The 144,179-nt window shown below is 43.8% G+C and overlaps 1 protein-coding gene across 1 annotated transcript; it reads left to right on the top strand.

Moving 5' to 3' along the window:
* The first annotated feature begins 36,196 nt into the window (after positions 1 to 36,196).
* On the top strand, positions 36,197 to 127,694 carry ACY1 (aminoacylase 1). The gene is made up of 15 exons (XM_069206741.1): positions 36,197 to 36,297; positions 53,219 to 53,377; positions 53,602 to 53,666; positions 59,439 to 59,543; positions 77,568 to 77,662; positions 79,213 to 79,289; positions 91,246 to 91,335; positions 92,555 to 92,611; positions 94,261 to 94,334; positions 94,976 to 95,025; positions 96,245 to 96,389; positions 99,111 to 99,179; positions 99,353 to 99,432; positions 106,087 to 106,147; positions 124,786 to 127,694. Exons 2-15 carry the CDS (start codon positions 53,251 to 53,253, stop codon positions 124,945 to 124,947), a joined length of 1,257 nt encoding a protein of 418 aa, XP_069062842.1. The 5' UTR covers positions 36,197 to 36,297; positions 53,219 to 53,250; the 3' UTR covers positions 124,948 to 127,694.
* Positions 127,695 to 144,179: the final 16,485 nt, after the last annotated feature.

The following is a 144,179-nucleotide window of genomic DNA, read 5'->3' as shown; positions in this document are numbered from 1 at the left end:
CTTTTTGACTTGGATAATTCGCAATTGGAAATGTTTAAGTCCACTCTTAAGGTTCAGCCAACGCTTGAAGGTTTGTGCATGCCCACAAGGCTGCTCCACTCTCATCTTCTCACAAACATAAATGATGGTACACATCTGTATAACATGTCACGACCTTCGTACCTCTGGCGTCTTGTTTCTCTTCGCTGCCATTATGCTTGCCACATGGCAGCCTGGGGCATATTCCTCACGATCAACTGTGGGGCATTCTGGGCAATTTCAGCGAGGAAAGCAGCGTCTCTGTAGCACCGCATTTAAAGGCTGTTCTTTTCCTACAGTGCCACTATTTTCTTTGGTTTAAATGTTCATAAATGTCACGATTTCTATACATTTTTAGATTTTGCATGCAAAGTGTTTGTGAAATCTCTTGTATTTAAAAAAAATATATTAAAAGGGGCTTAGAGCCCACCCGTTACTTACCTTTACTTACCATTGGCTTGCTACCCATGATGCTCCTTCGTCACATTACTTACCATACGCTGGCTCTCGCGTGGCTTCATGATGCTCTACTTATTGTTGGCTGGCTCCTTGCTGAACAAACAGTCCCCCTAGTCTTCATATTTTACTGTCTGCGCTAAATAAACGGTAATCGGTCCCCAGCTTTTCCCCCTGCTTTCAATGGAGTGAGAGCATCCTTCTCTGGGAGTACACACAGGATATAATTGCAGTTGCACACATTTTCTTACTCCCGTGAATTACGGCAAATTCAAACAGTGACATTGTTCCGCTGACACTGCACTCTCCTCTCAAGCCTCCCTCAGGTTTGAGACCTAATGCACCTCTAGCTACTGTGTGGTGCTTTATTGCGGTGTGTACTCCCTATGGGATCTAAAGAATTCAATCTTCATCTTTTCCCATCAATAGTAAAAAAAAAAAAATATATTAAAAGACACACTGCGTGCATTATTGCCTCTGTACATTGTTCCTCCAATGTACAAATGTTGGATGATTCACACGCAGTTTGGCAGCTACGTGTAATAAAGTATTTAAGTGATAGTCTAACATTGTAGCTGTCTGTGAATTGATTGTTTGATAGGATGGTCATTTCTTCTAATCCATATCACATTTATTGATAAAATCATGGCGCAGCTAAAAGGGAAATGGGAAAGCTGTTTTGCATGAGTGCATGTGTTTTTTAAAAAAAAAAAAAAAAATACCATGGCCACGTTTAGATAGAAGCAAATTTTTTTCCTTTTTATTTTCTCGTGGGGTATGCTTGCAATAAAAAAGTTTAAAAAAATGCATGGCCAGACTGAATTGCTGATCCAAAGCTTGGTGCTTTGTATTGGGGGATTCTCATTTCAAGTGTCTTTTAGTACTGTCAAGATCTAGCAGTAAGCGTAAAGTGTCTGATCTGGAATATCTTCACTGTTTTTTCTCACTGTTGCCTAATTGCAGATCGAACAGTAGGTGTAATTGAAACGTGCGACCTGTAAAATCAACAAGCATTGGCAAAGCCAATAGGTTTCGCCTGTGCGAAATTTATTAGCTTTATCGTATTTTTTACATGTTGCTCAGCAATTGGGCTGCTGTGGAATATTGCTTAACATAAATAAAAAAACACTGTGATGCCGTCAAAGCTGGCCATTTCGTAGCGCTTTCTGTTTTTTACTTTCAGCCTTGTTGCACAGCAGGTCAACTGCATGCTGCAGATAAAACGTTACTGCTGTGTTTGCTAAAGACTGTTACATTTCGAGATTTAATCCCCATAACAAGCTTCTTAGGCAGCTCTAGTCACAGAATCCTCTGTGAGACTTCATGGCGATTGGGCATGGTGGACTAACACAAAATATAAAGACAAGCATTGGCAAATCCAATAGGTGGCGTCTTGTCGACCTATTGGCATTGCCAATGCTTTTTTGAAGGGAAAAAGTAGCAAGATAAGCGAGAGCAGCATAAAGGCTGGGGGAAAGCATATGAGCGAGCGAGCAGCATAAGAGTGCAAGAGCAACATTGAGTCAGGAGTCGGATATTCAGCAGGTGGGCAAGGCAACCGAGGACGAGGGCTGGAAAAACACACTCTGGTGGAGCAACGTATCTCCCTGAAAAGTGGAAGGATAGGTGTCAGCCAGTCAAAATAATGGTTATGGACTGATTATGCTACAGGAGAAGGACAAACACAAGACGGGACATAGCGAACCATCAAATAAGAAGAACATAAATGTGGATGACAATAACACCAACCAATAGTAAGCAGTGGGCTGGCTTTAAGTCCACTGTAAGTTCTTGGAAATACCACAATAGGACTTTTGCAACTAGACAGCTTGTTCTGTCTGCTGGAATGAGAGCTAAAAAATTAAAGGCCTGAAGGTGGAAATAGCCTGGCATCGGTCCTAGAGACCATAAAACAAAGAAACATTGACACACAAATGGAAGAAAGTTGCAAGAGGAGGGTTTCACAGGCTTAAACACTTTGTGCAGACTTCATGGCTGCCCCAAACAGGATCAAAATACAGCCTGATGTAGTCGGCAAATCGTCCACAATCAAAAAGAAACCATTACTCTTTCCATCCATGACACAGATGATCGATTATTCACCTTCGACTAGAACTTGTGGCAGTTGTAGTACTGGCAAGAAAACAGATATCCTTATTTTTATACAGCCCACTCAGAGACGTCGGTATCAATGGTGCAGCAGGTATAGTGGCACCAAGGCCCAAGGTGTGAGGGCCCCATTGCATCTCAACGAGTGGCAGTTTTTTTTGGTACAAAACAAGGGACAGGGGTTAAATTTCCTTTTTAGGTCGAGCGCGCAAGCACTCTGACATGTTGTAATTTATATGCGGCCTTTTAACCACGCCCGCTGCACGCCCATCACTATCACTCGTTTATGGGCTTGCCTTTCAAAAATCCTTTGTTATCATTGGTAAACGCTTTACATTTGTCCCTCCTTGGGGCAGTTTTGTTACCGGCTTGGTCATCAACTCTGTTACATGGATAATTGCACCTTTGCCTATACATTTGACTGTGAGCTAACTTCTTTTTCCTTTTGTGTCTCCCTTTGCGCTCATGGTGGCCCTGGCACTTTGAATCGGCTTGCTTATGTCAACTGTTTTACTTTTCATTTTCAATTTATGTGGCAAGAAAAGTCCAGTTAGGAATTTACAACGCTGATAGCTTTAACTCGAGCAAACGCGAGACTCGTTACATTGCAAATGCTTGTTTACATTGTAGTCTCTGGCACCCAAGCTATCCCACTGGCACCACTGGCCTTCGGAAACATCACCACACAAATTCAAATAACATTCCATATGTTTGGTTTTAAATTTGTTTTTAAAATCGATGTTTAGTATCCGGATTCTTTTAACAAAATGGATTGTTTTGTGTTTGCACTAATGAATTGTATATTATATTGATTATTCGTTTTTGCATTTAAAGATTTGCATGAAATATTTTTTAGAGATATTGTTGGGAGAAGAGACATATTTAATAGTCCTGAAGAAGGTGGCACATACATGTTGGGACCACCCAAATGCGTCGGCAGAATTTAAAAGCATGACCTACAGTACATGGCTGATGTTTATATGTTATTGATTGTACTTACTGAGTTCCAGTGACACAAGTATTGGGAGTGTGTTTATTGTAATTGGCGAATAGAACCGTTTTGGAATTTCCCCCCTTTCGGTATTGTATATATCTTGTGTGTCGGTTGTGTTGGTGTATTTTGTGTTTTTATGGGATGAGATTTTAAAATGCAAGAACTTTTAAATAAGAAAAATATTTAAAACGTGCATGTTTTTTCAGACTCCTGTAGTATTGGGTTAGATTGAGTATGTTGTTGTGTTTGATGAGTGAGTGATTGTTTGGTAGCTTACTCTGTTACCAAGGGAAGCTTTTTGGTTTGCAGAACCATGTCCCCTTGGTTTGAGGGATCTCTCTCATTGTTTTGGTATTTGTGCACAACCTCTGTACAAAACCAGTTCTTAGTAGGGCTGTTTATAACTCGAGTAATTTGCTGTAGAGTCATTAATTACCTGCAGTTACAGCAACATTATGTGTAATTTCGCAAGAAGCACAAACCAGCATTTTGCGCTATTTTCGTAATAAAAAACACGCCCATCTACCAACAGTGGGTTTAAAGATGGCTGCATCGAGTACAGGACGACTTCTACCAGGCAGCAATGTAGTGTTGCTGACAGAAGCAGGAAAACTCGCATGGGCACCCCCTCCTAAGCAGCATCGTTTCTGTGGTATGGCGGGGCACATAGGATCTCTCTATTTTCTTGCTATTTTCTGAGGAAATACTTAGCAGTGGATGTACTGAGGGCACGTTACATTGCCACCTACACAAACAAACGCTTGGCCTGCTTTCAATCTATCAAAATGACGGGAACTCGCAACCACATAGCAGGCTCAAGAGGCAGACACAAAGAAGCACACTCTTTGGATGGGGCAGGGACTTCAGTATCTGAGGAAGGTCTGACAGCTGAATCTATCAAAAGAATACGGGAAAGGGTATCCTGCATGTACAGAATATGCACGCTTGGCGGTGTGTAATCGCTCATGTTTTTGCAATACATGATTATTGTTTGGCGTATTTTTAGCCATGTTGTGCAGCAGCGTGCCTGCTGTGTAGCATGGCAAATAGTTTTTTTGTTGTTTTTTTTAAAGCACCGGCAGGTCCTGTTTTTTGTGTTGGCAGGTCGGTGAGGACAACCAGTAACTCAAGGAGGGTGGGTGGAAAAGTGGGGCAAGATTTGTATTGCTGACAGGAGGCATCACCGAGGGAGGGTGTGGAACATGAAGGGTGTTATTGAGGGTGGGGGTAACCATCAACGGAAGAAGGGAGGGCAGTTGAGTGAGGGCAAGTTTTTACTTGCTGGCAGGAAGGTGGCACTGGAGACATCTTGGAGGGACAGGGAGTGCGAAAGCAACATAGAAGGTGTGGATAAAAAAACCTGGCCAGCGGTGCCTGACTCGTAGCGCTTTTTTGTAGGGGCGAGCGCAAAGCGCTCTGTCCCTCTTCTAATCTCTCTCCTAAGGGGGATTTTAACCACTCCCATGTTACGTCAGTCACTGTCATTGGTTTGTGAGCTTGACTTTTAAAATACGCTTGTTTTCATTTGTGAAAGGCATGGATAGGTCATGCATTTTCCGGTGTTTAGCCCTCCTCGAGAGCACATGTAAACTACTGGAGGAATACGTGGCTCCATGTTTTCCGTATGGTTTCTGGACTACTTTTTCTCTTTATTTCGCAGCGTGATCACGCTGTGTTTTACACAGCACGATTGCGCTAATTTTTTTTCAATTAATATGGCAAGAAAAGTCCTGTTAGGAGTTTATAATGCTCATAGCTCTAACTCAACGTAATGCGAGACCCGTTGCATTGCAAATGCTTGTTTTAATATGGCAGGTGAGTGGGTTGTGAGGGCGTGTGAATGGGGGTAAGCAGCAGTGGAAGGAAAAGGGGCAGATGAATTGATGTAAGCAGAAATGGAACGAGATATGCATGTAAGAAGGGGCAAGCAGCAATGGAAAGAGGGAGGGCGGGTAAGAAGGGACAAGCAGCAATTGGGGAGAGTGGGTGAGTGGGGCAAGAAGAAATGGAAGGAGAAAGGGGGTGACTGGGGGCTAGCAGTAATGGCGAATGGAGAGGGACAGGGTGGGTGACGGGGCATGCAGCTACGGCCAAAGGAAGGAGGAAGGGTGAATGACTGGGGACAAGAAGCCAAGCGGGACGGCTGGTGTTGGCAAGAAGCAACAAGAGAGACAACGAGAGGGACCGTGGGTGGGGGCAAGGAGCAACAAAATGGACAACCAACAGGGTGGCATGTGAGGGCAAGATACAAAAAGACTGACAAAGGGGGGATGGTGGATGGGGGCAAGAAGCAACAAGACGCACAATGAGAGGGATGGAGGGCGGGGCAAGAACCAAAATGGACAAGGGAATGATGGAGGAAGAGGAAAGAAAGCAACGTGAAAAAGAGGCACTCTGGTATGGTGCTTTAACACAAAGAAAAAAGTAGTGCATAACAAAATGAGCAGTGGAAAGACACAAGAAATGCTTCCATGCTCCAGAGGAGTGACAAACACACAAAGAGAATATAAGCCTAAGGCAGCTGACCTATAGGAAGCAAGTAAATAAAAGCAACAATGAAGCCACACAATGGTAAGCAAGGGGCGGTATTTAAGGTCACTACAGAGAAAACAAAAGAGTTTGCAAGCAACAGTGCATGCTCTGGGCTATTCAAGACTCAAAAATGGTCTTGACGTGTGTGTTTTGTGGCTGATTAAATACATTAATAAGCATTTCTTCCCTATTCCCATATTGTTAGGGACAAGAGTGGGTCATTGGTCACTCATTTATGGCAATGGTGGCACGGTATGCAGAGCTGCAATTATGGTTTGTCAACTCTAGGATCATGTGTTTAGGCTTTCCAGATTCGTGCTGGGGGAGAGCCTCACTAACAGACTGTGCTAAATATTAGATAAGGTGTGGAGCATTTAAATGTTCTAGTGACCCTTTTTGGGGAAGTTCCAACCTCCACTGGACGAGCCTCTGTTACACGTGATGTAAGAATCACGGGTTGCCTTTAGTAGAATGTTAGGGTCCATTGAAATAGTGTGGCCACAGATCATCCCCCGAATGATCTGGGAAGCAGCCATCTTCAGCTTACCTACTTAGCTGTCTCATAGGTGAGTGAAGGTCACCATGCTGAAGTTTACCCGCAGCTACGGTTTTGCCTTTGTTAAGCATAATCTTATTATATTCCAGATCAAAGGCTTGTTTGCCCGAACTGAAGCGCACCTTTCTAAAGCTAGTACAGACATATTCCAAATAACATAGAAGAGGCAGCTGCCCTAAAACTTAGCAGAGTTGCAAAGTCACCCAAATGGTATTGGTACAGCAAACAACCTCAGTAGAGAGCACAAAGGGGTATGAAAGATAACACCTGAGAAGTCCTCACAGTGGGTCTCCATGATGAAAGACACTGCACCACAGTATTCCTGGTAGATAGGTGAAAGCTTGAGCAGAAATGGGGCTGGCTTGGTATTGCTTTAATCTGTACAGAACCGTGTTTCATAGGCTATGGGAGTCATGAGATGAGGCTACCCCTTAAGAGGACGAGACCAGGTGATGAACTATGTCTGGTGTTTAGGAGATGCTTAAGTGGGCAGTCAGTTTAGATTCTGTTGTTGCTAGCGGCCCATGGATCGCTGGTAAATTAATAAACCTGCCAACGTATTTATTCATACAAAGGTGAAAAGCTGCGTGGTTTCTTTTATTTCAGGTTACTGGTACATAATCTACCTTAGAGGTACTTTGGCTATGATATAGAAATCCATAGGTCAAGAAAAGATTGTATCTTCCTTCCATCAAAGTTGAGACGAGTGTATTCCGTTCCTACTTCATCAGAACTCAGATCGAATATCCCACAGGTTGACATTGTTTAATTTGTTTCCACCTTATCTGTAGTACTGCTGGTAAAATTTCACATTTGTAAACTTATGGGAACCTTTGTACGCCATATGAATTACCCTAAACATCAGTACAGGAGGAGTGCTCAAGAACCCCCAATTCAACCAACCGGTATGCATGAGTGACATCTATGTCAGGAGACCAAAAAACAAAGCCCATTAATAAGCCCAATTTTAAAGGTTTCAAAAATGACAACAACCTGGCACCACACAGAACACAACCCCTCAATTAGGCAAAACATTGTAAATGACGCAGGAACTTCAGACACTGCAGACTCTCAGTCCCTTTTATGCTGCTATGCAAGAAGGCAGAAAGGAACCTAAAGTATGAATCAAGTTTTTTCCCGGGTTGCCATCAATGATTCCCACTTCAGGGTCAGCAGTGATCTCTAAATTTGGTGAATGGTAGTCCATCCAAGTGTCATAATGTCTTCCGCCCCCCTAACAGGGTTGTCCACCAAACTTTAGATCTGGCCCTAAGACCTTATGTTGTGCCTGGAAAGCTATTTAGCAGCAAAATATGAGGAAATGAAATGCACCTTTCAACCAGAGCACTGCTCTTCACAGACCCAAATCCACCAAAAGTCAATCTTACAATAACTGGTATTTTTCCAAGAGGCTTTGTGCTATTAATGCCCCTCTAAGGGACTGCAGATGGAGACACTCCTTTTATCTTCTTTCCCCTCAAGTGCACCTTCAGTTTCCTGGTACCTTTGTTGAATGATTAGTCTGCCAAGGACATAAAGTACAATGGAAAATGTGGCATAGTCTGTGCCAAATGCTATAGCAGTTAATCATTTGTCCCATTGAAACAGTGTTGTGCCAAAACAAAGAAGTCTGCCTGCAAGCAGGTTTCAAGTCACAAAATTAAGGGCTCCATTCCCTTTCTGAGTATTTCACAGGGCCTCTGTGGGCGACAGAAGGAGAGTTGGACTGGCACCCTCTGAGGAGTCTAGGTTGGCGTTGCCAGCACTGTCTTTTCCTGTCTTTAATTTTTTGTACCATCTTGAGATTGTCCTGGAATATGTGGCCTCTTGGGGCACGGTCGGGCAAGGAAAAACTTGCACCAACACAGAACTGTCATCAATCCTGTGGGAAGGACCTGGCTCATTCAGTGCAAAGGAGCGTGTCACACAGCTCATTGGGGAAGAAGGACACCTCACAGGACTTTGTTGTGTGTAAAAGGCCGCTTTATTGGAAACAGATGCACTCACATTTCATTATAACCCTAGGCCTTCCGCCTCACAAAACTAAAGCCTCACTATACATTAATTTTCCTACTTCCCCTCCCCCCCACCCCTACCCCACCCGCCCCCTCGCCTACTTTTGAACCACATGTCCTATTAACCTTTCGACTGTAACTCTTCTTGTCATAGCCCAAACGTCAATGTTACTGGTCTCCTAATGTCCAACTATCTGTCCTAATTGTCCTGCTGTCATCCACTCCCTTTTCCACCTGCAAATATGTTGTCGGCACTGCCGTCCTTCCCTGTTGTCATATTCCTGCGAACTGGCCCAATCCCCGCTTGCACCTGTTCCTCAGCAACAGATAACAATGAACCTTCCCCCTGTGCACCCCTTTCCAACAAAAGGGGCCACCTAAGCCTATCCCCTCGCAAACACCTCCCCATCCCACCAGGAGCCTAGGGAGGGAGGGAGGGACAAAATTGCCCTACTACCGGCCACCGTTTCACACCGACAAAATGGTGCCGACACATGAAATGGACGAAATATATACATGCCGCCATAGCCTGAAAAGCGCCCAACGGCGCCTGTGGGCTCAACCACTTCCCCAAACCTCCCGGGGGGAGACCTCATTCTTCGTTGGTCCCCCGCAGGACCTACTTGGGAAAGAAGGACACCTCACAGGACTTTGTTGTGTGTAAAAGGCCGCTTTATTGGAAACAGATGCACTCACATTTCATTATAACCCTAGGCCTTCCGCCTTACAAAACTAAAGCCTCACTATACATTAATTTTCCTACTTCCTCTCTCCCCCCACCCCTACTCCACCCACCCCCCTCTCCTACTTTTAAACCACATGTCCTATTAACCTTTCGACTGTAACTCTTCTTGTCATAGCCCAAACGTCAACGTTACTAGTCTCCTAATGTCCAACTATCTGTCCTAATTGTCCTGCTGTCGTCCACTCCCTTTTCCACCTACAAATATGTTGTTGGCACTGCCGTCCTTCCCTGTTGTCATATTCCTGCGAACTGGCCCAATACCCGCCACCAGGAAAAGGCGCACCCTTGCCTTTTCCTGCCCCCCCCCCCAACGTCTCTGCTCCCAGAAGAGAGCTTTCAAAGTTTCCTTCAACTGCAGCAGGTGTAGCTCCATGCCCATGAAGGACAAGTGTACCCCTTCGTCCCTAAAAAAACTCCTTATCCTCAAACTTCAGGTCACTGTGTTCCAAATATGTGATACCCTGGCTTACACAAAAGACTTTCATCTCCTTGTTGATTTTTCTCCGTTCCTTCTCTATAGCCCCTGGTTTCCGCACCCCTCTCCAAAATCTGCGGGGTACAAACGCCGTCCAGACCAGATGACACCAATGCCACAATCTCTTAATCTCCATTAGGTCTCCCTTCTTGTCCTTAATAACGTCTAGCCCAGTCCTCTGCACCAAGTCATTCTCCCCAGGAGTAACACGTCTGGACAAAACCCCTGGCCCTTCAAGTCCTTCAGTGTCAACAACAACTGTCTCCACTTCATCCCCCCTTTCCCTGACCACCTCACCCTATATCGGTCCCGGTCCAAACGTGAATTGTCCCCTATTGCTGTACTCCAAACTTGACAGTGCGCCCACTTCACAAAGGAGTGTCCAACGACCCATATATGCAGAAACTGCACCTCCGGGCCTGGCACAGAACCTGTGATAAAAGGAAATAAATCATGTCACTCCACTAAACAGCCAAACCCGGACCCCCTTTCCTCTCATAACGCCTATACGCGTCCGACTTCCATCTCCCCAAAACCATTATGCGACTGTCCGCCCATCCCCTACACCCCGCTTCCGTCGCCATCCGGATCCAGAATGAATGAGTGCCAAACTGCAACTTGTTCTGACCAATATGCTGCAAGCCTGACCGCAAAACACCCAACAACTGATGGGGTGACACCCTCTCCCCTGACTGATGCCTAAAAAAAAAAAAACCTTGTCCTCTCTCCCAAGCCGTCTTTTTCAACTTGCGAGCCCACCGAATGGGACACACCTCGAAGTCCAGGTAAGCCGCCAAAACCACCCGCGCCCCAAAACCTTGTTGGGCTGTTTTAGAGCTCCCGATTCTCACAACCAAGTGTCCACGCCCAAAGGCTACGTCGTCCCACGTCACCTACCTGTGTCCCCAGGAGCTCAGACACTCTGAAAGCTCCGAAAAACATCCAGGTCATCAAAGTACGGAACAGTAGGCATTCAAACCCATTATAGCGAATGCTCCCTAGAACGTGTGTCACCCTCTTCAATAAGTCCAGTGTCAACGGCTGTCTCTTCGACTTTTGTCTCCCGTCCTCTTTTGCCCAACCGTCCAGATTACGCTGCCCCAACTCACCCGCTGATGGGGGATAACCCCATGACAGTTTTCCCATAAATGCAATACCTGCCAATTTCCCAGAGATGGTAACTCTGAACTGTCGTCTCTCTACCAACTCCATGATAAAACGTACCACATCCTCCACTCTATCGCGCTCGTCGTCCCTACGACAGGCTCCGGACCGCGTGAATTCCCTCCAAGCCCGCACATACTCCTGCTGGGTAGATGGCGCCAACTAGTTCAACAGCAATCGTAGCATTCTGTCTCTCCTGCGGACCACAACGCCGTCGGCATCCGAGTCCTGCACAAATCTTCGCCCGCAACCAGCCCATGGAATCTCTCCCACTGTGAACGAGACAAAGCGTCCGCAATGTCATTGTTCTCTCCTGGCACATGTCTAGCTGTAAAATGAATATCGCGGCATAGGCAGTGAAGCACAAAAACTCGTAGCAACCGCAGCACCTGCACCTCCCTTGCTGACTGTCTATTGACTATGTGCACGGCTGCTAAATTGTCCACACGGAACAGTACCTTCCGATGCTAAAGCAGATGCCCCTAGACGCAAACCGCAACGATGAGTGGGAACACTTCTAGGAATGCAATGCTCCGTCCACCCTGGGTCCATGCCGCCGGCCAAGGCTCGGCACAATACTTTCTGTCCCAGTAAACGCCAAACCCTAACCCGCCAGCCGCATCTGAAAAAATTTGCACGTCCCAGTCCACAACGTGCCATGTTCTTAATGGAATACCATTAAACTGTTCCAGGAAAACACCCCACATCCTCAAGTCCTCCTTCACCCCTGCCCGAAGCCGCACATGATGGTGTGGTAACTGCTTGCCCGCCAGGGCCGTCCCCAGTCTCCTACAAAAGGTCCTTTCTGCTTGCACTACCCGACACACAAAGTTGAGATGACCCAGCAGCACCTGAATAACCCTCACTGTCACCTTACGTCTCCTCAAGATCTCCACAAGCGTCCTCGCCATGTCCTCTTTCTTCTCTTGTGGCAACCTCGCCACCATCATGTGAGTATCCAATTCAATGCCCAAGAAAGTCAGAGCCGCACAGGGTCCAACCATTTTCTCGGGGGCCAGGGGCACATCCAGGTCCCCCATAAGAATCTGAAATTGCTGCAGGACGACTGCACATTGGTCCGACGCAAGTGGCCCCACAAAAAAGAAATCATCCAAATAATGCGTAACAGCAGTATGCCCTGTTGCCGTGGAAAAGATCCACTGTAGAAATGTAATGAAGCACTCAAACAAAGCACATGATATGGAACAGCCCATAGGGAGCGCCTTGTCAACATACCAGTGGCTTCTAAACTGAATACCCAACAATTCAAAATCAGTGGGATGCACTGGCAACAGTCTAAAAGCAGACTTAATATCAGTCTTGGCCATCAAGGCCCCTGGTCCAAAAATCTGCACCAATTCAATGGCCACGTCAATCGATGCATAGGACACCTTGGTCCTTTCCTCTGGTATGAAATTGTTAACAGAGGACCCTTCGGGCCACGACAAATTATGTATGAGTCTGAACTGTTCCGGCTCCGTCTTAGGAACATCCCCAATAGGGGACACAATGAGATGTTCCAACGGCCAGTCCCTGAAAGGCCCTGCCATGCGACCCTCTGCTATTTCTTTTTGCAGCTTTTCTTGCACAATGTCCTCCTTTCCCGCCACCGATCGTAAATTATCCGCCCACCGGTGGCCCTTCGTATCCCAACAAGAATCCCTCAGCGAAACTCTGGAACAAAATTCTGGCAGCCTGTCTGTCTCCATAAGCGCTCAACCACGGGCCCAATCAGTCTAATCTAACCAGCGTACAAGCTTTTTCCCAAAGGCCCTTGTCCACCCCTATAGCGCCCTGACTGCTGATTCCCTGAGTTGCCCCTCCGACTGCTGACCCTGCCCTGCGCCTGCAACACCTTGTGTTGTTGAGTCATTGCAATGCAAAACCGCGTATTGTCCCGCGCATCGAGAACATTCGTGGCAAAATTTACACTTTTCCCGGGTGCACAGACCCTTGTTGTAGTCCCAACACCCCCCTGTCTTGGCGGGACCGCTCCCTGCGCCCGACCCTCCCTTTCCAGTGGTACCCACCCCACCCTGAGTGGGGCGCTCTCGAAAGGGCCGGTAGGTTATGGGCAAACGACTAGCCCTAAATACAGTCTTGCCGAATTTTGCAGGCCCCATAGTATGCTGCCAAAGATCCACGTCAATCTCGCCCCATTTAACCTCCTCATCAGCAGCCATTCTTTCCCTAAATTCCTCGTCATATTGTACCCAGGCGAAACCGCCGTAGTTCAGATAAGCCTTCCTAATGACGTCCATATATTTCGTCACAGCCCTTTCAGGGAAGCGCTAACAATATACACTGGCATAGATTGAAAACGCAGCCATCCAATTTTCTATAGTGACCGGCACCTTCAGACGCTTAACAAGTTTGTTCTCCTCCTCCTTCAAACCCTCTTTCGCCCTGATTTCCCGATGCAATAATTTGAGCATCTCCTCGTACTCCCCTTTCCATATCTTTTCCTTAGTGGCCAACATTAAGTGGGCCCCCAGCAGTTTCGCTGTCCCCATGTAAGGCAACTTTTCAGCCTTTTCTGTCCTGGCAGTGGGCTTGTCCATCCCCGATTCTGCCGCCTTCTCCTCCTTTGTCTCCCCAGCCACCGAAGATGCCCCTTTATCCTGCGTCAACCCCTTGTCTGCCATGCCCCCCTCCCCTTGATCAGGCCCAACCCCGATATCCACGACGTAGACCCCTTTATATAGCCGGTCTTGGGTATCTCCTACCTTTGCCTCCACCGCCACTGAGACAGTCCCAGTGCGCACCGCACTGCGCTTCTTACCTGCCTTCAACACAGGAGGCCGCTCCAGTGTCCTCCGTAATGGAACTTGCTGTTTGCTGTCCTGCTCTGAGGTCTGAAACGACTGAACAACAGCGTTAGACACCCCCCCCCCCGGCGCTCCACCATTCAAACTCTTCCTCCTCCCTCAGCTCTCCTTCCTCCAAACTGTCCTCATCATAGTCCAATTCCTCCATCACGTCAAACCCCTCATCTTCCTCAGGCAGGGCAACCCCAAAGACCCTTGCCTGCACCTGAGACGCATCCACTGAGCCCTGTGTCGATCCTGGAAAGGCCTTACCAGGTTGTCGCTCCCACAGGAATGCCGCAACGGGGGGTGCAACCACCTTAGTCGCGGTCCCGTCTGACGCTACCTCTCTGTTTGTCCTCCGGCTGGCCGCGCTGGGCCCCGCCATCACTTCATCCTGGGGTCTTCGGGCAGCCCCAGCTCCCGATGCAGCCGCTCATCATCCTGCCACGAAAAGCCCGGAGTGCCGGTAAATCCTACATGCAAAGCGCTCCCAGAACCCTCAAAACTCTCCCAAACCCCTGACCTCTCACCCCCTACCCCCTCAAAATCCTCCACTCCCTCCTCTCCTTCGCCACTACCATCCCCTCCATCCACCAAGCTCTCCCGGTACTCCACCCGGGCATATGTGCGCCGGTGGGGGGAGCACCTGCAAAGTAATCCCATCCTCCTCTACCCCCCAGGACTCCCTTTCCTCACCATCACTCCAATCCCAACTGGCGGGCCCTCCTAAAGCCATTACCTCCTCAGCCCCCTCTGACCTGCCTGGAGATTCCTCATCCCCCCCAACCTGCCCCCCACCCACGTGGCCCTGCCCCTCTGTATCCCCTGAGGGCAAAAACCCCTCCTCTGCCTGACCTGCAGGGGCCCCAAGCTGCCTAGGGGCTCCCTGCCCGTACCACCTTTAATGCTGGCGTACTCGCCACACCGGCAGCTTGCCACAGAGCTGCTGTCCAGCTCCTCTCAGCCTCCTCCGCAGGGAGGCCTGGGCCGGAAACGCGCGGCCCGCCGAAATCCTCGGCCACTGCGCACCTGGGCCTCTGCTGCAAGCACCGCCTATTCATGGGGCGGCCGTGTCCCCCGGGGGACTTCCACGTATCTTCGGACCCGCAGGGGTGCCGGGCCGCCAAGGCGGCAAGGCCCTCCCACGGCCCTCTACAGCCGCACCCCCAACCCTGCCCCTGCACCTCCCTCCGCCCCTCCTCCTTACTGCCTGCCTGCTGTCCGCCGCCCGTGGAGAGGAGCAGGCGATCACTGCTGCTGCCACTCCGCCGGAGGCCCGCCGCGGTGGGTGCGACGGGCCTCCCAGGCCCTCTTTAAGGATGTCCAGACGGCCCACCTCCTTCAGGAGCCGGAGCACCTCCTGCACCTTGTCCTCCGCCGCCATGCCGGGGTAGATCGGTAAGGCTAGCTTGACGCCTACGGGCTCTCCGCTGCAATATCCGTATTTACAGGTGTTTTTTTTTTCTCTACCCCCAAGTACCTCTACGTCTGCACCAACGCACACACCCTACTCTACCAAAACCAAAATTGCCCTACTACCAGCCACGTGTTGCACCGACAAAAAATGGGGACGACACTTGAAATGGCCGAAATATATACATGCCGCCATAGCCCAAAAAGTGCCCAACAGCGCCTGTGGGCTCAACCACTTCCCCAAACCTCCCGGGGGGGAGACCTCATTCTTCGGCGGTCCGCCCCGGGACCTCCGTGGCATAGTACTATAAAAATGAAAACGACGAGGTACGTAGTGAGACGTGGAGCTCTTTATTTTATGTTCTTCACATAAGAAATCGGCCATGCAGAATGCCCGTCAACGGTAATCGTAGAACACAAGCACTTCCAACGTTCTAAGGGCAACTCCACTGTGTGAAATCCACGGGGGAGGACAGAAAGGAAAAGGTATGGGCCAGGGAAGGGTAAGACGTCCAGGAGAAATAATAAGGTAAGTGTGCACCACTGGTGTTACCATAATATGCAAGTGAAAGGTGGGCACAGTATAGATACAATTAGGACTCCCGGTTTTATCCATATTTTTTTTGTTGCCATCATATTAGTATGTATCCATATTTAATTTGTGTTCGGTGAATAAATGAAGTTGTAAAATGGTATATTTTCACATTTATTTAACTAATAAACGTGCACTCGTACTTTGACTTCTGTTGTGTTTTAGCAAAATGCAACATACCAATACACCCACAGGTAAAAATTGGCATTATACTATAAATGGATGTTGACATATGTTGTTATTTAAGGAAATCTCACCTAATTTTTTAACTTCACATACCAGCTAACTGCTCACCCAATTTTCTGTATTTTTTCATTTTTACAAATAAATGCAGCCAGGAAACACATTGTTTTCTGTCTGTATTTATAAGTAAAAGTCAATAAAAACGGAAACCTGGGAGCCTTAGATACAAAATCTAACAAGGATGCCATGGGTCCTACTACAGGCAGGAAACTTTGTCCTCCTCAACTGTTGTTTGAGTGATAAAATACAGCAAAAAGTAGGTTTCGGTGAGCCGCTGGAGACTCTGGGCTGTGGTACCTCTGCACATACTGAATGCTTCATACTACTCCCCCGGCCTGACACTGCTACACACCTTAAGGTGCAGGAGCGTTTTGTGGTGAAAAATGTGTGCTTTGTGCACCAGGCATTCAATTCACAGGTTGGTAATTCTCATGGTGCTGGTAAGTCGCATCAGTGCCATAACTGGAATTTAAAGGACTCTCGGCTGAGGGCGCAAATGTCTGTGTCTGGTGTCTACTAGGACTGTAATCAATTGCACGATTCACTAAAAATTATGATGGAAATTCACAAAAATTGGCGCCTGCTTAGGAAAAGGGACAAAAATATCCTATAGTGTACAGATTGTGGGGTGTGCACAGCCAGCAAACAGGTCGTGGATACTGTAATAGTGGAATCACAAGGGGTGATTTAAAGAGGAGAGTCAACTTTACAGTCTTCGCCGCCACACTAATTAGGAAAACTGTGATACTAAAGATTTCTCTTGCACAAGGTGGTCTGTGCAAACTTTGCAGCACATTAGCTTAGCACAATGTTATCTGAATACAGGAGTTCTCTATTTGCTTCATTCCTCAAAGCTATATTTTCCAGCCTGTGGATGTGAGCTGAAAAACCTGTGCCTGAGCGCTGCAGGAGTTTCAAAGAAGGTGTTTAATTGACCAGCAGCGGAATGTTTTGTACACCCCAGAGAAGCGGTTCTTAACCTGTCGACTTCTGTTGTCCTCCACTGAATCATTACTGGAATCCGGGGACCTCCACTGAATCTTCACTGAAATTCAGGGACCCCCCCACTGAGTCATTTTTGGAAGCTGGGGCCAGCTGTCACGATTCACCCTGAGCTTACCGTCGATGTTGGAGAGAGGTGGTGAGCGGCCCCGCTTCCTGCAAGTCCTGCTCTGGCCGAGGTAGGGGCGACCCCTTCCGGTAGCCACGGTGCTGTTTGACAATAGTAAGCCACTACAGTCCGTGCCCTCCAGAAGGAGTCCCAGAGGACAAACCCCAAAAGGGTAAAAAACCTCCAACAGGAACTCCCTGAAACAGATGGAGGACACAAGGAATTAGGACTTAAGATTCTGGAATTCTGGAGACAGAGGACAGGTCAAGAACGACTGGCGCCACAAGAGGAAACCAGCCGGAGCGTGACTACCACCGTAGGAGTGTTGCAACGCAATGAGAAGGAACATAGATTCCCCTTATATACCCCTAGACAGGAAGTGGAAAACAGGAAGTAGTAATACCACCATCTTGGTTTGGGAAAAGGTCATAACTTAAAATAGAAAACATGCTCCTGAGAAAGAGAAACAATGCCTGCAGGGAAGAGAGGAAGTGAACAGCATGCTGAGAAGGGGAAAAGCATGCATAAAAACTAGTCATGTGCAGGCATACGGCTTTTGGCTGTGTGACAGGTAAGTGGGTGAAAGGAGGGGGTCCCAGGCATCAAAAGCGCGTTATTATGTCTTTCGGGCTGAGCGCGGCAAGGACCGTGACTCGAATCGGGGTCTCCAGTCCTGCCGTGCTTGCCATGGAACTCGCGGCCGGAGAAAAGGGCCGTGGCTGGTGCCGCGACCCTTGAACCGAGCTGCAGCTTCTCCCGCGGGCCGCCCGCGGGCCGCCCGCGGGCCGCCGCGGGCTCCACAAGTTGTGCCGCAGTGGCCTGTGCTCGCGCCGCAACAGTAGGTCCCCCCCACCCCCGAGGCCCCAGGCTTGTGAGGAAAAAGCCGGAAGAAACGACGGACCAAAAGAGGGGCATGAACCGAAAGTGCATCTTCCCAGGAACACTCACTCATAGGGTAGCCTTTCCAATGAATAAGATATTGGAGGCGCCCATGGAAAAACCGAGAGTCACAGATCTCCTGGACCTCGTATTCGGGCACATTATCAATCAACAGAGGGGGAGGACAGGTGAATTGTCTGTGAAAAGGGTCAGGAAGGTAAGGTTTGAGTTGTGAGAAATGGAACACAGGATGTATTTTCCAAGTCTGAGGCAGACGAAGATGTACAGACACAGGATTGATTTTCTGGAGAATCAGGAATGGACCATAATAACGAGGTTTAAATTTGTTCTGGGTAAGTCGGAGAGGCAAGAATTTATAGGAAAGCCAGACCTTATTGTGGACCTGATAACATGGGGCCTCACAACGCTTCTTATCAGCCATCCTTTTCATGCGTGTCTTAGTGATCACACGTTGGATACCCTGTAGTTGCCGGACATATGAGGAAATGGCAGGAAGATTGGAAGTATCTTTCAGAGGAGTAGGAAAAGCTTTAGGATGGAAACCATAAGAACCATAGAAAGGGGAGACTTTCGAGGCACTGTGTACTGAGTTGTTGTAGGAGAATTCTGCAAGTGGTAAATAGGTAGACCAATTACTCTGCGTAGCTTTGCAGAAGCTGCGTAAATATTGCTCGAGGCCTTGATTTAGTCGTTCTGTCTGTCCATTAGTTTGAGGATGGAACCCTGATGATAAGGCCACCTCTATTCCTAGGGTCTTACAGAATTGTTTCCAAAACCGGGAGATATATTGAGGACCCTGATCTGAGATAATGACCTGTGGTAGTCCATGAAGCCGGAAGATCTCCTGGGTAAAGATTTGGCTTAGTTCCTTAGCCATTGGTAGTTTTCTTAACACCGTGAAATGTGCCATCTTTGTGAAGGAATCAATGGTCACCATTATCACTCGATTTCCAACTGAAGAGGGCAAAGAGCACATAAAATCAGTGGAGATAGTGTGCCATGGACCTGGGGGAACAGATAATGGGCGAAGAAATCCTACTGGTTTAGTACGGGATGTTTTGGCTTGTGCACATATGGGACAGGACGACACATAGTCCTCAGTATCAGCCTTGATAGTGGGCCACCAGAAGGAGTGAAGCAGAAGCTCTTGGGTAGCTTTCATTCCGCGATGACCTGCAATGGGGGAATCGTGGCACATACGTAGGGCTTCTGTCTGGACTATCTTAGTAGGTAAGAACAGGGCTTTGTTGTGGTAATAGTATCCCTGATCTATATGAAGCTGCGGGCGCAAATTGTTCATCTCTGTAGTTTCCAGGTGGGAATATTCGGATTTGACCTGGTCTAGGAATGTCTGTACTAAACCAATGATCTTATTATTTTCAAATAGGTTCTGTACAGGAGAATCGCTACACTCAGGGTAACGCCGAGACAAGGCATTGGCCAAGATATTCTGAGAACCAGGGATGTATGTAATGTAAAAATCATATTGACTAAAAAAGAAAGCCCATCGAGCCTGCCGGCTATTCTGACACTGAAAGTTTCTCAAGCATTGTAAGTTTCGATGATCTGTCCGTGCCTCAAAAGGTTCTTTCGAGCCCATCAGAAAGTGTCTCCATTCCGTGCACGCTGTCTTCAAGGCGAGGAACTCTCGTTCTAACACCGAATAATTCTGCTCTGAATCGGATAATATGTGTGAAAGGTAGAATACAGGATGCTCTAACCCATCATCATCTTGTTTCTGTAGTACGGCAGCCCCTATGGCTCTTTCTGAGGCGTCTGCGACAACGATGAACTGTTTGGTGGTGTCTGGGTGCCGTAAAATGGGAGCTTGAATGAAGACTTTCTTTAATTTTTGAAAAGCCAACTCTGCGTCTTGTGTCCAACAAAAACCTTTCCTTAGAATGTCTTTCTTAAGGGTTTGTGTAATATAGCTGGTTCTCTGGGCAAAGTCCGCTATAAATTGTCGATAGAAATTGGCCAATCCCAAAAAACACTGAGTTTCTTTGATGAAAGAGGGGGACGGCCAATCCAGAATAGCTTGAATCTTATCTGAATCCATGGCAACACCTATTTGGTTAATGCAATATTCCAGGTATTTTACCTCTGTTCGGTCGAATTCACATTTTTCTGGCTTGCAGAATAAATGATGTTGTCTGAGTCTATCTAGAACTTGGAGTACATGCTTAGTGTGTTGTTCTGGGTGGACAGAGAATATTAAAATGTCGTCCAGATAAACAACCACTGTTTGATGTAGAAGATCGGAAAAATAGAGTCCATGAATCTTTGAAAGATGGAGGGGGCATTGGTTAGTCCAAAAGGCATTACTCGGTATTCATAATGACCGAAAGGTGTTCTGAAGGCAGTTTTCCATTCATCACCTTCCTTTATCCTTAAAAGATGGTATGCTCCTCTAAGATCCAACTTGGTGAATCTTTTTGCCCCTCTGACAGCTTCTAAGATGTCCTTAATAAGAGGTAACGGGTATCGATCCTTAGTAGTGATCTTGTTTAATCCTCTAAAATCAATACAGGGACGCAAATCTTTTGTCTTCTTTGGTACAAAGAAGAGAGGAGACCCTGCAGGTGAGGAGGAAGGGGCAATCAACCCACTCTGTATGTTCTCCTCTAGGTATTCCTTGAGGATCTGCTTCTCAGGTTCTGTTAGAGAGTACATTCACCCAAAAGGAACCACAGCATCTGGTTCCAAAGGAATGGCACAATCGTATTCTCTATGGGGTGGCAGTTCAGGTCTTTCTGGTTTCTGGAATACATCGGCATATTCTACATAATGTCTGGGTACTCCTTGTAGAACGTTAATAGAACATTCCACCTTAGGGGGTGCCATTAAGAGACTCTTTGGGGACCAATAGTCTCCTGCTAAGTAACAGTGGTGTTGGCAGAAGTGAGAGGATAAAGAAATGGTTCTTGTTTCCCAGTTAATGTAAGGGTTATGCCGAGTTAGCCATGGAATTCCCAGGATCATAACGTGATGTGGTGAAGAAATCAAATCAAAAGAAATGTTTTCTTGATGTTTCCCAAATTGGAGACATAGGGTAGGGGTGGTATACTGTACTGGTCCCGAGGCCAAGAGTGATCCATCCACCGTGTGGACTTGTTCTGGTACTTCCTTAGGTATTTGCAAAATCTGTCTTTCCCTGGCCCAGGTTTTGTCTAGGTAGATATCACTGGCTCCACAGTCCAGCAAAGCCAGTGCCCTTTCTTCACGGCCATCTGTTAAGTGGAGGATAACAGGTAAAAGAGCAGTTCCTTCCTCCCTTGAGGAACAAATGGAAGGTATTTCAAAATATCCCATCCTCACCCTTCTCACTGAGGACGGGAATTGGCGTTTCCCAAAGGCTTGGCTGGACGGACGGGACATGTGCGAATTAGATGACCAGCAGCACCACAATACAGACTAGGGGCCAGATGTAGCAAATAAAATATTTGCGAGTTGCAAAGTGCGAGTCCATGCGACCCGCAATTTGCAGCTCGCAAATTGGTATGCAGTACGGTGTCTCAGACACCGACTGCGACTCGCTATGGGGTCGCAATGACCCACCTCATCAATATTCATGAGGTGGGTCGCAAATTGCGGCCCCATAGCGAGTATAGGCACTCGCAAACATGGAGGCCTGCTGTCGTCAGCAGACCTCCATGTTCGTGACTGCTTTCAATAAAGCAGTTTTTTTTTTTAAAGTGTAGCCCGTTTTCCTTAAAGGAAAACGAGCTGCACTTAAAAAAAATAACGAAACCTTTAGTTTCGGTTTTTTTTCAGGGCAGGGAGTGGTCCCTGGGACCACTCCCTGCCCTGAAAAAATATTTTTGGGTCCATTCACAAAGTGGAAGGGGTCCCATGGGGACCCCTTCCAATTTGCGAGTGGGCTACCATCCACTTGAAGTGGATGGTAACTGCGATACGATTTGCGACCGCGTACGCGGTCGCAAATGGTATTGCATACCACTCAGACTCGCAAATAGGAAGGGAACACCCCTTCCTATTTGCGAGTCGGAAATGCATTTTGCGAGTCGGTTCCGACTCGCAAAATGCATTTCTGCATAGCAAAGAGGCATTTGCGCCTCGCAAACGGCGATTTTCGCCGTTTGCGAGGCGCAAATCCTTTGCTACATCTGGCCCAAAGTCCTTTCCTTCATCTGTTTTCCCGCTCACTAGGTGATAATGGCCCTCGTGCCATATCGATTTGCATAGGCTCTTCATCGGTAGCACTCTTAGTTTCGGAACGAGCCTCCACGGAACGATGAGGAAGGGTGCGGGATGTCACTGAGTGTGATGGTAATCGACTCTTCTTTCTCTCCAACCTTCGCTCATTTAACCGATATTCTATTGTCAGGGTCTGATCCATTAACCCCTTAAGATTCTCTACTCTGGCAGAGTGCACCAGTTCGTCCTTAATGTCCTCTCTGAGACCCCTGCGAAACAGGGTCACCAAAGTACGCTCCACCCAGGAAGTCTCAGCTGCCAATTGTCTGAAACGAATGCTGTACTGTAAGACGTCCTGATTTCTTTGTTGAATATCGCAGACAGCTTCTTCTGCTGAAGACTCAAGTCCAGGACGCTCAAACATTTCCTTAAAGGCAGTGACAAAGCTGGAGTAATTAGACAGACTAGGGTCGTTGCTTGTCACCAAAGGGGTTGCCCATGCCAAGGCTGGGCCAGATAGGGCGCTAATCAAATACCCCACCTTGGTCTTGTCTTGCATAAACTGTGAAGGACGGAATGCGAAATAGACCGTCAAGGCATCCAGGAACTCTCGTAATTTGTTAGGATCCCCGGAGAAGCGAGGCGTAGTGGCGGAGACCGTAGGAACATCGGTGGTTCTAGAGGCGAAGGCTTGTCGGAAGACTGTGTTTTCGGTACGTAGCTGTTGGAGTTCTTGGGCCTGTTGTTGTATCGTAAGGAGCAGGGTTTGGCTTGTTGGTTCTGTACTCATCACGGGAATCTCCATGGTTCCGGACAGCAACTGGAGTTTTGGGCGTTGCAATCTGTCACGATTCACCCTGAGCTTACCGTTGATGTTGGAGAGAGGTGGTGAGCGGCCCCGGTTCCTGCAAGTCCTGCTCTGGCCGAGGTAGGGGCGACCCCTTCCGGTAGCCACGGTGCTGTTTGACAATAGTAAGCCACTACAGTCCGTGCCCTCCAGAAGGAGTCCCAGAGGAAAAACCCCAAAAGGGTAAAAAACCTCCAACAGGAACTCCCTGAAACAGATAGAGGACACAAGGAATTAGGACTTAAGATTCTGGAATTCTGGAATTCTGGAATTCTGGAGACTGAAGACAGGCCAAGAACGACTGGCGCCACAAGAGGAAACCAGCCGGAGCGTGACTACAACCGTAGGAGTGTTGCAACGCAATTAGAAGGAATATAGATTCCCCTTATATACCCCTAGACAGGAAGTGGGAAACAGGAAGTAGTAATACCACCATCTTGGTTTGGGAAAAGGTCATAACTTAAAATAGAAAACATGCTCCTGAGAAAGAGAAACAATGCATGCATGGAAGAGAGGAAGTGAACAGCATGCTGGGAAGGGGAAAAGCATGCATAAAAACTAGTCATGTGCAGGCATACGGCTTTTGGCTGTGTGACAGGTAAGTGGGTGAAAGGAGGGGGTCCCGGGCATCAAAAGCGCGTTATTATGTCTTTCGCGCTGAGCGCGGCAAGGACCGTGACCCGAATCGGGGTCTCCGGTCCTGCCGCGCTTGCCATGGAACTCGCGGCCTGAGAAAAGGGCTGCGGCGGGTGCTGCGACCGTTGAACCGAGCCGCGGCTTCTCCCGCGGCCGGTCCGCGGGCCACCGCGGTCTCCACGAGTTGCGCCACAGCAGCCCGTGTTCGCAGCCGCAGCGGAACACCAGCAACCTAAGCAATTTCTATGATTTGGAACTCAAAACAATACACAAAACTATAAAAACAAGTATACATTAAACAAATGCTCAAGTATTTAAATATTTTGTGTAATTCACAATAAAGTATAGAAAACGTTAAGCCACCAAGCCCAAGCACAGAGACGCACAGGGCCCAGGTCAAAGCCCCCGGCCTGCCTGTGGTCTATGCACTGGCAACTCATTCCGCCAACTCTTCCGAAGCAAGTTCATTCAAAAAAGAGAGCTGTCTTGCCGACCGAAATGGTGACAAGGGGAGGATAGCGGTCACCCCAAATCAGGATCGAGGAGCCCCCATTATTGCACTCAAGGGGAAGAGCATCATTGGAGCAGTAAACCACCGTGCATGGAAGGCAAGCCTTGAAAGTCCCGCTGCGACCCAAGTCACGGCTGACAATTTCAGCCTGGGAGTGACTCGATCACCTGGAGCTCAGGACCACGGGGCACTACAAGTCACACAGCAGGACAACAGAACTGTTAAGAAGTTCTTGCTAGACTGAGCAACATTAACCTTCATATGCCAGAGCCCGCCCACACCATCCACAGGAAGGTGATGAACAGCAGACCAATAAATCCTTCCAAAGGACCTTCTGACAACAATTTCGAACAATATAACTCTCAATTACATGGATGTACAACCTATATGAGGCAGGACAAAAGTAATGCTGTGAACAACCCAAAAAAGGGTTGGCTCGCGTTACTCTTTAAATCCAAAATACTGCTCTCTTGGGAACGAGAATATCTTAAACCGTGGAAACAAACTCAGACTGTTAAGACTGATTCCCGCCCAAACTGAAGTCTCTTCAGCAGACATCGAGTCAGTGGAGTTCATCAATCCAGCGTCAGGGCAATACAGCAAAACAACCAAAGTCACCAGGAGATTTTCCAAAACAGCCCAGGAGTTCTTAATGGAAGGAAACAATTCGAGGCTTGGCGGATCATTATAGAAGCCTTCTCTGAGCTGGGCTACTCACACCCTCTGAGGTCACACAAGGACATCCAGGCTGTGAAACTTCTGCCGTCATCCGAGCTCTAATTGGTACACAGGAGGGTGAAAGGGTATCTCCAATGAACCCAACCAAGGACTTAGGCCCAGCCCTCTACTCCATCCAAACAATCCAGCAGGGGGAGGACCATCAGAGGGGCAAATGGGGGTGGACTGCTAAAAACAATAACCAGCATAACCCATGAAGTGACCTCTTGGCTTAGAAATAGAATTGGAATGGAATTCGTCAAAACTAAGACTCTGCTCATGGAACATCCACATCCCTCCATCCCAAGAACTCTGCAACGCACTGTCCATATTCTTCCACCGGAAGATCACCGACATCCATGACAACTTTGACACCTCTCCCACGCCAGACCCCACCCCCGAACACTCCACCTGTGCAAACCACCTGACCCCCTGGATCAACGTGAACGACGCAGAGACACGCAAGATCATGAACTCCATCCACTCAGGTTCTCCGTCAGACCCCTGCCCCCACCACGTATACAACAAAGCCGACTCCACCATCGCCCCCCAACTACGGAAGGTCATCAACATCTCCTTCGAAACAGCGACATTCCCTGAAAAATGGAAAGACGCCGAAATCCGCGCCCTCCTCAAGAAGCCCAAAGCGGACCCCAACGACCTCAAGAACTTCCGACCCATCTCCCTGCTCCCTTTCCCAGCAAAGATGATTGAAAAAATCATCAACACACAACTAACCAGCCACCTCGAAGACAACGGCATCCTAGCCCCTCCCAGTCCGGCTTCAGACGAAACCACAGCACCGAAACCGCCCTTCTCGCCGCCACAGACGACATCAGATGCCAAATGGACAACGGCAAACATCAGCCCTCATCCTCCTGGACCTATCTGCCGCCTTCGACACAGTCTGCCACCGCACCCTGAAATCACGCCTCCACGAAACCGGAATTCAAGGTAAAGCCCCCTGCTGGATCGTCTCATTCCTCTCCGGCAGAACCCTGAGAGTCCGCCTCCCCCCTTCCGCTCCGAAGCCACTGACATCATCTGCGGCGTCCCCCAAGGCTCATCCCTCAGCCCGACGCTGTTCAACATCTACATGGCCCCCCTCGCTCAAGTGGCCCGACAACACAACCTCAACATTCTCACCTACGCCGACGACACCCAGCTCATCCTCTCACTCACCAAAGACCCCCACACTGCCAAAACCAACCTCCACGAGGGAATGAAATCCATCGGCGAATGGATGAGAAACAGCCGTCTGAAACTGAACTCGGACAAGACGGAGGTCCTCATCCTCGGGCCCACCCCCTCTGCCTGGGACGACTCCTGGTGGCCCACCGCACTAGGAACTCCGCCGACACCGTCCGACCACGCTCGCAACCTGGGCTTCATCCTCGACTCCTCCCTCACCTTGTCTAAACAAGTCAACGCAGTTTCCTCCTCCGGCTACAACACACTCCGCATGCTCCGCAGAATGTACAAGTGGATCCCGACAGAAACGAGAAGAACAGTGACACAGGCCCTCGTCAGCAGCAGGCTGGACTACGGCAACACACTCTATACAGGCATCCCAGCAAAAGACCTACTACGCCTCCAACGTATCCTACCTAAACAACAGACTCAACTTCTACGACCCCACCCGTCAGCTCCGCTCCACTAACCTCGCCCTCGTCCCCCGCATCCGAAGAAAGACCTCCGGCGGCAGATCCTTCTCATACCTCGCCGCCAAAACCTGGAACACCCTCCCCACCAACCTGCGACAGACTCAAGACCTACTCACCTTCAGAAGACTCCTCAAGACCTGGCTCTTCGACCAGTAACACCAGCTCTCCCCCCTCCCCCCCAGCGCCTTGAAACCCTCACGGGTACGTAGCGCGCTTTATAAATTCAATGATTGATTTACTGGCCCCATTAGAATTAAAAGGTCCCTTGGAATGTTTGCCTCAGTGTCTGTTTCTAGCTTCTCTACAGAGACTACGATCAAGTAGAGTATTGACTAAAGATTCTCATGAAGAATTTATTGAAATGGTGCGAGTGCTGGAAAAGGAACAAGAATATACTCTGAGTCCCACAAACTGTGGAGTGAGAACAGCAGCTGAAAGGGTGTGGACACAGGAAGGATGGAGTTATTAGGGACAAAGTGTGGAGCAGAGCCAATCACAGTTAGTGCTTAATATGTAAAACAATTAGTACCAGGTCCAAAGTTTTGCCCAGAGGCCCACAGCTGGTGCTAGTGAAGGCCTGAGTGCGGACAACCACGAGGCACTTCTAACTCTTTTATCTGCCCTTTGTTGCTGTTTTTCATCTTACCCTTCCTCCTTCTTTCCCCCTCTTGTTTTTTTCTCCTGCTCCTGTTGTGGAGCAAAGTCTGTTGAGGAAGAATAAGACCCTCACTATGACTTTGGCAGTCTCTGAGCGAGACTGACAAAGCCACGGGCGCCAGAAGACCGCCAGTGCTTGCGGTCTTCTGCCCGCCATATAATGGCTACTACCGGAATTCTGCCACACTTTGGGCGGATATCTGACAGTAGCCATGCTCGCGGGCGGTGGCGCTTTGGCGTTGCTACCACCTGCACTGCCCCGCCAGTAGGACGCCACCAGCCGTATCATGACCATTAAGACAGCCTGGCGGTGTCCTGCTGGCGGGGCGCTGCCTGTGGCAGCAGTGCTCCTTCTCGTTCCCTGCCAGATGACTTCCTGCCAGACAAGATAAGTCGGGCGTCCGACAGGGGATGAGGGTTCAGAGGGTGGGGGGTGTTGTGTGTGAATGTGTGGTGTCTGCGTGTGTGTATGAATGTGTGTGTTCCTTTGTGAATGCGACTGTGAGTGTTGTGGTGTATGTGGGGTTGTATGCGTGTGAGTGAATGCATATATGAATGTTGAAGTGAGTGCATGTTGCATGTCAGTGTGTATGCGTGTGAGTATGCGTGATTGGATGTTTGTGTGTATGCGTGCCTGAATGCGTGAGTATGTGTGGGTGAATGCTTGTATGGATGCATGTGAGTATGTGTGAGTGAATGCGTGTATGGATGTGTGTGAGTATGTATGAGTGAATGCGTGTATGGATGTGTGTAAGTGAATAAGTTTCTGGAACTGTAGGTGAATGTGTGTATGCGTGGTGCGTGTGGGTGTCTTTGTAAATGTATGTGGGGAGGGGGTTGGGGCGCTATGTGAGTAGGGGGGTGGGGGTGCTAAGTAAGTGGGGGGAGCTCTATGAATAGAAGGGTGGGGGTGCTATGTGAGTAGGGGGGTGCGGGGTTCTGTGACTGTAGGGGGAGTGGGGGTGTCAGGTGCTTGCTGGGGGGAGATGACGGTAAGCCATCTGCTGGTGACAGGGAAGGAATTCCCTGTACCCGGTAGCCCTACCGCATTGGTTTTCATGGCAGTGCGACCTCCGCGGAAACCATGGCGGTAGGCCGGCGCCTAATACTGCCAGTGTTCCTCTGTGGACTGCCAGGTTGGAGATGAACATTTCCGGCCCGGCAGTTCAGACTGCCTCTGCGGTATGGGTGGAGCTGAGGTGGCCAACCCGCCACATTAACCCTGGCGGTTGGAGGATGGCCAGGGTCATAATAACCACCTAAGTGCCAGTCCAGAAAAAGGAGTGCTTTTTGGTCCGACTTGCAACCACCGGATCAAATGATTTATGACAGCCTATAGTCTGCCTGTACGAATGCTTTAGTATTACAAATTCCACCTAATATAAATTGGCAAAAAATGTGATGGTAAACCTGCTCATATACATCTGTCTGTATCTTGAAAGTCTTGGAGTATAATTACACTATTATATTCCAGGTTGTTATTGCACTTTTGCAGAGATTTGTATAACAGGTTTGAGTCTCGGAACATAACTGACTAGGTCCTGCTGCAGAGCATCTTAATCTGTAATCTGCAGGTAATAGGATTGTATGCCAGTAAAATGACTCAGTGGATTTGTTTTTGAAGTCCTTGGGTAACCTGCAGGTCACAAGTTCCAGTCCTGTCAAATCATCTCAGTGGACTCTACATCTACTACAAACATCTGCATCTAACGTGCCAGGGAATGTTTTGGATTCTTGCAGGTTTTTAATCAATATTTCATTCTTCTAGGGTTGAAAAATGAACAGCACTGAGTTGGGTAACAGCTAACATCTATTGTTAAGTTCCAGTTATGATTACATTTGTAATGTAAGCTATAGATCTAGTCAGTATTGGTATAATTACACACAAAGACCTACATCTGTTAAGGTTTTATCTTGGTTTTTCTCTTGCCCAACATGTAAAATCACTTGGGTGTATCGTTGTTTCCCCTGAAGACTTAAGAGTCTGGAGATAGGTGTGGCAGTGCAAATCTGTGTTGCCTTGGACCTGGGTGGAATTGGCCATTCTGGCACTCTGTCATTTCCCTGGTGCCATGAACCAACCAGGCCCCGGGTCCCAAGTACCCCCTTTAAGTTGCAGCAGCCTGCAGCGCCAGGCTGGTCAACCATTTGTTCCAGGGCCTAGTTTAGTTTACACCCTGGCCTTGCCTTTTATCAGGGTCGGACTGGGAACCCAAAGAAGCCCTGGAAATTTTGTCTGACCAGCCTGCAGGTCGGGGTGGGGCTGGAAGGGCAGGGATGGGACGGAGCACTGCTGTTTTTGCTCTTTTGTTTACTGGGGCCCATATTGCAGCACCGCTGCCATGCCCGGCCCCAGTAACAAAGAGGGCCCCCTACCGCTAAAAATACGGTCCCCACTGTTCCAGCCCACTGGGAAAATGCCAGATGCCTGCTATGGCCAGTCCGGCCCTGCCTTTTACCTCAGACACCTGCTTCCAACGAGGTCACAATTTAAACAACAGGAATTACTGGGTGTCCTTAAATTTAAATATTTGAACACAGTGTGGCCAATTGAAGAGGAGATGGGCGGAGTAGGTACAGAAAGAGGGATGAGGCTGGAAGGTGTGCACTTCAAATGATACTCCTCCCACAGACTGCTTTTCTGCACGTAGGCAATATGTATGGGCACCGCTGCTTCACCTTTCATGCTGCAACAGGACATGGTCCAATTGGGAATATTTAAGAGGGCACCTCAGAATCTGATTCGGGCATAGAAATAACTACCTGAAGTAGAATCTGGGCAACTCTCACTCTATGGCAGCTTGAATGGGTCTACACATTCACATACGAGAAGAATAACACATTATTTCATCTGACAGTGTTCACCCTTACTGTTACAGCCGACTTAATAATTCATACACTATTGCAATAACATCTGGGCCTTCAGTTCTGGTGGCCCAGAAAACGGGCCGTAGTTTCCCCACTCTCCAGAGTTACCAATCACTGGTCACTGGTCACACCGGGGGTGGGGAAAATCCTACCCATTAGAAGATGGAATCTGGGTGTCCACTAAGAGATGATGAAGTCCCAGCAAATTGATAATTACAGGTCAGATACATAAAGTAATTCCTCATTTTCCCCTCAGACTTTCACATGGAGATTTCATTAATTTTCAGCAACTGAAATCCCGGAGTGAAAGTAAAAAGTTATCATTCCAATGTGGCGGGTAGTTAATGTTACCGGCCCTATCAGAATTAAAGGCCACTCCTTTGCAATAGCGGTGTGTTTTGACAAGAAATCTTAATTAGCTGCAAAGGAGGAATTACATTTTTCATTTGGCCGGTCTTGTAAACCTGTTAGACTAGTTCCTGATGGTTCATGGCACTTCAGTGATCTTGCTCAATCAGAGCCAAAGATACACTGTTGATGCAGTAAGTGTAGTGGCCCAATGTGTGATGGAAACAAAGGATTTGTTGTCACTCAGCGGCTTGCTTCGGACAGCATATTTCAGCTGGAGAGACATAGCACAGGATTCCGTGTTCCCTAGCTCAAATCGAAAATGGGCCACTAAAGAGATGATTTGGTGCACTGCGGGAAAGCACTTATTCTAAAGACGGTTTGGTGTGCTATTCTCCGTTATGGTATCTGGCCCAGCCAGAGACAGGCAACATGACTCAGGGGATGGAAGCTAGAGGGGTAAGCCTTCTGTTTTTCAATTATAATCAAGATAAAACACCACTTAAGGAAATATTTGCTTTTCTGTTGAAACCTGAAAACACTGCATTCTGCTGCACTTTTACTGATTTATTCTCTTCTGATCGCAAATCATTATACATGCAGTCTCTACCTCTAAGCAATTTTCTGTGACAAATGCTTCTGCTATAAGCTATGCAGGCCGCAATAAGCCATTTAATATGCACCTTTGACCATCCAAAAAGTACCTGCATTTCCCTTTGACTACCATGTTTATAGCATGACTGACCTCATATAGCTTCAGATCACTGTATATTGCTGTGTAATGGCAAGCATGTTCACAGCTTAATTACAAGCAGGATCTCAGCCCACAGCAAGAGACACCACCTTGGTGTCATCCTCCTTCAATGAGATTGGTTGCAACAAAGATGACTGTGCTTTTGGATGCCTCCAGAGTGAATGTCACCCCTTTAAGTGCTGTACTTTGTTACCAGAAATGTAGAATATGAATGTGAAATTATAGCGCAGCAACAAACACAGCTGTACTAGTAAAAGAACATTGCAAGCTCAAAATTAATCCTGGCCGGAATAATGTGTGGAGTTCACTTGAAGACATACTGAAATAAGTAACTTGAAAGGGTTGCAGTTAAAATCTAACTCATGTTAAGCAAGCATGTAGGCATTTATGACTCTTAGCACACAGGCTCACTGGCACGTACTTTGTGTTTCCAAATAGATTGTGACCTGATATGCCAATGACTTCAGGAAACCTAATCAGTTCAGACTACACGGAGGTCTTAGGGTTACAGTGATAAGGTACATATGGTGTTAAGGTTGTATTCATCACAAATATGTATGTATTCTAGAACGAAGAATGGAGAGTTTGCTGAGCATTGTTAAAGCCACAAGAGAAGAATGTGTAGAAGGTCAGTTTAGAGTTTAGTGGTTACGCAGTCACTAGTGTTCAAATGTTTTTCTGTTTCTATCTAATACTGGCCAGTCAATTACTATATACTGTTTTGTGATAACTCATTGTGCGATTCTATATATAAGAAGCTGTCTGTGCTACAGCAAATTGAGACCAGCTGCCTGCCAATGTGAGGAGGGTCGTTCTCCCTGTTGTGACAGTAAAGGACTGTATTTACACTACCAAAGATGAGTTTGTCTTTCTTTCCACTACTTAAGTTTTGAATTACCCTGCAACAACTTAACACTCTTAGTCTTAATTCTACATTGTGATGGTTTGAAAATCTTGCTTATAGGTGCTGAATCTCTTCACGTAGAAGAAAAAGAAGCATACAGTGCACATCTTTAGTAACCCTCCACAGGTCCAGAAGGGGTTCATGTACCAGTTATGCTGAAACTGCGCTAAGGTGCACATATTAACTGAACCAACTTATAAGTTAGTGTATGAGCTCCATACACTGCAGCTCAGAAATATGAAGAAGCAATCACTATGTTTCTTAGTATGTTTTGCAGGCAACTGCTTGAGCAGAGCAGAGACAGATGCATGGACCCATACTGAGCATGCCTCCAAACGTAGAAAGTGTCCATGATGCCCTAACCACAGTAGATTTGGCAAAATCACCTTTACAAACCAGAGTGTTCATATTTAATGGAGCCATGCTTGTCCTTTCCCCCAGGAAGGAAAATACACTAGAACAGTGAACGCTGGAGAGAACACAAAGGCAAAGCGCCTTTGGTAACTCTTGCCCATGCATGGCAGGATCACAGTTCACGTGCTGTTTTCAAATAAACAATGGCTCACATTTCTGGCATAAAAATAAATGATGTGCAGTCCTGCCACTGGCTTTGAAATAAACACAAACCCCCTATAGACATGGCTCAACAAAGTAAAATAAAGTTTATTGGTGGTGTGACCTGCACAGAAAAACAGCCCACGGCATCCTGTAAGTCATGAAGTTTATTTACTTCCCCCACTGTTTCCTTATACTCACGTAAACAAAAGAATGAATGGTGGAATGCTTGAATTAATCATAGCAACTAGTAGGTATTCGCGGCTGCATCCCAGTCCAACATTATTCTACTCACCATGCTTTCTCTGATTAGACCCAGCTGTATGCAATTCAGCCTTGGTCCAGCTCCAGTTGGAACAGGCCAGCCTGAATTGCCAAGCCAGGCCCTTGCTGAACTGGAACACAAACATCCCAAGACCTTCTACGCCCTGACTGTGCCTCGTCAATCAAGTGTAGCTTAGTTCCTGTGGCACAGTGAGCATGGGATCCACGACTGGGCATACCTAGGGCACTGAAGTAAACAAAACAGCAATGGAGGAAATGCTTGAATTAACCTCAGCCACTAGTAATTACTCGGAGGCTGCATCCCAGTCCATCATTATTTTGCTTTCCATAACACCTCCTGGCATTGCTACATGCAAATAATGCTTGGTCCTGCTCCAATTGGAACAGTCCAGCCTAAATTGCCAAGCCAGGCCTTCGCTGAACTAGATCACAAACAACAACCCAAGACCATTTTCACCCTGACTGTGTCTCGTCAGTCAAGTGTAGCTTAGTTCCTGTGGCAGAGTGAGCACGGGATCCATGACTGGGCATACCTATGGCACTGAAGTAAACAAAACAGCAATGGGTGGAGTGCTTCAATTAATCTCACCCACTGGTAATTACTCTGAAGCTGCATCCCAGTCCATCATTATTTTGCTTTCCATAACACCTGATGGCATTGCTATATGCAAATACCCCTTGGTACCAGTGGTGGCTCCTCTCTTTGGGCGGAGGAACATTGCCACCCCCCCCCCCTCACCAGCAGCGGCAGCTGCAAAACCTTTACTTGAAAAGATCATAAACTTTGATTGTTTTCTGGTAAAGGGGGTGAAGAGCATCGAGGGGGAGTCACTGCACATGTATGTTTGCCCGGCCGTCTCAGGCCAGCCAAACACACACATGCGAAGTAGGCTCTCTCAAGCCTGGCAACTGAGAGCCTGCACAGGCTCCCAGTCTGCCTGGGAGCTCCCTGGCTGGGCACTCCCAGCCAATCCTCACGCTTCCCTGAGCAGCGTCAGGATTGGCACAGGGCAGGCTGGGAGCCTGTGCCTGCAGCATCCGGCGACGGAGAGGAGCAGCGGCAGTGAAAGGTAAGTGTTTTATTTTTTGATTTCATTAAATAACTGTTTCTTCTCCCTCCCCCCTGCGCTCCGCGAGTCGCTACTGCTTGGACCTGCTCCAATTGGAACAGTCCTGCTTAAACTGGGTAGCCAGGTCTGCTCTGAACCGGAACATTAGCAATCCAAGGCCAGTTTCAACCTGATTTGGGCTCATCAATCAGATGTAACTTGTTTCCAGTAACACAGTGAGCATGGGACCCACGTCTGCTCATACCCGTGCAACTAAATGAAACAAAACAGCAATGGTTGGAATGCTTGATTTAATATTATACATGCTAGTTCAGATGTCTCCAACCAGTTAATTGCGAACTACCAGTCGCTCACAGAAAAGTAGCTTGCAGCCAAGTTCATTTTTAAATAGGGACAGGATCACATTTTCATTTTAAAGTTATAGGAAGGCTGTGTTTATTTTTCTTAATCATCAGGTTGCAGATAGCAAGGCCTGATAACGAGCAGTACTCAGTCACATTTATGACGCAGAATGGGGAACAGAGGTGAAGAATTGAGGTATTTAACTCTTAAATGAAAGTTCTTGTCAACTCAATATTGGAGCATGTGAACAAAATGATGTTTCTGAATGTGTTTAAGTGGGAGAACATTAAAATGAAGAGGAAATTTTATGACTAAGTAACTCTTCGTTTTAATATTCTCCCATTTCAAAGTGTAACAGTCTGTTAAAAAGGCATAAGTTGCTTGCCCTCCGGTAGCTCACAATGATTTTCACTGATTAGGAGTAGCTATCGCTACAGAAAAGGTTGCAGACCCCTGTTAGTGTCAGTGCGCAAATCTCTCTTTACCTTACCAAGGGCGTAGCAACGGCTCGGACCGGGAGCAATGCAGTCCCTTTACGGACTCTGTTGGTCCCCAATTGGACCTGTCTCTAATTCATTTGCTCTCACATATAGAAATAAGGCTGTGACATTCTCAGTAGGAATGACGGACACAGGCCACCATTCTAAAGGCTTATATCCAGAATAATAAAGAAGAGTACATTAGATAGACCACCGTTAAAGTGAGCATCAAGGCATATGACTCCTAGGTACAAAGAACTCAGTAAAGCTCAATAGAAAATCTAGCATAGATTCTTCCTTCTAAGAAAGGGAAATGGGGGCCAGCCCAAACAGAGAAAAATCAGATCCTTTAATGGGACTTTAGAAAAGGGGTTCCACACATTACTACACAAGTACATGGTTCTCACCATATGCACTAATGTGTACCAAGCAAGAAGAAACAAATACTATACAATACATTCAAAGATTCTCTTATATCTCTTATTACATCAGATTTTGAGGTTTTCAGGGTCTATTTGGGTAACATGAGTTGAAACACTGTACTCAGTGTGGTCTAGGACAGCCAGGTTCTCCTTGTTTAGTACCTCACACTCAGAAAACTGGGAAAGTTTATGTAGTTCATGCAAAGCTCACAATTCCTATTAGAGCACGAAAACAACAATAATATTCAATAGTTGTATTGCAACGTCATTTGAAAATGGAAGAATGCACAAATTCAGGTCATGTTAGCACAAGCTCGAATTCTAATACATTAAACGCTACGAAAAAGAAAAACTGATTCCACATTAGCCCCAGCTTCATTGGTTGACCTTTACCACACACCATACTAAGGTTCGAATCTAGTTGCTCCCCTTCTCATAAGTTTACTGAAACCACGGAAATGTCACACATAAACAATCTGAAAACATGACAGCTGTGTAAATCACATTTTTTATTTATTTTCAAGAGCCCTTATCCTATGTCTACATGACGTTTGTATATGCCAACCATTTTGAAAGCTTGCTTCGTACTCGAGCTTTAAAAACCAAGCTGTTCTATTGCTCCGCTCTCTCTTTCAATTTTCTGGCTTGCGCTCCTCTACTTTGAAGTATCATTACTGTTGAACACTTGGACCCACGGCTCTCAAAGCCAGGGAGTGCATCTGCCTCCAGAGCTCATAGATCGTGAAAACAGAGCCTGTTGCCCTGGTCGGCCACAGCCAGTCAAAACCGGCGCCGCCAGCTCTAAGCCCGCCCACTCCCTGCTATTGGTCTAGCTCCGGGGAGGGTCAGCCACGTCTGGAGCACCTATGAACTGTTTTAGCTGCTGAGCGAGCATTTCCTGCTTTGGTTGGAAGCAGCTGAAGCCTCCGGAGGCAGAGGAGAGGCAGGTAAGGTTCTTATCTTGAAGCAGGTGGGACTTAATGAGCCTCCACAGCTACTCTACGTTGCCGATAAGCTTGCAGTAGTCCACCCATTACAGCCTTAGTTTCTACACGTTTTGCTGGGGTCTACGATGTGCGTGCAACAAAAACAATGCATGCCGGCTAAGCTACAGCAATTGGTAAACCCTCCTGAGAGGTTTACGAGCAGCCTCCTGTATCAATGGATCAGCGTAGCCCCTCAGCAATGGCTCGGTTCGCTGTTCACACCAGCACTGGAAGCAGTTCAGTATTTCTTCTTTAAAGTGGGTATTCTATTCCTCATCCGATTTGTAGCGATTGTTTTTAGCTTTAGTCATGCATAACCCATTGTTTGGTGTTGTGCAATCCCTTGAAATATACAGACCGAGAGAAACAGTACAGAATCAGCTGGGCTCAGAGGACAGTCTCCGGAGTAAACAGCGCGCACGGTATAACCGTACTCTCGGGCTGCTCGTCGAGCTGTCCCTTTCCTAATTCTGTTCACGAATTCCGGAGCCCATCCCTTCCTTAATGCGTTATCCCACCTTCTAGTGAGTTGCCTCAAATTATTGACACCGCCCTTAATGTAATCCTTTATTCGTGTCTATAGCTTTAGTGTTGGATTTGTGTGTGTTTTTTTTCCCTTTTGAGGTACTTCTTTTTCTTACATGTACAAATATTGGCGCGCATCCTATTGTTACACACCCACTGTGGTTATCCCTGTATTCCTTATGGCAAGCTCAGTCCTTTACTTGGGCTTCTCCTCTGTTTCTGGGGGCTGAGATCAACTCTCCCTCTCTGTCACCTCACCTGCCCCCTCTTCGTCACCTTATCTGCACCTTCTTGATTGTGCTGTCACCTCTGCCCATGTTGCTTCTGCTGTGACACTATCCCTTTCACAGGAGCTGGCTCAATGTGCACCCTCCTCACCCCCCAGCTGTTCAGATATGTCTTCTCTCTGTTTATTTTGTACTGCTGCCCAAGCTGTTTCGATTGCTCACTGCTTTCTGAATTGTCTCTCTGTTGCCTTAGCTGTCCATTTTGACATTTCTTGTCTGACCCCCCTACCCCCCACCTGAGCGCTCTTTTCGGTGTCTGAGCTCTTTGTGCCTGCCTGAATTCTCCATATCTGTCTTTGCCTTAGTTGTCTATTTTATCCCTGAGTTATTCATCGCTCACTTTGCTACTGTTTTTTGACTGATATGTCATATTCAGTTTCCCAAGTTGGCCCTCCTTTGGTGTCTGAGCTGCTCCCTGTTTGTTGTCTAGTCTTTATTGCAAGAGCTCCTCTTTTGTCATCTGATCTGCTTCCCTGGCAGTTATCTAACCTGCTCTGCCCTTGCCTTTGCCTGATTGCGTGCCCCCCCCCTGGCTTTGCCTGATTGCGTGCCCCCCCCCCTGGCTTTGCCTGATTGCGTGCCCCCCCCTTGGCTTTGCCTGATTGCGTGCCCCCCCCTTGGCTTTGCCTGATTGCGTGCCCCCCCCCTTGGCTTTGCCTGATTGCGTGCCCCCCCCCCCCCTTGGCTTTGCCTGATTGCATGCCCCCCCCCTTGGCTTTGCCTGATTGCGTGTCCCCCCCCCTTGGCTTTGCCTGATTGCGTGCCCCCCCCCTTGGCTTTGCCTGATTGCATGCCCCCCGCCCTTGGCTTTGCCTGATTGCGTGCCCCCCGTTAGGTTTGCCTGATTGCACCCCCCTTGGGTTTGCCTGATTGCGTGCCCCCCGCCCCCATTGGGTTTGCCTGATTGTGTGCACCCCCCCCCCCCATTGGGTTTGCCTGATTGTGTGCGCCCCCCCCTTGGGTTTTCCTGATTGTGCGCGCCCCCACCATCCTTGGGTGAGCCTCATGCCTCCCCACTTGGGTTAGCCTGATTGCCCTGAGTCTCCTAGGGTTTTCCTGATCAGCCCTCCCACCCTAGAGTTTGGTTTGCCTGATTGGCCCTGCCCCCCTTGGGTTCGCCTGCTCGCCCCCTCCCTTGGGTTTGTCTGATTGCCCCCACCCCCTTGCTTAGGTTAACCTAATTGCCCTCCCCCTAGGGTTTGCCTGATCGGCCCTCACTCCCTCTTGGAGATGTCGATTGTAAAACCCCTTTGGGTTTGTCTGATTAGCCCTCCTGCCCTAGAGTTTGGTTTGCCAGATTGACCCCCCCACTGGTTTTGCCTCATGCCCCCCCTCCTACCCCCCCCCCCCCCTCCCCCTCCCCCCCTCCTTGGGTTTGTCCGATTCCCATTATTTGTTCACTGGATGCGGGCTTAGAAAGGGGATGTCAAAATGCATGGCATGTGGAGGTGTTTGGTACATGTTTGAAAATAAGGGATAAAGAGCCATATGTACGAACACATTTTCCCAGTGACACAGAATGGGAAAAACCCTTTGCTACATCTGGCCCAAAGTCATCAACTGTTTAGTTTGGACTTTTGACACAAGAGTATGTATGTAATGGATATTATTTTAATAGTAAGATTTAATTGGTTAGACCCGTTTTTGTGATGGGCGTGTGTCTGTTTTTAAGTGAAGATACACGCTCTTTATGAGTCCTGAAGACACCGAAACGCGTTGACTATTCAATACCAGGAGTCCTTATTGATTACTGATTGATGTATGATGGGGAAGACCATCAGTCGTTCTACAGCATAAAATATTACATTTGACTGCATTCAATGATGTCTGTATATGGGCTACCTGCACTGACGGACCTGGATTTTGTGATATATTTATGGATAACGGCCGTCAAGAAACTTAGACATAAGGATTATGTATAGACTGTAGCTTGTTTTTAGACACTATAGGTGGTGGTAAGGAAATGGTTCACAAGATTAATTTAAAGTGGTGATTGGTGAATACCACACAGAGTGTGATATTGAAAATTTATGAAAATAATAGTAGGACAATAATGAAAGGATACCCGCGCTATTCTTGACGGAACAAATATATTTTTCACATTTTTGTTTAACACAGGTTTTGGTTAACTGGCATATGGTGTAGGGCAGTTGAAGATGAAATACGCATACTTAACTACCCCCCTGAGTTATTAAGGTATTGTCTAATTTCTGGTGCTAATTGTGGGTGTTGACCCACGTCAGTGTCCGTGTTTATGGGCACTGGTGCTCCTGATTTTTAACTGACACAAATAAGTATGAGTGCTGCTGTATGCTTCCTCTTTAGAAACACCTGAGGTAAAATGTGGCAGTGTCGTTGAGGGCACTGCTGACATCTGTGTGGTGGTGCATGTTGCTTTGCATCTTCTGCGTAGCATCTAGATACTAATATGCTTGTTGTCCTGCATATTTCTCTAGTGGGAACAGTTGTTTGATTATAGGTGGCGTGCAACCTGCTACTCGTGCATACTCAAGTAATGAGAAAACCCTAGACCACATCTGTGATCAAGAATGTCGACCTGCACTTTTGACTACCAACATAACGTCAATATATGAACTCCTAGGGAAGTATCTATTTACTATTCATAACTCCACACCCATTTGGCTTTATAATATTTTGTTAATTGATATTGTGCATTTTTATATTTAAACTATAACATCATGATAGAACACACCTCCAACACAGGCCTTGGCGCTATCGTCCACTCCATAGCAGCTTTCTCAGGCATCAGCTGACTTGTGTGCCCCTCAGTGCAGTGTAATATAAAGAAGCTATGAACCATATTATATTGAGTTCAACTCATTTCACCATTGGGACTGTACGGTAGCTATTAGATGTCAGCATAATATTACCCTTTTGCACTAAACAAGTAACTTTTTATTTTAACGCATTACTAGCCTCAAATATGCCACCCTGTGTTCCCTTTTTTAAGCGGCACAGCTTCTTCCTCGAGATCTGCCCGGACCTTGCACCGTAGAGCACTGCTCACTCAGCATTTCACAATGAAAGCAGACTTTGCCTTCTCGACGGTGACTCAGCATATTGTCATTATTAACCTTCCTTTCTGATCCCCCTTCACTCATGTACACGTTTCAAACGAGCAACATGGCAGCAGAGTGCTTCATGCATGTATTATAGACCGGATCCACACCCTTTAAGCTATTTACACACCCTTACAACCTTTTCAATGACTGATCACTGTGTTGTGGAGGTTGCCAGCAGACCCATGCAACCTGTAAGTTATGCAAAATATGCAGCCAGACTGCGGGTTAGAAGGCCTGCAGATTTAACAGCACCTGAATGTTCATCCCTTAGCCTTTAGTTCCTAAAATAAAGGTAATCCCGGACAGTAAGCAGAAGAGCAGCAACGGATGTTATGTTTGTGACAAGTGCAAAATGTCACCACAGATGTTACAGGTACCCTTCCATTTACCAGGCTCCCGGAGACCAGAAATTACATTTCATAATGTTGTACATGCTCTGAATGGCCTGCAACTCAATCAAAACGAAATTTCGTTTAATTTAGTGCAAATTTGTAATCTGTCAATCAGTCAATTAGAGGGATTTGTTGAGCGCAAGCTTGTCACCCCAGGAGTTCTCCAGGCACTGGATGGACTCCGCGAGCCTTGGACAGCCAGTGATGAAGGTCAAAGACCCATATCTTGAGCTGTGTTTTGAAGTCTTCCAGGTAAGGGGAGGTGTGCAGGTGGAGAGGGAGGATGTTCCAGGACTTGGCAGCGGGGTGGGCGAAGGAGTAGCCTCAGAGGCGTTCCAGGCGGAAGTGGGGGACATAGGCCAGGGCAAGGTTGGCTGAGCGGAGTTTTCTGGTAGGTCAGTGGAACGTGATGCATTTGATAGAAATACTCTACTTCACTTTCAAAGCAGTTACCCCAGATCCTTAAAAGAAAATTTGCCCTATGGACAAATCCTCAGAATACGTAGGAATTGCACACGAAAGGAGGATTATTTCCAATATGGAAAAGTTATTTGTGATAAACTTATGAAGAGAGGCTACCCTAGAAAATTGGTCACAAATGCGTTGGAGAGTATGGCTTACCCTTAGAGAATGTCTATTAACCCCAAAGGAACACACAAGACATGTGTATTGACTTTCTCCCCTAGTGCTAATAAGATCAAGCAAATTATTAATTCCAACATGAAATTAATTAAAGATACTGGTGTACCAAGACCTCTATTTGATTTTATAAGAATAATAATTTACGCCAACATTTGGTCTGTGCAGGATGCACAGAGAGTATTCCTCCACCAATGAGAGCATTACGGCTACAGGCCCCTAATGGAGGTTACATATGTACAAAATGCAGAGCTTGTGATTTAACGAGAAACAGCAAAGAGATACAGGTCAATGGACATATATGCTACCTGAATTCTTTTCCTAATTGCAAACCAAAAAAGTGGTGTATTATATACAATGTCCATGTAATCTACATTATATAGGGCAAACCATCCAACAACTTAATTGGAGGATATTACACCACGTCTTGTATACAATGAAAAATGTAAGGGGCTCCACTAGTACAACATTATCACGAAACTGGAAATCCTGAAAATTATATGGAATTGGGAATACTGTACGTGGTCCCAAAGTGTGTTAAAAAAGCCCATATTAGTAAAGTGCTTTTAAAAACAGAGGCAAGGTTGATTTCGAGATTTGATACCTCAGTGAATTGGTTAAATGAGTATGATGAAGTGTGGGCTTTACTGGATTTGTAAGAGTTTATGATAACCATGTGGGTTTAGAGTTGACCGATAAATGCTTCACTAATTAAGACAGGGCTCTGACAGGAGGCAGGATTCTATGTTTCTTTGAGTAGGAAATATTGTGTTTCTTGAAAACTAATTCTGTGAATATTGGTATGCAAGTTTTTGAGGTTTTGTTTTTTTGGTTATTTTTTTTGTAATATACGATATGCCCAGTTCCTTCTGCCCCCCTGGTTTTAGCTATCAGCTTTATTATATATTTCTAGGTTGTGTTAATTAGTAGGGATACTTGAAAGACTGGCTTAGGTGGCAGTGATCCGGCCTCTGGATGAAGGCATCAAGACACATGACATACCTGTTAGCGAAGAGAGAACACAGCTGAGTACTCTTCCAGCTGAATGTACGCGGTCTAGTGCTGTAATTTCCGGCCACAATGGCGTGGAGATTTTAGCTTGGGCCAGAGACATTGCTGTTTTCCCCGTAGCGGAAAGTGAGCAGATGCGACTACAGGAGATCGTGTTCTGACTCCAACGCGATTCTACGTTACTCGAGCAGTGAGTACATTACTCAAAGGATGGGTTGCTTAGTATGGCAACCAATGTAACTGACTGCGTGCACTAGCGAGATACTATGTGGAGTGGTACCACCTCTTTAGTAACCATATCTTACAGGAAGGTATTATATATCTGTGATCTTGTCAAGTGGAGCTTTATTTTGTTCTCACAAGTCCCACTATTTGTTCACTGGATGCAGGCTTAGAAAGGGGATGTCAAAATGTATGGCATGTGGAGGTGTTTGTTGCATGTTTGAAAATAAGGGATAACGTCATCACCTGTTCAGTTTGGACCTTTGACTCTAGAGTATGTATGTAATGGATATTATTTTAATAGAAAGATTTAATTAATTAGACCCGTTTTTGTGATGGGCCTGTGTTTGTTTTTATTTTAAGTGAAGAGGTACATGCTCCTTATGAGTCCTGACGAGGCCAGAAGTGAAGAGGCCGAAACGCATGGACTATTCAATTCCATCAGTCCTTATTGTTTACAGATTGATGTATGATGGGGAAGACCATCAGTCGTTGTACTGCATAAAATATGACAGTGGACTGCATTAAATGATGTCTATATAATGGACTAGCTGCACAACCGGACCTGGATTTTGTGAGACATTTATGGATAATGGCCATCAAGAAACGTAGACATAAGTATTACGTATAGACTGTATCTTGTTTTTAGAGACTGTAGGTAGTGTTAAGGAAATGTCTCACAAGATGAATTTAGAGTGGTGATTGGTGAATACCTCATAGAGTGTGATATTGAAAATAACAGAAATAATATTAGGACAATAATAATTGATGTTTTATTGGTCCAAATGATGAATCTTTATTGATTCCTCGAGAGTCGCCATTGTTTTATTACCAAGCGTTTGTTGATATAGGCAAGTCCGGTCCCGTGGAGGGCCTTTTAGGTATGTGTGAGGAGCTAGAAGTAACACTTTTGCTGGATGGGAAGCCAGTGTAGCGCTTGGAGGTGGGGAGAGATTCTGGTTCTTCTGGGGAGGATGAGCACAAGTCTGGCTGCCATGTTCTGGATGGCCTGGAGGTGGTTCTTGAGGTGCTTCCTGTTTCTGGCGTAGAGTACGTTGCCGTAGCCAAGATGGCTGGAGATGAGGGCTCGGTGACTGTCTTCCTGGCTGTTTCCTCATACACTTCCAGCCAGGTGTGCATGCTCTGCCCTTCATAATATCATACAAGGTTGAGTACTAAATAAATATACCACATCAGCAGAGTTCTATGCAGGTTCAAATAGCAATAGTTCAGTTGGGTTCTGATTAAAATATGTTTTTTAGGAGTCTTTCAGTCAGCCTTTCTTCCTTGTAAACTCCCAGCAGGCCTTGGTTCTTAGATGGACCCTAGGTTGGCTTTCTTCTTACTCCCCTCTTGGATTGAACATTAGACTCTAGACTGGGAGCCATGTTTCCTCCTCTCCCAGCTCCACAGGGATATCAGTTCTCCCTCCTCCATGATCTGAAAAGACTTTGAATTCACTCTGTCCCTGAATTCTGGTGGACTGAATCTAAAGCTTAAAATCATACTATTGGATTGGATGATGTTGAACAAATAAAAAACTGGGACCCTACAGAAGGATAATTGGGGAGACGGTTGAGTTGGTCTTGCTGGGATTCTGACATGTAACCTGGTGATGTCACTGGTAAGCACTTTACACATATTGTAAAAAGGTTCAGTGAGTTAAGCTGTCCCAAATGCACCTCTGACAGACTTGTGCCACATACTGTCTCTTTGGAGTAGCGTGATGTACTTCCATCTTCTGATGGGGGTTTTCACTGGATATATTATGTCTTCTGGGCTTGAATAGTGCTCATCTGACACTGTAATGACCTCTTAGTGTTCAGGGGCTGCCCAATGTACATATATTCATGGTTGTATAGAGTGTATGGTACTGTACGTACATGTGCTCTCTTAAACTGCTCATTGCTGTATTTCTTTGGAAAGATAGTGCTCCACCTCCAAAAGAAGTGCAGAGCTCAAATGAAGAGAGCATGTATTATGTATATGCCGGCCATTCATCCTTGTGTGTACAAGTGGACATGCAGAATATGCTCTTGAATATATAGGTAGATTAGTCAGAGAAGTTTTAGGGTATGTATGTGCGATAGTGACAAATTGCCAATAGTTTGGGCATTGGTGGTTGTGTACACACAGAGGCTACTTGGTAGTGTAAAGGTCGGATAAGGGAAGGAGCACTTATGATTGTTCGAACAGGGTGAGGATAAGGCAAGTGCTGAATTAACACACTGCTGTGAAACTGTGGCGCCTGCATAGAGAACTACAGTGCATGGGCAAGAGCAGTGGTGCATTTTTAGTTATAATGGTGATGCCAATGCCTGGCCTATGAATGTAGTATAAGCATTGCCACAGTCAAATTATTTTATCAACCTGAAGGGTACAGATACAATGGTTTACTAAACCTGAAACCTTCTGTGGAGATGGACCAAGAATCTGTGAGGTCTGATTCATCCTCATATAAGAATACAATTTCTAGAACAACAAGTATATGACAGCAGTGGAGGACACACAATTGAGCGTCCATGCTGTGGACTGTTTGGCAGTGGTTCCATAAAAATGTAAATGCATAAAGCCATGGGACGTTCCATTTCTGCTTCTTATGATGGTCTCATCTGACATTTACTCCCATGGTCTAGTGATAGTCGGGGATGTTCCACAGTGTTTAGGATTGTGGGGAAGGAAGAAAGCATTTGCTTAAGTGCAGATAAGCCTCTGAGATGGCTTAAGGAAATAATGATGTGGTGCCTTTGGATTCAGCCTCCCAGACTTATTCCAAAGAAGAAAGGAAGGGCAGTTTCCTTCCGCAAAAAGTGGTTGCAGCACTTTCATAGAATCTCATTCCAAGGGAACTACAATCAGGGCAATTGTTCTGAGGTGGATGTAATGATTACCTTTCCCTTTAGACAATTTCAGCCTCTAGTTTCGAGGAGGAGCTTTTGGATTTAAGGAACAAACTAGTTTAGTGCAAACATTATCCATCTAAGACCAGGCAAATGGAACCCTTCTTCTAGTATTTCAGACATCATTACAAAACAAATTAGGGGCACATTCTCCAGAACCATAACATGATGTTTGACTTATTTTTCTTGGCTTGCAACAGAAAAACCTGAATGTCCTTTTTGAATAAGGCCAGGATTTATTATTCTTGCCTAATCCTCAAACTTAATTGGCAGCTTGACTACCCTTTTCTGATAGTACTGTTTTTTGTTTTGCACTGCACTTCTCATGCCTATCAAACAGTCCGCCTTTCCCACATCCACAACTTTCCTGCCCACCAATTCCTTGTTCAGTTTTGACCCTTCCTCTTTACAGACAGAAAGGGGACACACCAGTGCTGATGTGAGGTGTGATGCTCATGGCTCAGAGCATATACTTAATCACTGATTTCCCAAACCACTTACCAATACAAATTATAGTTGGTCCTCTTTTAATTAATCCTCTCCACCAACCTGTTACTAAGAGGATGCTACAAGGATAATAAATGGAAGTTCTCATGTTTTATGCATGCAGATTCCAAAAATCCTTGCATTTCCTTGGATACAAGTTGGGTATCATTGTCAGTTACCAGTTTTTACAGCTATCTCTTGCTTCAGAACAAATCTTGGGGAAAACTTGACCAGACTCAAATTCACATTCTCTACAAATTTTATCTTGGGCCATTTGGACAAACAACGATTATAATGAGAGCAGAATTTGACGAAGTGTCAAGAACTCCATAAGGTCCTGACATATCAAATGCTAATTTACACCACTATGAATTAGTAGTGACTCTGAGAGTAATGAGACTGGAAATTGTTACCCAAATCTTGTCAGTAAGAACAAACGCTCAATAATCCCTGACAAAATGTTCCCCAGCCTTGTTAATCCCAAGCCATTAGAGATATTCAGTCACGCTACGCTTCATAGCACGAACTCCAATGTGACACACACATAAACTAAATTTAACACTGTCACAAAGAATCATAGGCATTACTAGAAGTCCACACCTGTGCATAACTCCACACCAACCACAAATAATTGTTCCAAAAGTCATTTATAAAAGGAATAAATTATCCTGAACAAACTTGGATTCGGCCAGCAACTGGTTATAAATTTCATGGCCTCTTTTATTTCACAATCTTCCTGTAATGCTCCCTCCATTCAGGTCAGATAGAGTACCACATACAACTCATTTGACAGAACTTGTAGACCTAGGTTTTTATTTTTTAGGATGTGAAAGATGTTTTGGATTTCCTTTTGTAGGGCCAGAGAATAATAAATATTCTGCTCACTGTTAACAATGCACGTCCTTGATTAATTCACAAAAGCTCCATCATAGCCTGTCTCCTCCTCCTACGTTGTCCGAATGGGTACATTGGATCATGGATGAGGCAGATTTTGGAGCTCATTCCTGTAAGGGATCGCTGTCTCTTTGGCTTTTAACTTCTCAACGCTGCTGGCATTATGAAAGAAGCAGACTGGTGGTAGGAAATTACGTTTAACATACTTTACTTTAGGCTCATTCCTCATGCATCTATTATTATGCATAAGCTGTAAACGTGTCTTAATTAAGCATACGATCTTGTAAAATATTCCCTTGTATCCTCTTCCTTAATTCACTTTGGTTTGTTTTTACCAGCAGTGCAATAGATTCTTCTCCATGCATACTAGGATAATTTCACAACATTATGCGTCCGAGTGGATGTTTTTCTATTTGGATTCCAGAGTAGATAACCAGCATTTCTGGAATATTGTTCATCGTTGTGTTTGCATTGAGACAATTAATTCCCATTTTACTAAGACTGTAGGCAAAGAAGAGAAAGTGTTCTCTAAGGCAGGACTAGGTATACAGGGAAAGGCGAGGGGAAGTGATGTTACATGGTTTGAATGCGTAGCATGTTAAGCTTGTGGGGCATTGAACCTTTGCTTCCATCTTGTGATTTTATTTTTTTAAATATATATATAAGTGTGTGTGTGTGTGTGTGTGTGTATATATATATATATATATATATATGTGTGTATATATATATATATATTTTTAAATGTTTTTAAAAATTATTTTTACTTTAAATATTTGTGTTTATTTTTCTGTTAGTTATTATTATAAAGAAGAGCCAGTGATAATTTTCATCTCCCTGTCTTTAAGGGAATCGAAACCTCCTTTCTCAATAGTACAGGAGATTTTACATTGTCCAGAAGTGACTTTGGTCCATGTGCAGCTCTCTCTGTCTCAAGCTGCAGCACCGGCTTTCGTGCATTACAACTGCAGGTTCCAGGGAGATAGTAGGTAGTAGTAAGTAAAGCCACAGTTCTCTGATGTGTGACCTTGTAGTTCCTCAGGCCCACATGCATGCAGTACCCCATCTTCTTGACATACTCTATGGAGAATCACTCGTTTGAGGAGGCATGTGAAGTTGCTAGTGCTAAGTACAGATGAAAGAAGACCTAATGTCTGTCATGTTCAGTAAACTTCATGTATGAAATAAGGACACTCCACTCTGACCTCTACTAGGGGGCTTACAAACCAGCGTTGAATTAGGCTAAACTAAATATTTTACTAAGTATTTTTGTGAAGGATATTGCCAGGTATGTTGCTTATTCCTGTGGCAGCCACTGGGGCTCATTTCTGGAACATGCCAGCAGGACCTCTGTCTGTTGTGTGCTGCTTTTGGAGGATGTCTTTTTCATTCCTTAAGAAGAAGCTTCATCTTAATTAAATAAATAAATAAATATTGGCAAACTAATGGGTCTGACCCTGGCAAGACAATTCATTTTTGTTAATTGTTCGTTTAAAAAAAAAAAAAAAAAAAAGTATTCCAAGCGGATGGTACAGCAATAAAAAAGGAAATAAAACACTCAACCAGCTAAACTTGGTGTCAGTTACTTAAAAAATAATAATAAAGTATACAATCACATATAATTTTAATAGAACAGTGCAGTGGCTTCCTAACAGGTGAGTGTACTTGGATCACATATATAAAACGTCTTTAGTTTTAATATATATCACAGGAAAATATAATTCATTTTGGTGCAAAAAGAAAGTGCTGCTGAATTTGACTCACCTAAAGACTTTGTTTAAACCTACAAGAATGATTTTTTTAAAATTTTATTTTTTAAATGGAAAGTACTGGCAAAGCCAATAGGTCTTGCCTCTGAAAGGCTTTTGCTGAACGTATGGCTCTGCCAGTGCATATTGCTGATGCTGAACAACATCGGCAAAAAAAAAAAAATATCCTTGTTTCTGATGGGAGAGTACCACAGAGAGCATGGGGGGCAGGATGTGTAGAAGAAGCAGTACACAAGGAAGACAACAAGAAACACATGCACTTTGGAGTGCTATAAGAAAAGAGCAGTTCCATGAATGCAAATAGTGGAAGGTCGCAACCCAACTAGTCAGAACACACTAAAGTAGAAAAGTACCAAGGGGGGGGGATAAACAAACAATGCTAAGGAAACTTATTGAATAAGAAACCGAGAAATGAGAGATACAAGAAAGTCATCCAGTCGGGAGCAAGGGGTAATCAAAAACCCACTATGTGTATATAGTTAAATGCTTTAGTGACCATTGCTCTACAACAAGCCGATAAAGATGAGACCTAAAAAGTACTTCCCTGAATGTAAGCAGTGGTAGAATACAAGTAATTTTCTCAAAAGGATTTTAAAGATGGTATGCTCTGGGAGATGGACAAACACAAGAAGACTAGGGAAAGCCATAGAATAAAAAAACAAATGACTTTGAGAAGAAAGCTAACCAGTGATTAAGCAATGTACTGATTCAAATTCTGCTGTAAGTATTGGGATAGTATGCAGTAGGTCTTATGACAAGAGACTGCTAAAACTGTTGGTGGTTGAGACCTAAAAGGATAATGAATTGAAAGGAAACAAAAAAATGGTCTGACCCACGGTCCTATGCTTTACGCTATTGTAGGATGAAGCAAAATGTGAATGACACTAGTTAGACCTGTCAGCCTTATGTGTGGGCTTCTCTCAAACTTTTTACCTACTCACCTCAAATTTTGGTTGGATTTTGTTTTTGTTGACCATAGGACTCTGTGCACATCACCACGGCTAGCCAGTGTTTATGCTCTTGTGCTCACTCCCCTAAACATAGTTTGATTGGCATATACCTGATTGACATAGCATATGTATTTATAAGTCCCTTGTAGAGTGGTATACCATATACCCCGGGTCTGTAAATTAAATGTTACCGATGCTGCAGCACTTATGCTGCCAACCACTTAAGTAGCCATCCAAAACATGTCTCACAACTGCCATTGCAGATTGAATGCAGTGTTACACTGCCAGATCGACTTGCCATATAAACCCCCTTGCCAAATCTGAAACTCACATTTTATTACATGTACATCACCCATGAAGTAGGCCATAGGTGGCCCATAGGTGGCCCATAGGGCAGGGGCCTGTGAAATTAAGAGGTTGGGCACGTACCTTTAAGTTTTACATGTCCTCTTAGTGAAAAACTCCAAACTTTATTTTTCACTACTGTGAGGCCTACCTCTCCCAATGGATAGCATTTGGGGAGTCCTTATTACATTCAGTAAACTGCAATTCCTAATTGGGAGCCTGTAGATATCTCATGTTTGGTTCCTGTGAAATTGTAAGGATAAACTCTTTTTAATGATAGTCACGTTTGTTTTACAATTTTGAAAATTTGGCGTAGAAATTTGGCATTTTCGTGCCCTTAGCCCTTTTGTGTCCGCAGCCCGTCATTAGTCACATGAGTTAATGCCTTCAAGACCATCACACGTTATATAGGGATTAGGTATGCCTCATTTGGCCATCTACTGGCAGGATGGGGTGGGGGTGGAGTCGAGCACAGCCCCACTTGCAACTCAATAGGCTGTGCTCTGCCTTCACACAAAGAACTTGTTACCAGTAAATTGTCCCTGCAGTCAGCTTGGAGCTAGGGCAGGGGAGAGAGAAAATTCCATGCACTTCAAAGACTCTTTCCAGAAGCTTCTTCCACTGTACAGAAGAAGGGCACTAGGGTAAAAAAGGAAGACCTTCAGACCCACTCTTCAGTTCACTACTGGCCGTGTGGAAGTACTCTCAGTGGACTGTCTGATGCTGCGACCTACTGTGCACTCTGCCAGGCTACTGCTGTACCTGGAAGGACTGGTTCGATGCCTTGAGTCTGCATTGAACCATCAGAGGGCCCCCGAGAAGTGTCCCACCAGTCCTGAGCCCTTGGTTGTGGTGCTCAAAGTGCCCAAACAGCCCCTTTCCAAAACTGAAGTCTTAGACAGAATATGGCCAAAAAGTGCTTTGAGAACTAGGAGGCTGGGGCCAACAGCTCGCCTCTCCACCTGAGGTGCATTGCCAGTCAAATTGACTTTGGGGCTTTTCCTACTACGCTCTTCTCTGCGTCAGCAAATCTGTTTCAGCAGCCCATTGCCAAAGGGGTAAATGACCTTGTCGAACTGTTGTCAGCTGCAGCCCTCTGCTTGGAGATTTTCGACTTTCATTTTTTTGACTAGGTCCAAACATAGAAATCTTCACTGCATTTTGACCAAAGGCCATCTGACATTTATGCTCCCTCCTTGGACACTTTCTACAGCCTTGCCCTGCTGAGCTTTACTTTCTCAGACATTTTTCTTCAAGAATTGTTTTAAAGTCCAAAGGCAAGTATTGACTGGGCCCAGTCCCCTTCTTGTATCCGAACCAGGCTCCATCGCGGTCGGCCCTAACTTTCGACTGTGGCCTGGTGTCATCCTTCGATTGTTTGTGCTAGATTTCGCTTTAAACTTTAAAAATTCATAACTCTGGTTCTACTGATTTGAATTTTTGTTGTTTTGGTTTCAAATAATTAATTAAAATGTACTCTGTTTTCTAAATTGGTTTGGGATTCTTGTGTTATAACTTTATTACTGTTTGTGTGCTGCATAATTACTTTACACATTGTCTGACTGCTTTTTGTACCAAGCTACCCAGGGTTAAGCAAAGATTAATTTAGGGAATTTTTGTGGTTCACCCTGCAAGTGGCTGTTGCTTAACTATGGTTCACACCTCAGTCAACCAGCCACCCAATATCACAAGACTTCAAAAGTCCATTCGACGAAGAGGGTTGACCTAACATTCCTTATTTGTTATATTTATTTACAAGGAACTGGTGATGCACGTAAAGTCTCTAGTATGCATCTAAAAAGGAAACCTTTTGACAAATTGAAGCTACAACTAAAACTATATAGAAGTTGAGTTTCAGAGTGGGTGCTGTTGAAAAGGATTATCAGGAGAGCAACCTGCACCTCTGAAGCTGAACAGGAGCCGAGTGACCATGACACAATGAGGAAGGAACAACACAGTGAAGGCACTGCAGGGCGAAAGAGTGATCCCATTTTAAATTGGTGGAAAAAATGTTGAAACTTGTATGTCTTTCAAGAAGTAGACAGAGATTGACAGGAAGGACCTTCTGTTTCTTTCTGTGTGCACCCTCTGTAGTGCCTTTTTTCACAAATTAAGTGCCAGGGCCCTTGTCAGGAGGCCACTGCAGCTTGCACCACCCATTGCCCACGCCGTTCCTGCAAACGACATTACAAACACAACTACAAACCATCACACTTCTATAGGTGTGACAATTCAAACTATTTAAGGCGCCTCAACACTATTAGGATTGCTTGGGCAGCTGATATTAGTCCTTTAGTGTATATTGAATTGATAAACACCTATTGTTGTGCTCATTTCCAAGTTAGATGGATATCTCCACCATGTGGCAGAGTGTCATAAGTGTTGGTGTTGACCATTAAGTGCTGGTGCTGAGCACCAAAAACCAATGGCTCAAATTAGGCACTGAACCTCTGTATTCCTGTTTATCCCTTAATGCTGGAATGCACTGTTTGAAGAAAAAAAATATTCATGTGGATCTGAGTATGCATGTCAGTTCACGACCATACCGCTAAAGTTATATGATAATGTTGACCTCTCTTTCCATCCTTAGCTGTGAAACAGCTTCCTTTTATGTGGGTAAGGTTGTAGTACAAAGTAGTAGAAACCTTAATAGTAATCAGGGACTCTTGGAACACTGTTTGACTTCTGTTCCTGCCACTCTTTTCATGACCCCTAAGACTTGAGTAGTGAGGAAATGTATGGCGTACCAAAGGATAAGCTAGGGTAGCATCCTCTACCAGGCTACTAGCTGGTACCACACCCTACACCTACTTGATGTCAATGGATTAACGATGACCCATTGATAAGTTTAAGTTTCAGCTTCCATCTGTGGTGACTAGATCTGTAAGTGCCTCTTTGCTCATAGCTGAAATCAATCAATCAGTATTTGAAAAGCACGGTTACTCACCCGTGAGGGTCTCAAGATGCCGCCTTGAGACCATGGGACTGCTGTCTGAGGAAGGCTCTGAGCTGTGGTACTACTTTCACCCACACTTTTGAAACCGGCTGGAAACTAGTGGCCCAATCTGAAAATTAACCACACTTGGAGTATGCCTCAATTCAAGAGTAAGTCCTGTGGCGAATTCACCCTAAAAAAAATGGCGCTGAAGCGCTTGTGAGATTGTAGCAAAGCTGCAGGTACTCTGGATGGGTACTCTCTGATAGTCCAACAGGATGTTCTAGTGTTGCTGCAAATCGTTTACTTAAGGTGTAGAATTCAAATTAATATCCTTTCAGTAGACTCATTTTTGTGTTTAGCCTAATACATGGCCCAAACATCCAGTCTGAGAGATCTGCATTTTTACATTCCATCTTTCATTGTCACTTTCCTGTTATGCTTCAGTTGGGATCCTGTACCTTTGCACAAGGTAAATCATGCTACCTGCTGGAGAATCCCATCATGCCAGAAACGAGAAGATTGAAGAACCCCAGGAGAATCCATCCACTGGTCTCTTTCGGGAGTACCTGAGGATCCGAACTGTACACCCTGAGCCAGATTATGGTGAGGCAATACCTTTTGTTCCGAGTCATGTGCAAGTTTTAATATTAGGGTGCGAAGCAGGTGAAATGTTGAACATTATTGTCTGAGATACTCTTATGCTTCATTTAGTCTCTAAAGCCGGCCAGCATCAGTGTATGTATGAGGGGTGGGGTAGTGAAGTCACATTGTCCCTTTGATTAAGCACAGGGTTTTTCACCTGTCATGATATTTGTTTGATTTTTCAGATGAAGCTGTGAAGTTCTTTGAGCGAGTGGCATCAGAGCTTGGTCTGACATGTCGAAAACTGGAGGTAAGATTGAAAGTAGTTGAAATAGTGCAACCTAAAAGGTTTGAAAAGAGAACAAATATCCAAGTCTTTCTGTAGACCTACAAATTGTTTTGATTAGACAGATTAAACCACCTGTTCTGAGTGCTAAGTTCAAATGTCATACAAGTGGATTGAGATATTACCCTACTAAAATAGCTGAAAGTAGTTTATTGGTGTGCTATAGGACTGACTCTGTTGTGAGATAGCTGTAAAGAAGAAGATATGACAGAAGCTTGTTAAAGGACTGATAGCATTCTAGTATGTTTTACAATTTGTGGTAGACTGTAATCTCCATATATTGCAGTGTTTTTATTTTCTCATCACAGGCATGTACTTACATCAGAACATGCCCGTAATAAGAAAATGACACACCTGGTTACTTGTACTAAGTTATTACAAGTGACCTGTAACATTAAAGTTCTCAAGGAGCACAGTGGCCCTCACTCAGCAAGAAGGAAGTTGGTGAGCTGGACATCAAGCACTGTTTGTGGGTAGCAACTGTTTACTAAAATAAACTGTGACTTTACAGAGAGTCTGTGGGCCGCAGTCCAATTCCTCTTATCCTTGAAGGCATGGAATGGAAGCTCTTTGGCAGCCTGCAGGAATGAGCTGCACCTGTCCCTCTAAGCAACAAATAATTTCTTTTACTGCCAAAGGGTAGAGGAACATGTTTGTTTTCTCCTCTCTCTTCACCTATGGAAACAAAGGTTTTTTTCACGGTGGGAGAGCACCGCTGTTTCCGACAGGCAGCCTAAACTTAGCAGCCCAGGTGCCCCATGTCAAAAGTGAAATCGTATGGAAGTCCTCCCTTTTTAACCTGCAGCAGGTTGTATTCTAGTGCATGTGATTTTGATTTCAACATTGGAAACCCCAGGATGCAAATAGTTCTTGGCTACAAAGGCAGGTCTTGTAGAAGGTGTCACACATGACATGTCCTGGGGCAGTTGTCAGCAAAGGAGGGTCCAGAAGGCCCACACACTTTATTGAATAAAAAAAGTCTGCTTATGTGACACTATGAAGGATATTGCAAGACCTCTTTGAATTTCGTGACCAATAAAGGCATTCTGTCCACTGCCTTGTGTCTCAGACATTTTTCTTCAAGAACTTTTTTTTAACTCCGAAGGTAAGCGCTGACCTGGCCCAATCCACTTTGTATCCGAAATGTACCCCATCACAGTTGGCCCTTATTTGGCTTTATGGGCACACAACACCTTTGTGACCCTCAGTATTATTATACGGTACAGAAGAGAGTACTTTATGCCATACATAATAGAATAGGTATGATTATAGAATCTTTGTAGTAGAACTAGGAAGATGATGAGAATGTTCCAAAATGACTCATCAGAGCAGAAAGGAGATTGGTTCCCTTATCCACAACGAGCAAAATGGTTCCTGTCAATTTTCTCATTTCTTAATGGTAGCAACACAGTTATAATAATTCCTCTCAGGGTGGGCGGGAAAGCTGGGTCTGTTCTCTTCATTAATGCAAACAAAATGCATAGCACCAAAGATTCAGATAATATCTCTAGGCATTAAAGAATGTCAATGGACACCATATTTTAACTTTTATGCTTCAAAGGTCATGACAGCACGTGATAGAAAGTCTCTCTTCAACCATAGGTTGCCCGAAATGAAATGTCGAGAGCTGCTTAATGGTGACTAGTTTAATGGGGCAGGACGTAGCATTAGGCAGTAATCTGTGAGAGACTTAACAAGGGTTTCTGGTTTCTGTAGCATAGCCTATTCCTGTAGAGTAGCTCGTAGTCTCTTGTGCTGTGGCCAATGTTTATTCAGTTTAGCAGCAAGGGGCAATAGATATTACTATAAGAAATTATGGTGTCCAGCAGGAACAGTGTCCTTGGTTTCCTATTTTTGTTAGGAAACTCTGTGCTGTCTGGACTGCGGTGAAGTTTCCTGAAATGCCTAGGAACTTGTTTCTATCTGCTTACACAGAATACATGTCTAACCTCAAAGTAAGAGTATGGAGATTAATAATATAGTATGAATCACTTTGAACTAAACATGTATATCAGGGCTTGTGTAACTTTATTGTTATATTACAAAATGCTTTAAAGGTGGACCCAACACTGTTCCGAAGGCCTTTTCCTGCATAGGTGGACAAGATATCTAATGGAAGGTTTCTTGTTAAATCTAAAGGTACTTTTGAGGAGTAAATATATGACTGTGGCAAAATATTATCCTAGAGCAAAACCTTGCTGATTATGAGGTGTAATAAAGAGATCCTTATTTTTTATTATTTTTATAACTCTGTTTTATTGAGTTTAGAAAACATATCCAACAAAAATAATAATGTAGTGCATATCAGTGCGCGATATCACAGTATCTTTTTGTCACATTTCTGGAGGACAGAGTAAACATACAATTCAAAACGGGGATCTATAGCAACTACTGCAACAGTAATTTCCCTCAACCTCCCCTCCCAGATAGGATCCACATGTAACCAATTCTTTCATATATCATGAGTAACAGAGACACAGCGTCCCCACGGTTGGTTGTCACCTCTCTGACTGAAGCAAGTTTCACTTAATCAGCCATCGTCATCAGTGCTCCACTCTGAACTTAACTCTTCCACGCCAGTGAACCGTTCCAGTGTGTCCCCCATGCAATCACATCTGTTAGTGCCCCCTCCTCTCTACGTGTTATCCGCATATATTCTTCAGCAGCACCCCATTCCATTAAATCTCTGATCCAGCAAGGGATGGAAAGGCTCCGGGCACTCATCCAGCCAATGGTCACCCTGCGCTTGGCCAGTACCAAAGCCAGGTGCGTGAGCCTATATGGCTACTCTACCCTGCGGTCTCCGCACTACACCTAAAAGATATGTCAAAGGGGTTACTTCTAGCCCCAATCCCGTCACCTCCTCTACTCTCCTAACCACCTCCTGCCAAAGTGTAGAAAGAAGGCATTGAATGCGCCACATCTGGTACAACCAGCCCCTCTTGCTGGATCGATCTTATTAAGACGGTCAGGTGTGATATACGTCCGATGCACAAAATTGAAGTGTAATAGTTTAAACTTGTTATTGCATGACACCGTGCGCACTAGCGACAACGCCGATGCCCTGCTCACAGCACTTATTGCACCTGGTTGATCACCCCGAAGGGCTTTATAAAACCAAGTGATCAAATGAGTCCCCTCACCCCAATTTATCTGCCCACTTAACACCATCAATGACGGAGGGGACCACCAGGAAACCACACCAGATCTACTGAGCCGCACTCTCCATTTTAGCATATTGCAAGAACTGACCTTGGTCCAACCCAAACATGTCTCGGGCATCAGGGAAGGAGATAAACTCCCCGTTGGGGTATAAATCACCCGCCACTGCGCATCCTCTAGCCTTCCCTTGACATTAGGTTATCCTTGTCCCTAACAGGGGCTAATTCCCAATTCTTTAATTCTATATCAAACGGGGCACGTCTAAGCACATTCCTAACGACGTGCTCCCAGATTTAGGCAGTAGTTCTGAACAGATAGGGGATAGCAGACGCCGACTGACCACCCGACATCAATACATGCGCCAATACCTTCCCAACCAGCATTCCCGCAAACGTTCTCTTCTCCCAATTGTCCGATTCAGTCATCCACTTTGCAGCATGTTGTAAGTGCGCTGTGTAATAATAATGTCTAATATTAGGGAATAGCCAATCCTCCCTCTTCCATGTCCCTTTGCAGCATCGACCATGCCACCCTACTACGCCGCCCAACCCACACCAGTGAAATCAACAAGCTGTCTAGGCGATTACAGAGCTGAGCAGATAGCAGAAACCTAGAGTTCTGAACCAGGTAAAGACACTGTGGCAGGAACACCATCTTAGCCACAGCTGCCCTCCCCATCACTGAAAGAGGCAGTCTATTCCAAAACAAAACCGCGCACTCAAGGACATTCAACACCCGTTCTACATTGTGTTTTTCATGCGCCGCCACCGTGTGAGTGACCCAAATATCTAAAGCTTTCAAGCTCACACCTGAGCACCACCCCTCTGGTAAATCCTCCTCAGGCGCACCACAGAGAGAACCTAAAGGGAACAGAAGTGACTTCTTACTATTCACTTGGAGACCAGACACTGCCCGAAAAGCCTCTCAACAGCCACAACAACAAAGGCACCGAAGCACTTGGCTCTCGAAGATATAGCAAAGCATCATTAGCGTATAGGGAGACAATGTGGGTAATCTGTCCCACCCGAATACCCCAAGGTTCCAATTCCTCTCGGAGCCAGATCACCAGTGGTTGCACCGCTAGGGGGAAAGGAGTGGCAAAAGTGGACATCCCATCCTGGTTCCCCTGCCAATCACCAGGAATTCAGAGAGCTCTCCTCCCACCTGAACACACGCAGAGGGTGCCGTATGCAGCAGTCTCACCCACGCACAAAATTGTGGACCATGCCCCGCAGCACCGCCAGGGGGTAGCCCCACTCCACTGTGTCAAAAGCCTTCCCCAGGTCCAATGATGCTAGCACCAGTTCGTCGTCCTCACCCTCAGTTTCATGCAGCGCATGTGCCAAGCAACATAAGTTATAGGTTGTACTACGGCCAGGAATGAAACAGCATTGATCGTCATGCACAAAGCTCAAGAACACTCCACGGAGCTGAGTAGCCAATATCTTGCACAGGATCTTCACATAGCTATTCAGCGTAGTAAGTGGGCGATAAGAGGAGGTATCACCTGGATCAATGGTTTAGTACCCAGTTTAGGCGGGTGACGAGCCTGCTCACCATCCAAAATACAATTGTGATTGCCGGCCCATATAATAGGCCCATCCACCTCGTTCCCCAAAACCGCAGGCATACTATCATCGAAGGAGTGATCATCTATGTTGCGTGCATAAGTGATAAGAATGGTGATGGGTGACTCGTCTAAGGTGCCCTGTATGAGTACATATATCCCCTCTACGTCTACTTCACTGTAAACGTGCGTAAATGGGATCCCTGGGGCAATCCATATTGTCACACCTCTTGCGTAAGAGGAACAAATTAGAATAACATCAGACACCATCATTTCTTAGCTAGTTTTTGCGTTTCCTCCTCCATCATATGCGTTTCTTTAGGAACCTTATGACGCCTCAGAAAGGAATGCACCCTGTAACATGTAGTGTAACTTTTCAGCCCCCTGACCCTCCATGTCAGCATGTTCATCTGTTGGCCCATACCAAGGCTTTGTTACCTTCTGTCCTTCTAGTCCTCCACCCCTCACCTCCCTCCCAAAGAGAGAAGGCAAGACGAATACCCATTTCACCTCTCGCATACATACAACACTGCTGATGTGAACCTCAAACCTGACCAACCAGATAACCCAACTCCCATTACCTACCCCGGATGAACAGTAGAACAAACACATCAAACCATACTGTAGATCCATATTTGTAAATACTGCCAGGACAACAGCCTAATCCCCAACTCCCCAGTTACTAGGCCCTACCACAACCATGGAGTAAACCTGTAAATACTTGTGCCTGAATACCTACCCAACATAAAACAGTGAGCACGTTGAACCCCCCCTCCCCACACACTTGTACAATACAAATTTAAAATAGTTCCCTATCGGAATCTTAACCTTCATCCCGGAACCCCCCCAGCAGTGCAGGGGCCTCCTGCACAGAGAAACCCTCCTTATTTAATGTATCAGTGAGAATCTTACCAAAATGCTCAGTTTGAACTACACAGGAGTTGTGTTTAGCCTCATAGTTTGGTTGACTTACTCATGTTTTGTTCCCTTCCTAACCTCTTTAACAGTTTTGCCCAGGGCGTGTTATCACCGTCCTCACCTGGGAGGGCACCAGCCCTCACCTGAAGTCAGTTGTGCTGAACTCTCACTCCGACGTGGTGCCTGTGTTTGAGGTAAGATGGTTGTGTGGGGTACAAGGTTTCTTGATTCACGCATTATTATTTGCTAGTTAAATATAGCTAAATATATTTTCTCAAGTGATAATGAGTACCACCCCCTTTCCCATGATAGGTAATGCTCTGTGTCTGGAATATTGCAGGATTATTATAGATATAGATAGATATCCTATTTTTCCTGGTGTCACTGTTATTGGGCGAAGTAGAAAAGTCGTTAGTTGTAGCAGACTTCTCTAGATGCTTGTTTGTTAAATCCAAAGCAATGCAATTAACTACTCGATTTTTTTTTTATAAGTGAATTCAAATGGCTAAATGTTAATTGGTAAAATGCACACAATGAGTCAACTGCACTTTCTGATAATGAATAATAATCGCGAGGATGTCTCATCTGTTTCTTTTTAATTTGGCAGTTTTGATTCCTAGCGTTTGAGCGTACACTTTAGTTGCTTTGTTATAGCTTATCTCAATAACTATTCTGGTTTGTTTATGTCGGTCTTGTATTTTATAGTGTATGAGAATTGCCATGTTCCTCTACATTTTAAGCAGAAAATATATGTGGCTTCTAAAATTGGTTTGGAAGTATTATAGTTCATTTTCATTTGTGTCAGATGAGAAAATATAAATTATATATTTTTTTTTAAAAGTATAAAAAAAAGATCAAAGAGCTTTTCTAAGTTTAAGATGAAAAGATGCGGTCTCGTGGTTTAGTCGGTGACTTCAGATTTGGGGACCTGATTACTAATCAAGACCTGTTTCTCACAATTCCTCATGAATGAAAATGCACCATCTTTATTTCCCCCTCTGCATTAGTATTTCCTCATCACCAGCTCACTCTGTATATGTTGACCTAAAGAGCAATAGGTGGCCTCACCACCCCAAACAACTTTCCCTGTTTCTTAACACAGTCACTTTCAGTTGTTAAACTCGCTTCTTCCTATGCTTGTGAACTAGCAAAGTAGCTTATAACAAGTTTGCTTTCTTCTGCACACTCCAATTAATATTTCACAGTAACAACAATTTTACATTAATATTTTAACATAATTTTACCATTTCCTTAAATATTAGATGCCCTGAGTCTTGGCTTTTTAGGATGGGGTCAGGCATTCTTGAACAACCCGTTGTGATGGAAGGTCTTGGATATTCAGTTTCTTCACTGTTTGTTACAGATGTTCCAAGTGGTAAAAGAATTCCTAACATTATGTAAGATTTGTTCCCAAAACGTCTCCTCCAAGCTCTTAAAATCATCCACATCTCAAGCCTGCACATCCTAACACCCAAAACAATAATTTTCCTACACATCATGTGAAACATTTGACCTTCTTTCCTCCTTGTAGGATGGGCACCTCCCTCCTTGTTTGTTAGCTCGTTAAGTAAGTGTATACGGATGAACAAAGAGATAGTGTTAACTATTATCTACTGCATGTCGTTTTGCATCAGAACGGTTTGCCTGCTGTTTAGAGTGAGAGAGTCGAACTGTCTCTCTTAATATTTAAAGTAAATACTCTGGCTTCTGGCTTGCAGAGGACACTTATTTTCTCCACCTGCTGTAAAATGTTATGACGGTTCTCCTCTGGAAACCACGTATATTTGGAGGGTACAATAACTATTTTGTGTAAAGCTGTAAAGAACTCTATTTTGTTTTTGGCTTGTGTGACCGTTCAACCTCCTTATTTGCTAAAGTCCGACTCTGCACTTTCTGTTGTCAGTGTTTTAAAAAAGGAAATGCATACATATGATAATAAAGCACGTGTCCTACTCTCATCGCAACAGAAATTCGACTTGTTTTGGTTTACTTCCACGCTACTTCTTCCTCGGGTCCAGCATGTAACAAAATCAAACCCTTGTCGTGTTTGTCTCTGGACCTAAAGTTGTAACTTTGTGATACTCTGAAACAAATTGGTTATTAGAACAATATTTACCTAAATGCTTTTAGTTAATTTTTCTTTGTTTTTCATGTTCTCTTTATTGACCTTCGGCTACCAGGTTTTACGCAGGAGTGTGTTTGCCTGTGAAGAACCAGATGGAGAAAGTGGAGAGCTGTAAAATGTGTTTTCTTCACTTTGTAGACTAAGAATCTAAATATATTGTTACCTCCTGGCAACTTAATGCACTCTGCAATCACCTTATGATTTGGAACGTTCAAAATGGCTCAGCCAGTGAAAATACTGAGATGGTGGCCCTTTCACCTTTCATAGCTTACACCACGGCTGAGAAGTCCTGAAGGACCCCGATAGCATTTTGAACCATCTTGCTCGGTATATGTTATGAAGGATAACAAAAGACAAATGGCCACAGTGCACTGCTATGATGTCACAGCGGTTCCCATCAGAATGTATTGCGCACTGGTGTGATGTAATGTCCTAGGAGAATGCAGTGGTTTCAAACCAGCATAGTTGAGTGACGGTGTTGTGAAACTGTTTCACAATTCAGTTGTATGTGGAGATTGGCAGTTTTTATTTTTTTATTTTTTATTTGCAGGTATAAACACCACCTGTTTTATGTGTGCATGCAATGGATTATACAAGAGCGGTCTTGATTGTTTGTTTGCAATTGGCTCTTTAATACAGTCCTTGTGCTGTGTGCATGAAGAGGCAAATGCAGATGATAGCTGTGTTAACGGAGCTTGACGGCCTTAAATGTCCTGGTGCCAGTTAACAGCAGTTTAATTGTGGATTAATATTTGGGAGTGGAGGGGGTGCTCACTTGAAGGAGCTGTCTGAAGGACCTGTTGTTAAAATGGGAGCTATGACCCCAGAATTGGGTATTTTAGCAGGGTTGTCATCTTTGGTTCCTCTATCCAGACTACAGAGACTGTAGGCATCTTCTTTTCACATAAGGCCACTAATTTCTGAAGCAGGTCAATACGTTTGTGACAAAATATATACGTTTTGTGTGAAGGGTCCCTTATGTATTGCATTAGTCTAAATGTTGGACGAGTGGTACACATTGAATGGATAAAGAAAGAAGTGTTTGGAACTGGGAGGCCTTCAGGAGCAGGTGAAGCATCCTGCTTTCATGCAAGGCTTTGCTGTTGGACTGACCGTGCTGTGCCAAGGAATCTATGGCATGATTGCCGGGTGATCTATTGAGCACACTGACAAGTGATTAGATGGAAAATATTGTGGAGTTGCTTACACAACGGACCTGGGCTTTTCAGGCCTATCTCTGAACTTCAGATTCGGTACTGCATGCGAGCGGTGATCCCATTTTCCATGCCATAATCCAGGATCACTTCGCTGGTAATGTTGTCCTGGGCAGTGAGTGACATTTAGATTGAAGCCTGGGAGCACAGCATTTATGGTGTTAACTATTCCCTGAATTCTTTAAGAGGGACGGATTATCTCATATGTATGCTTTAATATTATTTGTGTGTGATACTCTTTGTGCTGCCTTACATTGACACTCTGACACTCATCTCTGTGGGCATCATGTTGAGTGCCAAAATGAAGTTCCATTGTGTATTCAGGGTAAGAACCTGCACTGTTTTGTCTTAGCAAATCCTGGGAGTTTCGCCCTGTGCCATACTGTTACTTTGTATGCAGGTAGCATTTACTTGAACGCATGCATGAAAGGAGAAGAAGGTGCTGGACAGTAGGAGTTGCTTGTGTCTGGCTTTGTGCAGCAATTTAAAAGCACCAGGAACGAACAGTATTTGTGATCTGCCACAGGGCATGACTTCAGAGTCGTTGTGGGGTCATATGAGTACCTAATTCCACAAGATTTTAGCATGAATTGGTATCCATAAGGTTCACTGAAAATGTTAGTATTAGCTTCAGACTTTCTGGTGCTGTTGACTTGGAATTTTGCCCGGCCAGTAAACTGGGTTGATTCTGTATACCACTGAAGTTAAAGGCTTGTTACTGGATTGTTGGTGTCTATCAAGGACCCTGCAAATCCACAGAGATTTCTATAATTTGCTTGGAGTCGTGAAGACACCCTGGCTGGATGGGAAAGGTGATGTTGGCATGCATTTGGACAGCTCAGGTGGTCACGAACTAACTGCAGAAAGAACTGTCTTGCTACTTACTGTGCCCCTTGCAGAAGAGAGCTTATTTTCAGATATATGCCTCTTTCTTTTTGAAGTAAGGGGGACGTACACAGAAATCTGCATAATGGGCAATAAAGAGGCTGTTTTGAAGTAAGGAAGAATAAAGTAATGGAAAAGCACTAGCTTTTTCTACATCATCAGGAATCATCAAGGAGGTGAAACTGTATATCATCACTCCGGGATAAATGGCAAAAAGATTGAACTTTGGTCAGTTTTTAGGTCCGGTCATGAGACTTTCTAGCTGATGGTCCACACCAGCTCCAAATAGGCTAACATATGCTCTGTATGCCATGCAGGAAAAATTGGCATTTGGTACTTTACTATCGTTCCTGGTTTAAGGAGAGAAGTTAGGAATGGAGCAATCCAAGAGTAAGGCAGTTAGGGTGGAGGAAAGAGAGAGGTGTGGGTACAGAGGCCGGAGAAGTGTCGAGGAGTGATTATTTAAATGAAAAAGCTGACTGTCAAATGTGGGAGCCACTAGCATTTATAAGGGTAGAAGTAGTGTCCTTAGGTTGAAAGGGTTGTAATGAGTGCGGTAGGCAATTTGTGAAGGGTATGTTGGTGAAAGAAGGTCTTGGGAGAATGGAGAAACAACCAATGAAGGGATGTGGAGAACTTGGTGCAAGTGGAAAGGATAGAGAATAATCGAGAGTTTGAGGTTGCAGGAGTGCAAGAAGCAGCTTAGATCAGCTTGAAACTAGGGGCACATTGTGAGTGTGACTCTGATAGTTAGAAATATTATTGCTGAGGTCCAGGACCCTACGCACTGATTTGAAATTAGGGGCATGATTCTAAAGGGCTTGGGGCCTGTTTGTATTCCTTCCCAAAAACTTTTGTCCAGTCTTACATTTGCGATGCAACATATTTTGAGTCATTGCCTGTGTCATGTGCATTGCTGTGACAATGCAATGCGATTGCCATCTAGAAAGAAGAGAACATTAGAGTATTTAACATAGCTGATTACAGTTCTTGCCTTTGGCAAAGCTGGAGCTATTTAGAAGCCTCCAGCATTGGTATTAGAAATGGGGTCTCTAGTTGGCTGTGGTTTGCACCCTGTGCAAGTACCGACCCTTACTCTGCTCAGAGTAAGGGAGTCGCACAGCTAAGATAACCCCTGCTCACCCCCTTGGTAACTTGGCTTAAGCAGTCAGGCTTATCTCAAAGGCAATGTGTAAAATCATTTGTACACACACGCACAGTAACACAGTGAAAACACTACAAAAGTACTCCTCACCAATTTAGAACAATACCTAATATTTATCTGAGTCGAACAAGACCAAAACAACAAAAAACCAACATACACAGGCAAAGATACACATTTTCAAAGATTAAAGGTATAGAAACACAATAGCTCTAACTGGGGCTATGACAGGGTCTTGACAGACTTTCCCCATAGTCTGACGCCACTCGTGAGGGAGTGCGGGCCGGTCCTGGAGTCATATGGAGCCCAGGTAAAGTACCCTGGAAACCAATGAGGAAACGAGGATGTTGCACGGAATCAGGGAGGTGAGGTGCCCCTGGAGCTGGTGTGGCGTTGGTTCCTTACTGCCACCAGGGAGGTGAGGGTTTGCATCCTTAATGCTAGGTAAGGGAGATGAGACATTGGTTCCTTACAGTTGCAGGGGATGTGATGCAGAGTTGGCGGTGAGGCATTGGTTCCTTATGACAAGGTGGTGGTCGATGAGTCCAGTAGGTCAAGACGCAAGGTGGCGACTTCGCAGGTCACAATCGCACCACAGGGCCATAGGTGCTGCAGCAGAGTCCGATGTCTGTGACACAGCACTCTGGACTCGCGCTGTGGTGGGACTTTAGAAGTGCTACAGCAGCGTTGGGGCGGCTGTCGCCATCTTAGCACTCAGCAGAGAGCACATATTTGGTACAGGAGTCTGACAGAGGCATCCGTTCCGAAGTCGCTCTGGAGTCAATCTGCTTGTTTCTTCTTGGTTACTCTAGAGCTCACTCCCAAGGGCACAGGAACTGCATTTGGCACCACTTGGCAAGTCAAGACTCTCAGCAAGAGAAACCAGGTGCTGGCAGATGAAGTCTTTAATGTCCCTGAGACTTCTCAACAGGAGGCAAGCTCAGTCCAAGCCCTTGGAGAACCTTTGGAAGCAGGATGTAGAAAGCAAAGTCAAGTCTTTTCACTCCCAGGGCAGAAGCAGCAGGCCTGCACAGCACAGCAACAGGCAGAGTAGCAGTCCCTCCTCCAACATCCAGGTCTTCTTTCTGGCAGTATGTTCTAAGTCAAGAAGGATTCTAACTTTTTGAGGTCAGAGGTCCAGTACGTATAGCCATTTCTGCCTTTGAAGTAGGCTAACTTCAAAGATAAGTCTTTCTAGTGCACAAGACTCTGCCTTTCTTGCCCTGGCCCCAGACACACTCCATGGGATTGGAGACTGCGTTGTTTAAGGACAGGCACAGTCCTATCCATGTGCAAGTGTCAGCCTCTCCCACCACTCTAGCTCGGGAAGAACCATTGAGATATGCAGGGCACACCTCAGCTCCCTTTGCGTGACTGTTTAAAATGAATTCACAAACAGCCCAACCGTCATCCTGACCCAGACGTGTATTCCACAGCCAGGCAGAGGCACAGAATGGTTAAGCAAGAAAATGTCCAGTTTCTAAAAGTGGCATTTTCAAACTTACAATTTTAAAAACCACCTTCACCAAAAGATGTATTTTTAAATTGAGAGTTTAGAGACCCCAAACCCCACATCTCTATCTTATCCCAATGGGAAATTACACTTTAAAGATATTTCAAGGCACTCTACATGTTACCCTATGGGGAAGAGAGTCCTTGCAATAGTGAAAAACGAATATAGCTGTATTTCACTATCAGGACATGTAAAACCCACCAGTCATGTCCTACCTTTTAAATACACTGCAACCTGTCCATGGGGCTGCTTTGGGCCTACCTTAGGGGTGACTTACATGTGGTACAAGGGAAGATTTTGAATTGACAGGCAGGTGCACTTTCCAGGTCGAAATGGCAGATTAAAACTGCACACACAGACTTTGCAATGGCAGGCTTGAGACATGTTTGCAGGGCTACTCGTGTGGGTGGCACAATCGGTGCCGCAAGCCCACTAGTAGCATTTGATTTACAGGCACTGAACACACATGGCGCACTATACTAGGGGCTTACTGGTAAATCAAATGTGCCAAACGTGGATAAACCAATCGGTGGCGGATAATGACATTTGAAAGTGGTGGGGTGTAAGAGTTCGGGATGAGTGGCCCATGGCGAGCGAGAGTAGCGAGCAAGCCGAACTGTCATAGGGGGACTCGTCGGGAGTTCTTCTCCCCCCACCCCCACTGGGAAATTAAAAACAAAACAAAAAAAGACTGGGCACAAAGTGCATTTTCAAGCAAATTTGAGAAACCAAGCAGGTTAATAAAGCAATTGTAAAAGTGTAGATATGACATAAATTAAGAGATTTAATATGATAATGACATGGGTAGCTACATGTTCAGTACTAGTGGTACAGCACTAGCAGATCTAAGAATAGAATGCAAATGGTTGTAACTAGCACTGCACAGAAATGAACAGCTGTAGTTGTGTCCTGTGTTACTGCAATATTTACAGCCTAATAATAGATATTGCAGAAACTAATTTTTAACACATGTTGACACACAGGGTTCTATTTGTAGATGTTCTATAATTTCTTCCAAGTAGCAATCCACTTCTGTATTTTAACATACCTAACTCTCTGCAGTGGCCTGTTCACAGGAACACTGCATCAAAGGCAAGTTGGGCCTCCTGGGATTTCATTTCTCAAAGATTAAACTAGAACAGAGTACTGCTCGAGGCAATATGTTGGTGTCATTCCATGGAATCTGTTACCCGGCCCTGTGTTTTTGTTTGTCCTGACAAATGGTTGAATTTTATTGCTTGCGTTTCAAAGCGCCTGCTTTCAGGAAACCAGTTAATGTAGGCTGCAAGCCATTTGTCAGGCCATAAAGACAGCACACAAGGCTCAGGAAGGAGTCAGACGGTCTGTAACTAGCACTGCAACTGGTGCTGCGTGCAGTTGGCATCGGAGGGCTGAAGACACAGTACCAGGCAGAAAGGTTTAACATGCCCAACAAGAGAGATTAGGTTATGCAGCACTGCAGTGTCGCTCAGTGTCTCCAGGACAGGTAGAAACTGACATGTGGCACTGACTGCTCAAAATCGTACTGTTGAGAGAGATGTGGTGACAATGCAGCTAGCAGGGGAAGCTAAAGAAGGCACCAGTACTACTGCTGATGGCCGCACCAAGGGGGAACATAAGGTCTGGAAGTGTACAGTGCTTCCTGATTACAGGAGAAACAGACATTACAGTGCAGACCACATTACTACATAGGATCACACAGAGAAATCACTCGTCCCTGTACAGAGCCAGATGTGCACAATGAGGCACCGAGCAGCAGTGGCGCCTAATATTTTGAGGTGAAAAAGGTGTGGCACACTGTACTCATGACACAAGCTTTAGTGCTTCTGCTGTGGACGCGTTGAAAGTGCCCCAAACTCCCCTCTAACTACAGGACGCTCAATTTCATTTACTTGATGCTCATAATAATAGGTAAAGCAAGCAGACAAAATGCAGACCAAACTTTCTTTCGACCACAGGCAATCTACCAGGAGGTCAGGAAGAGGAAGGCACCACAGCCACAGGATAGGCAAACCCCAGGCCACAAGACAAGTGCCTTAATAAAAGGTAAGGCTCTAATACAATGCTATAGAAAATAAATATATATAAAATAAATATCACAGCATAAAAACAGTGTTCACCACGCACGCTTTAATAACTTTTCCACCAGGCGTTGCTTTCTATTGAGGTCTTCCACTCACCTCAGTGTCCCCTTTGCACACCCTCACCCTCCCTGGTATTCTAGTACCCTTTTTGGGGCAAGGGCTATGAATTTGGCAAGTGCTCTTTGCTTTACATCTAACAACTGCAGTTTACAGGCTGTCTTGTCATTATTTTCGAAACATCTGCTGTGAAATTACATTTAGTTACTGAATGAAAGGTTGTGTTTATAGGACCAGGATGGGTTTAAACCCAAAAATTTGTAGCAAAACTATAATCCAGGCCTAGCTTTTGAAAGGTGGCCTTTATCAGCTGTTTTTAGTGTCTGTTATTATTAGGGCGGTCCCCACTAATATTTAACTGTCTGTCATACCTCTGGCCATGGTTTTCGTTTGTGTGTGAGTAATGATTTTATGTAATAAACAAAATCAATTTGATTGTATTACTTTCTATTCTGATTTGAAATAGCTTCCCTCTCTCACTAACTCATTGTATAGCCCTGTTGCTCCCTTTATTCTGTCAAGGTTACTATGACTCGATGTCATCAGGAAGACCATAGGCCAGTCAAGTATTTCTTCCAGCAGGCTATTGCATTCTGGGAGTTGGAGTCTTGATTAATGTAAACCTGAAAAAGAATGGACTAACACACCTGAAAAACAATGATTTGTAAAAGAAACTCTGGCCCACATTATAACTTTGGCGGTAAGTGCTGCCTATCGCTGCGGCTAACATCCGTCCAACATAATTTGACCACAGCTGGATTTCCACCACAAGAAGGGCGGAAAACGGCTGTGGCCTTGTTGGCGGACGGTGTTAAGGTGGCGCTGCTACCACCAGCAGCGCAACACCAGTAGACCGCCGCCAGCCGTATTATGAAAAATAATACAGCCTCACGGTGTTCTGCTGGCGGAACAGCGCCCCGTCCCGTCCCCTGCCGTAAGACCCCCCTGGATGCAGGTAAGTCAGGTTTTCGACAGGGGTGGGGGGTGTTGTGTGTGCATGAATGTGTGAGTGTGTGCATGAATGCAAATGAGTGTGTAGTGTTGGTTGCGTGTGTGTGCATGTGTGAAAATGCCTGAATGAATGAAAAGGTGAATGCGTGTCTGCGTGCAAGTTTGAATGTGTGTACGGATGTGTGCGTGAATGGATGCATGCATGTATGAATGCGTGTATGCCTCTGTGAGTGTGTGTGTGTGTGTGTGTGTGAATGCGTGGTGTGTGCCTGTATGGGGGGGGGAGGAAAGAAGGAGGGGGAAAGTAGGATGGAAAGAGGGAGGGGTTGGGGTTGTCTGGGGAGGGTTGGGGAAGATGGGTGTATCTCCTACCAGTGACAGGGAAGGAATTCCCGGTCACTGGTACAGCCTACCGCCAGCTGGACAGTAGCGGCTGCCGGTTTGGAGATTATCTTTGGCCCGGGGGCTGCTACCGCCATGGCGGTCGGAGTGGTACATTGGCGGGTTGGCTACAGCCAACCCGCCAATGTCATATTGTGGCGGTATGTACCACCAGCCTGTTGGCGGTACTACTGCCACATTTACAACGACCACCGGGGTCATAATGACCCCCTCTGTGTCCCTGAAGGCATGTGATCAGCTGGTAACTTTCTCTACACTCTAAAGGTCATTTTTAACATACCTTACTTATAAGGTCATCAGTGCCATTTCATGCCACATGATTGGGCAGCTCATCTCTGGTAATAAAATAACAGATTTATGAGATATTACACTTTGCTGCCCCTTCCTTTGTCATACTGATACCTAAATGTTATGAGGAAGATGATGCTGTAATAAGCTGTTATTTTTTTCTTGCTACATAATGTTCAAAATATAGGTTATTATATATTATGCTGCTTGGGATGTTCTTAACATTTCAAAATGAAAAGGTAAAGAAACACAGAACGACCTTCAGTCTGAAATCTTACAAAAATATATTTGCAATCGTACTAGAAATATCTTTTTAGGCTAATCCCACTAATTCGACCAACAGTATAGGGATGTTAAAATAATATTTGTGCTAAGACAATTTGGGAACTACCAGAGTCGTAACAACTTCTATATATGTCAGTGTTTGTGTTCTGCGGTCCTTTACATTGTTGCTCCCGTACATTTCAGTCAATTCCAAAGTGTTGGTACGGTGATCTTGTTTTTTATACAATATATAAACATACTAGTAGAAACAGTCAACAGACATGACATGTTCAATAAACACAATATGAAGGGAGCAATAATAGCTAGAATTGTGCACACAAATTGCTATTTATAATCCAGTATAAATTAAAAAATAAAACCTTGTTTTCTTGGAACGCGATATCTAAGTGATAAAATGTGTTTTGTTTTTTTTTGGACCCGAAAACGCTTTTTTCCCCATCGGTGCTAAGGTACTTTTTAAAATAAAGGAATCCAACAATAATAATTTTAAAATCATGCTCCCCGAGAGTGAAAGGCAGAATCAGTTACTTCCACGATTTGAACCTGTGACCCTTGGGTGTCTGTGTAGGCACCGAGAGTTGTGCTAGCAGCTGCAGAGATTTAAAGATGCTGTGCGGTTGCTAGGCAAGTAGGAAGTCCAATGAACGGGTGGAAATCCGTTATTGACTTTGCAAAAGACCTTGTGATGCCACAAAAATTGGTTGCCAAATACACTGAGATATAAATGCTCTTGCAGCTTTAGGGGCAAAACCTTAAAGCTTAAGTGTGCAGAGGGTGCTTTGCTACAATACCAACTATTACCGTATAGATGTTTTCCTCTCTCACCAACATAAGTAATAGCCCTGCAGGATTAACAAACCGCATCGCCTAAGAAGTTGAACTCTCGCCTGCCCTTTGCCAATGGACTTTGATGCCGCATCTTTGTTGAACAGCTCGGCCCTCCAGTACCTCCCCCACGTCTCCTGACTGAGCCAATCTAGAGGCTGCTTTCAGGCTGTTTTTTAGTGAACAGCTTGAAAGCGCGAGGATTGGATCGGTCAGGCGAAGCCAGAGCTCCTTAGAGGACTTGGGGCCTTTGACGGTGAGCCCCCGGGCTCCTAACATTTTGCGCAAATAGGAGAGGGTTCAAGTACGCATGTCGGGTCGAACAGAAAAAGGTACTTGTTGAACCAGGCATGCGCATTTCACTCCAAGGCGCAGCTGACACTCTGAACCTGTGCCGGTTAAGCCCTGCCTCCACCCACGTCTGTCCTCATTGAAGCTGAAATATAAACTTGCCCATGCTGCAAAAAACATGCAGTGCAGTGCGAAAGCTAGGGAAAACAAATTGAATCAAAACATTTATGAGGCCCAGGGGCAACAAAATAAACAAGAGGGCAACACCCCCCAGCCCAAATAAAGAAACTGCTCCTGAAACCAATCACCGGTACCATTTACACAGAGAACACTTGCACTTTAGCACTGGTCAGCAGCGGTAAAGTGCCCAGAGTTCCAAAGGCAGCAAAAACGAAATGCAGCACACAGTCAAAAATAGGTCAGAGACCAAACATTTGAGGATAAACCTGTAAAAAGGGCCATTTCCAACAATCGTTAAAGCAAATACTGATGCCATCATGAAGAGGGGCCGCATTGTACAGTCTAATGGGCATCACCAAGGATGCCATTTGGTGCTTGGGGAGACGCAGAGGAGCACTGGGAAGGTGGTATGGGAGAGACAGGGTAAGGAGAATATCCAGGTCATCCCCATTGCTGCCACTTGCCACTGCTGAGGTGCATTGGAAGTAGGGCAGGAGGGTAGAGACATGGTAAGTCGTGGGTGGGGGATCACAGTTAAGGGCACATCAGCAGTGGAAGGCTACAGGCAAGTCAGTCAGAATTAATGGTAGACAAGTTATGTTACATGTGAGGGGCAAATGCAGAACAGGGCGAAAAGCCAACAAACATAAGCAAGGAACTGAGATTGACAATAAATCCATGTAATCATGAGCAAGAACAGGCTATACATTGTATACAATGCTGCCTACGACAAGCTGTCTTTTATGAGGCTTCAAAAAGGAACAAGCCTTGGCAAAGCCAATAGCTTTGTCTGTATGAGAGCTATTGGCTTTGCTAATGTGTTTTAGCCATGTTGTACACCAGTATGGCTGCTGTTCAACATGGCTAAAAGTTTATGGCATAAAGGAGAGTGGTGTGGAGTATCATAGAGTGTTGTGGTGGTAGAAGTGTCAGAGCGGAAGTGTGTAGAGTGGCAAAGAGTGTTGTAGACTTTAGACTACTAAAACAGAGTGGAGTGGCATAAAGTGGAGTAAATAAACGCCAAGTGGTGTTGAGGGACTTGCGTAGAGTGCAGTAGAATGTCGTGGAGTTGTGTAGTAGTGTGAAATGCACAGAGTGGAAAAGTGTTGTGGAGTGGCATAGAGGGAGGTGGGGTAGAGTGGTGGAGTGGAATAGAGTGGTGTAGTGTGGCATAGAGTGGAGTAGAGTGTTTAGTTTGGATTGGCATAGAGTGGAATAGTGTTGTAAAGTGAAGTAGAGTTTAATGGAGTAGAGTCATGCAGGAGTGTAGTGTTGTAAAGTGGTCTGGAGTGATGTGGCATAGAGTACAGTGGTGCACAGTAGATTGATGTAGAGTATAGTGGTTTAGAGTGCAGTTGTTTAGAGTACAGTAGCGTGTAGTGGGAAAGCATAGATTGCAGTGGCGCAAAGTGTAATAGAGTGGAGTGGTACAGGGAACAGTGGAGTGGTGAAGGGTACAGTACAATGAAGTAGAGTGTATTGGTGCAGAGTGGAGTAGTTTACAGTTTAGTGGCATAGAGTGGAGCAGAGTAAAGTGGCTTAGAGTGGTGCAGAGTGGTGCAGAGTGCAGTGGTGTACTACAGATTGTTTCAGAGTAGAGTGCTGTGGTGTAGAGTGCAGTGTCTGAAATGGTACAGAGTAGTGTGGCATAAAGTGTAGCAGTGTAGATTGCATTGACATGTGGTGGAGAGTTCAGTGACCCAGCGTGGAATAGTGTGGGGTAAACATGCAGTGGCCCAGAGTGGAATAGTGTGACGTGGCCCAGAGTGGAATAGTGTTGTGTAGTGTGCAGTGGTACAGAGTGAAATAGTGTGGCACAGAGTGCAGTGGCATTGAATGCATTGATATATATATTTCTTTTTTAGTAAAGTGGCATAGAGTGCACTGGTGCAGAATGCGCAGACATAGAGTGCAGTGGTGCAAAGTAGATTGGTGTAGAGTGCAGTGGCGCAGAGTGAAATAGCGTGGTGTAGCGTGCAGAGTGAAATAGTGTGGCATAGTGCAGTGGCATAGAATGCATTGTATTTTTTTAATTTTTTTTGTAAAGTGGCGTAGATTGCACAGGCTTAGAGTGCAGTGGTGTAGAGTGCATTGATTGTTAGTAAAGTGGCATATGCACAGGTGTAGAGTGCAGTGGCACAGAGTAGACTGGCGTAGAGTGCAGTGGCACAGTAGATTAATGTAGAGTGCAGTGGCATAGAATGCATTGCTTTTTAGTAAAGTGGCATTGAGTGCAGAGGTATAGAGTGCAGTGGTGCAGATTAGATTGGAGTGGTGCAGGGTAGAGTGGAGTGGCATAGAGCAGAGTGTGGTGGCGAATAGTTGAGTGATGCAGCATAAGGTGTACTGGCATACAGTGCATTGGCATAGAGTTCAGTATAGTGGTGTAGAATGCAGTGGCATAGAACTCTGGTGGAGAGTTCAGTGGCGGAGAGTGCAGTATTGCAGAGTAGAGGGTCATAGAATATAGTAGTCCAGAGTAGCTTACAGTGCAGTGGTGCAGAGTAGACTGGTGTAGGAAGCATTGGTTTTGAGTGAAGAGTGTACAGTGCATTGGCGTAGAGTGCAGTGGTGCAGAGTGTAGTGGTTAGATAAGAGTGGCATGGAGTGGTGCAGTGGCTAGAGTGGTAGAGAGAAGTGGTTTAAAGTGGAGTATGGATGGTGTGGTAGTGCACTGCCATTACAAACAACACATCTTCAATTGAAATGACCATTACACTTCTACAGATGTGCAGTTCTTCTGATAAAAGTATACAGCGCACAAATGATACTGTGTGGAAATGTCAGTGACTTGTTTTGATCATATTAATATATTTGTTTCGACCACACTTCAGATTTACAAAAAATGGGCTTCATTGTGCTTTCCTAATTCTGATGTATTCTTCAATATCTGCTTGGTTCATTTCCAGGCATTTATATTTTGTTGTGTGCTAAATAACATAACATCCTACAGCCTTCCTCCAGCACACCCTCAGTATCCAGCATGATTGCCACATAAATCCTCTTAGTTTGAATTCAGAGGAAGAAGATAAATGCCAAGCTCCATCTGAAGACAGACCTCTGTCTTTGAATGCGCAACAAACGTGACAAGATAAGAAGATTTAAAGGCCTGTTTACTGTATCCTTCCACCAGTGTTCGATTGCTGTGAACAGAATGTGCTTTATGGGAGGAACGAACTCAAGCTGGACAGCCTAAGAAAAATAAAGCTAGCAAATAGAAAGAGAGCGGAGGCGGCTCCTCTGTTAGGGCGGAGGAGCGTCGCCCCCCTCCGCCAGCAGCAGAAGCTGCAAACCTTTCAGAACAAAAGGATAATAAACCATGTTTATTATCCTTTTGTTATGAAAGGGGTGGGGCCATGGGGGTGGCTAGCAGTGAGGGGGAGTGCACACTCCCCCCCCCCCACGGAGCGCACGTGTGTTTGGCTAGCCAAACACACATGTGCAGTAGGCTCTCTCTCCAGCCCAGCAACAAAGTTGCCGAGCCAGAGAAAGCCTCCAAAGGCTCCCTGTCTGCCTTGGAGAGCCTTGGCTGGGCGCTCCCAGCCAATCCTGAGGCCCCTTTTTAGCACTGCGAGCTGTGACTGAAGCCGAGTGAATGTGAGTTACAATCCACAAAGCCAATTGTAAGCAATGGACAGAATGAATTTCCAGTGAAGCTTTACAAATGTCCCCAAGATGTCTTTAGCACACAAAAAAGCTGCACTGTCTGTTAGGCTTCCACCTGAAAATTGCTGTTGCCTGATATAGGATTTATTTTAATCACTTGTGCTATTGCCACAGGTACCCCATACAAAGGTAAAGTTCCATGACTACTTTGATCCTGAGTGTGAGGCAAGATCAGGTCTCCTCTCCTTTTAGTTTGTGAGCACCAGGCACATCTACAATATAAAGGAAGGAAAGATTACATATGTGAATGTAGAACAAAAGGCTTTCCATGATGCATAGTCAGGAAGGCCCCTGCACCCTTTGCAACCTCTTTTGAAACTCTTGAAAAATAAGGAAAGCAGGTGCGGTGTTAAGCACATCCCCCATCAATCTGCACCTGTTATCTTTTGAAGTATGAAAGAACCACAGAGAATGTAGGTACGTCCTACACTGCATTCACAACTCTTACTTCCTTCTCCAGTCTTACAGAGATCAAAGGGGATGTCCTCTTGCTAGTTTGTAAAGTTCACTGTTGCTACCTGGCTAGGCTCGCACCTCCATAAGTATCAGCGGCAGCTCCTGCCAGTAATGCTTGGTGGGGCAGTGCATGGTGGTGGGGGGTTGGGAATAATAAAAAAATAAATGAAACCATTTACCTGCTGGATGCTGCCTCGGTGCTTCTCTGCTTGCACCCCATCTCAACCAATCCAGACGCTTTGCAGATGCTGTTGCCCAGCATGAGAGAAGCGTCTGGATTGGTCTGAGCGTGCTGAAATGCTGCTCAGTTGGGGGACTGGCAGCCTGCGCTGGTTCTCCATCCGGCTGTGCAACATAGCTCAGGTGGAGAGTTGAAAGTGCGCATGTCTGTTTGGCCGGCATAAGATGGCCTATAAATCCGACATGTGCACTTAGAGTCCACCTACCACACCTCCTCCCTGCTGCTGATGGAGAGGATGGCCTGACCTAGACTAGCGGACTTGATAAGTGAAAAATAAAATGATAGTAAAATAGTTTTATCATCATTTCATTTTTCTGCCTTCTGCTGCCTTTCAGCAGTGGGGTGACACTCCTCCAACATACCGGTGGGGCCGCCCCTGATTACTTGTCTTTTGAAGTTGGAATTCATAGTTGAGTTGTGTGAGGAAACATTATGGCCGGATTACAAGCAAAGGAAAGTGCATTTTCACTCTGTGTCTGGTGGCTGCTGATGCTGGTCAGTTCATTTTGACTTCTTTCTTTCTCATGGCTTCCCTGTCTTTTTGCCCCTCTCCTTTTCCCTACATAGCTCCTTTTTTTCAAAGCATTGACAGTTAAAGAGCACTAATTATAGGGGAGTCAACATTGGTTTCGGGCAGTGCGTTCCTGGAGCAAAGACTAGGCCCTGATGTCGTCTCATGACACACAGATCTGCATCTTTTTCTATATTAACCTCAAGAAAGCAGTCAGTACGCTTTCTCACTTTGTGACTGCTCTCACTTGAAGGGAACTGGTTGAATCTCAATTTACTTTGATCCTAGAGTCTAGAATGAGACTCCAGTGATATGGCTAAATAACTCTTGCAAATAGTTTTGCCTTTTCATAGGCTATAAGCCTACTATGGAAGCCCAAATAGATGCTACTATTGACACACAATACAACTTCTACTAGCACATTAATGTGCTCCGTCTCCCGATACCCTCTTTAATGACACATCTGGTTATTTAGATCAAGAACATGAGCATGTAACTCTCATGGTACTGGAATGCAGGTCTCTTGCTTTGATTTGAACTCTGTGTATTTTGCACTGTGTTGCTTCAGAGTTAAATGCAAGCTGGGTGTTGTGTATAGTGTTCTGCAGTGAACTTGATCTGTGTGTGTGCCTTAATGGTTGCTATAGCAAGCTCTCCTGTCCAAGATCTCCGGAGCCTGTTTTGCCAAGGAGTTTGCTTCCAAACTTGTTTCTGATTGTGTGGGAGTGTACAAAACACCTTCTCATAGATACTAAATTAGTTTTCTAGTCTCGTGGGCTCTTTTTGCTAATGCTTTTGTCCAAAGTGCTTGTGCTTTGCTATGCTGTGGTATTTGAATAGTGGTATCACTTGATTTCGCTTTTTAACATTCACGTAAAGGATATTGATACCTCTTAAGTGCACAATGACTAAATCAGCATTACTTAATTGTGACAAAAATACCTTTATTGCTAAGACAAACCCCTCCCCCCAAGATCGCTCCTTGGGACTAGACTATGGGGGTTTAAAGCCTAAGAAATCGGGACTCATTATTTCTGACCTGCAAAGTCTCCTGAAACCTTATGTTGATTTAATTTTTGCAGGACCACTGGAATACGCATCCCTTTGCAGCCCACAAGGATGAAAATGGCAATATCTATGCCCGTGGTGCTCAGGATATGAAGTGTGTCACTATCCAGTAAGTACATAACATTCAGTTCTGTAAATATGTATGCTTTATAGAATCAAACATTGAGTGGTTATTGTGTAACATCCTAGATCTTGATGTTTGAATTGGCAGTACTAATTTAAAATCTGCAAACAAGTGTTTGTGACATAAAGGCACTCATTGGAAATTAAATCGCCAGTCACATTGAACATTCCTTGGGCGCTGTAATCATCCACTCGGGCGCGCTTGGCGAGAGGCGCAAGAAAAATGTAACCCTTTAGGGTGAGAGTTTAGTTGCCCTTTGTGTCCCCTTTGCATTGAAAAATGATCTTTTCGCTCTAGAACTGTAGATCAGTAGTCATGCAGAGGAAAGGAATACCACATCAAGTTGGTCACCATTTCTTTCTGTGCTGTTTCCACATGCAAAATAGTGAGTAGCCATTTGACAGGAAACGAGTCCTAGATTGCAGTTAGTAGACCGGAAGTTGATCACTTGTTAAGTGGGGAAAACAGTGTGTCCCTGGCTACAGGCACAGTCCAGGAAGGCTACACTCCCTTCCTTCTACAGCAGGTGCCTGTATGTTTTTAAGGCATTTTGATCCCTTGACACAGCAGACTGGTGTCTGGGGCCGAGTGCACGGAATAGCATTCTATATATGTAATGCCACTATGATAATTGATGGCCACCAATGTGGGTTCTCAATTGCGGTGGCCTGTATTATGAGTTTCTACTGAACTTCTTGAAACATATTGCCTTCTGGCAACTGCTGCTAGATGTAATTCGTTGGAGGCAATCCGTAGTAAGAATGGTGCTAGGTAAGGCACTGAGAAGGAAGTAGGTTAGTAGTAATCAGTGGCGAACTAGGGGTCACCATTTACAGATATTTTACTGATATTGCTACTTCTCTGGTTTGCGAAATGTGGACATCACAACAGTAAGGCATCGGTCTCTGATTCTAAAGAAAAGCTCTGGGTAGTTTGTGTTTTTTAGGGGTGGGGGGTCGGTGCAGTTCTGGTTTTGGGGGTGGGGATCAGGGTAGTTTTTTGGGGGTCGGTTGTTTTTAGGGTGGGTGGTGGGTTGGGGTAGGTTTTAGGGCTCAGGGTGCGTGGGGGGGTACTAGGGTTGTTGTATTTTTAGGGCGGGGGGGGATGGCATGCGAAAGCCACGCATGACTTTACAATGAAAAGACATTGTAAAGGCATGCGTGGTAAAGGCATTTGTGGAAACAAATCGGTCGTTGTTCCGCCGACGTTGGTTCAGGCATGCGCGGTTGTTCAATCATACATTCTTATTTTAATTCACATAACAGTGGTTTTTTTTACCAAAAAGGATGCAGCAGTTCTTTTCCTTTGCCAGTGCTCTGTGCTTAGTGCACTCAGTAGTAGAGAACTTTTTGAGGGGAGTGTGCAATTTAGTACTTAGGCTTTCCTTGTGTCCCGTCATGGTGAGTGTTGATAAATAGTTTGTAACTTTTTCTCATTCCTCCGTTCTTCATTCTTCATCCTTTCATTCTCTGTTGATCTATCCTCTTATCTTTACTCATTGTCTCCCTTTGTATCTTCGTTCTGTCTTCTATAAGGTATATTGAAGCAATTCGGAAGTTAAAAGCTGAAGGAAAGCAATTTCCTCGAACGTTGCACTTAACGATCGTCCCAGGTAACTCATCAAGTATTAATATTCCTCTACTGCCTTTACACTCCAAAACTCAGAATAACAGCACACTTTAAAATCATCCGAACTTATTTGCAGAATTTCAGAACATTTTAAACTTTAAAAAAATCATTAAAAGCTATGTAGTTTTGCTTCTTATTTTGTACTTCAGGGTTCGTGGTTTTGGTAATTAAACCCAAAATACAAACTATCAGGCACGCTTGCTGTGTTAAGTGTTTCAGTGTACATTGTGGTAAAAATTTTCCATTTGTGTCTTATGTGTTTACTATTAAAGTATACAATACAAATCTAGAGAAACTATGCTGACATTTGTTTTTTTTGTTTTTTAAAAGAAGGCCCAAGCTATGCACTACATAGACGAGATAATGGAGAAATATTCTTAAATATATATCTTGGCTCTTGAAAGCTACGAGGTCAACCATTTAAATCTTTGTAAACCATAGTTATATTTGTGTACCTTTTTGTATGTTCACAGATTCAAATTGGGGTTTTGTGATACATAAAATAGACAAAATTGCAAATGATAAACTGTGTCAATTGGATATTTTAGTACCAATGCAGTATTTAAACATACAGGCTACACTAGGAAATCATAAGTATCAGCTTAATAGTTACTACTCACTTTGTCTACTCCACTCTATCGGAAAACAACATTCTTAGAAGAAAGAAAGAATGAAATGCTTAGCATGCATACTTCACAGAAGCAAAGCGGTGGAATAATGGGATGCTTGTATGATCCTAAGTTATGAGTACGAAGAGTGGGAGTGCATGAAAATGTGGTATGCAGTTACCTAAAAAAAAAAAAAAAAAAAGTGATACAGTTGCAAAGACACACTTAGCACACCTCTTAGAACTTCCATTAATATTGGAGGAATAGAGTCAGATCAAGGAACCTTCAACATTTTATGATGATTGATGGAAATATGTAAAAACACAATGACACTAGTGTGCTATAGGCCTGTCTGCTGAGCTCGCTAATTCAGTGAGAAGCTCAAGCATGCGAGCTTGCTCACCTTGCTGTCAGTAGGGAGAGTCATGGGCAGTTTGCCCCCTCTACGGACATAGGCAGCGGTAGAACCATTAGCTGACATCGCTGTATAGATGTGCACATGGGCAGTTGTGTAGCAGTAGAGCATTCTGAGAGCAGCAGAGAACATCTACCACTAACGTTTTGAACTTGGTGAGTAATCGGAGAGGTTCAGTGCTGCTTTTCTTGAGAAAATAGAGAGAATTAGATGATTTTCTATGAACAGAAAGTACATTTGCCAAGCCAGCAGGTGGAGCAAGTATTCGAAGGCAAATCAGTAGTCTTCATTTCTTTCTCAGTCAGTTCTTATTGAATGGACTGTGGCCCAGGGAGCTCATTATTAGTTTCCAACAGAAATAATGTTAGCCCACAATATCTCATATATCTCGTCAATAAGAAATAATGTATATTTTGAGACTAAATAATGAAACATGACATGAAAGCAGTTTATAATTAGACCCCTGTAAACCTGTTAAGGAGTGTGCAGGGACACTTCCAGGGATGCTTGAAGGTACGGTTCCTGCCTCTGCCACTGGCTAGGCAGAATATTGCCACCATGCTGCTTGTGTATGCTTGCATATGGCTGGGTCAAAACTGATTTTGCATGGTGTGAAAACTAGCGATGGACTGGGATATGGCCCGAGTAATTACCAGTGACTGAGATTAAATCAAACATTCCTCCCATCACTTCTTTTATATACGTGAGTGCAGCGCCTTAAGTATGACAGGCATGCGTGGTTGTGCTCACTGTTCTCCTGGTGCCAAGCTGACCGGCCCTAATCATGGGGAAAACAGTCTTGGATTGGTTGTGTTCCAGTTCAGGGAGGTGGTGGCCTAGTAGTTCAGGCTGGAATGTTCATCTTGGAGCAGAGTCGAGATTGATTTGCAAATGGCGGAGCACAAACTGAGGTGGCATAGTGTGCAAAATAACTACGGATTTGAGTAATTACAAGTGACTGATTACTGCAAGGATTCCATCCATCATTTTGTTGTACACTTATGTACAGCAATGCATCCATTAGGTCCAAACTACAAAGCGGTTGAATCTGGATTTTTTTAAAGACCTATTCCCACAGCAAGTGCCTCACAGCTTAATTAACTATATGAAGGGCTGGCTGGAAGCGCATAGAATTCACTGCCACACAAACTATCGTTGTTTCATCTCCACATGGCAGCAACATTTAATAGGATAATTCCTACCGTTTCCTAGGGTATGTTAATGCACACAAGCCACTCCAGGGAGTGAAGCCGCTCCCCATGAGCTCTTGGGTGCTCCTGAATCCTTTCTAGGGCTTTGCTAAGTGGAGAATGGTTGCTTACGTTTTCAGCCTATCCTTTTCCTCGAGCAGTTGACACGGAGAAAAAGTTTGATTTGCTAAATACAGTGGAGGAAGTTAATAATTTGTAGTGCCTCAGAGAAAGAACTGAAGGGCAGGAACTTCTATACAAACGTTTCAGTAGTTCTTCCAGAGCAGCAGTCTGTTTTACGGTGACACATCAAAGTGCTATCGGGGCCTTAATAGGAGGGTGGCTGGCTCTTGGTACACTGGCAGTTCTGTTATAGGACCATTATAGGACCATCTGTATTGGCCTTCTGAATTTATTCCCAACAGAGGGAGAAGAATGCTGAGAGGATTAGCAGCTTGGAAGAGTGGACAGTATAAGGGCAAGGACCAAGTATAAGGACTCGTGGCAATATGTTAAGTACACCATTTAGTAGTAAAACAGGGAAGGAACGCCGGTGCAGGGAAGGAAGGCAAGTACTAAATTGTTATTTGGAAAGTAAGAAAGTACTCTAACTCAGAACTGGGTAGCATGAAACTAAGAAGACCACAATTTCTTAAGTGGAAGTATATCTAATCCAGCATTAAAGGACATGTTGGACATAGAAGACTAGAGGTAAGAAAACTATACGAGCAGGGCGCTCTATGGCATTAAAGGTTTTTGGCATGGATAGTATATTAAGGTGAAACTTATGGGTGAAAATGTGGGAGAGCTGCGACTGATTATCTCAGCGAGAACACATGCATGTTTTTAAGGCATAATGGGAACCTAGTAGGATGAAACCCATACTGCTTGAAAGGCCGTACCCTAAATCATCATGATACTTTAAATACACTTCCGGGTAGCTCTGGAGTAAGATGCGTGTTATATTCACTGTGTTTATTCTAGCATCTGTGTTCTGTTAGATTGCTGGGTTGGCGTTTGTTCTGAATGAGTCAGTTGACGTTTGGCTGCTCGGGAGGAGGATCGCATTTATCTTTAAAGAATAAACTTTGTGTTGTTCAACTCGTACAACTCAGTGTGTGGCCCCAATTACTACAACGCGCATGAGTATCATGAAGGCACCAAAGAAGGCTTATCAAGCAAGCTGCATCAGGCATTCGGAGAGTGCTGGCGTGGGACAGTAAAATGAATCCTAAAGGTGCTTCTGCATATTTACCTAATTACTGTGAATGAAGGATTGCTCCACCAGAAAGATTACTGGTGAGTAGAGAAAAAGAAAAACATCTTGATATGAATGGAAAATCCAGTGCATATGTGGTTTTAAAAACTAGTTTAAAAATGAGACGCCAGCAGGTTGTGTTTAATAAACCCGCTCTCTGTGTGGTGGATACCAACAAGCATGTCCCAGTTTGACTTGTGTTGTCCTGTTTAATGAGCGCTGACATCCCGGAATGAGAGCATTTATCAGACTAAAGGCCTAATTTAGAAATTGTTGGATAGGTTACTCCATCACAAACGTGAAGGATATCCTGTCTGCCTTATAACAAGTGCCATGAATATAATGCACTTTTAATTGGGAGGAGTGGACTGTTGCATATGTGACAGATTAACCCGTCCACTACAGTCTAAATCAGGCCCTAAAACCAATTCAGGCTCACCGGGCCTCTTCTCTTATACTCGCACTCTAGAGTCAGAACATCAATTTTTGCATCAGGTGCACGTAATAAATACCCCTCACCAAAGCCAAATTCAAAATCATAAATCAGAGGGAGGAGGATTAAGAGAATTAAGAAAAGAGCATTTGTTTATTCTGTTATAACCCTCCCATCTTCATGATACATTTCGTCTTGCCTGTACCTTCTGTGGCCCAAGTGCATCACTGTCCACAACAATGTAATAATGTACACTAAATAGCAACAGCAGTAACAAGGATATCTGTAAAAAAGCAACATTTACTCTCCATTTGGCCTCAAGTTAAAGCCGTGTTTTCCATCTTTACTATCTTTTCCTCCAGGCAAACTTCACCAAGTATTAACTGTCTCAAATAGAGCAGCAAAAAATTGCATGTCCTTACCAAATGACTACAGAACTCAAAGTATCAATACAGGTACTAATGCTGTTTGAGCCTGATTTGACATTAACCAACCCGCTCGTTATGAGGGTAGGAGAAGGATTTGGGATTTAATAGGTCAACTATATAGGACACGTTTTTCTCCTTGGAATGCCATTTTGTTTTTAGGTTTTCTTGTGTTAAGTATTTCTTGGTTATCTTTTAGAGGGGGAAAGGAGATGTGGTGCACTCTGCAAGAGAGCGGAAAAGTATTTGCTTTGATGCCTGCAAAACGTACATGGAATGCTATTTAATACTTGTTGTAACCTGGTGTGCACTGAAGTAGAAACTTTCTTCCAATCCGCCTTTTGCTACAGGAGTGAAAAAGATACAAATGTCCGCTCTTCCCAAGCTTGGGTCCCGTCAATGGACCGGAATCCCATAAAATTCAGAGGAAGTAGTGCAACCTGTGGAGCATCAGTAGAGCAGTCTGGGGGAGGAAGAGAACGACCTTCTACTCCATGCCTAGGCGCTATTAGCAGTGAGTTTTTAATAGTCTTTGCGCACACCCATTTATGACGTTGGACATAGCCTCAATCTGCTCTTCATTCTGACTTCAGTGTCACCTTTACGAAGCACCAATTCCTGCCTTGGCTGGACCCCACCCTTATCCACTTCTCAATGACGGGCACTTTCTTGTCAAAATTAGCTCATCTGAATACAGCAACCACCTTTGAGAAGGTAAGGAACCTAAATCGCATTCAAGCCACTACTCTTCTTAAATCCTATTCAGTATCCCTCCTGCCTCAAACCAAGGTTCTGGCATATATCTTTACCTAAATATATGCGGTCACAGCTCCTACACTCAATGCTCTACCTCTCCTATCAGTTCAGAAATGATGGATACGATTGAACAAAAAGTGTTTCTATGAACAGCTCTGTATCTTAAAATGAAAGAACTGAGTCCTCCAATCGCAATTTCAAAAGTCATCTGAGGACCAGAACGCTCCTGCACTGAGCATTATGTTGGCAAATTATACTTTCGTAAAGAAAGTCATCCTACCAGTCATTGCAAGAGCTACCAAATCACAGAAGGAAGCCTTTCTGTTGTAACAAGAACTTGCTGCATTTTCTCTTTTAAAAAACAAAAACAAAAAAACCTCTCATCGTGGTACTGTCCGTCACAAGGGTTAAGTGGAACTCTTGAAGCATACTTAAGTCACAAATTTGCCTCTGTCAAGGTGTGCCTCTCCCGGGTTGGCATGCCTCGGCTGGTGTCTGGGCTATCTTTACAGCTAGGCAAAATCCTGCTTCCTGAGTCGGATATAGTACAATCAAGAATGAATTACTCTGTAATGGATATTCACATTATATTTTAATTAAGTAGTCAAGAAAGTTTTAAAATGTATTTATATTTAGTGCCAATTTATATTTCGTTGGTTCATATTTGATTCCTGTCCATTTGAGTATTTTATTTCGCATATATTTAACTCTTACGAGATTGTGTTCATGGAGTCTGTAATTCTAAGTGCATTTTATGCTCAACATTGCAATTCATCAGGAGAGTAAACAGTCTCCTGAAGAACAGTATTATACATTTTTAAAAAGGAAACCTATCTATTTGAAGTGAATAGTGTGTCAAAGGGTGAGATTAAGGGCCTCATTTTACTGGTGGTACGAAATGCCACATTTTGACCATGGCTGTCCCGGCGGTCGCAATCTGTGAGCGCTACCCTGGGGATTTTGACTCCCCTTACCACCAGCCTTTCCATGGCGGTAGACACCGCCATGGAAAGGCTGGCGGTAAGGGGACTCGCACAGCCCCATCGTGATTTCCACTGTCTGCTTGACAGACAGTGGAAAGCGCGACGGGTGCTGCTGCACCGCCACATTAGCTGCAATGTTACGGCCCACATCCCCACTGGGCCGGCGGGCGGAAACTCTGTTTCTGCCTGCTGGCCCAGCGGGGATGTTGAAATGCGGCCGGTGGGTTTGCGGCCGCATAGGCGGCTGTTTGGTGGTTCAACCTTGGCGGGCGGCGGTTGAAATGAGGGCCTAAGTCTCTCTTAAGGGCTCAGTGTAAATGTACTGTCCTGTTTTTACTTCCGCCTGCACCAACACCTTTACACACACACTGTTGTCAACCTCGTGCACATCTATGCTTCTTAGACCTAATTTTCAATGAGAGTTGACATCACTTGCAGAGGTACTTTACAGCGATGTGAAAGCAGAGCACAAGGGATTACATTTGTGCAGCGAGAGAAAATCTTCATGCACAAATATACCTGTAGGCACGTTAAAATAGACCATGCTGTTTCTTCTTGGCCTTGCATGACACATCCATGCTTTGTACCGATCTTTTCTTCAGGAGTGGAGCAGTGCAGAACAACTGGCCAGTGGATGCTCAGGCGGTGCCTAGTGTCCTCTCTGACACACACTTCCTTTTTTAGCGTGCCACAGTCCACAAGCGTCATCCTTTTTAGGTTGAGAGTGAAGTGCTTTGGCCTGTTGTAATCTATCTATGGACTTTTAACGATGCCCACCGCATGCCCATCACTATCACTTGTTAATTGGCTTGCCTTCCAAAAATCCTTTATCATTGGTAAATGCTTTAGGTTTGTTCCCCCTTGTGGCAGTTTTACCGCCTTGGCCATCGACCCTGTTACATGGATAAGTGCACTTTTACCAATAAGTATGAGTGCGAGCAAACTTATTTTCCCTTTATTGTCTTCTTCACACCCACACTCATGGTGGCCCTGGCACTTTGAATTGGCTCGCTTATGTCAACTGTTTTCCTTTTCATTTTCAATTTATGTGGCAAGAGAAGTCCAGTTAGGAATTTACAACGCTAATAGCTCTAACTCGAGCAAACGCGAGACCCATTGCATTGCAAATGCTTGTTAATGATATTTTCAGTTCTTGCCAAAGGATATGTCTGGCAGGCCTTGGGTAATTCTGAACATTCAAGATTTTAAGATAGGCAGGTACGAAAGAACTTAGTGTCTTTAGAATGGATCCTCTGACAGTACAGATGCAACTCCTTCACATACTGGCCGCCATCTGCATGGGCAAGCACGTTACATTAATGTGCTCTCACAGTTCTTTGAAGAGAAGAGGCAGCCAGGAAGTTAAACATCCGGGTAATATTTGTCTTTAGGCCCTTTTTTCCGTTTATTCTAATGTAACTGATTAGTTGTTTGTGATGTGTAATTTGAGCCACGCGCATGTGATCAGTTTTCACGTTTGTCCCCACAGGGCACCAAGTAAAAGAAAGCGAATTAGTGTGTGACTCCTCCCTCCCCTGTAGTTTCAGCTTCTAAAGAGCACTGGTGATTTAGTGAGGACACCTCTAGGCCCATCACGGATGGTCCCTATCTGCAGTATTCTACCACTGTACCTACATGTTCCTGTACCAAGTAGCTGGTGTACCCTGGAGGAGGTAGAGCAGTGGAAGCTGTGAATAGCTGATCACCAATAGCAGCGCGTCTTGAAGGATGAGAAGAAGCTCCAGTGGAATTCTAAAGTGGGCAACTCCGAATGGAGGATGAGGTGAGGTGTAAGGTGCTGCGCAACGCGAGCAGTGAGAGATCGCCTACTCCTTTCAGTGCAAAAAGAGCAGAGCAGTGGATGAAAGCGCTGCCCTCCCCGGTCAGAGAACAATGATGAGCTTCACTCCCTAGAGGGCATGACATTTTAACCTTGCAGGCTCCCCTATAATGGCCGTAGAAGGCCTATTGGCAACAGACACAGGTAAGTCTTGTCGGGAGCTTTCATTTTAACTTGCTGCACACAAACCACAGCATCTACTTCGGAAGAGGTGGCTATTTAGCCAGTCCTACCAGATATGGCAGTGACGCTGCATTTTAATTAAATTGTTTTTCAGTCTGCAAGATTTAATCAGCCCCCTAGGATATACTTAGTAGCAGGATGGTTATCTGAAGCATCATCTGAGATTCTCGAATGGGCGTAGTTGATGAGGTGGCTCTAGAAGTGACTCATTGGATTAACGCATTTACTCCAGTAAACTGCATTTTGATATTATCGTGTCAGGTTCAGATCATGGCAGGTCCACCCAAACTTTCATCCTTTGAGCTCAATAAAATAAGTATCTTTTTAGGTGGGTAACAAACATCTGTGATTCAGCGGCAGGACTCTACAAGGAGTGGACGTTCATTTTTCAGCTATACATAATATATTATTATGTTATGAAGTCTTGAAGCTTTTAAGGTAGTTTTCTCTCCTGCTTACATTGAGGAAATAATTTGTTTTCGGAAAATTTATTTTACCTTTTTTTTTATCTTCTCTCTCGCTCTCTGTAAGTGTTGATTATCCATTGTGAAGCAGTAACCTGCCCACATTAACATCCTTGAATGTATTCTATGTGCCCAGTTATATTTTTAATTTTTTTTTAATGTGTCTAGAAGAAATCTATTGGAGTTCATACATTTCTATAATGGGCTAGATGGTAGTAAGTAACTGGATCTATCAATATATCTCATTTTGCCATTTGAGTCTTTCTACTTCTTTGCATGGATGGCGAAGTGCCCTTTTCTTTGAAATGGCTGTGAATTGTTGCTCTTTTTTCAAATACTGCTCTGAAAGTGGATATGCTGTCCGATGATACCGCATCTTTTTGTTGAGAAATACTCAGAAGTGGCAGTCCAAACATTACAGGGCACAACAGATTGACTTTACTGGCAATCTGTCCCCTTAATCTGTCTACCTCCTTTACCCCTATCCGCGTCTATACCACTTGACAAAACCCTATTTTCTCCCCCCCCTTCCCACACGTGGTGCTTAAAGCCTTTTTTTCCACTCCCTTGATCCCTGCTTGTTAGTCACCCATATGTTTGTGTCCTATTTGTTCCTGTCAGCAAAGTTCCCAGCATCTCCTTGTCATGATCTGCATCCTGTTACCCCGGTGTTTATTAGAGCATCCACTCTCCACTAAGCAGCTGGATCCTATCTACTTTTTATGGGCGAGCACAAAGTGCTTCGCCCATTCTGTAATCTCTCTTTGGGCTTAAAACCACGCCCATGCCACGTCAGTCACTTACAGTGGTTCGTGGGCTTGCCTTTCAAAATCCGCTTGCTTTCATTTGTGAAAGGCATGCATACGTCATGCCTTTTCCGGTGTTTAGCAAACCTACACAGCACCGGTAAAGTACCAAAAACATACGAGGCTCGATGTTTTCAGCCTGGAGTTCGGACTACTTTATCTGTTTCTTTTCCACGCATCGTGATCTCGCTGCATTTTACATAGCGCAATCGCGCTGCATTTATTTGCTTCACAACGCTAATAGCTCTACCTCGAACAAATGCGAGACCCGTTGCATTGAAAATGCTTGTTTTATCTTCTTGTTGGTCCGAAATACCGTTGAAGACATACAGCCATTTGGAGGCCAGCTTTCTCCTTCTAGCCACAGGCAGACAGTAGAGACAATGTTCATCCTTTCGAATATGATTGCCCAGTGGTGAATCCTCAGCTACTGTCTTATAGTACTGTGCCATCGGCCCTGCTCAGACTGAGGCCTGCAGTCCATACCCATGCCTCACCCTTTAACAAGGATGCTCGGATGCAGCAGCAGGCTCTCTGCCCAGTTGTTGTCCTTAAGGCTTTTTTTTTTTTTGTTCCATGTCCTTCCTGCTTGCTACTCCGGTCATGACGTTTCTGCTACTGTTTCCAACTGCAATGGGCCTTCTCTACACCATCCAAATACAGGATAGGCAAACCTTCCACTGCTGCTGTTGTGCTGTGTGTTTTCCCTGCGAGAAGGAATATTTTGCTTTGACTGAGCTGTACCTACTCTGTTACAAAGGAAAGGGCACTTGATTTGCGACTGGTCTGCTGTAGCTGTTTTGAATTTGATGGAAGCTTGCGCTACTACTGAAATGCTGAGCCTATTTGGTGAGAGCACAGCATTCGGTATCTTTCTCGAGTATGTGAGAGAGTATTACTTGCCTGTTTGTGGGTAGCATTGTCCATACTTGCCTTCTATTTTGTGTTTATGTTGGATTTTCTGCATCAAGCAGGAACCCACCTAATGTGGGATAAGCTTCTGTGTTGTCATTGTTTCATTGGCGGAAGCATATATTTTTATCCTTTGAGCCAGTGTTTCCAACCAATGCTCAGGTGTGCATTTGAGCTATGACGGTCACTTTTGTGTCCAGTTCTATCTGTCAGTGAGGCAGAGCTATGTTGCAGCTACCACTCAGTCTCCTGAGCGTGTCATGTCAGTATGAAGGAATGGGTGATAGTGTTGCAACAGATATGTTTGATTAATAAACTGCAGGTGGTTCAAAACACTGGACCCAGGTTAGTATTGGTATCCCCCGGCACCTCTCGTGTAGAATTTACATTCGATTGCGATTATCTTCCAGATTCTTTGCTCACTGCATGAGACACTCTCATAGGATTATCCTACCTTTATTGAAAGTTGTTTTGTTTTAACAGATGCTGCCTCAAGAGGGCTCTTCGCTCTGCCTCAGCAGATTTATTATCTGTTCCTAGGTTTTGTAAGCACCAGGTAGGGGTTGCAGTTTTCGATTTGCGTGGCAAAACTCTGGAACTTCTTGCCTGCTCTGTTGTATGTGACAGTCACTTATCAGGTTGAGAAGCGCTCTCAAATCCTGACATTTTAAACCCGCATTTTCATCTTTCCTGATTTCCTCTTGCCTACAAGTATATGGACCCACTTTCATCAAGTGCCTGGAGACCCTTGTTGATAGTACGCCCAACAAATGAAATTAAAATAAGATAAACAACATAACATGTAAGCTTATCTGTGGTTACGTCCTGATAGCCTTAAGACTAGCCTTTGACTTCAAACACATCAAGATTTAGGATTCAGAATTAACTTTATGATTTATCCTAAGTTTATTAATTACTTCTCATCAACATTTTATTGCCATCTGTTACTTCTGTATCCCCAGGCTTTCTTCAATACTATTTTCCCAGAGCTAGTTTGTTCTGCTGTTTTACTCTTGCCTTTCTCTCTTCCAGTCTTCCGTTCCTGTATCTCCCTTAGCATAGTAGTCCAACATGGGATTGAGAATATTTGTGCATGACTGGGCGAAATAAAGGAGTTATTTTTTTCTTATGTGGAACATTTAATTATGCCAGTTCTTTAACGTAGGAGTGCTTGAGTAAATATTTCACTTTTGCTATTTATTTATTTCACTTTTGTTGTTTTTATTTGTGCACAATGCTGAATTTTCACGGATATGTCTCACATCCAGAAAACAAATCTGCAGGGTCAGCGTGTGGTAGTATGGCTGTATGGCGAAACGTTACATATGCGCAAATTAAATTGAGAAAGCATGGTACTGGGCTAGGCAAGAGTATTGCATTCCTGGATTTACTATGATAAAATACTGTGATAAAAATTGAAATGAAACTCAATCAGACGGTCCATTGAATATATAATAGCCTGCAAATGTTCTATTGATGGTCATGTTAAAATTCCTTCTTTTGTGAGGTTACAAATCACCCCACAAGACTGTCCTTCCCCTGCCCCACACCCAACCCGCCACCCTCGGACCTGCTCCCTACAAACATGCAGCCTAAACCTACATCCCTTGTCAGCTGCAGTGACTCACTTATCCGCTAAATTAACCTCACACTTTTCTGATGCTAGATGAGGAGATTGGAGGGTACAGTGGTATGGCAGTTTTTGTAAAGAAGCCCGAGTTCAAGTCTCTGAATGTGGGATTCGCGCTAGACGAAGGTAAGCTTTAATCTTTCTCATTATGAGTGGCTAGAATCTAAAAAATGTTTAGAAAATTCGTTTTTGTAGTTCTTATGGGTCAAAACAAGAAGTTGCAATTGGTTTGTTCTGTTTTCCTATGCCCCCGCACTCTTCCTCGCTTAACACAATGAGGCCTCTTAACAAATCTGAGACCTGAGGAGCCAACCACAGCTCAGAACGTCACTCCTGCCATCAGACCGTTTTCTTACTACCACAACAAAAGGCCTTAGTGCATGTTTGCTATTCCTGGACTCCCGTAAATCTCTATCAGTTCTGTTATAAAGCGGGAACTTATTAGCCGTTGTGGTAACTTTGTGTTCTCAACCTTTGTGAATATCTTAAAAAAATTACAGTGTATTAAACAGTATATTCCTGTTAAAGAATAAAATATTAACTTTGCTAGAAATGGAAGGTCGATTACTTGTTTTATCCTCAGTTTGAAATTTTATTAGCTATGCTGGTATCTTTCCTCTGTAAATGCAAAACAGTTACGTGAGGCATGTTATACCGACTATGATTCCTTGGTACAAACCCTGCACCTACAGCTGTCCAGTGGCATACAGTGCCATATATCCAACCGATCTAAAACGAGTTGGTTCATGTAAAACAACACATCTTGATGCCTACGACAAGTTGGCATCAAACACTTTAAACCTCCCCCCAACCCCACCCACATAATGGGGAATATGAATCCTTTTGCTGCAAGTAGGCCAGATTTTCATTTATGGACCATTATGATACATTAATTTAGGGAATTAGACAGGAACCTGTAAGTGAGTTAAACAAACATTCCTTGAGTATCTTATGAATAAGTTGGTGTATTTCCTTTCTCACCCCACCACTTACGTCCTGGATGATGGGCTTCAGTGTGAGGAGTGCTATTAAATACAGGATAGTCTGATCAGTGGTGCATTCCACTAGAATTGTTGTGTCTTTCAGATAGAGGACAGTGAAATTACCCCTGACTGCATGTAACCTAAAAGCCACTTAATGCAGAGTTTACTGATTAATAATCAGATTTAAACTGAAGAGAGAAGAGAAGAGGGATGGTTTAAGTCTGTAAAGTAGATTTTTCTTTTGGGATTTCCTGTACAATTTTTGACAAGCTGTTCATCATGACCGTGATGTTTGTCTTAAATCGATACTTTTGAGGCTTCCTATTTCTCTTGAGCAGTAATTCTTTAATTTACGTCTACAGGCCTGGCAAACCCTTCAGACCAGTTTACAGTGTTTTATGGAGAAAAGTCTATATGGTGTAAGTATCATACCTAAAAACCTCAAGTTCAGTGTGGCTTGCTTACAGAGCAGAGATAATATAGTTTTCAATAGTGGAACTGAAAAATGTCATTTTAAGATAAAACACTTTCTGTGAAAGTCGAATTGTTTGCAACTTAATGTGTCATGGGTTAAAAAATGCAAATCATATGTCCCTTAAACCTCTTGAATTTCATCGGTGCAGCAGGCCAGTAATACCTTCCATATTAAATTGAAAGTACTGTTCACACATGGAAATGAATACACTGAAGCCTGTGGTTCCTAACAATAATCGAACATTTCAAATGCATATTATGCAGCAATGACTGATTTTCTTTCAATAAAACAAATATCAAGGTGTTCAGCATAACACAATTATACCAAAAATATATACTGGTTCATTTTCATTTAGTTTGGCAGACAGGGTACTGAGGCAAAAAGTGGTGCATGTCCCATGTGTTCAATTATTATTATAGCCAGTGGTTCTTATAATATCGCGGGTGGGACATGTGCCGCATTTTTGTCTGAGTACCATTCTGCTGAGTTCTAGATTAGTCCCTTACTAGCAGGAAGAATGCATCCTGAAATGTATTTACAATTGTCAGTAAGTATTCATAACTTATTTCTGTGCATAAATTTATGGGTGAGGATCATGGGCTCAACAAAGTCCAGAAGGCCACTTAGGCAATTTAGTAATCAGTGCCCGTCTGAGGCCTTGTAAGGCATGCCTTTTTGGCTTTGCTCAATTAAGGGTGGGTTTTGAACTGCTTCTAGTTCTTTGCCTTGCCCGCAGATTGGCTGATTTACAGCTTAACCTTAACAACGACTGTTGTTTCCACAAATCATTTTCAGTAACCATGAATGTGTTCCAACCAGGCGTCTTTTGATTGCCTTACAAGAATGAAAGCTTGTATCAAAACAATTCAATGACTTTAAAATGTAAAGTTGAAGGACTGTTTTATAGGATAGTGGGGCAGTGTATACGAAATACAAGAGACATGTTTGCATCTCATGGACGTGAATCTAAAACATAAAAACTCCTTCCAAGAATCATAAAGTGGAACATCAGATCATGTGAGAGGAACACACTTGTACACCAAAATGTACAACCAACCTATATATTGAGAGTACATTTTTAGAATGCCATGATTTCTTGTGGGGTAATTGGTGACAGCTAAGTTACTGAGAAAAAGTAATTCCAGGAGTGAGATGCAGATTTTCAGATACAAATTCAGGTGCAGAATGGAGACTACTGAGGGAGTAGGAAATGGCTGGCTTATGAGTTAGAAAGTGATAGGTAAACCATTCAGGTAATGTTCTGTAATGATAGCTGCTGACGTTCTGCATCACAAGAAGTCAATCTTTCACCATTCTCCATCTCCAGTGCTTAGCCAGTGTCTGATGCTGGAGGTGTAAAGTAAGGTTGCACAAGACAGAGTAACGAGAAGTGCTAGAATTTTGTTGCTGATGCCCTAGCACTAGATCTTTTACACTATGCTTCATGTTTCCATCTATTCCTCCATATGAGGCCCACCCACTTTCATGTAGTTTGTTTTTAGATCAAGGGGAGTACGTTCAAATTTTCTGGTGTCTGTCTCTCGGGCAGTCTTCTTACTCATCACCTCTTACTTCCTGTGTCTCTCCCCACAGGGCTGACTGTGCACTGTGTGGGGAACCCTGGCCACGGCTCCCGTTTCATTGAGAATACAGCTGCAGAGAAGCTGGTAAGAAGGTTCTGTGATGTAGGAAATAACTTCAATCCTTGTTGAGCGGACAATGTCATTATTTGCAGAATTAAACCAACATAGGAAAAACATACTGGGCATCACATGTTAACCATTCCACCTCTTCCCCATGATGAAACTGGCATTATGGTGAATGGTGCCACAAGTTGCCTAATAGTCAGACAGACATCTTCGAGCAAAGGTCCGTGCTAAAATCTTTTTGATTATTGTTGATGGGGCAGAATTGGACAAAGAGTACTTGATGCTGTGTGTGTGTATATGTGTGTGTATATATATATATATATATATATATATATATATATATATATATATATATATATATATAAATTTTTTTTTTTTTTTTTAACATAAGTCCTCTTTAAATACCTCACAAATCTCTGGTTTAGGTGATCAGAGCTTCTCATTTCTGATTCAGCATAGCACAGGAAATGAGTGCAAGGGTATTTTCAAAGAACAACTCTCAGCGTCTTGAACAACCACTGAATAATATAAAGGCAATGCCACATTAAATGTGTTTTTCTCAGATTTTGTTGCTAAAATTCTGTACAATAATAGTCAGTGTATAAGAGTGCTCCCTCTTGTCTCAAACGCTAAAAATGTTTCCTTCTGTCAACCCACAGTATAAAGTCATCAACAGCTTTATGGAATTTCGGGGTAAAGAAAAACAAAGGTAACAAGCAGAAAATTTCTATGTCTTTCTAACACTCATCTGTCAAGCAATAGGGATAGGCAAAGTGAATGAAAAAACAAATCATCCTAGATGCTGAATGATGTCAGATGGAGTTTCCGTGAATAAGAGTGCCTTGTAATGTTAGCTGTGAAGAAAAAATGGTAAAAGTCACGAGGCCAGATCACAAAAGTATTTTTAGCAATACATATTTACAGTTGTAAATGACTTAATTTGTGCCTGTCAGGCATTCCCAAAACCATCCTAGACAGGTGTAAAAGGTTGTACTTCTGTGGATTTCTCCACCATGAGTATGAGGAAAGCTGTAGTAGGAAATCCCACCAAAAGGTGGGAGGTTAAGCCTTGGTTAGGATAGACGTTCAAGAATATCCACAAACTCATAGGTTTGTGAGCATTCCCAAACTATTATATGGCCCTTTTCCATCCTGGAAATGGTCAGAAATTTACTATAGGCAACAGTTGGAGTAACTTCCCTTTCAGAATGAAGAAAGAACAGATCACTCCCAGATATAGATCCTGGACTTTCTCCACAGAGAACATTTTTTTCCATGTGGAAAACAGAAAAATGTTTGCATATGCACAGAGCAGGCTCAGTTTCCTCCTGTGTGTAATTATGCACAATGAATAGGAGCTCTGTGGAGAAGTCACATGACATTTCCAGAAGTACACTTCATGTACTTGGATATAGTCACAATTTACTATTTCTTTTAATGGGCTCTCATGTTCTGTGTTTTATCATTACTGGTTATGATGTTGTCCTTCTCCCCCATGCCATTCGGACTGTAGAACTTGTCACTTGGCTGTGTGGTGCCTTTTTTCATCAATTGTTGTAACATCTTGATGCTTTGAGATCTAAGTAAGGTTGGTAAGTTTTGGTTCAGTCTTTGAATCGGCAAGCTGCTTCTGGAAGTTTTTATTTGTTTTCCAAGAGACAATTCTTGTTATTTAAAAAATCACACTAATTATCAGATTCTTTGTGACAATGGAAAAGCACTGAATTTCCTGTTTGTTAATACATACATTATGTTAGGCATCAGCTCCTTCTAGATGTCTTGTCTTCTATAATCTTAGGTTGTGGATCAGTTGCTTGAACTAGTGTGAGAAATTGTATCCTCTGATCTCAGTAAACATGTACAGTTAATATTATGAAATGTCCGGTTTGAACATAGTGGTAATTCTAGAAACTTTCAATCCCTTTCAGGTTAGAGTCAGACCCCCGCCTCACATTGGGGGATGTTACAACTGTAAACATGACTAAACTCAGTGGGGGTGTGGCCTATAATGTCATACCTTCAGAGATGGCAGCAGCCTTTGACCTCCGGATTCCACCCACTGTGGATTTAAAGGTAGTGTGTGCATGCAAGGTGTGTGTGTGTGTGTGTGTGTAAGCTTAGAGATGAAATATGGGCTTATTCACATCGCCCAACTCTCATCAACCTGTTTTTGTGATCTTATCTCTTCTCTCTGCTAAAGTGTTTGGTTTGGATTTTTTTCTTTGACTTTCCCCTTACATCTTTAGTTGTCTTCCTTTATTCTTGTGGCCTCTGCCTGCTTGCTCGTGTAGCCTCTTCCTGTTTCCCCTTTTCTTCTCCCTTCTGTGCATTTATAGTACCTCCCTTCTCTTCTTCTGAAACTCCCTTTTCCCTTATTGGATTCTTAGTTCTCTCCACTGACATTCAAACCACTCTTTCTATCACTACTTTGAGAGTCTGTCTCAATTGTTTAGTTACATTATAAATATGTTATCTTTGTTGTTAATGTTATGTCATAATGTGGATTGCCCCGGGGGAAAAATGTGTCCCAGCAGGATCCCAAGTGGGCATTTCATCATTTGCATGGAGGTGTTGCACCTACACATAGTATAACAGGACACCTGTATGGGGCAAAGTAGCTGGTGAGAGGTGAACCTGTTGTGTGCCACCTATGCATAGGATTATAATCTGTATGCCTTTGAGGGGGCAAACAGATCACATGGACCCTACTCCAGGCACACTGCACCCTCCTGCGGTAGGATCCATGATTCCTCAAAGTATTGTTGCGAGGCCCAAAGCATTGAAAGCCTTTTAGTGCTGCAGTTTACTCATTTCTTGGCCAAGTTTTTTTGGATTGAGGGCAGCTTTTTGTTTAAATTTTGTCTCCAACTGGAGTGTTACACCATTTTACCCAATACTCTCCCTGGTATGGTCTATTGTTCCTTTTTGCATTGCTGTTTCTAATTGATGTAGTTTCTTTTGGATTTCTTTCTGAAACCCACGGATTCTTAGAGGAATACTGCAGCAGTGTGGTTGACACAAGCAACATCACATAATCATCATTGAAATGGTATAAAAAAAAAACTAAACATGAAGGTAATAAACGTATAAACTCTCAAAAATAGATTAAATTATTCACATCGCTCTGAAATGAGTACACATTGCCTGAAAATTGAGCTAATAACTTGTCTTCATATCTTATAAATAGAAAAGCATTACTCCTGGTGATTGTGAAGATCCTAATCCACCAGGGCAGTGCTGCATGCAGATTACGACCTCGTTCTCCGCTAGTCTTTTAATGGCAGAGACACCACCATGAAATGGCTGGCAGAGAACAGGTGCAGGGGGCCCCCCTGCCCAGCACCGTCTGCATCACAGACAGTGAACGTTGCAAGGGTGCTGGTGCATCCTGCTGGCTACAGCACTGCTGCCTGCTCGATTACGAGTCGGAGACAATGCTGTAGCCTGTTTCCCACTAAACTGGTGAGTGGAAACGTAGGTTTCTGCCTGCCAGCCTAGCAGGAGACTCTTAATGGGTCCGGCGGGGAGGTAGCCAGCGTGGCGGCAACCTCCCCGTTGGAAGTTCAGCGGACAGGTTTCACTGAACTTGTAATGAGGCCCAAATCTTGATATAAAAAATTACACATTAAAATAGTCCTTGTTACTCCCTTACCTTATCCTAGTAGCAGGGTTGATTCAGCTGTTGATCCTCCACCTGCCTCTTGCTCACTTGGATGTAAAGTACCTCTCCATTCGAAGGTGGAAACTCAAAAGTAAACTTTTGGTGCTGTGCAATGTGATGTGAGATTTAAGGGGCATGCACATTATTTTTTTTCTCTCTTGCTCTTTCTCTCTCTTTTTTTTTTCTCTCTATCTCTCTGTCATAGTAAGTAATATTAGGAAATAGGTTCGGCAGAGCAATGGAAAATATAGTGCCTCGTTGCAGATGATCTAAATATGTTTAATTGGGTTGATTTGGTAAATCCAGGGGAGTTTTCAAGAAAATAATGAATTAACATCTAAACAGTTAAGCGCACAAGATTGAAGAGAAGGAACATGTCACAGCAAATGAGGCATTAAACTCTGTCCATGAGGTAAAGGATCTTGAAGTTATCTTATCCAGTAAGCATTGTGAATAGACATTGTGACAAAGGCGCAAAGAGACCAAGGTTAACTGAAGTTTGTTTTGGGAGCACTTTATGGGATATGAATAAATTCTGTCATTACCATCTTCTTGATATTGAAAATGGGAGGGTAAGTAGCAGTACCCCAACATTGTCAAGCTTATGTTTCTAAAGGAAAATTAAGTTAACGTCATTGAACATTTTGAGAAACCTTGATCTACAGCGTTGCATTGAGAGTGTGATACCTGAAAGGCAGAAACAAATAGGCGACAGCTACACTTGACTACTTATCTGACTGGACCTGTGACCTGAGTACTAAGGTTGTCGTGGGTATAGGATGGATGCATGGGGAGGTGGGAGAGTCAGTGATACTTTTTTTTGTAAAACCCAAACTGTAAACCGGGCACATTGTCCTTTAGAATACTGATGTGCTAAAAACCATAAATATGCAGGCAAGGAAATGGGAATGGGCAGATTAAACATGCTCAGCATTTTTATGCCTGCATCTTGTGGTTTCTTGTTTTTGTTTCTTGCATATATCAACTCGCAACCTCATTTCTCTTTTATTTTATCTCATTTACATTTATTATTTCTCACTGGTGTCTTTCTTAGTGTAGCAGCTTTGAGGTACCCCTACCTGTCGCTCAGACTTACCATATTTATTTCACTGTTGGTCTTTGTATTATTTCAGGCCTTTGAGGTGAATATTCAGAATTGGTGTCGACAGGCAGGAGAAGGAGTAACTTATGAATTCTATCAGGTGCGTTATGTTACTCTTGGCTCACTCCTCTTTCCTTCTCTTATCTCAGGAAGCCTCTGATTTCCCTGCCCTTGTCTAAAATGACCGTTTCCCATTTATCCCTCAAAGATTCCGCTTTCCCCGCTGCCTCTGTCCATAAAGAACACATGATATTTCTCTTTCTTCATTAATAGAAAACAATGGACCAGACAGTGACATCGACTGAAGAGTCAGATCCTTGGTGGAAGGCCTTCAGTGGACCCTGCAAAGAACTGTGAGTCTATTGATGTTATCTTCAAAGAAAAAATTACACCCACCATTATGTTACCTCAATGTACAAGCACAGATCTACACCCTCCACAACACACTTATGCGCACACACAATTACCTCACAACTCATAAGTACATTTCATGTATACATAAACAACCAAAAGGTAAGGATGAGTTATAGCTATGAAAACCTTTATTTCTTCTTTTTATATAAACCCAATTTAAACTACACAAACATTAGAAATTCTAAAGCTATAGTTATAAAGTAAATGAATAATTTACGCACCAAGCAAATTACTATAACTCATAGTTATAACTTACATTTATAATTTTATGCACCACCTTCAAATTACTATGAGTCGCGCACCGCCATAGAAAGTCTGGTCACCTCACTCACACGCTACATTAACTTTAACTCGCCCCCTCTCCATCCATTATTTATACCTTTGCATATTACATAACTTATAGTATTCATAACAACGCTTATGACATCTAAAAATACATGATTTGTGAGAACACAAGGCATGCTGGAGTGGCAAGTTATATTTAATGTAGTGTGGCGCGCGAGGAGACCAGACTGTGTTCAAAGGTTTGCGACTATTAGTAATTTGAAGGTGGTGAGTAAATTATGAATCTAAGTTATAACTAAGTTATGGTAATTGGAAGGAGGTGTGTAAAATATACATTTAAGTTATAACAATAACTTTAGAATTTCTAATAATTGTGTAGGTTAGGTTGGGTTTGTATAGAAAGAAGAAATAGTTTTCCTAACTATAACTTATCCTTACCCTTTGTTTTTATTTTTTTCTCGAACTATGCAGCTTACTGGTGTCCAGTGGAGTATGGTACAGTAGAATAGAAGGGAGTGTTGTAAAGTGTACTGGAATACAGTAAAGTATAGTGTTGTAAAGTGGAATATGGTACAGTTGAGTGGTGTACGGTGTAATAACATATAGTGTAGCGGCATAGAGAGGAGCAGCATAGAGTGGAGTAGCATACACTGTAGTGGTGTAGATTGAAACAATATTGAGTTTAGTGATATACATTCTAGTGACTTTGATTGGCACCTAGTGGATTAGCATACAGTGGAGTGTTGTACAGTGGAATATCGTAGACTGAAGTTACGTGCAGTGTAGTAACCGAGTGAAGTGCCGTATAGTGGAATGGCGTACACTGGATTGCCATGGAGTGACATACAGTGGAATAGCGTAGGGTACAGTATTGTTCACGGAAGTGGTGCACAATAGAGTGGCAGAGTAGAATAGCATAGTGTGTAGTGTCGTAAAGTGGAGTGGTATACAGTGGAATAGCATTCAGTGGAGGGACGTACAGTGAAGTGCTGCACACAGGAGTGCCATAGAATGGAGTGGTGTGCAGTATAATTGCATAGACTACCGTGGAGTGGCATAGTGTACAGCGGATTGGCATAGAGTGTAGTGGCATATAGTGGAGTAGCTTAGAGTGGAGTGTGTTAACTGAAACAGGCAGCGTGAAAGTGTGTGAATGGATGTAGATGTAACGTGGCAGGAATATACATTGAGTTGTATACGGTAATTTGTGGTAGTATGTGTAAACAGTATAAAAGTTTTATATAATGTGTGGCGGAATACAGCGGTAAGTTCGATGTATACTGTGGTAAACGTGGTTGTAAAGTGATTAGCTAATGGAAATGTTTACTAAAGGTAAAAGGCTGTCATAAAGGTTTTATTACAGTTTTGCTGCCTTCTGTAATCTGTTTTGCTGTGACCTGGGTTAGGGCCTTAGATATAGGTAAGCATTAGGATTTATTGTTGTTCACCACCTATTCCCACTTTATTTAGGTGGTAATAGACAGAAAATGTTATTTATAATTTTCTATATATTTTTATAGCAGTCTAGGGAGAACTGCTAATTTTTAAGTAGTGTGGTAATTTGTAGTTATTACGGTGCTACTCTGTAGATTTTTTTGTATGCATATTTAAATATGTCACAATTAGAAAATACACTTTAGTAAACTATGGCCCGTATTTATACTCCGTTTGCGCCGAATTAGCGTCGTTTTTTTCGACGCAAATTCGGCGCAAAACTAACGCCATATTTATACTTTGGCGTTAGACGCGTCTAGCGCCAAAGTATGGGCAAATAGCGTCATTTTTTTGCGTGAACGCCTTCCTTGCGTTAATGAGATGCAAGGAAGGCATTCCCGTCTAAAAAAATGACGGCGACGCAAATGCGTCGTATTTATACTCCCGGGCAAAAATCACGCCCGGGAGTGGTCGGGTCAAAAAACCCCGCATTTGCGCCACTTTTTAACGCCTGGGTCAGGGTAGGCGTTAAGGGGCCTGTGGGCTCAAAATGAGCCCACAGGTGCCCTCCCATGCCCCCAGGGACCCCCCCTGCCACCCTTGCCCACCCCAGGAGGACACCCAAGGATGGAGGGACCCATCCCAGGGACATTCAGGTAAGTTCAGGTAAGTATAATTTGTTATTTTTTTTTATTTTTTTGGTGGCATAGGGGGGCCTTATTTGTGCCCCCCTACATGCCACTATGCCCAATGACCATGCCCAGGGGACATAAGTCCCCTGGGCATGGCCATTGGGCAAGGGGGCATGACTCCTGTCTTTACTAAGACAGGAGTCATTTAAATGGCGTCTGGGCGTCGAAAAAAATGGCGCAAATCGGGTTGAGGCGATTTTTTTTGCCTCAACCTGACTTGCCCCATTTTAAGACGCCCTAACGCCATTTTCCCCCTACACCGGCGCTGCCTGGTCTACATGGTTTTTTTCCACGCACACCAGGCAGCGCCGGTCTGCTAGCGCCGGCTAACGCCATTCCATAAATACGGCGCCCGCATGGCGCTTCAGAATGGCGTTAGACGGCGCTAAATTTTTTGACGCTAAACTGCGTTAGCGCAGTTTAGCGTCAAAAAGTATAAATATGGGCCTGTATTTGTAAAAAATAGTGTACTATAATGTAATTATTTTTTTAACATTTTATTTTTTTAAATGTATTTTTGGTACTGCTGTACTCCTGTGCCAGTATTGGTGTACTCAGGACATTTATTAAAAAAATATATAGAAACTTATAAATATTTTTCTCTTCCTAAAGGAAATGGCAAAGTGGTAATAAATAGAGGACAAATACCAAACTAGGGGCCAGATGTAGGAAGCCTTTTGCATGTCGCAAACTGCGAAAAACGCAGTTTGCGGCATGCAAAAGGCTGAACGCGATTCTCATCCTCAAATTGCGAGTCGGTACCGACTCGCAATTTGAGGATGCGACTCGCAAATAGAAAGGGGTGTTCCCTTCCTATTTGCGACCGCATCGCCATGCTGAGTTGCTTTGTGACCCCGAATGCGGTCGCAAACCAACTCGCAGTTACCACCAGTGTCACACTGGTGGTAACTCATTCGCAAAAGGGAAGGGGTCCCCATGGGACCCCTTCCCCTTTGTGAATGCCGAAAAAAATATTTTTTGCTCTGAAAAAAACGAAACCAAATGGTTTCGGAAGTTTTTTCTTTTTGCAACTCGTTTTCCTTTAAGGAAAACGGGCTGCAAAAAGAAAAAAAAAAATGCTTTATTGAAAAAGCAGTCACAGACATGGAGGTCTGCTGACTACAGCAGGCCACCATCCCTGTGAGTGCAGGGACTCGCTATGGGGTCGCAAACTGCAACCCACCTCATTAATATTAATGAGGTGGGTCTTTGCGACCCCATAGCGATTCGCAGAAGGTGTCTGAGACACCTTTCTGCATCCCATTTTGCGAGTTGCAATTTGCGAGTCGGTCAGATTCGCAATTTGCAAGTCGCACAATTTTCCTTTCCTACATCTGGCCCCTAATACCTATACTTGAAGGCGTGACACATAACGTAGCCAAACTGCAATTAAAACAAGATGGCTGCCTTTAATTTTTGAAAAGGCGTCATTAACCAATCACCTAATGACTTTTCATGGGTGTGTACCACGGTAGTACTGCGTGACAACAGCAATCGCTAAGTTTTTTTGCCTTTTAACTTGACCACTAAACAAATTTAGTTGCCATGTAAAAAAAAGGTTCATCTACATGGTATAGTGTACATTCCTGAGAAATTTCATTAAAATCCGACTGAACATTTTTGAGCTACGTCCAATAGAAAATGTCTATGTAAAATGCTCTGGGGACTGAATTTGTTTTGGGATTCCCCCTTCTTTCTTCACACCTCGTTCACCAAACTCTGCTAAACTTTCCTCCTTCTGCCAACGTACAGGGGTCAATTGGTCACCAACGTTTTGTGGAAATTTGTCAAACAGATGCAAAATTTATTAACATCACAAAAATGCAAGGAATTTATATCTCTGCTAAACCTATCTAGAGTGGGTAGCCTTTTTACAAAAAAAAAAAAAAAACAAGGAAAAAAAACACAGAAATTCACCAGTTATATATAACTTGCGCCCCAGCCATGCATTGCTAATGACCTCACATATGACATCACTCATGACATATTCTGTGACCCCCCTCGATTGTACGATGAGTATGCTTAGTAGAGTGCGAGGAGAGACTTAACTCTCTACTCAGAACACATTCAGTGTGTATTCAAAGATCACCTACTCCTTCCTTGTTTTTGTTTTTTTTACGATCCCACAAGAGTCTTGCTAGATTGTATTATGTTTTGCAAACAAGAACTAATATTCCATTCATGACAGTACTTATGTTTTGCATATCTTCTCTCAATATTAAAGTGCACAGTATCTGTTTCTTCTAGTAGAGTGCATTCACAACTCATCTACTCCATTTTACTAATCACACTTGTGCAAGAGTCCTGTGTAAAACAATATACATTTACTTTCAGCACAGTACTTATGTCTTAGAGACCTCTTATCAAAATCTAGGGGGACAGGATGCCTTGCTGCTGCCCCCTTGTATAGCTTTTTACCTTAATTTCCACAACACATGCAATTTTTCGAAGTAAACAATAATGGCGGCCATTTCACTTTCAAAACTCAAACAGCCAGGCAATTAGAGTGTTAGTGAGACTCGCGGAGCCTCTCACTTCTACAAGAGCGTCAAGGCTCACAGGAAATACGGGTCACTCGACCAGTCACAGGACTCCATTTTTGACTACTGAATGAATGTCCCCCAAATTACAAAAAGTGCAATCTGCGGATCAAGATCTAGCTTCCTGCCAAATGTGATGTAATTCTGTTCAGCATTGTTTGCTGTCAATGGAAAATGCATGGGGATATTGCATTTTGGGACCTCCCTTTTTTCTCATCCAGCACTTGACGGATCACCCCGAAACTTTCCAGGAAAGAGCTGAGGTGGACTACCTTTTTTTTGGAAAACTTTGTGAAACTTTCCCAAAGTTATTAGCAAACCCGAAAAACTCTTCTTCTATGGAAAAGCAGACCTAACTATAACTACCTAGTGTTCACTGCCACTAGGTAATGAATATGTAATATGATTGAGTAAAAAATGGACATGCGTTTATGGGAAAATGAATATGGCTGTGCATGTACTTGTGCATGAGATTAAGAAGTGTATAAGTAGAGAAGAATTTTATATACAGAAAAACATGTTATTTATGCATTAACAATATATGTATGTCTTAGTACATAACATGAGTCTGTGTATTATAACACAGATATATCAGAGTACGTCAATTTAATTATAGGAATTAACCTAATCATGTGTTTACTATGCTTTCAATAGGGATATAATAATATATTAAAACTATACTAAAAAGTGACACTGCATGTACATTCAAACATTACACAAATATGTATGTTTGGGTATGTAGATGAGGTTATTTATATATATATATATATATATATATATACATGTGAATATGAGTTTATGCTTCTATTAGAATATACATATATAGAGATTTTAAAAATGTATTTAACAGTGTATGTATATCTGTGTAGTGCATATGTGTATGTCTGGCCATGTGAATGCTATTACCAGTATGTATGTGTGGGTGGGTGTGTGCGAGTATATGTATTATCTGTGCGTATGTATATATAGTTATATATATCTTATATAATAATATGCATAATGTGTCTATGTATATTTGTGTGTATTTATTCATATATGTATATATTTTTTATTTCAAAAACACATCCATGACCTCCTCTCTCTGAATCATTCCAAATCTTTCAGACTACAGTGAATTCTGAGATGTGCTTTCCAAACTCTTCTCTCTTTCTGCCTACTCATCCAACTGACTTGCGCACAAGTCCACCACTCCCAATAACATCTGACATCCTAGCTATAGAGATCCACTTGAAATTATCTATGCCTATTCAAAACACTAGAGTAATTGCATGAGATTTAAAGAACACAGACCTAGCATAAATAATCCTACAAGGAAAATAAAGCACATATTAATCTACTATCTATCTGTAACCATGTGTTCCACAGTAGTGTTGTACTTGTCACAAAGTGCTTCAACACCTCATCAAATTACAACACAAACAACAGATGGCCAAAATATAATCACACAAAGACCCACGGAAACCCAGGAGTTGAATTTCATAAACTCCTTGGGTGTGGTGTGTATTTGCCCCAAGGTACTATTTAGCACCATAATGTTTATTGTAAGAAGAGTTTTAGGCCCTGGCAAGAACCATATGTTTGCTTTATAAGAGGGTGTACTGTTTTTGATATAACAATTAGCTTCTGTTTCTCTTCATTTCAGAAACCTCACTCTGAAGCCAGAGATTTTCCCTGCAGGTACTGATAGTCGTTATCTAAGAGAGGTAAGAACTGCTTAAGCTGCATGAATCATTATATATTGGAATAAGGATGCGAACACTGTTTATGTTTTAATGTTAAAGATGCAAAAACAAATCGGATCTTCTACTACATTTTATATTGTTGGGAGTGTAGTAATAATGTTCTACCAGATTCTCTAGCATTGGTTCTTTCATAGATTCACATGGTTGAATAATTTCCTGTGTCAAGGTGGGAGTCCCAGAGTAACCTTATAATAGCAGTATGAATATACTAACATGAAAGGCCACAACCTACTGTCACTCCAGTACTATATTTACCTAATTGAAAAATGAACTGAGCTCCAATCAGAGGTGAGAGTGCTCTGAACTCCATCCTCCCAGAGGACCTCTCACCACAGATTTCTGCTGCACGTCATGTTGAATTGGAACCCCAGAGCTTTGCTCTATCTTCTGATAAGTCACTCTTTTGTTTATAAAGTCTATCTTCATACCTTTTCCTTTCTGGAGATGGGGGGGATATGTAAGGGTTAGCATGTGTCTGTCTTCCACCAACATTTTCTGGACATGGAAGAGTCTTCAAAAAGAGGTAACTTTATACACTATGAAGCATGTGTTAAAATGAAAGCTTACTCTGATAGCCTCACAGGATGGGCACTGTATTTTTGTTATCCAGATTACTTACCAAATAAATAGGGAATGCAGACATTTTTCAGCCAAAACTCTCATTGACCAGAGAAGATTGCAAAGAAGGAACAAGTGTCACCTAAAGTGCCAAAAAGCCATCTTCAATGGAAAAATAAACATCAATATCATATAAGACGAAAGGGGCTGTCAAAAATCGCACAAGCCTACATCTCCATGTTGAATCCAGGCAGGTACATTATGTGACAATCGATATATAAATTACTTTTTAAAAGGGACATTTTAAGAAGCATATATTTTGCAGAAGTGGATGGCTTGATTACGTAGCCCATGTGATGGAACTAACCCCAACACCACCACACATCAATGCTAAATTTCATGTCCTTATGAAAGGAGTTTTCATTTTCAAAACATTTGAACTCCCTACATAAAGCAGAAAAACACATTTCTCTTGTATAATTGTAGAAAACCAGCAAAGAAAATTGAGCAAAGCTATACCTATAAAAGAGCATCTCTGGAAAGAAGGAGTAAAATTAATAGACGCACTTCCAAAAATGGCTGCTATGATTTCCCAGACTGGGCAAAAAATACAAGGATCTAGATAACACTCCTTCATGCCTCTAAAGCAGACATTCCGGTAATGCATGCAGCTCAGGGAAGATAGATACATCCATGTTCTCTCTCTTCAGCCCCCTAGAACAGGCAAGTACAGGAATTAACACCTTTGGGAGAAGAGTGTCTGCAATGATTGCCACATTAGTCCGAGCATCTAATGTCATGGCTTGCTAAGACAGGTTCAACTCCCAAATGTGGTGAGTTGTAGCACCTTACTTAGATCTCTTATCAGAAGTTTAAAAGCGGGGTGCTGAGGTCATTTTTCATGAGGGAGAAAGAACTTCATAAGCTATCATTAATTCACCAATAGATGTGGCAGGCCATGGATCCACTAACTCACAGGGATGGTAAAAATATGTAGGCAAGACTAGCTTACCCGAAGGCCAAAATCGCATGACGGATAAAACTTTTGATGGATACTCATTGTTCAGTAAGCATGTTGATTTATGTCCTCCAAAACATAAAATGGACAAGCTCAATCCAGTGACTCTCCCAGACCTTTCGAGGACCCTGAGGAACAATGCCACATTATAGATTATTAAAAAAAATAATCAAGATGAACTGTAGTATCAACTTGATTTTTATTAGTATGGACTGCAGCAGCACATTTACAGAGCTTCACCAGAGGCTTTTTGTTGTCAGAGAGAGGGCTGTGATCCACTGTAATCCACTGAAGTGAGGGTTTTACTAATCAATATATTGGAACTGATGACCATCAGAAGAGGCCAGCTGTCAGAATGTAGTAAAGGACATGCTTACCATTGGGCACTGGTCCTGAGGTACATGCTACTTGAAAGCTTCTGAGCGTGCATTTCTCTAGAAGATGAGAATGGAAGGGTGTGCATGGTGTTGGTGCTACCAGAACAGAAGCCTTGTGTCTTAGAAAGACACATTTTGTGAAACACCTGATTGAAAATAAGAACTACATGTCCCATGAGCCTTCACCATTCTCACAAGACTTGCTGAAGGTGGTGCCCCCCCTCTAGCACAGAGAATGTTCTTTGTGATCAATACCATACGTGCTAGTCAGATTCAATACAAAGTTGCAACACCAAGGGCTTTTTGGAATCTTGTGATCTTTCTTTTGTGAAGTAGACAAACACATCTGGGAACCAGAGAAGTATATAAAAACCAATAGAGAAGCATTGTTTTTTTTTGTTTTTTTTCATGTTTTTTTTCACAAGGAGTCGTCCATAGGGATTACAAACTTAATAGCACTTGTTTCCCAAGAATCACCCTTGGAATATTTCTGTTTACTTTACAAGGAATCAACTGTGTGGGTAATGAACTACTGCAGACGTGAGTGAAAGTATATTAGCATAGAGCCATTGTATAGTGTGATATTATAAAAGATTATGAATACATATATGAGCAGAGGTAGAAGCCATACTACAAATGCTTTCTTGTCAAATTTATCCACTCATGCCTTGAATTCAAACTAGCCACAAAAGGTCATTTCCTAAAATTGAAGGTATTTCTTGTTAGCAAACAAGTTTATTGTAATCTGGATTGTTATTCTGTTCCCATTGTGAACCTTAATTGCATTTTAGCTCAGAATAAAAACTGAGATTCAAATTACACAATGATTTACAAAATGACAAGTAAGGAAACACAAAATACCGCACCCACTAGTTGTTCCTCAAATATGTTTAAAAAATGCAGTTATGGGGATTAGTTGCTACAATCCCTTTACCAACCAGCCAAACCTTACGAAAGGTGGAGTAGAAAATATTGATATTTATATATTGGTATGCACTGTATTACACTTTACGTATACTAGGATGACGGACGCTGCTGGGCTTCATGGCCTCCTGCATCCTGCTACTGACACATGCTAGATGGCATATGCTGGCTCTTCAGTGAGACCTGAGCTTCCAGTGCGTACTTCATCAGGGGAATCTCTGTGACATTGTCCAGGTCTTGGAGGGAACTGTGCGAGTTCTGCAGTGGTGCTTAACAAACAGCGATTGGGTTAAAGGCAGATCCCTCTCCTTCCTAAACCGGATATGAAAGTACTGACAGATTTGTCACCCCTGGGATGGGGTGGCCATCGGGGGAAGCGGAGATCAGAGGCATCTGGTCTCCGGCAGAGTCCCTGCTCCACATCAACCTCTTTGAGCTCCGTGCAATTGGGCTGGCATGCAAAGTATTTCTTTCCTCTCTCAAGGGTAAGGTAGTGCATGTGTTCACGTACAACACCACCGCCATGTGGTACTGCAACAAGCAGGGTGGGGTTGTGAACTCTGTCAGGAGTCTCTGATCCTCGGGATGTGGTTGGAACAGCAGGGCATATCCCAGGTGGTTCAACATCTGGGAGCTTCTCTGAATGCCAGAGCGTACAAACTTAGCCGTCAATGCTTAGCTGATCACGAATGGTGCCTCCTTCTGGAGGTGGCACAAGGACTATTTCAGAAGTGTGGAGAGTCTGTTCACCTCAGCAAAGAACACGTCTGCAGTTTTGCGCGTTGGAGTTTCCAAGTCGGAAGTTGCTCAGTGACGCTTTTCTTCTTGAGTGGAACTCTGAGCAGAAGTGGTATGGGTGGGAAGGCGCACAGGAGGCCAGTTTTCAAGAAGATCAAGAATGACTGTAGATGCAAGCAATCCTTGTGACTCCAGACTGTAGTAGCCAGAGCTACTGAGCATGGACATTGATCCTCCGATTAGACTGTTCCTTCGGGAGGATCTTCTGTTGCAGCAGCACAGGAGGGTCGTGCACCCGAACCTGTCCACTCTGTCTTCTTGTGTAGAGATTGAGTGGTGACAGTTACAGCTTTGACCTTCCTCCCAAAGTCTGTAACTTAATCTTGGCAGCCATGCATCCCTGCACCAAAACGGTATACACTGTATAAAACGTGGTAAAGATTTGTGGCATGGTGCTCAGACAAGTCTGTTCAACCCCTTTCTGCTCCTCTTTTTGAAGGTCTGTTTATCCCTTTGTTTGCCCCAGCAGGGCTCTGCAATGGGCACTCTCAAAGGTTCTTTGTCTGCAGTTTTGTGCTTTTTTGTGGGTGCCTGATTAACCCTCCTTATTTAAGTTTCCTATTGTAGATAGGTTCCTCAAAGGTCTTGCATATGTTTCCTCTATCCCTGTTCATTAGGCCTCAATGGGATTTGAATTTGGTTCCATCATTCCTGATGTGTGCTCCCTTTGAAGCTCTCCAGAATTGTCCTCTCCAGTTTCTCACTTTGAAAACATCTTCTCTTTTATACTGTCTTCTCAGACCTCTCCCTTTGAAAACAGCCTGGTCATTGCATCTGCCTGCAGGGTGAGTGAGCTGCAGGCATTGTCCTCTAAGCCGCCCTTCCTTTCCATCCACAAAGTGGTGCTTCGATCTAGGCCTCTGTTTTTTTCCAAAAGTGGTCACGCCTCTTACATGTAGGCCAATCTATCACCTTGCCTACTTTTTACTCACCCCTACATCCTTCTAAGTAAGAGGAGAGACTCCACCACCTGGGCCTGAAAAGAGTGTTGGAGTTCTACCTTGATTATACAAAAAAGTTCAGGGAGAATGTTCAGCTCTTTGTCCGTTATGTGGATGCGAAGAAAGGTCGGGCAGTGCAGAAGCAAACCATTTCCAGATGGGTCATAATTTGCATCAACATCTGCTACGTGCTGTCCAAAAAGCAACCCCATGAGGGTTTGTGTGCTCATTCTGCAAGAGCTACAGCTGTGACCACTACGTTAGCATGCGGAGTTCCAATCCCTGACATCGGTCAGGCAGCAATGTGGGCATCTCTGCACACGTTTACTAAACACTATTGCCTGGACAGTCCGGTCCATAGGGACGGGCACTTTGCTTGTTTGGTGCTGTAGGACTTTCTAGTATGATCTTAGTTCACAGATCCTTCGTCGGGTATGGTATTGTTTGGGTATCTGTTCTAAGGTAAGGAATCTGCAACTAAAAGTCTCTATCAGATGAACTCTTACCTTCCGCTATCTGGTAGAGACAATATCTTGTTGAATATTCCTTACTGATTACCCCCATCCTCCCAGCTCTGCAAATTGACTTCTAGGTGCAGAGACTCCCCTTTCACAGCCTTAGTTTTGACGCATCAGTGGTCTGTCTTTTTCATGGCCCTGCCCTTCTGGAGCGGAAAGTCATGAAAAGAAACTGATGTCAGCTCGCCGGGATGGCACCTATATAGGAGCTGCGCTGTCCTATCCGGCACAAATGATGCTTACAACTGATGCAGAGCAGATCAACGCTACCTAACAGCGCACAGGGGTACTGATCAAGAAAAATCTCCAGATCCAGGGTGACGCCTGGGGTAATTCGAAGTTAAGGAATCCACAACTAGTTTTTCCTCTCTACTGGTAACTTGTTCATTAATCTTAAATCTGCATATATATTCTGAGCCCGTTGCTTCCCTTAACTTTTTGTGTGGTACATAAACATAGCCCTATACCATTAATTCCTCTTTATGTGGTGTTCCACTGGGATCATGGGTGAGTATTCTCCCCATGTACAGCCGACAGTCCTACATCATAGCCTGAAGTCTGTAAAACCATCAGACAATCTGAATCCATGGATTTTCAGTTACACATTCCAGCAGACTGTAGGGACATTCTCAGGCAAGCCAGAGCACTGTATACTAACAACCTACAGAGCTAAAGGGGAGATATTCTGTGTTTGGTGTTCATCCAAAGGCTTCAGTTCTTTCTATATACAGCCCCATCAGATTTTCCCTTGTCTGCTACACCTGGCACGTACAGTCCTCACACTATCATCAGTCAGTGTGCATCTTGCAGCCATAGCTAGATTTTTGATTGCTGGACCTTCATGGTGTCGCAGACTTCACTGAGTTTTCAGAGAGAGGAATTCAGCAAATAAATGGGGACTCTTACTCTAGATATAGAGGAGACAATTTTAGCCTATTTATAGGCTAATGTTGGATTCTTCTGTTGCAGAGCAGTGCTACTACTGTCTCTGACTTCAGCAAGAACACTAAGTGAAATTCAGGAATTTACAATCCATGAACCTTCTTTACATTTTAAGTATCACTGCAGATTAATCCACTGTTTATACCAAAGCCACTACTAATTTTTATCTATGCCTGACTGATGAGGCCTAATCAGGGCGAAACTGGTCTTGGGTTACTTATTTTCCAGGCGAGGGAGGACCTGGCCAGGCAGTTTTGGCTGGACAGTTCCTATTGGAGAAGGACCAGGAATGATTTGCATATGGCTGTGTTCAAACTGAGGTGGCACAGTGAGGAAAAAAAAAACATTGAGGTGAGATGCTAGCCAAAGTGCTTGCCATTGGTTTGACAAATTGCAAACATTCTTCCCCTCACCTTTTGTGTATTTGATGTAACCTCCTAGGTGGCAATGGTATGCCCAGACGTGGGCCCCTTGCTCACTATGCCACTGAAACCAAGCTACACATGACTGATAAGCCCTAATAATATGGACATTAAATCTGTGCAGGCAGCCTATTATGCCTCTAAAATAGAACAGTTCTCCAATTCCCCTAAGGAGAATTTCTCTATATTCAAAGAAATTACTTCTGAACCTGTTTCTACTAATCTAGTGGAAACATTTAAAGAACATAGTAATAATTTGGCACATTTTTTCCAAAAGAAAATCCTTGACATTCAGGCAACCTTTCCTAACAACCTATCCCAAGAGCTTAAATTGACATCTCGGGTTGAATATCTCTGTCCTAGACCCATTCTCTGTCTATCAACCCATGACCGGAGAATTACTTGGCTATTTTCTGTCAAAAATAAAATCAGAATCCCCTTTGGATCATTCCCCTCCGTCCATACTAGCTCAAGGTGCGGATGTCATAGTGCTAGTTCTAACTAATATTCTTAATGACTCTCTCACAGCTGGCAAGCTACCATAAGCCTGGAAACATGCTGGTATTAAACCTTTATTGAAAAAACTATGCTGGATGCAACTCTACTTAGCAATTATAGACCTACTGCTCTCCTTCCTGTAGCATTCAAAACAGTTGAAAAACATGTTAATAAACAAGTAACCGGTTTCTTGGAAGAACACAAGCTTCTTCATCCCACCCAAATGGGTTTCAGATGTCAACGTAGCAGGGAAACTGCCCTACTGGCTGTGACAGAAGACACTCGCCAACATCTAGATGCAGGTGGTAATGCTGCAATCATTCTATTAGATTTGAGTGCTACGTTCGATACAGTGGATCCTAAAATCCTTCTACAAAGAATCACCCAAGCAGGATTTGAGGGTACTACTTTCAATTGGCTCTCCTCTTTTTTTTGGAAGATAGGTCTTTTTTTTCTTTCCAATACCTTTCCTCTTACTTGCGGGGTTCCTCAGTGTTCCTCCCTGAGCCCCACCCTTTTTAATGTCTACATGTCTCCTCTGGCTAGGATTGTGGAACACTATGGTCTATTCTTAATATATTATGCTGATGACACTCATTTGGTGTACTCCTTTTCCACCAATGTGAACTCTGATCAGGCCGCTCTATTTTCCTGCCTTTCAGATGTCGCCAGATGGATGGCAGTCAGCAAGTTTAAATTAAATGACAAAAATTTATTACGTTTGTCGGGAATTCTTCCTTACTTAAAACTCCTATCTCAATCCCAGAAGGACTGAACGGTCTCCCCACCTCCAAACCTAAACTATAAAAAGTTTAGGTGTTTGGCTGGACTCTCGCCTTACAATGGAACAGCATGCAAAAAAAACTTGTGGCCACTTGCTTCAATTTTTTAAGAATCCTTAGGAAAATGTTTAAATCTCTTCCTTTTCTTGCCAGAAGACTCATTACTCAGGCCCTCACATTATCTCGTTTGGACTATGGGAATGTCCTGTTTTAGAGTTCTCCTACTTGCATAGTAAAGAGATTGCAGGTGATACAAAACGCAGCAGTACGCTTACTCATGGACACCCCTAGACATCTATCTGCCAAACCAGCCTTAGATTTCCTCCACTGGCTCCCTATCCAGCAAAGGATAAATTTTAAAACTATGTGTATCGTGCACGAGCTCTTCATGTCAAGGGTCCGGCTTTTCTTTGACAAATTATCACACCCTACACTCCCCGGAGATCTCTTAAATCCTCATCTGCTGTTCTAATTAACACTTGTGTCAAGAAAGCCAGATGGGGAGGCAGATCTTTGCATTTAGAGCAGCTAATATATGGAATTCCCTTCCCTTGGCACTCCGACTGGACAACTCTGAACTTTCTTTTCGTGGAAAACTGAAGACCTTACTCTTTCCAGCATAGTCCCATTTTTGGTTCTCCCTCCTCCGTTTTAGCACTGGAATGCCTCCGGGTAGCCATGCGCTCTATTAATCCACCAAACTAATCAGGGAGAAAACAGTCTTGGGTTGCATGTTTTCCAGTTCAAGGGGGCCTGACCTGATAGTTTGGGCTGGACTGTTTCTATTGAAGCAGGGTCAAGACTGATTTGCCTATGGCTTTGTTCAAACTGAGTTGACATTGTGGGCAGAAGAACAAAGGGTTGGAGCACTACCCCGAGTGATTATCAGTGAGTAGACAAATTGCAACCCTTCCTGTCGTCATCTTTTATGTTTGCTATAGTTTATCCCATGGCTTTACTGGTCATCTCTGGTGAAAGCTGAGACTTGGAGAGCTGCACAGGTACAGTGCTACACTCCCTTCACATTTACTTGCCATGCATGTGAAATAATTCTTCTCCAACGGGATCACACCAATAAAATAAGGTATCTTCTTCTAACTCTGCATGATTGTGTGGCCCACCTCTTATCGGCAAAGGCCCCACATGCATCAAATACCATTCAAAAGCTTTACGGATTGTGCTCTCCCCTACTCCTTCATCATACCTAAGCCTTTAGTAGTACAATGCCACTGTGCCACCCACTAAGTGCTAACTTTCTCCTACCTTATAAATGATGATTGTTCAGCGCAGCTTGCTGTGGTACGTATGAGGGAATATGCTCCAAAAATCTCCCCCCCCCCCAAATCTGTTTTCGGAGGCCACACACCCTACAACAGCTTGACGGAAGGGGAGAAGCCTATTGAGAAGGAACATTTTAGCTAGAACTGCTATCTGGGCTGCTTTTAATATCTTGGCGGCCCTCTATGTCAAAGAAGAGTACGTACTGCTAAATTCAGTATTTTTCACATTGATGGAAATTTCGAAGTTAAAATCGCTTTTAAACAAATTCCAAAATCCTTTTAATGTGCTACTATTCTGCCAATCGTGAATAAGAATTGCCATCATACTAACGAATATTTCAACAATTAAAAATGTCTGGGTGAACAAGAGATATATCCAAATGTTCATCACACATTCTTAACCCTCACTGCTTTGAATAAAGTACTATCTTGTGTTTAAGAAGTGTTCAATACTATGTCCTTGATGGATAATGCTGGTTAATTGGTGTGTGCGGGTGAGGATTGCCTTAATTAATATTGCATCCCTTTCCAAACACAAAGGAGTTTTTTTTTTTTTTTTGTTGCTTAACAAATGCAAGGGTTTTTTAGTTTAACTGAGATCTTGATGAATGAATCCGGACCTTGTTAGTCCCGTACCCACCAGCTTTAAGATGATACATAAAGACAGAAAAAAAAAAACTAAGGACTGAAACTGAACTCATCTATAAAGAGCCCTTGAAGATTACTGCAGATAACTTAATGGAATATGATATGTATTTAGCGGTTGTGGGCTGGAAAATGGCTTTGAAAGCCTCTTGTTTAATCAACCTTTGATCATTTACAAAGTCCTGATGCTCTTTGCTCCTTTTTTTTTTTTTTTTTTTTTTTTTTTTTTTAGAAAAGCTTGCAGACGATGTTAGCTTTTGTATCTTGTGTGATTTTAGCATTGGTTCAAATCCCAGTCATGCCCTTAGCCAAAAAACAAATCCTGCTGAAGACTAGTGTACGCCTAGTACAAGTTGTTAATCGCCAAGGTGGCCACATATTACACCTTGTTAGATCATCTGGTTTAATAAAGTTTAGTCTCCCAACCCTGGTGGTTAGCATGGCCATTTCTTAGTCGAATTTGATATTTTGTCTACTATCCCCTGTAAAATGGGGGCATCTCGAATTCAACCCATTTTCTCTTTATGTTAAAGTAGGATTGATCCATCTCTCAAAAATTCGAAGAGGGCTGTGTAAATATGCCTCAAACAGTGAACCATGAAAGCCTATTATTATTTGTTAATTGTTGTTTGTGTTCCATTAAAAGACCTTGCACAGCCAACAAAGCTCCTCCTATGCAGCCTCCCAGCATCGGTTCAGTCTTTCTTAAAGCTAAAGTCCTGGCAAGTGGAAAGAAACTGGCGTCAATCTCATGACAATATTGCACTGTTCATTTCTAAATCGCATTTGAGGAGCTAAAGCAATTGTTTTTGACAAGATAAAAATGTCTATTTTGGAACCACAAATAAAGACGTCTTTTTTTTTCTCATGGTTAGTGATTCGTACCCATGAAGTATGAGACAAATTGTCCTCCTATTTTGCTGGCATGGTTCAAACCATGTATGAAAGTATTATAAATGGCCCAGTCTCGCATGAGATTAGAACAAATCCCAACTACAAACAAGAAATATTCTCAAAAGGAGTTGACTGCCTTGACAGGCAAGGGATTTCTAAAATGAACCTTACCCCTGCCATTCAGGACAGCACATTCCAACTACATAAGTATTTTAAATCTGGATCTCCTGATAATTTCCCTGCCACAATTTTACAGGACACGAAAAAAAAAGTGACACCTGCAGTCCGAGACTTTCTGAACCATGCATATGCTGATGCCACTCCACTTCTGTTTCGCCTTGACCGCCTACCGATGAGACTCAGCAATTTCTTAAGACCTGTTTTGCTGCTATCCAAACCAGGATGAGCAAATATTTGTTAAAACCGAACAGACAAAACACACATTTTAATGTGTGGCCCTGACTTCTCATGGAACAATAGTTTCTGGCCTGTAAACGTTAGGTTTCCCCCTAATCCAGTCAATGTAGTAAACAATTAAGCCTTAAAATTGACAGACTAGTCCTTGGAGTCTCAATTTGGCGATGTTGTGTCTGCATGCTCCTACCAAATTAAATTCCTCAGGAAAAGTTTCAAAGTCATCTAGTCTGGGATTTGTGCTCAGTTAGTTTAATCATCCATCCTTTTCAGGATAGACAATGCCTACCATTTGGGCATGCATGAAAGTACTTTGCTCAGGCCTTTAACTTATCCAGAATACAGCTGTAAGGCTCACTTAGAAATGTGTAAATTTTAACACATCTCTGAGCTAGATAAGTAAAGGACACATTTTGAAGCTTTATATCCAATCAATAAAGTGATAAATGGTCAGTGCACCTGCTCCCATGACCTGAGTCATCAAATATACTCCTAGACTTGTTTTGTAATCTGCCTTGGAGGTCAGGCAGGTGTTCGTCATTTGGAAAAAAAAAAAAAAAGAAAAAAAAGAAAACCTTGACAGGCAGTCAGCTTAAGAGTCTATAGCTAAATATTTAAAACCTACCTCTTTAACTAGAAAGACAATTGTGACACACCTGTTAAGATTACTGCTGAATTCAGATCACTTGTGAGTAATGCATAGGGTACTGTCAAGTCTTTTTGTTTTGTTTTCTCCTCCTTTTCATCACTCATTCACCTGGTGTCAAAATGCTTCTGTGATCTGTTTGCGCTCAGTAAACATTTCAATCATTCATTCAGCTGGTGGCGTCTAAACAGCTCGCAACCTGTGCTTCCAACACCAAGGTAAAGACTGTGCCCTTATTAGAAGCATTAGGATACACAGAGTTGGTGCTTTAACTTTGAGCTTCACTAGCACAGAACTGCACATGTTCAGCTTGTAGACGCTCCCGAGTCATCACTAATATTCGAAAGCAAAATTGAATTTTCCCTTCCAGCTGTAGCAGTGTGAAACTGAATACATATGGTGATCTTCTACATACAGCATTCTCTGGTTTTCAGACCTAGTATACTTATGCTAAGTGAATAGTATACTCAATACCATTGAATGTACAAATATGAAATATATTAGCATAACATACACGTCTGTAATGGATGCTGACATTTTCGAATGTTTTTGAAGCACGCTTGCAAGTGATTACTCTATGCCTAACTGTTTTAGCCAAGTTTCTGAGCTTCTATGAACGTATCTAGATAAACCCAAATCTTCGCTGTAACCAGGCAACACACTTATCACCTGCATCAATTACAGGCCTTTACTACCATTATCTCTTCACTGTGCTTTAATTTGGAGTCCAGTCATCTCCAAGGATCTTTACAGAATGACTTTCTGTATTTAGGGCAGAGCTATCCAGCCAGGTTTTCAACTTATAACTGTATCTGGATGACTAGCTAGTGAAGGGTAAGACGTTCTGGGAGAATTGTGCACATCATGTCAGACTACAACATAAACATTTCGCAAAGGGATATTTACAGGAAGTAAACATTTTTCTTTTTCTACTGTTTTTGCAGCTTTGTGTGTGCATATATATATGTGTGTGTGTATGTATGTGTATACATATATGTTCGATGGCATGTGTAGCTGCAGATACACATGCTTTGCACATCCCGCCATCTAGTGTTGGGCTCGGAGTGTTACAAGTTGTTTTTCTTCGAAGAAATCTTTTTCGAGTCACGAGACCGAGGGGCTCCTCCCCTTTCGGCTCCATTGCGCATGGTCGTCGACTCCATCTTAGATTGTTTTATTTTCCGCCATCGGGTTCGGACGTGTTCCTTTTCGCTCCGTGTTTCGGTTCGGAAAGATAGTTAGAATCTCAGAAAATTCGACGGTATTTTTTGCATTCGGTATCGGGTTAGTTACAACAGATCGACACTGACTTTTGAAGAGCTCCGGTTGCCCTTCGGGGTTTTTTCGATCCCCCGTCGGGCCTGGTCGGCCCGACCACGTGTCTCTTCAAGGCTAATGGAACGGACCCCATTCCGCTTCTGCCCCAAATGCCACAACAAGTATCCGTATACAGATCAGCACCTGGTCTGTAACTTGTGTTTGTCTCCAGAACACAAAGAAGATACTTGTGAAGCCTGTCAAGCGTTTCGGTCGAGGAAGACACTAAGAGACCGAAGAGCAAGAAGACTGCAAATGGGGTCGGCGCCGACAGGACAAAGACACTTGGAGGAGGAAGAAGAAACCTTTTCCACCCGGAAGAGCTCGATCCCAAAGAGACGCCTAAAACCGTGAGTAAGACGTCGACACACACAACTCACGAGAAGACCACAAAAGCCCAGGGGACGCCACCGCCAGCAGGCCATGGCTTAACCCGAAAAATAGGTGACCGACCATTGGCACCGAAAAAGGGCACGCATGTGTCGAAGTCATCCGACTCCGGTCGAGATACCGGCACACAGCAAACTCGAGCCCGAGACAGCGGGACCGAGCAAGTACGACACCGAGGGGGCAGCACCGAAACAAGTCGGCACCGAGAGACCGGGACGCCGAAAATAAAGAAGGTGTCGTCGGAGCCGAAAAAGGCTACCGAAAAGGTTTCCATTCCGAAACATCCAGCCTCAGAACCGAAATCAGGTTCCTACACAGAGGAACAGTGACTGTCCTCCCAAATGCAAGGACATAAGTTCGGACAAGAACTACAGTCAATGGAGCCAGACTACACTCAGAGAAGGCTCCACATCCAAAAGGACACAGGGAAGATAAGTACTCTTCCCCCAATTAGGATGAAAAGAAGACTTGCCTTTCAAGAAAAGGACAAACAGGCAAAGGTGGCAAAACAAACAACACCGCCACCATCCCTACCACCATCAACGCACACATCACCGGTAGCCACTCCACCACTGATGCAATCCCCAACTCATACTGGAATGAGTCAGGATGATCCCGACGCATGGGATCTTTATGATGCGCCAGTGTCCGATAACAGCCCAGACTGTTACCCAGCGAGGCCGTCGCCACCTGAGGACAGTACAGCTAATACACAGGTGGTGTCAAGAGCAGCTGCATTTCATAACGTCACCTTGCATGCAGAACCTATTGAGGATGACTTTGTTTCATACACTATCCTCGACTCCTAGCCAATACCAAAGCTTACCTATGCTACCCGGAATGCTAAAACACTCCAAACAGGTGTTTCAGGAGCCTGTGAAGGGCAGGGCCATAACTCCAAGAGTAGAAAAAAAGTGCAAGCCACCGCCAACAGACCTTGTATATATCACGCAGCAATTAAAACCAGACTCTGTGGTAGTAGGGGAAGCTCGCAAAAGAGCAAACTCTCACACCTCAGGAGACGCACCACCTCCAGACAAGGAGAGTCGCAAGTTTGACGCTGCGGGGAAAAGGGTTGCAGCACAAGCTGCCAACCAATGGCGTATTGCCAACTCACAGGCACTGCTGGCAAGATATGATAGGGCTCATTGGGACGAAATGCAACATTTCATTGAACACTTACCCAAGGAGTTCCAGAAGAGGGCACAACAAGTGGTGGAGGAAGGACAAAGTATCTCAAATAATCAGATACGGTCAGCAATGGATGCAGCAGATACAGCTGCTAGGATGGTAAATACAGCAGTAACCATAAGGAGACACGCATGGTTGCGTACGTCCGGATTCAAGCCGGAAATACAACAAGCCGTGCTTAATATGCCTTTTAATGGACAGCAGTTGTTTGGGCCGGAGGTGGACACTGCTATCGAAAAACTTAAAAAAGACACTGATACGGCCAAAGCCATGGGCGCACTCTACTCCCCACAGAGCAGAGGCACATTTCGCAAAACGCAGTTTAGAGGGGGGTTTCGAGGACAAACTACAGAACCCACAACCTCACAAACCAGGCCCACTTATCAGAGCCAATATCAGCGGGGAAGTTTTCGGGGACAATATAGAGGGGGACAATTCCAAAAGAGTAGAGGGAAGTTCCAAAGTCCCAAAACTCCTCAAAACAAGCAGTGACTTCCACGTCACAAATCTCCAACACCTAACACCTGTGGGGGGAAGACTAACCAAGTTTTACAAACATTGGGAGGAAATAACAACAGACACTTGGGTCCTAGCAATTATTCAGCATGGTTATTGCATAGAATTTCTCAAATTCCCTCCAAACGTCCCTCCAAAAACACACAATATGTCAAAACAACAAATGGATCTTCTAGGACTAGAGGTCCAAGCATTGCTACAAAAAGGAGCAATAGAATTTGTACCAATTCAACAGAAAGGAACAGGAGTTTACTCTCTGTACTTTCTCATACCCAAAAAGGACAAGACTCTAAGACCCATATTAGATCTCAGAACATTAAATACCTTCATCAAATCAGATCACTTTCACATGGTGACATTACAGGACGTAATCCCACTGCTCAAACAACAAGACTACATGACAACACTAGACCTAAAGGATGCATACTTCCATATACCGATACATCCTTCACACAGAAAGTACTTAAGGGTTTGTATTCCAAGGGGTACATTACCAATTCAAAGTGTTAACATTCGGGATAACAACTGCGCCAAAAGATTTTACAAAATGCCTGGCAGTAGTAGCTGCTCATATCAGAAGGCAGCAAATACATTTTGTTCCCGTACCTAGACGATTGGTTAATCAAAACCAACACGCAAGAACGGTGTTCACAACACACAAATTATTTAATAGAAACCCTCCACAAACTAGGTTTCTCACTCAACTACACAAAGTCACACCTTCTGCCGTGTCAAACACAGCAATACTTAGGGGCGACAATCAACACAATAAAAGGGATTGCCACTCCAAGTCCGCAAAGGGTACAGGCATTTCACAATGTAATACAGGCCATGTATCCAAAACAAAAGATACAAGTCAAAATGGTGATGAAACTACTAGGCATGATGTCCTCATGCATAGCCATTGTCCCAAACGCAAGATTGCACATGCGGCTCTTACAACAGTGCCTAGCATCACAATGGTCACAGGCACAGGGTCAACTTCTAGATCTAGTGTTGATAGACCGCCAAACATACACCTCGCTTCAATGGTTGAACAATATAAATTTAAACCAAGGGCGGCCTTTCCAAGACCCAGTGCCTCAATACGTAATAACAACAGATGCCTCCATGATAGGGTAGAGAGCACACCTCAACCAACACAGCATCCAAGGACAATGGGACACTCAGCAGAGACAGTTTCACATAAATCACTTAGAACTACTGGCAGTGTTTCTAGCTTTGAAAGCATTTCAACCTATAATAAGACACAAACACATTCTTGTCAAAACAGACAACATGACAACGATGTATTATCTGAACAAACAAGGAGGAACACACTCAACACAGTTGTGTCTCCTGGCACAAAGAATATGGCATTGGGCGGTTCACAACCGCATTCGCCTAATAGCACAGTATATTCCAGGGATTCAGAATCAGTTAGCAGACAATCTCTCTCGGGATCACCAGCAGATCCACGAATGGGAGATTCACCCCCAAATAATAAACACCTACTTCCAAAGATGGGGAACACCACAAATAGACCTATTTGCAACAAAAGAAAACGCAAAATGCCAAAACTTCGCATCCAGATACCCACAGGATCAGTCTCAGGGCAATGCATTATGGATGAGTTGGTCAGGGATATTTGCATATGCTTTTCCCCCTCTCCCACTCCTTCCATATCTGGTAAACAAATTGAGTCAAAACAAACTCAAACTCATACTAATAGCACCAACTTGGGCAAGACAACACTGGTATACAACACTACTAGACCTCTCAGTAGTGCCTCATGTCAAACTACCAAACAGACCAGATCTGCTAACCCAACACAAACAACAGATCAGACACCCAAATCCAACATCGCTGAATCTAGCAATTTGGCTCCTGAAGTCTTAGAATTCGGACTTCTGGACCTCACACAAGAATGTATGGAGGTCATAAAACAAGCTAGGAAACCAACCACAAGACATTGCTATGCAAATAAGTGGAAAAGATTTGTTTATTACTGCCATAATAAACAAATACAACCCTTACACGCATCTGCTAAAGACATCGTCAGCTACCTACTGCACTTACAAAAGTCAAAGCTAGCTTTTTCATCTGTTAAAATTCATCTCACCGCTATTTCAGCTTATCTACAAATTACGCATTCAACATCACTATTTAGGATCCCAGTCATAAAGGCTTTTATGGAGGGTCTGAAAAGAATTATCCCACCAAGGACGCCACCAGTTCCTTCGTGGAACCTTAACATTGTCTTAACACGGCTCATGGGTCCACCGTTTGAACCCATGCACTCATGTGAGATACAATACTTAACATGGAAAGTAGCATTTCTAATTGCCATCACATCTCTAAGAAGAGTAAGTGAGATGCAAGCATTTACCATACAAGAACCCTTTATTCAAATACACAAGCATAAAGTAGTTTTACGAACAAATCCTAAGTTCTTACCAAAAGTCATATCACCGTTCCACTTGAATCAAACAGTAGAACTACCAGTGTTCTTTCCAGAGCCAGATTCTGTAGCTGAAAGAGCACTACATACATTAGACATCAAAAGAGCGTTAATGTACTACATTGACAGAACAAAACAAATTCGAAAAACGAAACAATTGTTTGTTGCTTTCCAAAAACCTCACACAGGAAACCCAATATCCAAACAAGGCATTGCTAGATAGATAGTTAAATGCATTCAAACCTGTTATCTCAAAGCAAAAAGAGAACTGCCTATAACACCAAAGGCACACTCAACTAGAAAGAAAGGTGCTACCATGGCCTTTCTAGGAAACATTCCAATGACTGAAATATGTAAGGCAGCCACATGGTCTACGCCTCATACGTTTACCAAACAGTACTGTGTGGATGTGTTAACAGCACAACAAGCCACAGTAGGACAAGCAGTACTACGAACTTTGTTCCAAACAACTTCAACTCCTACAGACTGAACCACCGCTTTTGGGGAGATAACTGCTTACTAGTCTATGCAAAGCATGTGTATCTGCAGCTACACATGCCATCGAACGGAAAATGTCACTTACCCAGTGTACATCTGTTCGTGGCATGAGACGCTGCAGATTCACATGCGCCCGCCCGCCTCCCCGGGAGCCTGTAGCCGTTTGAAGTTGATCTTGAAAATTTTTTAATATATCACTTTAAACCACATTATGTACATACATACTTACTCCATTGCATGGGCACTATTACTATAATACACAACTCCTACCTCACCCTCTGCGGGGAAAACAATCTAAGATGGAGTCGACGCCCATGCGCAATGGAGCCGAAAGGGGAGGAGTCCCTCGGTCTCGTGACTCGAAAAAGACTTCTTCGAAGAAAAACAACTTGTAACACTCCGAGCCCAACACTAGATGGCGGGATGTGCAAAGCATGTGAATCTGCAGCGTCTCATGCCACGAACAGATGTACACTGGGTAAGTGACATTTTCCATACAAAACATTAACATGCATGTACCTGTATAAATAACTATAAATCAGATGTGTGATAGGAAAAACCTGATACTAGTTGTCTTGTTTGCATTTTAGGTGGGTGTCCCTGCGATTGGCTTCTCACCCATGAATAAAACACCCATATTGCTACACGACCACAACGAGTATTTGAATGAACAGATCTTCCTGAAGGGCATTGATATCTACACTCGGATCATCTCCTCCCTTGCCAGTGTTGCCCCTCAGCCTGGAGAGTGACAGGCCTTGTGGTGTGCTCTAGGTGCAATGGAACCAAAGAGAGTGGAGCAGAGATGCATCATGACTCCATCCTCCATAGGACTCTCTGGTCCCCGCAGTCTAAGCGTGGCCCTGGCTTGGCACATACCACCAGTGCTGAATGTATTTATGATCTGCCATCTGAATCAAAGTAAAAGCCTCTAGACTTTTAATCTCCTTCCACACTTCCCCACTCAAGCCTTATGCTGTGTGTCAGATTGAGTTATAACTAAAATAGAGATGAGGCTCTCCAGATTCCACCCCCCCCCATATCTATACAGTTGTGCCAAGAGTGAGAGTCCACGTTGAAAGACTGCCTTTACCTTTCTCTTTGGCTTGACTCTGCTTTCTGGGGAGGTCCATTGTTGATATCTGCTTCTCCTGGGGCAATTGATGACCTTCACAAATGAGAAGGTTTGAGAGCAGGGGTTCCATCCTTATTTGAACTTTGGAAAGGCTTAGAGGGGCCAGTTTAAATGAGAGATACTTCTGTGGCCTAAGTATCCGCCCTTATTCAGTGGATCGTCCCCTGATGACACACCAGCAATTACGTAAGCTCCACGTACAGATTCAAATCAGTGGCTTCAGCAGTGATAGAGACTCACACGCGTTCCATTGATAAACTGAACATGTCTTCTAAAGGTCCTTCAGGAAGAGAACTATTGATGGAAAACCGATCACGATTGGAGCTCTTTGCTGCATGTTCTCGGGGACTATCCTCTCACTTTTGTTTCCAGTCTTCGTCCCTTGAAAGTGAAGCTTAGTCTCCATGTTCCTGGAATTCGTTTTTTTTTCAATTTCAAAAGAAACTAAAGAATTTGACCATAATATAGTTAGCATGCATCTGAGCTGTATTCCACATAATTGGTTAATGGCATATCTAGGGGATAGAGAGGGGTCCGGATGTGTGGAGAAAGGAAAGAGGAACGTTGTTTCTAGCTAGACATATAGAAACGATAAGTCCCCATCTATGGAAGAAAAGGCTGCTCAAAAAAGTCATAAACGTGTTCCCTGGAGCCTTCATTTGTCCCTTCTTTTCCATCCCACAATTGGGATTCAATCTTCATTAATAGGGGCATTCTTAATAATTACATTACAGTTATGTTCCTAAATTCAAGTTGTTCATTAAAACTACTGAATTGTCCATTACTGCAATCACAAGGGCATATTGATGTATGCTCACTGTCATGGTGGCCTTATACCTTTGTACATGTCCAGTTCACATTCTGATAATCAGTTCCTGTCTCAGGGATGGTGTCCAGGGCCTATTTGTAAACTGAGATTATTGTTTTTGCACAACCAAATGGTTTTTAAGTACAAAATGGCTTATGCACTCATACATATCATGTCCTGAATCAAATAATGTGTTTGTAACATTTTACAGTTATGTACTTATGAAGATGTACATTCTGTCAATTTCGTAGATTTTCATCCACCTTAAATTTAAACGTGGAAGTAGTTTTTGGTGTTTCAGGGTGGGCCAACGTGCATTTCAGAGTAGCTTGCATGTCCTAGAAAGGATGCTACTTAGGCCCTTATGTAGTAATGTAATGAAATGCAGGTCTGCAAGCAAAGTCGCTGTGTTGCATGAAAGGGAGAGAACTGAAATACTCCATATTTATAAAGATATGGAGCATTTCCACTCTCTTTTTGCACTGGCGCACTATGTGCGCCCAAGCACCCACTCAGGCACCCTTGCGGCATGGTGCAAGGGTCTCTGTGTTAAAAGCAGGATTCTTTCAATCTTTAGAGGCACTTTCATCTTTCAGTGTGTGCTGTGGAATGTAGGACACGTGGAAAGAGGAAATAACAAAAGGAAATGAAGGTATTTCTCCTTATTACGCCTCACTTGGGAAGGTGTAGCATTTTGACACATTCCCAAGTTTACAAGTCTTTTGTAAATCTGGGATTGTGCCATGGATGGATGCAAGGGAACTCCCATGTTGCACCCATGGAACACCTCCCTTTCTGAAATGTAATGTAGCACAAGCAGCTGCCTTGTGTAACATTTATTTATAAAGCCACAGAAGGCACACAAAGCAGGCCTTGCGCGGCGATGTAAATATTCATGAATCCTGGCACTGGCCTTACATCACCTTGTGTGGTGCAAGGGCAGCCAAAGGCTTCCTAAATATGGGATACCAGGCGTAAGACCTTTAGACACATCAGTCCCTTCGTTCTTTGAAAGATGGAGCAGTGGCTTTCCAAGCAGTTAAGGCCTTCACTGTCCTAGCCCAAAAAGGGAAAGCAATCTTAAGAAAAAAGGTATTGTGCCCATTGATAATGTAGTAAGATTTACTGCTACCCTAACTTGTCAGTGTTGCAGATCTCCATGCTCATCTTTCACAGAGAGGAAAGCCTAAACTCCCATACTGTACTTTGCTTCCTGCCTGATAATGTGCCTTACACCTCAGTGGGGTAAGAAGCTGTATATAAATGCAGTGTGCTATGAGGGTCGGTACAAGAGGAATTTCAGGACGCAATTAGAGTTAATCATGGCAGTCAAGGACAGTAAGTTTGTAAAAGATCACATGGGCCTCCAAGTGAGTTCCAATAGGTTAATTCTGTCAAGACCTGTGCATTATTGTCACATCGCTATAGTTAAGTTACGCTATTTCTGCACATACTTGGCTTCCACTTTATATCCGTATGCCAGGATTCTAAAATCAGGGCAGGCTTGACCATCAGCACTGTGAAAATTTCACATAATAAAGAATTGTTAAACTTCATGCCAGTGATGAACGATGTGGTTTTCTTTCTCTGTTGTCCAGTTTCCAAATAATTAGTTTTGTTTCGGATGCAATGATCCATAAAATGTTCATATCATAAAAACAAAATAAATAAGTATGCAGCTTAAAACAGTTAAAAATGAATTTCTCCACCATTTCTGAAAATATTACAAAGTTTTACTTCATTTCCAAACATTCAGCCCTGTCCTAAATACATATAACTACTTTGACTTCTTGTACAAAGCAGAAACCCTCCTACAGCTAGAAATACATAGAATCATTACCATTTAATACCCCTCATTTTTGAGTCTGTAGGCTGTTCCTGGTGAACCTGACTGCTTGTAATCCTGCAAAAAAAGTAAATCATTCTTTATGTCCTACGTGTTGTAATTCAGAAATAATAGTCTCAACCAGTGGAGCAATTGATAGGTCTTTTTTTTCACTAATTACACCATTCTTTCCCTTCTAGTGAAGGTGACATTTTTTTCTTGTATAAAAGCTTGTTTAAGAGGGTAGTTCATGATTTCCTTTCCCTTGCCCAAAACGTTTAGCCTCCGTATATCCAGTAGTCCTATTTAGACATTGAAGAAGTGTTTCTCAATTACTCGTAAACAGTATGCCACCTTCAGGAAAAGGGGAAAATCGGGTTCCATCTGCCTCTGACTATTGTTTTTAGATGCAAATTGACTACATTTAATAAGCATAATGGAGCCATAGAAGAGCACTAGCCCCAAGTTGTTTCAGCACATCTCTTAACCGATTCTCTGTAAGCTTCCAAATTGTATCCTGTCGCTAATTGAACCCCCAGTGTCAACGGCTTGTATTTTACCTCATACCCTGTAAGACCAGATGTAATTGGAGGAGAAATTTACCATTTCCACTTTGTAAATTGGGCAACGTTTTAAAATGTATTTTTCTTGACATATACTGTAAAGTTGAAAGTCTCTGGACTAGTGGGTGCTCATTCTGACCCATTGTACATTTGTCTGTGTAGGGCTTTCTGATTTCCTTACATACTAATTACAAGTGGTGTGCCTGAGTAGTTCTTGGGGACTTGATAGATGTTGTATGCAGAGATGTGGGGCCCTCTTTACGTATGTAAGAAGGGCATCCAAAGCCTGAAAGTAGTTGTTCTCATAGTAACTAATTGCTGTGATGCTACCTGTAGGTAATGCAATCTTGCCCCATTGGTTTCTTCCAAAGGTTTGAGGCAAATTTAAAATCTAAGTGGCTGATTGGTTGAAGCACAACTGACATTGTTTCTGATGTAAGCTGACTCTTTTGACTCATTCAGGGTTTCACATTTTCACTTGGAAAAGTTCTGTTCACTTTTGCAGAGAAAATCTGAGGTAGGAAAGTTTGCCTGTACACATCGGAGGGTAGAGAACATATCCTAGTTTGAGGACATGACTTTGCTGTTACTTCAAACTGAAGGCAAAGGTATATATTTCCCGATGTGCAGATGATCTGTCTTTCTTTAGCCAATAGCCTCAGTCTAGCTATCTAGTGCATGAAGAACTTTGTGAGCAAGGCTGCGAAGACCGGAGTTTTGCATCTGCTGCTTGGTATGCCGACACCCACAGTTGGTGAGGTTACGACTGCAATAATCACAAGTGCGTGCTCCTAACAGAAGTCCTGTGTGCCTTCCCAACCCGATGACCAGACCACTGAAAGATCACCATTACTACCAAGTCCTGGCATCCTTTGAAGGCCCCTTATATTTCTTCTGTCTGTGACCTAACATAGACATCAAAAGTGTGATTATCCACCACATGCCCTGTATGTCTTGCTGATTGCAACTGTTTGCTTCAATAAAGATTGTGATTGTCCCAAGTAGTGATATCCATTTCATCTACACTTTCTGTGCCTGATCTTAGATTGATGGGGAACAAAGTAAGGACAGGCATCTGAGAAAGACCCTATGTGTCTCTCCTTCCTGACCCCTCCACAACTATGACTACTGAAACTGATACTGCCATTACCCCTTGCTGGAATCTACAGGTGGTCATGTCTCTCTGGTCTACACTTGACCTTGAAACAGCAATTTATGTTTAACTCCAAGACCACATCACTGCTAATCATCTCCTACACAACTATCAGTCAGGCTTCAGATTCTCGCTGTAGGACAAACTGCTACCTTACCCATTGTAAACAATGCCGTCTTTACCACAGATGAGGATGACCCCTGCCTTCTGATATCGCTGGTCTGCTCACCTTCTTTCAACACAGTTGACCATCCCACTCTCATACACACCATGAAATCTGGAATAAGATTCACTAGCAATGCCCTTCCCCTACTACCTTTCCAACCAACATCAGTTTGTCCACATGGCACATCCAGGTCACAAAATATCCCTAGCAATTCTGGAGTCCTCCAGGGCTCCAGACTGTCTCCTCCCATCTTAAAACTATAAATAGAGCTAGTTGGTGCTCTTCCCACAGATAACCGCATCAAGATTCATCAAAATGCTGTTTATGCACACCTCTACTTGAAAGGTTCCTCTGCTTTAGACATCCAACTCCTTAAACACAGCTTGCACGCTATGCCGACTTGGATGTCCAGAGCCCAGCTGAAGCTCAAGTCAACCAAGACAGAAATTGCTGTTATTTGCCAAGAACAATAAATAAGGTACTGTACAAACCCAGGTCAATAACCTTAGCCTTGATGGCTTCAAACACCAACTTTCACTGAATACCAAGACAAATGGATTCACCTTGAACCCAGACCTCACTCTCAAGGACATACATTAGCAAAAAACAGATGGCCTTGTGCCAGCTCTCTTTTAAAAGTAGTCAAACCATTTCTTTCAAAGTGTTGACTACAGGACTACTAATTAAGCCCTCATACTCTTCCAGTTGGATGGTGGTAATGCCTTACTTCATGGTTTCCAGCTTCCACTCTGGCCCCCATTATAGGCAACTTACATGCTGCAGCACATCCCGTTCTAAGCCTGCAGAAATATGATAACATCACCCCATGCTGATAGATGATGCCAGCCTGCACCATCTTCAAAACCAGCTGCATCGTTTACAGTTATGACAACAAGCATCCCCACTTATCTAGCAGACAGGCTCACAATTTCTGATTGATCTCTACACACCTGCATCCAGGACACCATCAGGCTGCAGAATAAGTGTAAAAAAGGCAGAAGGCCTTTCCCATCTCTGCACCCAGAATCTTGAACAACATTTCCCGTATCCATCAGGACCTCACCAATGCTGCTGCAGTCCACCTCAAAATGCATTACCCATCCTGGTACAAAGCATGTAGTACAAATTACCTGATGTCAAATCGGTTAATGTTGCAGCACAGCATACTCCAGCCATCCATTACGAAGCAGACAGAAATACCGCAGTCTAAACAGGGAGCAGTGGCAACCGTTCCCCAAGTTAAACATAAACAAAGTTGTAACAGTTGCTAAACTTAAACCTAATGTAAACAAATATTAAACACATCCACAACCCAGCTTCTTCCTGTTGACGTTATGCTTTTCTTTGCCTCTGGTACAGTGCACCAGTGGTTTTTCCACTGTAGAAATACTATATACATATTTGACCGCCTAGATTGAGATCCCATAGAGATAGCATTGGCCGGAGTCGTGAGAGGCTCGCATCCTCAGTGTGGAGGATACTGGAACTGCAATAGGAAACACAAAAGTGAGATTGAATTGAGATTTTCCTAGCCTTGGTGTCTGAAAGGCTAGATTTTATTAAAGACACAGAGGCGAGTATTATGCGTTCTTTTCTTACTTTATTAAACACAGCAGCCAAGAAACTACAAATCCCAGAAACCCTGGGAAAGAAACTACAACATATTGTCATAAAGAGGGTAACCAATCACACATCGAGTAAGAGTACAATTATCTTGACTGAGAGCAACAAGCCCTCTTTTCTTGCGAGAGTCAGTCAGAATAATCTGAGAGCGAAATCAAAACCAAGTAGAAAGTCAACAGGGCAAACAGAAAATCTATAAAGGAATCCATAAAGATAGAAGCTGGATCAACAGGTAACGAGGAAGCACGGTGGGGTGATATGTAACACAGCGAATCCGAATGCAAATCAGCCAGATGTAGCAGAGCTGGTTGAAGGTAACGAAACTGATAGTTAAAGAAAATGCAGCTGGATAATACTCGCCTCTGTGTCTTTAATAAAATCTAGCCTTTCAGACACCAAGGCTAGGAAAATCTCAATTTTATTACAAGACCGGAGACTCCTATTATGCTAGTTTAAAGCAAGGAAATAACATTGTCCAATGGGTGATCAAGAGGTTTACAATAAAAATTTCTAAAAGTGTTAATGTTTGACTAATCTGCAGATCTGAGAATATTGTGTAACCCAGCCCCTGACCAAAAGGCCGCAGCCCCTCTCTCCGAATGGGCACCAAAGGAAAGGGTAGATATCCCCTCTAGGGATATGAGCCATTTAATCCAATGGGCCAAAGTGGGAGCAGACACCGGCTTATGTGGTCTCTGAAAGGAAATTAGTAACTGGGAAGAGGAAATGTTTCTAAGATCTGCAGTTCGAGAAACGTAAGTCTTTAAACAATTACCAACGCACAACTTGGGTTGTGAGGGGAATAAGGGCACAACACATGATAAATTCGTTTTGGTGCGTCTACTGACCTGGAAATAAATGCCCATAGAGGAATAACGGAAAGAGGAAAAATCTAAAGCTTTTACGTCAGAAACCCGTTTAATGGATACCAAACATAAAAGCATTATCAACTCAGCAGACAAATGTTTGAGCGATAAATCAGCATAATCTGGCCATGCAATAAAAAGACGAAGTACAGTATTAACATCCCACATAACATTGTATTTAGGAATTGGAGGTTTAACAAAACGTACTCCCTTCAAAAGTCAGCAGACTAAAGGATGTTCGCCAATAGGTCTTCCGTCCACTCTATGTTCTGAAGAGATTGCAGATCTGTATGTATGAACGGTCCGATAAGCTTTTCCTTGGGATGCTACAGAGGCAAGGAAATTGACAACCAGGGATACATCCGCCGAAACGGGATCTGAATCCCTGTCTAAACACCAGTTACACCAGGCCAACCAGGCAGACTTGTAGACCTTTGTTGTTCCTGGAGCCCAGGACTGTTGGATAAAATGGATAGCTTCCTTCGAAATTCCTGGGGCTCTCCAGGAAGCGGCAAAACCTTCCAGGCTACGAGATGAAGAGCGTTGTCCATGATGAGGGGATGAGAAAGACCCTGAGGGTTCAGAAGTAAATCGGGAAAAGGAGGAATCAAGACTGGAAAATCCGAGGTCAGCTCCAGTAAGATTGGATACCAAGGTTGGGACTGCCAAAAGGGAGTGATCAGGATGAGGGATGACTGTTGTCTGCGAACCTGTGCAAGAACCTGAAAATAAGGAGAAATCGATGGAAGGTGTAGAGAAGGGAAGGGGGCCATGACTGAAGGAAGGCATCCGTGGCCATAGCCAAAGGATCTGGTCTCCAGCTGAAAAAGGATGGAAGTTGAGTGTTGAGACGTGAAGCTCAGAGGTCTATCGACATTATTCCGAAGATGGAAGAAAGATGATTGAAAACGGAAGGATGCAGCTGCCAGTCACTTGAGTCGAAAATATGTCTGGAAAACCAATCGGCCACGACATTGAGCTGGCACTGTAGATATTCTGCCCTGACTGAAATGTTTTGCTGCAGGCAGAATTCCCACAGGCTTTTGGCTAGTAAAGCCAGAGGTCTGGATTTGTTACCGCCCAAATGGTTTATGTACCTGACCGCTGACAGGTTGCCCATCCGGAGTAACACTGTGCACTTTACCCTGCCTTTTGTAAAGGACTGGATGGCAAAGGAACCTGCAAGCATCTCTAAACAATTGATGTGCAGTGCTGACTCCTGAGCGGACCATGAATCCCCAGTCGAGAGTTGACCACATCTTGTGCCCCAACCTGTCAGACATGCATCTGACTCTAAGACAAGATGTGGGGCGGCAGAGAAAATCGTTCTCCCGTTCCAGGCATCTAAGTGACTGAGCTACCAAATGAGTTCCTTTCTGGATTCGGAATCTAGAACGACTGGGTCTGAGTAAGCAAGACCTTGACGGAGATGACGGATCTTTAGTCTTTGAAGGGCCCTGTAATGCAGAGGCCCCAGAAAGATGCCTGAATGGAGGAAGAGAGAAGGTCCAGTAACTGAGCCAAAGACCTGAGGGAGGTATGGGAAATGGACAAGGCATGACGAATCTCTTTCTTTATCAAGTCCGCTTTCATTTGAGGGAGTTGAAGAATCGAATCGACTGCATTTACTAAAAAACAGAGAAACTCCAATTGTTGGGAAGGTATAAGGACCGACTTGTGAGGGTCGATGAGGAAACCCAGACTTATGAAAAAGATTCCGACAAAGATCCAGATGAACCAAGGAACGGGACTGATCCTGGGCCATAATGAGGAAGTCGTCTAGATAGACTATGAGCGTGACACCCTGAGCTCTGAGGAAGGCGATTACCGGTTTGAGAATTTTGGTAAAGCACCAAGGGGCTGAAGAGAGCCTGAAAGGCAGCGTCTTGAATTGGAAGAATCTTCCCACTGGAACTGAAGGAACTTCCTGAAAGCCGGATGCACAGGGACGAGAGGTAGGCATCCTGAAGGTCTAGAAGGACCAACCAATCGCCCTGAAGGAGAAGGTCTCTGAGATGGAGGATAGTCTCCCTTTTGAAATGATGGTAAACTACGAAATTGTAGAACACTTTTAAATTTATGACTGGACGATGTTTGTTGTTTTTCTTGTGGACAACAAATATAGTGGTCAGGAAACCTGAAGGATCGAAGGAGACCCTTTCAATGGCTTGTTTCGTCAGTAAAGCCTGTTCCTCCTGTTGAACCAACTGAAACTGGTTGTCTGAAAAATTAAGGGGTTGAGGAGGATGGGTCTGGAAGGGACGTTGATAGAGTTCTATGCAAAAGCCCTGTACAGTTTGTAAAACCCAAGGTTCCGACGTTAGAGACAACCAAACGTTTAAACAAGTTGCTAGTCTGCCTCTTATGGGACGAAGGCCAGAACTGAAAGTTCTTACCTGCGAGTTGATCGTTCTTGGGTTTGAAACCCCTGCCGCAGCCTCCACGGGAACGTCTGGGATAAAACTAGGGTTTGTATCTCTGATAGAAGTCTTGCTGGGTGTCTTGGTTGAAGGATACTCGGTTGAGGTATTGTCCTCGGGATGTATAACGGCCAGCAAAGTGACTCCTTCCTCTGCCGGCCCTGCCAAAAACCCGCTGGGATAAAAAAAAAATCAGGGAAGACTGGGCTTTGTCAATAGAGGCGAAGGTTGAGATGTATCTGCTCATTTCCTTGATGAAGGAGTCTCCAAAGAGAAGACCCTCTGCCTTTGGTCCTTCTTCTTTGGTAGCTAAGGGACTTAATTTAGGGTCAATCTTAAGCAAAAGGCTTTTGCGTCGTTCCTGCGATATGTAAGCATTGGCGTTGCCAAGCATGCAAATTGCCCAATTGGACAGGGTCTCAGGATCCACCTGACCGCCTTCCAATTTAGCCTCTTCGGTGAGGTCCAAAATCCTTGTTAAAGGACCAACCAAATCAAGAAGTCTATCCTGGCAGTAAGACTAGGCTCTATCAACCCCTTTTTCAGGATCCTTGCCGAACTTGGTGAGGAATAATAACATGTTTGGGTCAATAGTGGGGGTATCAGCCACCTTGGATGGAAGGGAAGGTCTGGGACATTCGGACTTTAACTTATTCCTGCATGATTTGTCTAAAGCGTGCCTTAAATAAAAGGAAACCTAATCTGAGACGTTCTCAGAAGGGAACCACTCTGAGGAATTAGGATGGTGAAGCGACATAGGGTCGCACATGGGTTCCACAAACTGGTCCACTAAATCATCTGACAGTGTGAGGGATGAAATTGCAGAGGGAGACATTTTTCGCCTTTTCTCCAGAGGCCCATGATCAGAAATATCATCATTGACAATATTGTCAAAGGTATCATCCCCATCACTGTCCTTATCTCTGAGGTAAGTAATATTAAGTGGGGGAAGAAGGGAGCCCTGAAGGATTCGTCTCTCAGGTGGAAGGCCCAATCTTGAGAGAAATGCCTTTAGGAGGCACCCAGGAGGGAGCCGCACGTTTCGTTCCCTTTTTAGAAGGAACAGCACCAGAGGGCTGTAGCATCTTGGATAATGAGGCTTCTAAGTTTTTAGAAATATCCAGCATGGAAACAGAAACGGCATGCTGTACAGAATCCTTAATAAAAGACTTCAAATTGTCCTTTAAAAACTGAGCCTGTTCATCCCCAGACATTATAAGTTAATATGGAAAGTAAACAGTAATAAATAATAAATAAAAAATATTTAACAAATATTACAACCGAAAACCCAGAAAAACGATGGAAAAACCACCATAGGCTATTAAACTATGGGAATCAAAAAAACCAGACCTGCAGGGATTAAAAAAGCTGAGGCCGGAGGGCGTTTGTCAGGGCGGAGCCAGGGAGGAAGCTGCTGAAGAACCGGGAACGTCCCTGAGGCAAGAGGGGACGCCCGGAAGGCAGCCGAGTGAAGAATGCGGTGAGTGAGAGCCAAATTGCCTGAGGCCTCGCAAGGTGAAGAGCTCTGCAAAACAGCCGTTAGAGAGTAACGGCAGAGGGAGAAATGCCTCAGGGAAAACAGCGAATGCGATAGAACGCGCAAGGAGCACGAGGCATACACGTATAAAGCAAGGTAAACAAAGAGTCAAATACTCTTGACGCATGAAAAATACATATAAATAAAGCGAGAAGGGTACTTATCTTGACTGCGAGCAGCAACACAAGAGGGCTTGTTGCTCTCAGTCAAGATAATTGTACTCTGTGTGATTGGTTACCCTCTTTATGAGGCTATGTTGTAGTTTCTTTCCCAGGGTTTCTGGGATTTGTAGTTTCTTGGCTGCTGTGTTCAATTAAGTAAGAAAAGAACGCATAATATGAGCCTCCTGTTTTATAATAAAATCAGTTCCCTGCATCTGCCTTCGTATGTGCCCTTGTGGCCCAATGTGTGATGACTGCTGTGTGACAGAAAATTGCTGGAGTGTAGTGGTTACCCATCCATAGAGAGACCCGATATGCAAAGAGCACCTGCAGAAGACTAAGTTTTCTTGCTTCCCGTTTTTCTTTTTTTAATAAACTGATACTACCACTAGCTACTTGTTGGAGTTGAAAACTGCTTGAAGTTGAGATGAGTTGCACATAGCCCAGACGTCTAATTGATAATTTTATCACTTTTCCGTATTCATTCTCTTTTTAATGTGGCAGTGAGCACATCATTTTCTTGCACACTAAGTAGTATTATCTGCTGCCAAGTGCTCATTAGTAGCTGTGCTGCACTGTTCTATTGGACATGCTGAGTGACTGCTGGGAAATTCACATTTAATGGATGCAGCGGGCTAAGAGGTTTTCACAGGTGTGCTCAGTGGACATCGAGCTGTACACTAGATTTGGGTGGTTCTCTGGTACTTTACAGTTAAGGTGCACTGTGTTTGGGAAGTACTCTTATAAACGTATGTACGTTTTACTTTACTTGGAAAAACTTGTGTGTATAGTATGCAATTTCATCTTCCTGCAAAGTTTTACAGAACAAAGGAGACCTGTCAAGTCCTTGGAAGTAAGAGTTAGTCACTTATATGAGCGCCATTGATGGGGAAAAGATGGGTACAAAAAGGAATACATATATAGTACAGTACTTTTTAGGGCCTAGTAGTGTTCAGAACTTTGCCACAAGTTGTACCTTTGGAGGGCCAAAGAGACATTGATACTTATGAGGAGGCATTGCTGAGAATGGAATATTGATTCAGACCCACTATTAGTATTACTCTGAACAGATAAAATTTTTATACCAGAGCACAGATGGAAGGGGAATCATTTGATGAATTCCTTACGGCTTTGAGAGCTCTCTCGTCCAATGATGTAATTTTGGTCCTATGACCGATGAAATGATTAGGAATCAGTTAATCGTTCATGTCAAGAGTAAAAGGATTCAGGAACAGCTGTGGATCATGGGTGATCCCAAGTTGAAAGATGCTATTACCACATCTAAGGCATTAGAGAAGTCTGAAAAATGGGTGTCAAGAGTCAAAAATAATAGTGTGAATATGAGTAGTGCTCATGATATGTGTAGTGTGAACAGATCAGATGTCAGCAGTTTGAATAACTTCAGTCCTAACAGTTCACTCTCTATTAAGAAGGCTGAGCAAACAGATGTGTTTTACACATGTGGCATTAGTACTCGCATTGTTTCTTTCGCTTGGTGTCCAGCAGTAGGTAAAGAATGCAGAAAGTGCTGCCGTTTGGGTCACTTTCACCATGTGTGTAGAGATGTAAAGAAACCTGTTTCCCTCTCTGAGGTGTAAGTGCCATGCACTATTCAGAGTAAGGACTCTAAGTACATGTGCGAGTGTGGGAACGTGATGGAGAGCGAGTGAGGCATAGTTTTGTCTATTAAAGATATAGATACCTGGGAAGACCAGACAATCAAAATACCACCTAAATGTAACGTCCAAGTCTTTGCCATTGAATTTGAACTCCTGGATCACATTGGACCGTTATCGCTAGAGAATATCTTTGGAAATATTTGGAGATATTTTAGATCTTGAGGAGCTAGAGTCCTCTGATATAATTGCAGAGAATGTTGCTGGCAAGGAGGAGAGGACTGTGGAATTTGCATCTAGAACTCATAAGGAAGAAATTACTCTGGAGATATCACCGTTTTGGAAAGTATCTTGTGAATTGGAAGTAGAAGGTGATTTATTTTTCAAGGAGGGTATGTTCTACTGTGTGCCATGCAAGAGGTGATATTAAATCTGACCCATAACGAACATCCTGGGAAGTCTTCCACGAAAAGACTCATTAGAACATATGTGTGGTGGCCAGGGATAGCTAGGATGGGAGACCGAGTTGTAAGGGTTTTACCTGGGTGGAAGGTGATGCAAATGTTCCTTAAACAATGCAATATATGTAATGTTACGACTACATTGAGTGAACCTTGTGGCAATGGTTTAGTTGAGATATTCAATTGTATGTTGAAGAATTATGTGGTGGAATTGTGCAAGTTTGGTTGGTACAGGAAGAATGTGTTAAGAGGGAAGCTATGGGTGTATCACAGTACATGCTGTTACTGAGATGTTGTGTCCATGGTGGTTGAAGAAAAAATGTGGAAATAGTGTAATGGATTGTGATTTGCATCAAGTGAGCAGAAGGGTGGAAGAGAAGAAAAGAAGATCCAAAGTGTGACTTGAGAAGGAAGTCCTTTTTAGTGGGGAATTGGGTGAGGATTCTCAGACCTGGGAAAAATGCCAAAGGTGCCCTAAGTGTGGTAAAACTATGAAGGTCATTAAATTGCTCACCAACAGTCTCATTATATTAAATGGCAAAGTGTGAAATGCCAGGAGAGTTGCAAAATGTAAAGATATGATGCATCACGATTTTGGGGAGCAGACTGGTCTGGGGCGAGAGAGTGATGATTTCTTGGTTAACATTAACAGGATTCTACAGGATGAGGGTGTTTTGAGTGTACCAAGAGATGGCCTTGTTCACAAGGACAGTGGGTGTGGATTGAGATAGCATAGTGTTTATCACAGGAATTTATCAGCTTTTCTAGACCTTAATAACATCCTCCTCCTGACTCAGACCGGTTTCCCGGCAGACCACAGCACAGAAACTGCACTTTTGAGGGCGACAGGCCTCACACTGATTCTGGGTCATGGTGGCTCTGCAGCACTCCTACTTCTTGACCTTAGTGCTGCTTTTGACACTGTATCTTATGCAGTTGTACTGCAATGCCTGAAAGGAATAGGGATCAATAGAAGTGCAGTAAGATAGCTCGCTTCCTTCCTGAATGAGGCTTCCAAGTAAGTGAGGGGATCATGTTACTCCACCATTCAGCAGCTGAGATGTGGAGTTCTGCAGGGCTCATCACAAAGCCCCAAGCTTTTCAATATCCATGTCTGCCCGTTATCAGACATATTTGGTGCCTTTGTGATCTCAATGGTGTCCTATGTGTATGACACACAGCTGATAGTTACGCTATCCCTTGATACCTAATCCACCTCAACAAAACGTAACAGTTGCCTGGAGAAGATGTCTGCATTGATGGTGGGCAATTAAAATTAAACAGAGAGAAAACGAAGGTGATGGTGGCAGGCAGTAACCGATCCCTCTGGCAACAAATTAGCTGGCCCACTGTGTTCGGGGAACATCCAGCACCCAAGGAAGAGGTAAAGAGCATGGGTTTACCCTAGATAATCAGATTCCTATGGCCTTGCAGACGAACAAGATTGCTGGCACTTGTTTCGGTCTATTGAGAGCGCTCAGAGAAACCTTGAAGTGACTCATGGTGGAGTCCGGAAGAACTGTGATCCAGAGGCTAATTCTATCACACCTGGATTATGGCAATTCACTCTATTTAGGCAGCCCTAAGGTGGTTATAATGAAACTTCAAGTCATCCAGGACGATGAAGTGCAGATTCTTTTGTGGATTCCAAAATCACAGTCTGCGACAGAAGCACTTAGAACTTTTCAGTGGCTGCCCATAAGCATCAAAGTCAAGTTTAAGGCACTTTGCCTGGTTCATCGTGCCAAATATAAATTGGGCCCTAAAATCCCCCACCAATTGATCAAGCCCTATCACCCTAATAGAGCTCTTAGGTCCTGTGCACTGGATCTTCTAGATACACCTAGGATAAAAAGATCTAGGAGTAGCGGTCGATCATTTTCATAACTTGCTCCTAAGCTGTGGAACTCCCTTCTGCTCCAGTTGAGAGGTGAAACAGTTGGCTGCACTACAGGAAGCAGCTGTCAGTAGTGATCTGATTTCAGGAGGTCAGTGTCTCAGTACTTATACCCAAAAGTGCATTTTGAACTGGGGTGACTTCTAAGCAGCCCATGAAGTGCACAGATCCCGTTTCTTCCCAGCTTTGGCTCCAAGCTATTAGTTGGGGGTAGTCAACCCTTTGTGTGAGGCTCGGCCGCTACGCTTTGAAGTGTAAGTGTGAACCAATCTCATCCTCCCTTTCCTGGAAGACCTATCAGTGTGCAGATGAATGCAGATACGGTTGAGTGTCCTGTGTTGTGGCTCTCTGGAAGGAATGCACACATGTAGATGTCACCTAGCTTAGTCCAGACATGTATTGGAGACCGGCTGTCAGGGACACAGAGAAGTCAGAGTAGAGAAATGCCCACTTTCTAAAAGTAGCATTTCTAACATGGTGTTAATAAATCCAACTTCACCAGTAAACAGGATTCATCATTACCATTCCATTGATATGAAACATGATCCACCTGCTCCTTTAGGATCGGGAATTACCACTTAAAGACATAGTAAGGAGTTCCCAATGCTGGCCTATGAAAGGAGTTGGCCTCACAATGATGGAAAGAGAGCATATGCAATTTAGCACTGGTTAGCAGTGGTAAAGTGGTCAGAGTCCTAAAGCCTAAAGTCCAAGGTCAGAAAAGGGGAGGAAGGCACAAGGTTTGGCTTGACCATGCAAAAACGGTTCATTTCCAACATTTGCCATGTATTGAAAGGTAGGAGATATGTTGCATACTTGCTTACATTATATTTACTTTTAGTAACTGTTATGTCTTTGTTCAAATTCACTGGCTAAAAATCAGCTGTGTGTAATGTGCATACAGGTAAAAATTGGTCACTCTGCTGAGTGAAGGACTGGAATCGGGGTATCCTGTGGAAGCTAAAAAGGAAAGGTTACAAATTTGACCTTCAAGTAACAGCAGAGCTTAATGGAGCCTGGAAGTCAAAGCCAGACATTAGTTTTTGTCTGGGATCTTTCCTCTAAGAATGACTGGAAGAACACCAATAATGTTCCAGAAAAGTCTGCATTGGCTAGTCTGGCCTGATGGATGGTGTGTCTGATTAATGTAGAAAGCTGTGGAGCAATCAGATAGGATCAGGGCTTCAACATCACCACTGCCAACCAGTTTATACAAGTCCTTTACTTCTGATAACACAACTGAATGCTGTGACCTCCTCCAATACCTAGCCAGAATGGATCCAGTAAAAAGCTATCATTTGCAAATCATTGTAATCACGCTGAAAACATCTTTTCCAATAGTTTGCCTAAGTAAGGAATTAAAAGATATTTAGGGCCTCATTATGAGTCTGGTGGTCCATGGACCGCCACACCCACAGTGTCGGGTGGACTGCTGCAATAGTGGTGGTCCACTCGCCATATTATGACCGTGGCAGAGACGGCGCTGCCGCCACCAGGCAGCCTGGCGGTCTCAGCGTTTTAAATCCGACACAGTAGCACTACCCTGTGGATTATGAGTCCCATTCCACCAGCCTTTTCTGGGCGGTTTACACTCCCATGGAAAGGCTGGCGGTACGACCCCGTCCATATTCCCTTGCACTTATTCCCTCCTTTTCCTGTTCCCCTTGTTTTCATCAACTCCGGAAAAGGTAGAAAAAATTATGGTGTCTAGTCAAGCTGCTGCTTCAGAGGTGTTTTTAGTCATGGCCTCGAATTTTAATTTCTTTTCATTTTTTAAATCAATGGTGATTACAGCACATTTATGAAATGAAATGAAAAGTAATATTTTAAAGCGCTTGAATGCCCCAAGCCATCTTGGCACTGCTAGTAACTGAAACCAGGTAGACTTTAATAATTTAGCAAACAGCTTAGTTTTTAACGCTTTCCAGGGAGAAGGAAGATTGGATCTTAGATTAAGCTCAAGCGGAAGGGAGTTCCATAGTTTGGCTGTGCCAACCATGAAACTTCTACTGCCCTAAGAGGCTCTTGTAATCTTAAGAACATAGGTGTACCTGGCTAGAAAATAATGAAGAGTTCTAGACTAAGTGTAGCAGGTAACCTTTTGTCTAAGATATTCAAGGCCAGAATCCTAGAGAGCCTTAAAGACGATACAGGGGGCCTTTAATGTTATCTGCCTTTTTTTGGGCAGCCAGAGAATCTTAATCAGCGCCTGAGAGGCAGATTGATATCTGCGGACCCCAGTAAGAAATGTGCTGCAGCATTCTACAGGATCTGTAGTTTGTGGAGGGATCTGTGCTGACTGTTACAAAAAAGAGCATTACAGTGTTTCATTTTGGATAGGGCAAGAGTGGTCACTATAATCTTTGGGAGATCCATAGGAATAAATTACAGATTTTCCTAATGATCTTCAATATGTAGAAGACTGAAGAAGAAACTGCATTGGCCTGATCTCCAAATGACAATTTGTTGTCAAATAGGTTCCTAACCTTCATCGATGAGGTTGGGAGTTAGCCGAACTCTTGTGGTCAGAATGTAAGATTGACTAGGAGAAAAACCTCAGTTTTCCCAGAGTTTAACTTAAGGCAATTGGTTTTCATCCGGGTGTCAATTTGACTCATACAATTGTTAAATCTGGTGGCACTTTCTTCCAGATTGATAGATACTGAGACTGCAATTTGTGTACCATCAGCATAAGAAATTACTGAACGTGGAAGATTTGATGAGTCTAGCCAGCAGGGTGACTTATAGATTAAAAGAGTCGAAGGCGCACCCCACAAGGCAGATGGAAAGGGTCAGAAATGTAATTATTTAGCACACAGGCTCCCAGAGCAAAGCTGCCTGGCAACCTTGAAGTAGTATTCCAAAAACCTTTATAAGAGATCAGGGGCCTAAAGAAAGAAGTCAGAAGGCCTCCGTTCATCTGCGGATGCTGAGCATTTCGCTTGCTGAAGAGCAGAGCCTTGCAAAGTACAGACCTTGGGCAAATTGGCCTCTTCTCCCACCCATGACATGGTCTAGCCTTTTAGGAGAGATGGACACTCCCAATAAAATAACATCTATTTGTAAAGCACATGTTCACCACTGAGTCTCTTGGAACTGCAATAGTAGATGTTTATTGTTACACAATGGCACTCATTTTATCGACCTCGAAAGGTGGACTGGTCCCAGGGGATTAGAAGCTGTGATCATGAGGTCAAACACAAATTCCTAGAGTTGGTGCATTAGTCCCCTGAGCCACCACACCTGCGTCAAGGCAAATGACACCTCTCAAGTGTGACAAGTAATCACCTCCTGGCACCAGTGTTAACTATGGGTTAACGGGACAATGTTTGACTGCAGAATAATAGTGCAAGTCCATACATTTGTCCTTTCAGGAAGATGCTGTGTCATCACTTGCATTGGTGTTACTCATTCTCACTCCAAGAAACCCTCTTTGGGATGAAACCATTTTCACCCTCACTAGTTAGAGTTCTAGCATTTTCTTGCTGTATGAAAGAAGCATTGACAATGCCAATCATTTTGCTCTTTCATATTTAAAAGAGTTCTCTTAAACTTCAGTAAGACTCGCAGTACAGGTAACACAAGAGCGGCAGCAGTGTAAAATACCCTTACAAACACACAGCAGGAGCCCTTTCTACGGAGGGGGCACACTTTTCCTGTTTGCCCTCATGGCACACCTTAAAGCAGGCGTGCCGGTTGCAAAGAGGGAAAGTGTGCCCTGTTCGGAACAATGTGCTGCCCTCAGGGCAGCTG

Source organism: Pleurodeles waltl, chromosome 9 (genome assembly GCF_031143425.1).
Source record: "Pleurodeles waltl isolate 20211129_DDA chromosome 9, aPleWal1.hap1.20221129, whole genome shotgun sequence".
In the NCBI taxonomy this organism is placed as follows: domain Eukaryota; kingdom Metazoa; phylum Chordata; class Amphibia; order Caudata; family Salamandridae; genus Pleurodeles; species Pleurodeles waltl.
This window is presented reverse-complemented; position numbering and strand designations above follow the sequence as displayed.

Coding starts and splice junctions, on each gene's coding strand:
- ACY1 (XM_069206741.1), top strand. CDS start 53,251: ATGCTACCTGCTGGAGAATCCCATCATGCCAGAAACGAGAAGATTGAA. Junction 94,335..94,975: donor ATACAGCTGCAGAGAAGCTG/GTAAGAAGGTTC, acceptor GTCAACCCACAG/TATAAAGTCATCAACAGCTT. Junction 95,026..96,244: donor CGGGGTAAAGAAAAACAAAG/GTAACAAGCAGA, acceptor AATCCCTTTCAG/GTTAGAGTCAGACCCCCGCC.